This window comes from Populus alba, chromosome 1, assembly GCF_005239225.2.
Source record: "Populus alba chromosome 1, ASM523922v2, whole genome shotgun sequence".
In the NCBI taxonomy this organism is placed as follows: domain Eukaryota; kingdom Viridiplantae; phylum Streptophyta; class Magnoliopsida; order Malpighiales; family Salicaceae; genus Populus; species Populus alba.
In genome coordinates, this window is record NC_133284.1 from 7639782 (window position 1) to 7763542 (window position 123761).

At 32.7% G+C, this 123761-nt stretch overlaps 16 protein-coding genes across 23 annotated transcripts; 9 read left to right on the top strand and 7 right to left on the bottom strand.

The window, feature by feature from the left end:
• The first annotated feature begins 7532 nt into the window (after positions 1 to 7532).
• Positions 7533 to 9877, top strand: LOC118033784 (LOB domain-containing protein 4). Its single transcript, XM_035038887.2, has 2 exons — positions 7533 to 7941; positions 9198 to 9877. The coding sequence occupies exons 1-2, from the start codon at positions 7765 to 7767 to the stop codon at positions 9531 to 9533; spliced, it is 513 nt and encodes a 170-aa protein (XP_034894778.1). The 5' UTR covers positions 7533 to 7764; the 3' UTR covers positions 9534 to 9877.
• Positions 9878 to 10721: 844 nt separating this feature from the next.
• Positions 10722 to 12138, bottom strand: LOC118033783 (photosystem I reaction center subunit III, chloroplastic). Its single transcript, XM_035038886.2, has 2 exons — positions 11322 to 12138; positions 10722 to 10891 (listed from the first exon to the last, which is right to left on the bottom strand). Exon 1 carries the CDS (start codon positions 12006 to 12008, stop codon positions 11334 to 11336), a length of 675 nt encoding a protein of 224 aa, XP_034894777.1. The 5' UTR covers positions 12009 to 12138; the 3' UTR covers positions 10722 to 10891; positions 11322 to 11333.
• A 2587-nt stretch (positions 12139 to 14725) lies between these two features.
• LOC118033779 (cyclin-T1-5) lies at positions 14726 to 21199 on the bottom strand. Of its 4 annotated transcripts, XM_035038881.2 has the most exons (7): positions 21000 to 21199; positions 19949 to 20274; positions 17961 to 18042; positions 17356 to 17490; positions 16603 to 16778; positions 16358 to 16509; positions 14726 to 15960 (listed from the first exon to the last, which is right to left on the bottom strand). In XM_035038881.2, the coding sequence occupies exons 2-7, from the start codon at positions 20173 to 20175 to the stop codon at positions 14951 to 14953; spliced, it is 1782 nt and encodes a 593-aa protein (XP_034894772.1). In that variant the 5' UTR covers positions 20176 to 20274; positions 21000 to 21199; the 3' UTR covers positions 14726 to 14950. The 4 variants fall into 4 exon arrangements, with proteins under 4 accessions (XP_034894772.1, XP_073260073.1, XP_073260079.1 ...); XM_073403972.1 differs by having other exon boundaries at positions 16358 to 16778; XM_073403978.1 differs by lacking the exon at positions 19949 to 20274 and having other exon boundaries at positions 16358 to 16778.
• A 2188-nt stretch (positions 21200 to 23387) lies between these two features.
• LOC118033962 (vacuolar sorting protein 3-like) lies at positions 23388 to 31195 on the bottom strand. Its single transcript, XM_035039107.2, is given in 15 exon segments — positions 23388 to 23772; positions 23859 to 24029; positions 24288 to 24377; positions 24985 to 25096; positions 25206 to 25274; positions 25711 to 25766; positions 25955 to 26243; positions 26336 to 26384; positions 26811 to 26883; positions 26971 to 27243; positions 27986 to 28127; positions 28228 to 28393; positions 28396 to 28423; positions 29127 to 29402; positions 29874 to 31195. Coding segments are annotated over 15 exon segments (3012 nt in total). The 5' UTR covers positions 30999 to 31195; the 3' UTR covers positions 23388 to 23679.
• Positions 31196 to 37940: 6745 nt separating this feature from the next.
• On the top strand, positions 37941 to 40297 carry LOC118033969 (uncharacterized). Its single transcript, XM_035039118.2, has 5 exons — positions 37941 to 38241; positions 38389 to 38482; positions 38777 to 39042; positions 39817 to 39883; positions 39972 to 40297. The coding sequence occupies exons 3-4, from the start codon at positions 38784 to 38786 to the stop codon at positions 39849 to 39851; spliced, it is 294 nt and encodes a 97-aa protein (XP_034895009.1). The 5' UTR covers positions 37941 to 38241; positions 38389 to 38482; positions 38777 to 38783; the 3' UTR covers positions 39852 to 39883; positions 39972 to 40297.
• Positions 40298 to 49343: 9046 nt separating this feature from the next.
• Positions 49344 to 56847, top strand: LOC118033963 (SART-1 family protein DOT2). The gene is made up of 12 exons (XM_035039108.2): positions 49344 to 50193; positions 51014 to 51155; positions 51256 to 51310; positions 51754 to 51867; positions 51968 to 52064; positions 52151 to 52217; positions 52311 to 52370; positions 52487 to 53102; positions 53569 to 53948; positions 54660 to 54880; positions 55328 to 55412; positions 56519 to 56847. Exons 1-12 carry the CDS (start codon positions 49523 to 49525, stop codon positions 56591 to 56593), a joined length of 2583 nt encoding a protein of 860 aa, XP_034894999.1. The 5' UTR covers positions 49344 to 49522; the 3' UTR covers positions 56594 to 56847.
• A 1454-nt stretch (positions 56848 to 58301) lies between these two features.
• LOC118033964 (E3 ubiquitin-protein ligase WAV3) lies at positions 58302 to 61907 on the bottom strand. The gene is made up of 2 exons (XM_035039109.2): positions 61623 to 61907; positions 58302 to 60374 (listed from the first exon to the last, which is right to left on the bottom strand). Exons 1-2 carry the CDS (start codon positions 61830 to 61832, stop codon positions 58563 to 58565), a joined length of 2022 nt encoding a protein of 673 aa, XP_034895000.1. The 5' UTR covers positions 61833 to 61907; the 3' UTR covers positions 58302 to 58562.
• Positions 61908 to 64276: 2369 nt separating this feature from the next.
• Positions 64277 to 66316, top strand: LOC118033967 (uncharacterized). Of its 2 annotated transcripts, none has more exons than XM_035039113.2 (4): positions 64277 to 64425; positions 65285 to 65658; positions 65741 to 65806; positions 65899 to 66316. In XM_035039113.2, the coding sequence occupies exons 2-4, from the start codon at positions 65314 to 65316 to the stop codon at positions 66244 to 66246; spliced, it is 759 nt and encodes a 252-aa protein (XP_034895004.1). In that variant the 5' UTR covers positions 64277 to 64425; positions 65285 to 65313; the 3' UTR covers positions 66247 to 66316. The 2 variants fall into 2 exon arrangements, with proteins under 2 accessions (XP_034895004.1, XP_034895005.1); XM_035039114.2 differs by having other exon boundaries at positions 65744 to 65806.
• A 2138-nt stretch (positions 66317 to 68454) lies between these two features.
• LOC118033970 (uncharacterized) lies at positions 68455 to 70952 on the bottom strand. Its single transcript, XM_073407212.1, has one exon. The coding sequence runs from the start codon at positions 70659 to 70661 to the stop codon at positions 70455 to 70457; it is 207 nt and encodes a 68-aa protein (XP_073263313.1). The 5' UTR covers positions 70662 to 70952; the 3' UTR covers positions 68455 to 70454.
• Positions 70953 to 73290: 2338 nt separating this feature from the next.
• LOC118033889 (metal-nicotianamine transporter YSL1) lies at positions 73291 to 75030 on the bottom strand. The gene is made up of 4 exons (XM_035039025.2): positions 74900 to 75030; positions 74607 to 74796; positions 74414 to 74528; positions 73291 to 74305 (listed from the first exon to the last, which is right to left on the bottom strand). Exons 1-4 carry the CDS (start codon positions 74917 to 74919, stop codon positions 73383 to 73385), a joined length of 1248 nt encoding a protein of 415 aa, XP_034894916.2. The 5' UTR covers positions 74920 to 75030; the 3' UTR covers positions 73291 to 73382.
• Positions 75031 to 75105: 75 nt separating this feature from the next.
• LOC140955864 (metal-nicotianamine transporter YSL3-like) lies at positions 75106 to 76071 on the bottom strand. Its single transcript, XM_073410967.1, has 3 exons — positions 75694 to 76071; positions 75424 to 75599; positions 75106 to 75219 (listed from the first exon to the last, which is right to left on the bottom strand). The coding sequence occupies exons 1-3, from the start codon at positions 76040 to 76042 to the stop codon at positions 75106 to 75108; spliced, it is 639 nt and encodes a 212-aa protein (XP_073267068.1). The 5' UTR covers positions 76043 to 76071.
• Positions 76072 to 84232: 8161 nt separating this feature from the next.
• LOC118033888 (uncharacterized) lies at positions 84233 to 84985 on the top strand. Its single transcript, XM_035039024.1, has one exon. It carries the CDS (start codon positions 84233 to 84235, stop codon positions 84983 to 84985), a length of 753 nt encoding a protein of 250 aa, XP_034894915.1.
• A 6905-nt stretch (positions 84986 to 91890) lies between these two features.
• Positions 91891 to 93481, top strand: LOC118033966 (protein BRANCHLESS TRICHOME). Its single transcript, XM_035039112.2, has 2 exons — positions 91891 to 92346; positions 92452 to 93481. The coding sequence occupies exons 1-2, from the start codon at positions 92178 to 92180 to the stop codon at positions 93231 to 93233; spliced, it is 951 nt and encodes a 316-aa protein (XP_034895003.1). The 5' UTR covers positions 91891 to 92177; the 3' UTR covers positions 93234 to 93481.
• Positions 93482 to 101398: 7917 nt separating this feature from the next.
• Positions 101399 to 104479, top strand: LOC118033965 (growth-regulating factor 8). Of its 2 annotated transcripts, none has more exons than XM_035039110.2 (4): positions 101399 to 102007; positions 102120 to 102293; positions 102391 to 102742; positions 102953 to 104479. In XM_035039110.2, exons 1-4 carry the CDS (start codon positions 101704 to 101706, stop codon positions 103632 to 103634), a joined length of 1512 nt encoding a protein of 503 aa, XP_034895001.1. In that variant the 5' UTR covers positions 101399 to 101703; the 3' UTR covers positions 103635 to 104479. The 2 variants fall into 2 exon arrangements, with proteins under 2 accessions (XP_034895001.1, XP_034895002.1); XM_035039111.2 differs by having other exon boundaries at positions 102400 to 102742.
• A 2164-nt stretch (positions 104480 to 106643) lies between these two features.
• Positions 106644 to 111051, top strand: LOC118033968 (uncharacterized). 3 transcript variants are annotated; one of them, XM_035039115.2, is made up of 8 exons: positions 106647 to 106827; positions 107146 to 107202; positions 107708 to 107825; positions 107918 to 108036; positions 108479 to 108562; positions 108749 to 108838; positions 110120 to 110176; positions 110723 to 111051. In XM_035039115.2, exons 3-8 carry the CDS (start codon positions 107717 to 107719, stop codon positions 110954 to 110956), a joined length of 693 nt encoding a protein of 230 aa, XP_034895006.1. In that variant the 5' UTR covers positions 106647 to 106827; positions 107146 to 107202; positions 107708 to 107716; the 3' UTR covers positions 110957 to 111051. The 3 variants fall into 3 exon arrangements, with proteins under 3 accessions (XP_073267308.1, XP_034895006.1, XP_073267307.1); XM_073411207.1 differs by lacking the exon at positions 107146 to 107202 and having other exon boundaries at positions 106644 to 106827; positions 107921 to 108036; XM_073411206.1 differs by lacking the exon at positions 107146 to 107202.
• A 979-nt stretch (positions 111052 to 112030) lies between these two features.
• On the top strand, positions 112031 to 121551 carry LOC118033961 (probable LRR receptor-like serine/threonine-protein kinase At1g56140). The gene is made up of 24 exons (XM_035039106.2): positions 112031 to 112322; positions 114923 to 115106; positions 115230 to 115301; positions 115381 to 115452; positions 115571 to 115642; positions 115824 to 115895; positions 116004 to 116075; positions 116181 to 116252; positions 116362 to 116433; positions 116529 to 116600; positions 116678 to 116752; positions 116847 to 116918; positions 117042 to 117107; positions 117365 to 117427; positions 117610 to 117654; positions 117804 to 117865; positions 118086 to 118468; positions 118551 to 118746; positions 118844 to 119005; positions 119387 to 119505; positions 119653 to 119863; positions 120110 to 120341; positions 120514 to 120664; positions 120768 to 121551. Exons 1-24 carry the CDS (start codon positions 112193 to 112195, stop codon positions 121164 to 121166), a joined length of 3126 nt encoding a protein of 1041 aa, XP_034894997.1. The 5' UTR covers positions 112031 to 112192; the 3' UTR covers positions 121167 to 121551.
• Positions 121552 to 123761: the final 2210 nt, after the last annotated feature.

The window sequence follows — 123761 nt, forward strand, 5'->3', positions numbered from 1 at the left end:
GACTCCAAAGAACCAAATCCTTAGAACACAACGAAAATCGCCAGCCGATGTCGTGCCTTCATAAATTTTTGTACGGGGGTGTGACAATATCGATAGAACTTTTTCATCAATATTTTTTTATATATATTTATCAATTTTATGATAATAGATGAAAGTGGAAGTTTGATTTTGAATGTCAAATGATTTTATGGACTCTTTGATAATTGGCACCGACAAGTAAAGTGAACGCTAACTTTAACTGGGATATATATCCAAGGGTCATTAAAACCTCTTAGGATCGAGCAGCTTAGTGTTAGGTGCTAGAACTTGTGATGAGACTTTGAGGTTTATTGGGACCAAAATGGTCTTCATCATGCAAAAAGAAATTAAAAAATAAAGTGGAGAATATGCTCATACGATGCTGTCAACCGAAATCGTTCTTTAGTCAGTATTTTAGAGCTTGAATTAATGGTCCCTACGTACTGTAAAATGACGCATAAGGAGGAAATTTCATTTCTTTTGTTTTCTTCAACGAGCCTGGAGCAAAAATGGGGTCAACTTCAGGATCTAATCTTGCCCTAACGTGCAATGGTATTTTGGTTGGCAAACCACGTGTAATGGCTAGAGTGAAAGCAACGTTCTAACCAGTAGTCTCATGCAAAGTGTCAAGAAGACATGAAGACAATCTCTCCAGCACATGTCGGAGGATTCATTATTTGAACAAGACTGGAAGGTTTAACCAGGAGATCGATGGATCAACTTTGTTACAATCTGCCGACTGTTTGAACGCATGTGGGCAGTGGAAAAACACTTAGGGATCACTCAAATTTGACGATAGTAACATGATTCTGGTTTGATTTGGTTACATAAATTTGGAAAGCATTTTTCTCTCTTATCTATTATGGTTGCTTGTTAGTTTATGTTATAAATCATTATACGCAAGAACCCATGTTCTGAGTTAGGACAGCTTTCATTAAAAAAATTAAAAAAAAAATTAGGACAGAGATATTAATGTGATATTGTGAGCGATACTGCTGGTTGACAAGAACATCCTGGTAACGTCTATAACTTTTCTTTTGTGAATATAATGGGCATTTGTTTTTTGGCCGTATATAATTTTCTCCTAAAAGAAGAAGATGAAGGAATAACATAAATAAGAAATGACAAATCCTTAAAGATTTAATCTCGTTAATAAGTGGATTTGCTTTTTCATTATTATTATCATGTAGGTTTCACATTCTAAAAATGATTGTAAATTTTGAAACTGCCCTAACTTATATAAGATCGATTTGCCTACTTAAAATCTATGTTGATTTTATATTAAAAGAAGCTAATTGTACTTGTAAAAATATTGTAGCTCCATACTTATGAATACTATATATTTACTAGCTAGAACAATATGATGATATTTTTGTCACTCCATCCAAAAAATCTAACACTTTTTAAAAAATAAAATTAGTGTCATGATAAATTTTTATATTTTCACAATGATTTTTTCATTATTAAAATATTAGCTAAGGGGTAATTTAGTATTTCATAAAATATAAAAAATAATAAATAATTAAAAAACACTTTTAAACAACTGAAATATTCTTAAGAACAAAAAACCTAAACCTAGAGTTAAAGGGCTTTTCATCTTTTCATAATGATTTTTTGGATATTATTAAGTCAACTTAAGGGTAATTCAGTAGTTGAATAAATATAAGTAAAAAAGAAAAAACAAAAAGGTGGGGCGCGTGAACGCACTCCCCGGCACTTACGATGTCTCCCGACATCCAAAAATAATTTTTTATTATATTATTGAAAGCATCATCACGTTATCTTCTTATTGGAATGATACGTGTAGGCAGTGGTGATCCAGTTTGTCACCAGTTAACCTTTTTTTTTTTTTTTTTTTACTCTCTCCTTCTTCATAAATTATAATTTGACTCTCTTTGTTATTGGCATTCCAACTTCAGTTTTTATTTGTTTAATTTTTAATTTTTGTTCTGGGCTCTTCTGTAAAAATTTTATATGTTTTCAATTTTATCATTTAGTCTCATTTAGCTTTTTATTTTTTTTAATTCGATTCTTATTCTTTTGATTTCTAGTTTTTTTTTTCCTTGTGCTTTTGTAAAAGTTTATTGGTTTTTAATTTCATCCTTGAATCCAAATTGATGGTATTATATTTTTTAATTTGGTCCTTTTTTAATTTCTAATTTTTTTTCTTAGCTTTTTTGTAAAAGTTATTATTCTTATCAATGTCACCCTTTAATCAACAATTCTTTTATTTTTTTATGTCAATTTTGATCCTTATTCTTTGAATTTTTTTTTTTAATTTCACCCTTCAACCAAATATAAAATTTATTTTGTATTTTAATTTTAATCCTTGTTATTTTAATTACTATTTGTTTAGCTCCTTTTGTGTAAAATAAAAAAAATCAATTTTATCTTTCACTATTTGATTTATTAGGAATTAGACTCTATAGTTTTTCAAATATAGTGCTTTGAGTCTAATGACTTGGGTCATGGATTTAAAAAGTTAACACATTCTTTTTGTAAGAAAAGGGGCTTATAATTATTTTTATTTTCTCAATTTTGGTTATATCTTTTATTGTAAGATTGATGTGGACCGATATTCTCCACTAATTTATAATGTTTATTTTGATGATGATTATGTTAATAACGATATCATAAACAATAATAGTAATATTATTGATGGTATAATTGTTAATAAAATAAAAGTTCAGTGCAAATAAAATATGGAAGGTGTGAAGAAAAGAAAATTGTTAATTTAAACTGTGTTGATCCTTTTGATTTACAAGGTTTAATATTATCACAAAGGTAGGTGTCTTCAAGGGTTACATGGATAAAAAAAGTATTGGTTAAGCAAGTTTGAAGTTTGGAATTCATTACTTTAGAAGTCAATTGGGAGAGAAATAATTCATGAATTGTTGTTTTTTATAAAAAAAAAATTAAAATAAAATAAAATAAACTGAAATTGATATCTAGAATTATTTTATAGTTGAAGAGATTAAATAAAAAAGGTTGAAAAGTCTTGATTGGACATCAATGGGATTGAAAAAAAGAGCAATTTGAAATTGAGGACAAGTTCTTTCCAACATGGTGAGATTGATGTGTGAGATTTTTCTCTAACATGCAGTTTTATGTTATTATGTATAACTTTTAATCTAGTCATTGGATTGGACTAAGATTTTGTTCAAAGATTTTAGAGGTTCTATTTCCTATAAATTTAATTTTTCATAACTATCAAAGACTAGAAAGGTCTCCTAATAAGCCATAGAAGTTATTGTTTAGGATTTGTGATATTTTCCTAGTTTGTTTAGGATTTTTTTTTTATATTTGGTTTATATTTTTTTTTAGATTTGTTTATGAATTTTTTATTTATATAAATATGATTGTTTAGCTTGTATTTTAAATGACTAATTAAATAGAAAATATTTAATAATAAAATTTTAAATTAGAGTTTTGTATTATTCCTTTTTTTTTTTCGCTTCGATCTACGTTATTTATCCATGTTACTTTTTGCTCTATGTTTTTTTATTATCCTTTTTTTCCTATCCTGGTTCAAACTCAAATTGTATGCCATTGCACGATTTATTTATTTTTTAAAAACAATAAATATTTGGAATGTAATCAGTATAATGTCCTAAAAAATTGTTCACATTAAATATTTCTTAGCTTGGAAAAAACCACCCTATTTGATCAACTTTTCTAACAAAAGTGCTTTGAATCACTTTCTTCTTTTCTATATTTTGATTTTTCATTACATTATAAACTTTATAAGAACAATCAAGGTTTTTTCTTTTTAATTAATGCAAGACCAATGATCAAGATGCCTTTTATTTTCCAAGTTCCTGTTTGGCATAATAGTTGCTCCATCATTTCACCAATTTTTAAATTTTTTTTGTTTCAAATTAATTAATGCATTAAAATATTAAAAAATATATTTTAATGCATTTCTAAAATAAAAAAAATACTTTAAAAAATAACTTTTATCACTTTCTCATAGACTCCATAAATCAATTCCATCTCCCTTTTGTATAAATCCTATATGTTGACCATATCGAAGTCATCACAATAGGCAGTGCACCTAAGTCCATTTTTAAATCAAGTTCTTTCTTTTAATTATTCCTAAGTTCACACTATTTTATGCTGCATCACCCAAATATCAAAAAAATAAAGGCGTGGAATTTAAGAGCTAGAATTCCAACCCATACATCGGATCGCCCACCAACTGAAAAAAAAAAAAAAAAAAAAAAAAAAAAAAAAAAAAACCTCAACAACCGATAACCTACGCCACCATTGTATTAATTTATTACACAACTCGTGCTAGAACAAGGATGGTATTCCGACTTGCATTTTTTTAGCATGCCGAACTCTTGCATGACTGATACTAGTTTTTAGCCAATATAGCAAGAAAAATATGTGCCTTTCTTTTTTCTTTTACCATTGGTCTTTGAAAGTATTGAATAAATTATTTATCGAGATAAAATCATTGAGTTCAATAACTTAAGTGGTGGTTGGATTTAAAAAAAAAAATATATATATATATATATATATATATATATAGTTTTGAGCCTTGACTAGATTTTTAAAACATTTGGTCAGCTTTAGGTGCAGAGGCGGCGCGTCAGCTTGGATTGAAGGGCCATGGCTCCACAACTTTTCCAAAAAAAAAAACCGCTTTAGTTTCTTAATTATATGCATAATATTATCTTAGTCCCTGAGAAATTATTACTAGAACTGTAAAAAAATTTCAAAATATTTCATATCATAGAGTTTTGAAGTTTAGCAACTTGTATTAGTGTATTCCCCACTTTCTATAGAGTTTTGAATTATATTTCTAATTTTAAAAAAATATATGTTTAGTGCAAGGAAACTCTACAAGGAATCGAAGTTGAAATAATTTTGTATGACTAAACACAGTAGCAGGAAATTTTTTGTCACTTTGTTAATCATCAATTTGGTGAAACAAAATTTAATTTTATTGATTTAAAATAATTAGGGCTTTGAGGATCAAATTTGAATCTTAAAGAAATGTCCAATCCTTTTTTTTTTTTGGCAACGTCAAGGACTGATTTGCATGGTCAGGGAAACTTCATGTAACTTTTAAAATTTGGTCCCTTAATGTTTTGTTTTTTCAATTTGATCTCTTCACATTGGTTTTTTTTGGAATTTTGCTTGGTGGTTTATTTTAATTGTTTTTATGCATGGATCTCATAATATTGAGTGATATTTTTGGTGATTGGTTGAAGCTTATTTTTTGCAAAATAAAACATCATTTGACTTATTTAGAACAATTAGATGTCAATGGACAAGAATTGACACTAAAACAAATATGGGGACTTATAGTTATGGACGGGTCAAGATTGATTGGTGAATGCACTACACGTGTCATTAGATGAGAGAAGTTGCAGGTTTATGGCAATGCATTCGACTTTCTTCAGTGACCAAACACCACCTCCCATCATTACATTGGAAGCACCTCGATGACCACTTCTATTTGTGGCGACACGTGTATTATAACGAGTGACATTTTGGCTTTGGTCGTCATTCCTCTTTCCTTTCCTTGGACTTATCTCATACTATCTATAAAAAAAAAATGTATGTTGTTCTCTGATTTTGTTTTGATTTGATTTTAAATTTGATCTTCGTACTTTTAAATTTGTCAGTAAAATTTAATTTTACTTTCAATTTAATCTTTCAATCCAAAATTTTAAATTGTCCTCTTATTTTTTTTAGATTTGATTTTTATTATTTTGAGTGTTATGTTTTTTTTTCCTTTTGTAAAACTGGATTTTATTTTTAACTTCATCCTCCAATCAAGAATTGTAAGTTGTCCTCTTAATTTATTTTTATTTTAGATTTGGTCTTTATTCTTTTGCAAAATAGATTATTTTTTAAAATTTCATCATTTGGCATTAAGTTGGTTAAGAATTAGACTTTGTGGTTTTTTTCAACGGGATGATCCTAGTCTCATGACCTGAGTCACAGGTTTAAAAATTTAACTTGGGTTGACATTAATCTTTTTTAGGTTTTTTTACATTAATTTTATTTTTAACATTCAGTCTTGTTGGTTTTTTTTTTAAAAATAGGGTTTCATAATTTTCTTCAATTCTTTTTTTTTTTTTGTTTATTCCAATCTCATGACCTAGAGTATGGTTTGGTAAGTTAGTTCGATAGGTCTATTTTTGGACATTTAATTTTTTTCCATTTCGACCTTCCAATATTGGGTTGGTTTTACAATTATGCTTTGTAATTTTTCATGTTTTGCCTTCTATTGGGTTATTCTATTTACATGTTCCGGTTCGAGGCAGGTTTGCTAATTTATTTTTATTTTTTTATATATTTTTTTAATTTCATAATTATATATTGAATACTTTGGAGATTGTGCTTTATTATATTTTTTTTTATTTGTTTTTTTATTGGGTTATTTTAACCTCGTGACTTGAGTTGAAGATTTGACATACTAACTTAGATTGATATTTAAATATTGTTAAGTTATTTGATTTAGTCGGGTTTTATAACTTTATTTGTGAATTTATTTTATTTTTTTAAAACATGCTCGCTATGTTTGATTATTTTTTATTAAAAAAAACTAATACGGTCTACGGAGACCACGACCCATATACATCAATCATAATAGTAATACACTAGCGTGAATAAACGTCTTCCTGATAAAAATTTATATTTTATAGCAATTTAAAATCAAATTTGCAAATTGTAATACACTGTAATGGGTTTTTTTTTTTCTTCAACTGTACTGAGTCTTCTTTTTTTTTTTTTTTGTAATTCTTGTAACTTTTTAAAGTTAAGAAAGTAAGATGAGGTCTCCCGTACATAGTCCAAAGGCCAATAGTACTTTAATGGGAAAAAAGAAGAAGAAGAAAAAACACCATTGGCTAGCTGCATCATTGTGATTCATGAGTCTATTCTCAAATACGTGGAAGGGCCGACCAAAAGAACATCATTACACATCTTTAACACAGCAAAATCCCCAGCAAAATCATGCCTTCCTTATTATCATTGATCTAATATTTACGCTATCATTAAATTGGTGCCTTAAAATTTGGCACTAAAATGCTTTTTTTCTAATTTTAATTAGATGGTAAATGGATTTTTTATATATCTTTTAGGATTTTAATTCTTAAAAAATAGAGAGAAAATTATAAATAAATCTATAGATTGATAATAGTTTATAGAACATAGATTTAGTATTTATGACTTTTTAAAAGCGTGGTAAAAGTTAGGTTTAGAGTGATTTTTTGTTTATAAAATATATAAAGATAATTTATTTTTTTAAATTTTATTTTTAATATCAGTTTATCAAAAAAAAATTAAAAAGTAAATAAAATATTGAATAAACGGCGTTTTCATCATCAAAATTAAAGATTAAATTATTAAAAAATAAAAATAAAAATAAAAATAAAGATTGCGCTAAAAGATGTCACATTACAAGAGATGTTTTTTGTCGACCAAAATCTATGAGGTTTCCTTTTGTGGGGCCCGTATCAGATGTACTGATTTTGCTTATATAATCACCACTACCCCCCTCTCCATGCCTGCCTGCTCTCTTTTCCATAGCAATACTATTTCCCACTTTTCTGTGCTCCTCCCTCTTCTACACCATAGCCATATATATCCTTGTCTTTTTAACCATCTCTAGCTAGACCTCCCTGTCCTCTCTTTAAGGGCAAAGCACCGTACAAATTGAAGGGCAGTTTGCTCACCACAGTAGAGATTGTTGGGTTTAGAGGTAACCTAGAACGGACACTTGGCACTATGAAGGAGGGTGGCAGGAAACAAGGTGCACCCTCACCATGTGCAGCATGCAAGCTTCTAAGGAGAAGGTGCGCTCAAGATTGCGTGTTTGCCCCTTATTTTCCAGCAGATGAGCCTCAGAAGTTTGCTAATGTGCACAAGGTTTTTGGTGCCAGTAATGTCAACAAGATGTTACAGGTCGGTTCCTATCTAGCTACTCTCCTTAGTCTTTATAACACTTTTAAGTCTTCATCTTGCAGAAAAACGAACTTAAGGGTATGAGTGGGAGCAACTTCATGGGCAGACAAAATGACTTCTTTCTACTTTGATTGAACTTAAAGCTAAACTTTTGAACTATAATTTGAAGTCATTTTTACATGATTTGGGGGTAATAGTTTTCTTCTGAAGTTGTTGCTTCCTTAATTTGATTCCCATTTTGATGATCTTTAGTTGATTTTACATGTGTGTACAAAAAATACTTGTGAAATCTTTGGGGAGGTTCCTATAATTCGAAGAAAGACGTTGTAGAGTGATGGGGAGATGCTTTTTTTTTTCAATCCATATACAAAATTAAGTGTGTTTAACAAATAATTAACATCAATCCATCTACATGATAGATGAGGTTAGCCTCCTAATTCTTTTTTTCAAAAAGAAAAAGAAAAAAAGAGGCCCTTGTCTCTATCCCATCGAATGAAGAATTAGGAGGCTAACTCTTAATCTAACTGGGGTTAAGATGGGAGTGCATACAAATATTCTTGTAAAAAATATATGTTATGGGTGGTTTCGTTTTCTACTAGTAGTTGCTGGCCATGTGATATATTTTATTTTATTTTTACCAATCTGTTTTGTTTTAAAAAAAAAAAATAGAAATCACGTGAAGTTGTTGATTTGTAAATTGCACTCAATAATTTTAATAATTTAGGGATGACAAGATAGAAGCTGGACTTTTTTTTAAAAAATGACCCCCCTAGATCATAAAACGCTTACAGACTTGTCGTCATCTTTAATGAGAGGGACACTAATGCCATTTTCTAAAAAGAGCTTGATTTTTTTTTATCAACGAAAAGATTTTTTGTTTTATGTGTTAAAAAAAATTCGGTGGACGAAGGAAGCTTGTAATTCCAATAAAAAACTGATAGAGACAGGCACCCCAGAAGAGAAGAAGGTATATTATACCCCTTGCAATTGACCAAATGAAAAATCATGCAAGAAAACTAAGTATAAATATACTTGATCTCTGTACACACATCAGCATAAATGACTCATGCTTAATGTAATCATGATATCATGTGCACATGGCCAACATGAATTTTCAATTTTATTAATAGAAATAATTGTTATTTCAATAAAGATAAGATAGGTATATTAGGCATGTGTAGGATCCAAATTCAAGATCAAAACACTTGGTAATACCGTAAAATTGAAGAAATAAAATGGTCCCTTGTGTTTATCAGGAACTACCGGTGCATCAGCGAGGAGATGCGGTTAGCAGCATGGTGTATGAAGCTAATGCCAGGGTGCGTGACCCAGTGTATGGGTGCGTGGGTGCTATATCATCTCTACAGCAACAAATTGATGCACTTCAGACCCAGTTGGCACTGGCTCAGGCAGAGGTGGTGCACCTGCGAGTGAGGCAGACAGCAACACTATCAAACCACGGGCTAAGTCCTGCTAGCCCGAGTAATAGTGGGTCACCATCTTCTAGGCTCATGGGGTCCCAAATGAAGCCGATGTTCGACATGGATATGGTGGATCACACCAGCTTGGGAGAGTCAATGTGGTCATGCTAGGATATGCATGCTGCCTTTTTATGCCATGCCTACCCTTGTTACTACTATATCTAGGTTGATTCTGTCTCTAATGTTTTCAATCTATATATATATATATTATTTTTTTAATTTTGATATCGTTTTTATGTATCCATATGGGTAAAGGGGTATAGCACAAAATAGTGGTAGTGATGGCGGTGGTGGTTATTGTCTCAGCGTAAATTTATTTAGATGTTTTGTTTTTAGATTAACTGATTTAACACTATAGTAATTAGTTATATACTGGTTGATTGTGGACTTTATGGGTAAACATTGGATGGATTTTCCATATGAGCTAAGTAATATATTGACTTTGGTTTTCCCTCTTTTGTTTTTAGTCATGGTGCAATGTTTTCACTTTGGTTGATAATGTACAGATTCTTTAATGATTTTGTATATTGTGTTTTTACAAGAATAGCATATGTTCATATTTGTACACATCTATCCCCAACTTTCCATCGATGGGACTGGAATCGAGAGGTTGGAAAGTCTATTATAAGATACGTGAGGAATTAGCAACGGACACAAGCATCTACTGACAAAGACTTGCATGCCAGATCAACTGTTTGTGATTTGCACAAGTCATGATTTTTTAATGTTTTTTTCCTTTTAATCTGCGAGTAATTCATGCTAATTTAGTAGGAAAACATACCCCATTAAAGCAAGGAATGGGCTCAAATGCTAGCAGAAAACTTACCTATAATTTGGCCCAATGAAAAGACCTGTCAAACTTCAAGTTTTTGTCTCCTTGGAAGGAAGCCCATTAAACGTGTTTATCAAACTTTGAGATCGGTGTATTTCATCTTCTTCCTCCAGTCTTTAACAATGAGAGTATCTCAGAGAGAGTGAAATGTTTATAGCAGCAGCCTTCCTGATTATTTCTAGCAACAATCCTAAATGTCACCAAATAGATCAATTACTTTACTCCACAGCAAGTTTCTTTTTCTAGGAAAAGCTGCGAGCGATAATAAGCAAGTCAGCTAGTCTACTCCTCTCTATGTTTTTTTTTCCTCGCTGGAGCATGAATGGCATGGCACCTTGCTCGGTGATTTTTGGGATGCTGGAAAGTAATTTTCTTTTAAAAAATGAATTTTTTGTTTTTTTAATGTTTAATAGTATTATAGAAAATAAAGTTTCGATAAACTAGTCAACTTCCTTACCACACAAGGAAAAAAAAAGCATTGCCTTGAGATTTTCGTAGTGTCCAACATAAGCATTCGATACATACAAGTAAATGTTCAGAAATAAAACACAAGAAACCTCCCCCTCCTCGTCAACACACGATCCCAAGCAATGCACCACTCTTGCACTCCTTTCCTTAGCCAGTCCCTCAAATATATCTGTACCAAAGTAGTAGTGGTGATAAAAACAAAATCAACATTGGCATTAGCATCGAAGAACCAAATTAAATAAGCACATAATTTTTAGTTTAATTTTTGGCCCATTAATTAATCCCACCACCAATCACTAATGAAACAGTCCAAAATGCCACACACACACACAAACACAAAACAGTTCATTGAATAGTATAAATAAAATGGGAACAAAATCCCCGCACCAGTTCTAAATAGACCTCATACTCTTAACTATACTTACAATTTGGACCTGCCTATGGAAGTAAATGGAATTCTACTAGAAATATGGTATTTGGTTATAATTTAATTATATAATTTATGTTTATGGAAGATTTCCATCCATGTCTGATTTCTAAGTGAATAAAGCATGGATAATCTAAAAAAAGTACACAAACTATAGAAAAAAGAGACAAACCTTGGCGGTGATCTAAACGTCCTTGACAACAAGATCACCGTTGACAAGCTCTCTGTAGGCAGCAACAGGCCAAGAAAAACCTCTAAAGATCAAACCAGTAGCCAAAGGCACGTCAATAATGATCTCCTTCATTGCTGGCTTCTTCTCGTCACTTATAGCAATCAAGTAACTCCTACCAACCCATCCAATCCATCCAGCAATGTACAAGAACAAAATCCCTGGTGTGATAAACTCACCCCAGTGCCTTTGGTCACCACTCACAATCAAGTGAGGTAGCCCATCTGAGCCACATAGCAACCCTTGCTTCCCATAGTTGTCAAACCTTCTTTTTGTCTTCTCGACAGTAGCTTTGATAGCCAAAGCAGGTGCACTATCTGGTGAATAAAGTTTTAGAGAAGATTCTAGCTTTTTAATCTGCTGTTTCTCACGCTTGGCAAATTGTTTGGAATCCTTGCATGGGGTTAGGCCAGAGATATCAGCAACAGCAGGAAGCGGGGCTGATAAGAGGATGGAAGAGAGTGCAAGTGCAGCAGAGAATGCTTGGAGTGGTGGTGATGATTTCTCTTGTGTTGATGGTGTTTGCGACGCTGAACATACAACCATGGATCTTGGTTTTATTGGGGTCATTTGAGAGACCCCAAGTTTTGGCTTCAACATGGAGAGGTTGCTTGGTATGGTAAGAGACATTTTTGCCTTAGGGTTTTTTTCCTTCCTTTCTTACAATCTAGTGTTCAATCGGAAAGAAAAGATAGTTGAAACAAGGACGGACGATTGAAGGGAGAGTGTGGAGAGATGGTTTTTAGATTCTTGGAAGGAGGAATTAGTGGTGGTAACGGGGATAAGGTGAAAGGAGGATGGAAGCTGAGGTGGACAGTTGCCATTGGTTAGGGGTGTTTTGTTGTGGGATTCAGATTCTCTGGCTATCTAGCTTTTGGATAAGAGATTTGCTTAAAATTAATGGCTACTGTGTTCGTGGGCTTACCATGAACTCTCTTTTACCGATCCATATGTGCTGCTGATAAGATGACATTCTCTTGTTTCATCGACTGTCAAGACAAGTTCGAATCAACCCTCAAATTTCCAGTCATGGTTAAATTCATAAATTGTTACTCCGTCAATAATTAGAAGAAAGCTAATTGCTGTGGTGAAAACACTATCACAAAAAAAAAAAAGGATGGATTCCAACAGTGTTTTTCCTTCTTTTTTCCTTGAAATATCATCTATTCTAGTTTTGATTTGCTTATCTGCGAGGTTTTTATGGTGTAAAAAAAATCCAAATTGTTAAGTTGAGTTGATGGTCAATTTTGTAAAATAAAATTCAATTTGATTACTTATTAAAAAAAAAAATGAAGGGGATTAAATTTAACATTGAAGCACAAAAGCAACCTCTTTTTATTTTCATAAACTTTTCACGAGGCGTGTTTTTTAAAATTTTGGTCCCAAATGTTTTTTCTTTTCTCATTTTTGGTCCTTGTTTATTAAATTTTTGACGTGTCAACCCTATATTTTATTTATTTTGCATTTCAATCCCTAAATCTTACAAGGAGAGCAAAAAAGTTGCTGAAAGATAGTAGAAGGGAATAAAGTGATCGGTTGATCAAAAATGAATAAAAAAAATTGAATTTGATGTCGATGTCAATGCATTTCTCTTAATGAAAGAAGTGACATTGCAATTTTTTTCAGCTTCCATATCCTCCGAAAAAAGTAATTCGATGTTGAAAAAGTTATTTTTCTGATTTAATTTTGTGTTATTGAATTGATTTAAGTGTGTTTTGAATTAGGAAATTAGTTTACTGTAATCATATGAATATTTTTTAAGTTTTTTTAAGTGAAAATAAGCTAAAATAATTTTTAGAGTAAAAAATCTCAACCTGATTTTGATCATTTTTTTGGTGGCTAGAAACTAGTCTAGTCTTGTTTTTTTAAGAGGAAAAAAAAAAAAGGATGGACAACCAGCATGCATGCCCAGACATGTTGAGCTTTTTTTTTTGGTTGGGCTAACTCAGGCACTAGTTATTTTCTATAATTTTTTTGTTTTTTTCTATTTTAATTGAAATGCACTGTTAAATAATTACTTAACATGATAATTTAATTATTATTCAATTTTCCATGATTGTTAAATAATATTATAGGTTATTTATGGGAATGTAAATAATTTTCTTTTCAATTATTATGTATTAGAGAGAAAAAAAATCTCATGAATATTTAATGAAAATAAAATTTTTTAATATTTTTTTTTATATGATTCTATCATATTTGTTAAATAGTTTTTCTTCAATCATATACAAAATATTAAGATGTTATTTTAATATTAAAAAAAACTACATCTAACATCATGATTGATTTTTATTTAAAAAACAATGCCTACAATAATAAAAAAAAAATAAGTTTTTTGTTAAAACAATAAAAAGATATATTACTAAGAAAATGAGATTAGATTAAAGAAATATCTTTTTTCTATTTATTTGAATTATTGAGAATTCTGATAAACCCTTATTTTAATTGTTAGTCTTTTATTCAAAAAAAATGCTCCTGATAAGAAAAAATCTCATTGTTTCTGAAAAAAATTAGGATTTTTTTTATAATAATATTATTCATTGCTTTATTGATAATAATGTATAAATTTAATATACATGATTTTTAAATAATGTACTCATTTTGTATAATTTTTAAAAATTTATTATTACTATTTCTAAAGTCAATTCACGTTTGAGGAGATGATTGATTCTTAATTTTTTTAATTCAAACTTGTTTTCATAATCATAATTTTCTTCAAAAGAATTAAAAAAGAAGTGCGTAAATGAGAAAATTTACTCTTATATTAAAAATACACCTTTTTATTTCAAATTGTTATAGATTTTTACATTTTTTTCTGATTATTGTTTCTTTTTATTCAATCAATTAAGTTGTTAATAAATAAATAAATAATTGTTGTCACAAAATTTTACACATGAACTAGAAAAAACAATTTCGATGAAAATAATACATTTCTTCTAAATAACCAAAACATAGCTTTCTAGTGCAACGATGATCAATCCAATATATATAAACTGCAAAGCTTTTCCCACATTGATCAAGAACAATGATGGAAACTCTGGCTTCAAGAAATTAAAACCCAAAAAGGGATAAAGGGATTTAGAATCTCATCTCATTGGAGGAGTGAAAAAGGATCAGACACTTCCATAAAAAAAAATCACAAAACCATCAATTCATAACCCAAGTATTGAAACATGACTTGAATATTCATAAACTAATAGCTCGTGATTTACAACTGGATTGTGGTTTGGACTGGTGGAGTGATGTATCGAAGCCATGCAAGTGAATACAAGTAGATCAATCAGTAAACTCAGAATGATATCAAGCAGAAAACAACAGTTACAGTCTAAACATCGACATAGCACAAGTGAATGTAACGACTGCTTTCATTTTCTTTCCTTTTGTTGTTTTTTTGGGTGATTATGCCATTTTCAAAATTTAAAGCATCCCATCCATTATCATGTATTACAATGAAGCATGCCATACAGGCAATCCAAAATCAAACTAATAAGTAGTGTTCAGGCATAGTCTCAAGAGTCCCAAGATCATGCTGACCACATAACTGAAATACAAAGAGTGCCTTGACATTTACCTCACAAATGATTGTCTTGTGGATGCCTTCTGTGCTCCCTTTCCGCATAACCACTCTTCCCCATCTTGTGTACATCTTCTATGGTATCACGGTTGTAATCATGCCTCCTCTTTCCATCTGACCGCCTTTCAGCCGGGCTCCCTTTTCTTTTCCGGTCTTTCAGTATGGGGGAAGCATCATCTAACATTTCCCCTTCTTCTGCGTATTCTGCTTCCAATCCACATGATGACTGTCCTTTCATGATCACATGGTTTCCATCCCCAATTTCTGCATGATCGTTAATATAATCTGGATTTTCAGTTTTAGACCAGCTCTGCCTTCTCTCTTGTTTGATTTTCTCATCCTCTGCTGCCAACTCAACCCCATCTTCTAGTTCCCTCTCAATAAGATCATCCTCGTCCATGATATCCTTTTTCTGCATTGTCTCCCCTCGAGATTTCTTCCTTTTCTCAAGTGCTGCCTTCAGCTTGTCCTTGTCTATCATCTTAATGGCATCTTTAGGGGACTGGTCAACTATGCCTTCTTGAAGATCCAAGTTTCTACCACCTAAGCTGGTGGACTTATGAGATACAGCATCATCCCTCCACTCTCCAGCATCCGCGCCATCATTTCTCCCTGCAGTTCTTTCTTGGTCTTTTTCCCCTAGTTGCTCTGCCCCGTACCTGGATTTATTGGGGTCCTCTCTTGTGATTTCCTTGTGGGAGACATGCTCACGGTCTCTAGTTTTGACCTCCACTTTGTGATCAGTAATAACACTGTCAGTCTCTCCACTCCCATTATCATTATTTTGATTATGGGCGTTTCTTGGCAGTGCCACATTGTCATCTTGACATAGAGGTTCAGAGGCTGCTTGTGATGATGTTTGCTTTGAAACATGGTCCTCACTCACAGCTGGAGTTTTAGCTGGCAGTCGATGCCCAGACCCACCTCCAGCACTTCCTTCTACTTCACTCCCCTGTGATGGAGGCACTCTGTTTTGCTCATATAACTCCAACATCTGATTGCTAACCTCTGCCCAAAAAAAAACATCCATAATGAGCCAACAAAAAACTCAAATGCATATTAACTAAATAAAAGACTCGAGAGGACAGACAATCAACTCCAGCAGCACCGGTGGCTGGAAAATGGGTAGCCTATCCATAGCCCTCCCAAACTTCTAACCTCATAAGATCATAGCCAACCCATAGTCTTTTCTGGTTGCCATCAATAGTAGTTGCATAAAAAAGATACCTAAAATCATCTCATCAGGGTCATAGCTAAAATAATCTCATCAGGTCAGTTCTAGCAAAATATCATGGGTCAAGGTGCTGCTACAATTGTGCAGCACTGGTAGTGTCACAAGGCTATTTGAAGACTGTCCAATTGAGTCCATATGAGTCTTACAATAATGTTAAGGGGAGGTACCAACCCTCCAATTGGCGCGGGGTGACATCAAATTCTTGCCACCAGACCTTCTCGCCATCCGATGGAAGCTTCACTTTGAGGAACTTGGCAGCAAGGAAAATGGCACCTGCCGCAATGTGATGGGTTTTAAATTGCAGGCAGAGTGAAGTCCTCAGCCTGCAAGCGCTTTCTAGAGTGTGAAGAAAAGAAAAGAGGAGAAACCACTGGACAGAATTAATAAGGGCTCGAAAAACAGGACATGATGCATACCCATCATTAACAAAATTCCACGCAACTTGAGCAAGGGCATTTTGTGCAACCTTAAATTTCTTTATTGCTTCAACTAGTGGTTTGTAGGGGTGATGAACATTGAGGTCAAAACCCAAAGTGGCAAGTACAACCCTCTCCCCAAGTAAAATAAGCTCTTTCTGTTGCTCATATACTACCTGCATGATAAACATGGATCCATGAGTAAACTTTAGAAGCTCCATAGTTACAGTAACAGAAAAGGATAATGTTAGGGAGAATCCAAGGTATCAGGGCGATTATTTACCAAAGCTCAGCAGGTGAAAAAAGAGCATTCTGAGCAAGGTTTTTAATTCAAGGGACGCATGGTGGTAAATTCTGCAGAAGTGAAAATGATCTGTCCGACACTTGCTAAGTAATTTCTGCCAAGTAATTCTTAGTACTTTGGCAGTATCATTCACCAGGTGTCATACTTGAAGACCCACATAGTCTTTCATATGTGAACTATAATGTCAAAGCTACTTGTCACTAGCAACCATGATTGATTATTTTTATACAAGGCATGAAGTAGGATTAGAGGGGTGAAAAATCTTGTTCTGTAGAAAGAGAGTGAGCGAGAGAGATGGCAGCAGCAACTGAGGGTGTGTGAGCAGAAAATGCAGAGAAGAGAGATAGTAATTGGAGGAGGAAGAATGGAAATAACAAGACAGCTTGGCAAGCATCAGGATGTCACACACTACAAATAAGCCAGTCAAACACAATTAACATAAAGAAAACCTTTTGTTTGATCCTCTGGGTTGCAGTAGGATCTTTTTTGTGCATTATCTCGTATGAAACCAGAATAACATCCTTTAGTGGCCGAGGAGTCTCTTCCACTTTCCCAGCAAGGAACATACACACAGTTGCTATGGTCTGCAAAGCCAAAAAAAAAAGTGACTGGCCATGAGAACAAATCGATATTAATTTCAATTCACCCCATCTAATCTTCTTTTTTTCCTGTCACTTTCCTTAAACTGGATTGATCTTTTTTTTCTTTAATTATTTTATGACCTAAATGAGCATCCAAAAGATCATTTGCAAGCCTCCATAGGTCCACATCTACCACTCATGGACATGAGGTACAATACCACCTAAAGTCTAACCAACAATTTTCCATTGACCAGCTTCCATTTCAAAAGATATTCTCTATGGCACTATTTTATGAATCTCTATAACCTAAATCTGTTACTTTTAAAATTCTGTAAAGACACATAAGATGCATCACTTACCATTCATAAAGAGGTACAAAAATATCAGATTCAGTGATTGATTTGATGCAAGTAATAACCATTTAAATAGCTTAGAAAGCAAAAGCAACGCTTGTTTGAACATCAATGACTCACCCTTCTGTCATTCTTTGCATGTGATTGGCGAATGAAGAATCTATGACAAAATATTATTGCTGTAGCTATGGTTACCTGGGGCCTGCACAAAAACAAATTACACTCATTTACAAACTGATATCTAGATCCCTTGCCTCATTCAAGGAAAGTTGTATAACATACTCAAAAATACACATGAAAAAGGCATGCCACGCACAAAGCACACACAGATGCATGCACCCTCTTCCATCAAAAGAAAAGGAAACACACAAAAACAGTTGGGGTGGGTAATCGATCAATTTCACAAGATGATCTCACACCCAAAGCAACAGATGAAAACGTTCATTTTGTTGCATAAGTATTAAGTGGTTTCACTTGTGCAGGCTGCTGTCAGTTTTTCTTTTCTTTTTAGATAACATAAGAAACATTATTAAAAAAAAAAAAAAAAGTAATCATATAATTACAAAATTGAGAGCATGCCATTCTCAAGAACAGAATGAACACTTTTCTTTTTTATTTTTTAAGATAACACAAGAAACATTATTAAAAAAATAATGATCATGTAATTACAAATTTGGGGAGCAAGCCATTCTCAAAAACCGCATAAATAAGAAAATAACCAAATTCAGTTATTAAAAAGAAACAAGAACATAGTTACAAATTAGGGAAGCAAGTCTAGCAAATCATTCTCCAAAACAGCATAACTAAAACAGTCACCATATTTGAAATAGAAGTGCACTCCATGCCTCGGAATATCAGCCCTAAAAACACCCACCAAAATCCTTTCAAGATAAATAAGAAAATGCTTTCACTTTCAAAACACTTAATCTAAAATTCTGACTAGGATAGCATCAGTACATAACTTGGTTTGCAAGCACAGAAATACACGTTCCTTGACAGATCAGGGACACTATTTCAATCTATCAAGAAAGCGGTTGATGGGATACAGAATCTAAAGCAATAATCTTATAACATATACGGAAGTTGATATTTCAATCATCTATGGCGTGCTCTAAGCCTTCAAAAAGGCCCAATCCTCAAACTGCAAAAGATATTAGTCATCTTTATGAGGGGAAAAAAGAAAGAATATGTTTCCTTCTTCCATTTCTATTAATTTCTCATATTATAAATTTCCTCAACACTTCAAGCCATTTATGAAAATGACTGTAAATAGCCCTAAGACTGTCCATATAAGAGCTAGAGAAATAAAAATGATTTTCTACTACTTCAGCTCAAAATGAAAGATGCATCCAAACACATTGTCAGCTGAACTCTTATTCACATGAGGATGTTCAATGTCAAGAAAACAACAAGGAGATAGTGCTCCCAATACCAGATACTTGATACAAGTGCATTAAGACACCACCTGGTCTTTGATTAAAGGCCTATGTCATTACACCGAATCAGATTTGTTTCGGCAACTTAACTAAAGACCATGGCTTACCTTGTAAACAATTTTTTTTTTTTAACAATGATAGAGCTCTCAGAATTAACCATGATGAGAGTATCACCATGCACATCAGCCTGAAAGGTAGTTATACATGGGGTAAATTTACAATGTAAAAACTCTTTTTTATTTAAGAAAGCTAACTAATTAAACATTTTAACTAAACAGAATCCTTATCAAATTTTGAAGAAATCATCTATCTTGATAATCATGTATCAACAATCTTGAAGCACTAATATCTAAACTTGAGCTACCATGTAAAATAATCAACCATAATGAGACCCCTGCATATGGTCGGCGCTTGAGCTAAGAAATAATACTTGTAAGAACTAATATCCACTCATATTATCTAATCCCAAGTTTGTTTTTCATTTATGTATACATCATTTCTAGTAAACAATGAAGAAAACTTTGCAGCTCCCTCAAATAAATGATGGTGCAATACCAAAAATGAAATGAAAATTCACAGCACAATCAGACAAAGATTGGAACAAAAAAAAAAAAAAAAAATAGCCAAAAGTCAGTAAAAGAAGAAGAAAAAACAATATACACATGAACTCACACTTTCAATCTCATGCCAAGATCCTGCAAAAACGTGCAATACGATTTCCGTAGATACGTCTCTTTTTTCAAGTCAATATTATCTCTTCTTGATGGGGAATTCTCTTCTATTTCTTTCCTAGAAAAATACCAGCGACCCCCTTCCTCTGGCCTGTCTTGAGAACTCCTAGATGGCCCACTCTCGGAATTCCCATACTGTGAAGATTCCCCGGGTAATGCTCCCGCCATTATTTTCCAGGACCAGGATTAGACAAACAAGATTCGACTACTATGTCGAGTACTAATCTGCTATCACTTCATCACTGATGTGTAGGATATAATCAAATCCTTCACAAAAGTCAAATCAGTTAGAAGGTCAATATCAAAACAGCACCATAACTGCATGGCAAGTTCCAGCTCATAAAATGGAAACGCGACTACTACAAATAACAACAACAACAACAATAATACAGAAACTTTACTCGAGGTAAGCATAGTAAATAAATAGCACTTAATAACCCCTATAAAAATGTCTCATATTAGCGGAAATTTTAGCTTTTTTATACTTTCTCTTCTATTTAACCTATTGAGAAGTCCGGAGAAATTTTGCAGGTGATTTGTATTCTTACTGCTTCTTGATCCATTTATTCAACTAGATTGTAACATAGCCGGCAGATTGAAAAAAAAAAGCAATGTCAACAATAAACAGTGTAATAAAGACATTGCAAATTCCAGCCCGCAAAACCTAAAAATTCAATCTTTTATTCAGTTTAGCTAGTAGACAAAGATCACTTGACAAAACAAACAACAATGATACAAAATGAGCTTTTATAGGAACAAATTTCACAGTAGATCCATGGTACGGTTTGCTGATCAATTCTAGGTCACGCAAAAAAGAAAACCCTAAAAATTCAATAGATTTGAAATTCAACTCTTCCTTATGCAAACCCTGATCGTAATTTCTTCGAAACAATACGAGACAAATCAAGATCAAACTAATAATTTTTAGGTTCCAATAAGAAGAGAATAAAAGGGAAATGAATAAATGAGAAAGAAATAGAAATCCAACTGACCTGCCAGAGGAAGAGAAAGAGAGAGCCTGCCTGCTTGCTTGCTGAAGCGACGTCGTTGTTGTCGTTCTTCGTCCTCTTGGCTTTGCGGCTCAGGATTTTTTAGGGCTTGCTTGTGTTGTGTCTGTGGGTACTATTATGGTAATGTAAAATCGAGGAAGAATGAAGAAGAAGAGAGAGGGGGGGTGGACCTAAAGTCCACACTAAGGGATTTTTGGATTTTGAGATATTGATTTAAGTTATTTAACCACATTTGTTTATTATCACTATGGTCCCTGTAATTTTTTTTCTTTTCAATAAATGTAAGCTTGTTTATTGTCATTATTGTCCTTATAGTTTTTGTTTTAAGAAAAATTATATTTTAATTTGGAGTGTGCAAAAGATTGAAAATAAATTATAATAGTTTTTTATAGTTTTTTTTTATTTTAACATATAAAAACTAAAAGATATTAATTTAAAATTTAAAAAATAAAAAAATAAAATTAATTTAAAGTTTCCTTCTATTTTTCTTTGTCCATTCAAACTCCAATCCTCCTTGTAAGTGACACATCTTTTGAGTTTAATTTTATTTTTTTTATTTTTTTATGTCTTTCTTATTATTTAAAAAAAAATAAGAAAATAGGGCTAAAATTAGATTTTTAGAAAAATAGTTTTCCTTGAAGCATGTCTTCAAAATTTTAGTAACTAATAATCAACATTATACTATGCTTTATAAGGCATGGAAAAAAACATTGTGCATGTACTAATGAGCATAAACTCATTATATTATAGACCACATTATAGATATAGAGTGTTTGCACTGTGAACAACATTATAGCATCCTAAGAGCGTTGGCTTTGTTGTTTTTTAGTCAAAAAATGCTATTGAGGAGCATTATCTTTGTTGTTTTTGTGCCAAAAGCTGTTGGTTACAATTGACAGTCAAATTCATTGCTCTTAGGTCTGGCTCCCCCCCCCAGACCTAATGATTGCCAAATTCAAAAGAAAATGAAGACATCAAAGGATATTGGGTGTGGCTCTGCAACCAAACCCAATATTGGGTCTGGCTCCGCAAGTCATGGTCCTTAGTAACCAAGCTACCCCACATGGGTAGTTAACACTTACATTAAGCACTTCATTATCCAGTATATTAACCTCATTGTAGGTATTAAAGTGCATCAACAACTGGATCATGGTCAAATTAGCATAGTATGTATCGGCGACCTTTCCACGAGTGTCTTCAGTCCCGACATTGTAGGTGAAAAGGTGGCCGAGAAGTTCACCGTTGATGCAGTCGTTAGGGGAAGGGATGTTAATCATGATGAAAGATTGGAGGTTGTCTTTGCTTGGTATTTGAGAATTGTTAAGGAAGATGGTGTCAAAAACTGTTGATTTTAAGATGTTTGATTGCATAACTTCGACAATGAGTGAAAGGTTAGCTCCTTACCAAACGTAGCATGATGCTAGCGCTAATTCGCATCCTTTGTTGCATTTTGATTCGGTTGAGTAGAAGAAGAAATCCAAACCCTAATTTAGGATTCATTAATTCAAGAACTTCCTCTTCAAAGCAGAAGGAAGATGAACTGGAGAAACTGAATAGTGTTGAGTTTTGCCGCCAACAAGATCCAATAGCATTGGGTCGTGCTGATTATAAACATAGACTCGGTGCATTGTGGACCACATTGTAGATATAGAGTGTTTACACTGTGAAAGACACTATAGCACTTGGAGGCATTGTCTTTTGTGTTTTTTAGTCAAAAAGTATTGTTGGATCTAGCTTAGTAAGACTCAATAGCGTTGTTAGCAATATTCAGTAGCTTTGAGTCCGACTACCCAACTAGACCCAAGAACTTTTAAACTTCTTAATTGTCAGACCTAATGCTATTGGATCCATCTTTGCAAGCAGACCTAAGGCTATTTTAAATCTGGCATTGCCGCCAAACCCAAAACACTTATTATATTTTTTATACTTTCCATATTTTTTTTACATTTGAAAAAAAAAAAATTATTATTCACCTGCGGTCCATTATGCTAGTATAAATAATGGTGTGTGAGAGAAGACTCCTTTTAAAAGTAGTTCTAAAATTTCGAGGCCTATGAATGTCCTAAAGGCACATTTTACTTTCCCTGACTTGAGAGAAATTGACGAATGGTTAGCATAATATAGTACTCCACTTGAAACGAAATCAATTTCTCGAATTTAGGGAATGTATAGGAATTTTCTTTCAATTTGTTTTAAGACATCGAGGTCACATGGCCTCTCCCCCTCCGTCACAGCAAAGGCCTTCCGATTCCAAGGCAGAGAAACAGTCAACCCTCCTCCAGCTTCCAGAAATATGAATACCGAGGGCAACCATGGGAGGAGCGTCTCGACGTCAAAACAATTTCAGATTTAACCAGAAGGCACAAGAGAGACATCAGTAAAAAATTATTATCAATAGTATACAATAATAGAGCCCTATACCAGGTAAACTACAAATGAAGGCCATCATTACCTACTTCCTTGACCAGGAGCAAGATCTGTAGTTCATACACACATTTGACCTCCTCCTGTACGAGAAAGGTCCCCTCTCCCCCCACCCAAAATGAAAGGGGAAGAAAAGGAGGAGCTGCGATGACATTCGCATCATAATGTCACTAGAGTATATGACTCTCGTGTACTCAAAAACCATTTTTTATTCCAATACGCAAAAACCATTTCTAGATCAGCGGTTAACAAGCCAACCTGGCTTGAACAAAGGATCTCGCTTGAAGTCACGACCTGTGACAGAAGTGGACTCTCCAAGACGGCGGAAACACTGCAAACATTGCATTTTGATTGTAGGTTATATTCAGCCCCCGTTGAGTTTTTGTTACCAAAAAAAAAATGACAACAATGACCAACCTTGTAACAGACAACAGTGTCATCAGGGTACATTGCAAACAGTTTGGTTCCTAGACGAGCATGACAAGAATCACAGACACTCTCATCATTTATCTGAACGTGTCGTGATCTTTCCTCCAATCTTGCAAGTTTTGCATCAACATCTAGAGCACGGGACAGATTATGCACAATCTGGAAAAGTTACAAAAAGTTTAGACCAGCATAGGCAATGGAATATGGGACCAATTGCAAAAATAATTGTTTTATTTTTTTCTTAGACATGTTCTAAAGAAGAGTTCGGTATGAGCATTATGTGATTTCAGATGGGAATAGTTCAACAAAGCTAAAAGATCCACTAATGCAAGGATGAGAGTAAAATAGGCCTTAAAGCTTATGTTGGGAAAAGCTATTAGCATAGGTCTTTCAGATAGCTTCAAGTAAAAACCTTACTTGTCCTTGGCGATGATGGTGAAGTCGAGCCCTCAACATTCTTAGTATCGTATCCGAGGCAAGATGAAGGGGCATGTCCGGGGACAATGTCTGCAACACAAAATCATCTCTCAACAAGAGGCAAAAATGATTCAAGAACTTAACAATCCACCCAAGAATTCCAGAGAAGGAAACAGGTACCAACAATCAATGTTAGAGCATCTCTCAATCCAATTGAATAAGAACAGAAGATCCTCGAGTGTATTAATTATGATTATATGGCAGAGTCAATAGGTCATTAGTTAACACAGGCTCGGAGACCAAGACAGGTTAGAGAGAGCCAACCCAACCAGCAGCAACTATATCACTAAAACAACAAATTACAATCACTTTCATTATTTTGCACGAATATATATCCAGACTGGATATCATCCATAATCACATTCAATGGTAGCTGGACCTCGTGTACCCCTTTAAGATGATGGCCTTCCCAATGTGGAACACTCTAATAGAATTCTTACACATGGAGGCAAATAACAGAAATATAAGAAAATGAGAACATCTTAAGTATTATGTTGCCCTTTTCTCCCTGCTAGAGTTGCAGAATTGAGGAAGTTTAAACTTAATTTCTTAAACTCAAAAGCAAGCCATTAAGTAAAAGTTGTACTAGCATGCATGTGCTGAGGCAGAAAGGAACAATGATAGGTGGATTTTCTACCTCTAGAACTTGCAAAGGATCCAATGATTCTCCATGATTATGCAGAAGTCTAACAGCAGCATTAAACATGGGCTCTTTACCATTTTGTGGATCCAAATACATATCAAGTAACCTGAAGAGATCACATCACAGAGTGAAAAACCCAGTAGTAAGAAAATTTATGTGCATTAGTTCAGAAAGAAGGGAAATAAACAAAAGGGGATAAACAATAAGAAACTAACTGCATATAGGCATCTGGTCTGCCAATCTCTGCACAATATTGTTCAGCAGCTTCACTATCCTCCAACTTCCTGAGAGAGCATATGTTACTTAAAATATACACCATTTACAATCAACCAAGCAATGAAAAGACAGAGATGTGCAATACAACAGCCCCTTGAATTCATTAAAATATACACCATTGACAATCAACCAAGAAGTAAAAGAAAGAGAGAGGGAAGTGCAACACAACAGCCTCTTGAATTCGAATTTGTAATTTGTGGCTAATTGCCAACAAAAACCACAAGGACCATGATAGCTATTATGCCTTTTTCTTGTACAAGAATATTTGATTAGTGAAGAAAGTATATAATGTAACCACTATTAGTGAACTGGAAAATGAGGTTTTCTCAAAGCCAATGCATGTATGTCACCCTCTTATCCTTCCCTGACCAAATAAATTAACATTTGAATAAGCTGGCAAAAAGTTCCTGCCATCAGAAGTGAAAAGGTGATTTTAAGGCTTACAAGGCCAAAATTTGTAGCACCAAAGTCTCTTGCCCTAATTTTCTGTATAGAATAGCCTGCCAAATAAAATCAGTAACTGATTAGCAAGATTTGATCAATTTGATATATAAAGGCATTGATGTCATTCATGGTTTCCCTATTGGCAGAAAGATACAAATGACACAAATACTGATTAAAAAGGGGGCCTTTAATAATGATCAAACAAGTAGAATAAAAAACAGTGGGAGAAAGGAGATCCAAAGACCTTTTCCAGCCATAGCTCTGATTCCTCAATCAAGTCAAGAACCTCTTCTGGATCATACAATTCTGATGACTGTAAAAATATCTGCAACCTTTCTCGTACAGGACTTTGAAAGATTGAGTTTCTTCCAAAATCAGAAATTTTTGTTTCCTCTAGCCTTCCATCATCAGGGTCCTGGGAGGTACTTTCCACCTCAAAGGTTTCAACTGTTGACTTTGCAAGTGAGAGTGCATACAGTGTGTGGAATTGTGCGTCACAGGAGTCTTGATCTTCGATCAACCACTGGAGATACCTGCAGTCCAAAGGCAGTTGCAGGTCATATGACCCATAGGAAACCAATCATTTACATAGAGCTGCCATGTATGGAACAAGTGGTGTGCATACCTTTGGAAAATTTCAACCTTTTTTGGATCAATGGCAGCAATAACTTCATCTACAACGAACGAATAGAAAGGGCAAACTGACTTTAGGAAATATAAAAGATAGTAAACCCACTAACTTTCTCAGCAGAAGAATACTTATCAGCTTCATATCAAGTTAAATGGAATAACATAAAGCACACTATCCATGCCATTGCAAATTCACAAGATATTAAGCCTGTTCATTTTACTATATATCCCACTCCCTGCAAGACAGGCAATACATCACATACTAGCTGGACTGCAAGAGCTACCTATTATATCAATGGGACTTCGAAATTTGCAAAAATTCAATAAATTTTCAAAGCTTAGAGAACATTTGGAATGGTAGTAAATTCACCAATGAGATGCCATGGAGTAAAATAGGTGAAATTCTTAATTAGCAAGTAGTAAAGATTCAAAACTCATAATTAGCATATTCTCTGAAAACCAAGGCCTACCTGGTGAAAGCTGATTTACTCTTTTCTCTGATGTCAAAACTTGAACTGCGAGTACTGGGCTAACATCCACAATCTAATAGGATTTCACCAAATTGTGAATTAGCTATCAGCTTCAAAATTCTGTAAAAATAAAAGAAGACCAAATTCAAATGCTACATACCCAACCAAGATGTTGCAAAACCAAATCCTGATCAGAAAGCCCCTCAAGAATTTTCGATGCCTCAGTTGCAGCGATCTCTCTGCCTGAGATAATATTTGTATTGCCATTTGGTAATTCATGCTCCATAGCAGGATCTTTCCATAGACCAGAAGAATAATTTCTTGCCAAAATACGCCATATGGCAAGAGCCTTTGAGCTCATCCCTTTACTTGCATATAAGAAGGCGAGCGTCCGTAAATGCCCAGATTCATCTAACAGAGTTTCTAACTCCTCCTGCACCGCCCATGGAAGTTGCACAGTCATCCTTCAAGCAAGCTCCTGACAACAGCCCCTCTGTTTTGCAAGTCATTGGAATGCTAAGATTCCACAGACTACTATTGACTTGGCCTCCAAACTATTTAATTTTGACCTCTAGCTACCAATTGTAGAATTTCAAACCCAAAGCAACTGAATGGTTTGACTGTTGCCATCATTAGATGGCTCCTTTTACAAGTTCTGTATAGTTCCAAAATATCTTTGGTGAAACACACACCCAGTGCAATGTGTTGAAATCAACAAACATTGATAAAACAAGACATAAGACTGTCTGTTTTGAGAGACAAATTACACCTGACTTCATCTAAGAAGTAAACAGTCCAAGGAAAGATGCAAATGCCATTTTCTTCACTTTACATTTTGTTAAAGAGATCAACATTGAATTTGCATTGAAAGACAAACCAGCTAATTTGGAACTGAAGCTTATTTGATTGAAATAAGGAGATCAACATAAAGCTTTTTGTTAAAAATTTTAATATTGATTCAAAAATACTTTTCTCCCTTAACTGCACATCATAAGAGTGACCACCAGCCTTAAAAGCCAAGTGGCAACTCTCTTCATTGATTTAAAATTTGGTATATGCACATGGCAGTGACTGATTCATCTGATCATCTCAAAACTCCATTACCAGGAAAAAAGTAAAACCTTCATGGGAAAAAATTATTTAATCAACTCCGGTAAAGAGAAAGTGACACATACCACAAGACAGCTGTTTCCAGAAGATGCAAGCTTTTCCATATCATTGACACGGTTTAGGGCTCTATAGAGGTACAATAGAAGTGTGTCAACTCCCTCTCTCACTGAAGAAGTCAATTCTTTTTCACGACAAACCTCAAGATATCTTTAGAATCAATAGGAGAGAACAGAAACTGTAAGTTACAAGCTAATGACAGAATGGAAAAGATATAACATGTAACAGCTCAAAGCAAAGTCGTAGCCACCTGCTCATATTTTTTATTGCCAACTCAAGTAAATCAGCTCTAGTTGGTGGATTCAAGAGAAAATTTTCATTGACTGTAGTATCCACACCTGCTTTTTTAAGGAAAATAGCTCTTTGGATAGCCATCAACCCATCATCAACAACATCTTCAAGAAGAGCAGGGGGGGGTGCAAACCCCAATATCGGTTCCTAGGAATCTGAAAGGATAAGTTCAACACTATGATGAAAAAAATGCAGAGCACTTCAATACAAGCTTAATGTACTCTCCTCCAACAAAAACACAATAAAACAGGGCATAAACACACAATATACAGAGTTTTAGAAACTATTGCTCATCCATTTAACTGCACAATCAAGTGGTAGCATTTTTTATCCCATTCCATCTTTCAACCAATGCCAAACACATTCAATACAGGTCACCACCCTGACCAGGTATACTCAATCACCAACCAACAAGTGTATAATTACAAAGATGCAAACAAACAATCGCCCCTTTTCAAGATCCCACTTTCAATCCTTTTTTTCATTTAGAATACTAATTCTTCTGTTATTTAGATTGTGTGTATGTGGTTCCTTAATTCAAATTCATTGAACTACAGAAGGAGGCATGGTTACCAAGAATACACATGTTACAATCGATATTCTTTTTTTGCTAGTGGCAACTCACATAAACAAGGGTGGAAAGGAATAAGAAGAAAGTCAGGATTTTGGCATCTGTGGTATGCATAGTATGCAAAAAGAAATGAAGAAATATCAAATGACAGATAAATGATCAATCCTTTAGAATATTGGGACCAGTGAAGTTTATGGAATTAAAGGGAAGCAGATGTTCCATCCCTTATCAAATCAAAATTACCGACGAGGGAATGGGTCTGGAAAAATGAGACAGTAAGCACATACCAGCAGCGACCAGCGATTTGGATCTCGCATTATAAATGGAAACACTTCAGAAGGTTGCATTGTCTCGGATTGTAGAAAGTGATTAACAGCTTCCTCAAAATGCAAGTCAACAAGCAGCAGGAACCCCACTTGAGCATGAACAAAGGATAGCATTTCATTAGACATTTCACCATTGCTCTCAAGCTCCTCCACCATGGAGATTGCTTCCTTAAAATTTTTCTTTCTCAGTAAATCTTTGATTTGTTCTTCAGTTCGTACTCTCCGGTAGCAAATAACCTGGCAATAATCAAGATGAAGCAGAAAAATCCATCAATATCTTCTTAAATAAACCTGCATCAAAAGCATATGGGTTGTTCCTAACCAGGACACAAAATCTTAAACATGTAATTTGTGCCACTAATCCCATAAATCTCTTAATGATCAGATTGAGATCTAAACAACTTGCATTTTAAAAATGTACTAGGTATGCAAGAAAAACAAAGTTTAAAAGAAAAGAAAGCCTCGGAGTTACTTTTGAAGATACTTTCTGAGTTTCTGGCTCAAGGTCCAAATGATCAGATAAATATTTCACTCGGAAACTCAGCTTAATACAGCACAATGACTAACTGTTCACAATTTAGCTTGTATAATTAACAGTAAACCACCCAGAGACCTAAGGAGCACCATGCATAAAACTAATATTCATGTCTAAAGATCAATAAAGGTGCAGTGAAATAATATAATCTAAGAGGTAACCATTTCTCACACCTTGGTGGGCGTTGCAACAGCAACAAGTGTCCCATTCCCACTTTCCTCGTCTGCAACAATACATGGCCCAACTCCTTCACTGCCAAAACTAACAGTCTGTACACGGCTACCTGATTTCTTATGATACAACTCCATCTTCCCGTCCCTCACTACCACTACATAAGAAGCCAACTCCCCAACAGAATCTGGACCCTTACGAAATACCAAACTCCCTCCAACTGGCTGCCCATGGGCATCAACAACAATCCCAACATTATCCACCAACAACAACACCTTCTTTTCTTTCCGCAACAACTTAAGCAATGGCAAACTAGACCCGTCAGGCATTGTAAAAATCACCCCACTTTGGCCTGTAACGCACGAAAACAAACTATACCCATTAACCGTGCCAACAATTATGGAATCATTGATCCACACTATTGTCTTAACCCCATCAATACACTGCATTTCTTTCAAAACCGTAAAATCAACCTCCTTGTCATTCTTACCAACTCTAAGCTCTATTAAAATCATTTTTGTCCCAATCACAGCAGCAAAAACATAATCACCCTCACTTTTTTGCCCAAAATCTTTACCTTTAACCCCATTAGCTCTAACCCCTCCTCCTAATCTGCTCAAAATTCGAGAACTTGCACTTGAACCCTCCAAACTACTAGCACTGAATAAATCACTACACTCCAATTCACTAGTCTTAATTCTCTTAGTGATGAAAGAAACCCCTTTCAAAAACCCCAATTTCTTAACGGGTTGAACCAAGCCCGAGTCCGTCAGAAACAAAAAACCATCACAGAGAACAACAACCTTTCCAATCTCATCAAGCAAGAGAACCGTGTCTAACGGCGAGTCACCAAAAGAAACTGATTTTAACAACGAAACGTCTCGAAACGAAACATCAAAATCCAGTGTCGATTTCGGGTCTTTGGTGGGGGTTTTGTCATTTGGGTTTTCTGGGTATGTGGAAAGCAGGAGAAGGGAACCAGATGAAGTGCCTAGGTAAATGAAACATTGAGAATTCGTTGAGATTGGTGAAATTGCAATGGATTTTATGGAAGTGTGAGAGTGAATGGTGAGGTCAAAGGTGAGTGATGGTTCAAGGACTGTTCGGGTGGTGGTGGGATCGGCCATAGCAGACACGGAAATTAAGGGGATGATCTGTTTCGAATTTTATAGAATTGGAGTTTAGATGAGTTTGCCTGCTGCGGAGCATCGAGAGTGATTTGTACCTTTCTTCTTGTGTTCAGATTGCATTGGTAGCTTGCATTTGGTCTTCGAAGTTGCTCCCTCCGCACGAAAAGTTTTTTCATTCCAAGAAAAAGGTCAACTATTTGAACTTCGAAGGCAGTTTGTTTTTGTTTTTTATTTTAATTTTCGGAATTTTTTATTTTAAATTGAATTTTTTATATAATTTTAAATTATTTTAATGTATTGTTATAAAATATATATATATTAATATATTATTATAAAATATATATATATTTTTTAATAAAAAATACTTTAAAAAATAATCACTACCACTATTTAAAATACTACCTTAATTTTGATATTGTGTTTTAAATTATAACTTACTTTAATTCTTTCCCTTCATTTTTTTTTTTTTTTACTAGTATAAAGTAATTTAAAAACAGATAACTTGATATATAATTAATCGTATTTTTTAAACTTTTTGCATTAAAAGTAGAGTGTGGTAATATGGATAGAGAAAATATAATAATTAAAAATAGTTGTATGATGTTTGGAAAAGGAAAAAGAGGATTAAACCCGTTTAAAAATGTAGCAATAATTATTTTTTAAATAATTTTTTATTTATAAATATTAAAATAATATTTTTTTAATTTTAAAATTAACATGTTAAAATATTAAAAAAACTAAAAAATAAAATTTTAAATTTTTAAAAAATATTTTTAAAATATAAAATCAAATAAATTCTAAAATATCCTTCTAAAATTTATCAACACTCACATAATTCCATCGATTTCAAAGCCAAAGTTCCTTTAAATTTATCAATCTTTCGAACCGGGAGGGAAAAAAAAAAAAACTTTGCCATGCACATGCACTTTGTTTTACTTATTTACCAGCTATTTAGCTGTATGATGTTGCAGGATAGTTTTTAAAAATCTATAATTACTTAGTTCTGTTGTAATTAAAATAAGTATTTGAACAAAAATTAATTCTTGATAAAAAGAAAGTATTTTATTAAATGAATTATTTTTTTAATACTTTTTATTAGTAACATTTACTTTAATAAAAAATAAAGATAATTAGAATATTTTAAAATAATAATTTAAACTAAAGAAAAAAATGTATATCTTCAATTAAACTACATTTTCTTATTAATACATTTCTCCTTTTTTAATGAAAACATGGTTCTTTTATCAAAAATATTTTTTAAAAAATAGAAAAAACTTATCATGATATTAAAACAAGTTTCAATAAAAAGACATTTGAAATCATGTTCTCAAGATATGTAGCGTGATAGCAAAGGGCTTGAAATCTGCACAACAAGTCTCCAGTTCGAGTCAGAGTGTGCATCTCTTGTAAGAGCCTGAGACAGTTAAGATTTTACTCGCTTATCTAAACCCACAAAGTGCGCTTTCTGTGGGGTGAGGTTTCCTCGAATCCAAAAAAAATCCCCAATAAGCGTAGCGTGATGGCAAAGGGCTTAAAATCTGCACAACAGGTCTTGAGTTCGAGTCAGAGCATGCATTTCTTGTAAGAGCATGGAACAAATAGGGTTTTACTTGCTCACCTGGGCTCATGAAATACGCTTTCTGGGAGGGTGAGGTTTCCTTGAATCCAAAAAAAAAAAAAAAAACATTTAAAATCACATTAAATCTCATTTCCATCTATTTTTTATATGAAAACAACTTAGAGTGTGTTTGGCATTGCGGTAGCTGTTGTGGTTGTGGTTTGAAAAAAGTAGTTTTATAAAAAGTGCTTTTAGTTGTGGTTGGTCTGGAAAAATAGGTGTTTGGTTAAAACTGTGGTTGGAATTGAGGTTGAAGAAAAAGTAGTTTAATGTGTTTGGTTATAAATTGTGGTTCAATTTTATTTTATTGTATAATTACCTAAAAGGACTTAAGGATTGCTTGCCCTGTTCATCCGATTCACCATACTCTCTTCAAAACAGAAACAAAAATGCAAAATGTCGTGATTCGATTGTTCAATTCAATTAATAAAGAAAGTGCCACCATCCACGTCATGATTTCTTGTTATATCAGCACAATTCTTGAATTGTGTAGGAGGATTTTTTTAATGCATGATGGCAACTAGACAGAGTGGCAAAAAAGAGTAAAAAAATCATTAAAAGAGTATCCAATCCTTTAACATATCCTTTTTGTTCTACTTTTAACACTAACCAGGTGGATTTTTGTGCACTTTTCCTTCTTCTGAAGTTCTTAATTCATAATATTAATAAAGTAACATTACAACCAATAAATTTTTGCAAATAGACCTAAACATATTAGAGCAATAATTTATAATTGTGTCATTAAACTTGCAGCAATCCCATCACGTACATAATCCATTCGCGAAGGCCTCTGGTGTCCTTGGCTTTGTGAATGCGGAGCCACGTCAGTTAGAAAATCATCGGGCACAAAATCAGGATGGCGATCGAACTCCATAAATGCCACATCTTGCATTGAAGTTCTTCTAATGTAATTATGAATTGCCATGGATGCGACAACAATTTTAACTTGTGCCTTGTAATTATAAGATGGCATATTCTGTAGGATTCGCCATCTTTTTTTATCCCATCACGTACATAATATGCATTCCTAAATTTCTGGAAAAAAAAGGAAAGGAAACCATCTAAGCTCTCAAATTCCATGCATCTCAGGACTTCAAGCTGAAAAATAGGCGATGAGCGGTTTCTCTAGCTGTGATTGATTGATGCAATCAATATGCATTCATCTTTACTACCAGCAGGCACTTTCAATATCCCCAGGAAAAGAAAGATCAGAAAGCGAAACCAAGCAAAGACATGAATAAATAAAAAGCTAGCACAGCCCTTTGATTTGTTTATGTAATTTATCCGGCATTTTAATAGGTGAGAGAGCATGGAAACGAAATCGTGTTTTGGACTGGATTGGATGGAACATGGAAGGCAGCTGGATCCTAATGCTCTATCTAGGATGATCACGCCAAATAAACCCAGATGAAAAAGGAAAGATCATGAAGAGAAAATAAATATACACCAAGGAGGTCCTGGGGGAAGGTTGGGTGTTCTTCAAAGACAGCCTAACTTTGGCGAAAGAAGTTTTGGTACTGAAACCGAAGAAGACTTTAGGCAAGGAAGAAGATCTAGAAGGAGCTGAGAGGGAGGCTGCGGGGCTTGGATTTGAGAGCTTTGAAATGGTAGCCATGGTGATTCAGGCGAGAGACGGGCAGAGAGGGTTGGGTTGGTTTTTTCATCGACAAAAAGTCAGTCATGATATGTCGATGGCCATCATCTCTTCTGCCAAAAAAACTGGGGAATCTCTCTAACAGTAAAGGATACAACGAAGGAGCTGGGCAAAATGTAATCTTGTTCTTGTAAATTATCTCATTGAACAAAGCAATTCACACAACCAGCTCACATGCTCTGATCTATCTATTGTCCATAATTATTTATTCCATAATTTCCTCTTTTGGTGGATTGATGAACAAAAATAAAATTAAAATTGCTAAGGGGACTAGTGACACAGTACCTGTTGGAAATTGCAGCTGAGATGTAATGAAGCACGATGTTGGTGGGGCTGTTGCTTGCAAGAACACGGGTTGCTTGTAGTCTTCTTTTTCTTTTAACAAGGAGAAACAAAGGAAAAATTAGCATATAAACAAACAAAAGGGGATAAAACAGATCTGTGCTAGAATAAACAAGAAGTAACTTAACATTTCTATAAGAACAGACCAGTGAACTCACCCTTTGGAAATTTGAGCTCTGATGCTTGAATCACGCTCGATCTATATACATGTTTCGGGGTTGTTTCAAGTTGTTCTTCATTTCCTTTTGTTAAAGAAAAATGAATGATAATTGAACGTGTACTCATAGAAGAAGCCATTAATGTTTTGGGTGCTCCAGCAGTAATAGTTATTATGGAGTTGTTGTGTGCAATTAGGGCTGATTTGAAGGGAAATCAATGCAAATGGAAGAACAAGAATGAGAATGAGAAGAGAAATGAGAACCGGACGAGGAACAGTTGTGTGTTTTTGGTAATTCTCACATTAATATCTCTAGAAAGTTCAACCACAGGTTGAATCTCGAAAAAAAGCAGTATTTTACTGCTTCCAAAAAATTGTGGTCCTGCCGCATTTAAATGGTGGGACCCACGTTTTAAATTTTGCAAACAATCTGTTACCAAACGCCTGATTAGTGCGTTTTTAATGAAACGCGAACTCTAACGCGTTGCCAAACGGACTCTTAGAAACCCTAAGCACCTTGATAAAAAACAATTTCAATCTCAAAAACACCATTAAATCATTGAGAAAACCTAAAAATAAATCAAATTAAAAAAATATAAACCCTCGATTTGCTTTTTTTGATGAAATGAAAATTCAAAAACATTTAAATAACACATCTCAGTCAGTATTTTTTTTTATTTTATCGTAACCACTTTTTCTTTCCTCTTGTTTTAAAATAACTTCTTTTTTTCTCTCAAAATTCCGTGTTTAAACATAAAAAATTAAGGTTCAGTAACTAGACATAAAATTTTAAAACTAAAGGGGCCAGAATGAATAAATACAGAATTTATGGATAAAAATGAATTTTTTTACACAAATTTGATAAAAGCCCAGTTATGTTTTTTGTTTTTTTAATCTTTCCTCCTTTCTGTAGTTATTTTAAATATGGTAAATTTAAATCTTATTTGATCAATTTGGCCTATAAAGAAATTCCAATAAAAAACTTTTAATTGTCAAGAAAATGGAGGGAAGAAAATAACAATACATAAAATATCACAAACACGTATGAAATTAAATGATGAAAAATAAAGAAGAAGAGAAAATAAATACTCCAGTAGAAAATAAACGTTATTGTTCGGACTGTGTCATCCACCATAAAATGAGAGATGAAGCAAAGTAACCAGTAGTAAATTAGCTATATATATATTGTATACCTATAAAACTTACAATTACAGGAGAAAATAAAAAGGATGATTTATTATTAAACTTTTTTTTTATTCTATCTATGGCGTTTCTTTAGGCTGGTTGTCTCTTATATTTGTGTATTACTTTCAATTATTTCAAAGATATTTTTGAAATTTACTGGAGGTCAATTCAATGCAATAGAATTTAAATTGACAGAATAAAAATACAATTAAAAAAAATAAAGATTAAATTAAAAACAAAAAAAAATATATCTTTTCTAGAATTCACTTATTTTTTGTTCATTGACTTTTTTATGGTATTGAAATTTTATTTTTTTTATTAAGAAGTTTATTTTACTTATTTTTCAGTTTTTACATATACAAAAAAAGAAATAAAGTTGACGGGAGGCCTTATTCTATTAACCAAAAAAAGAAATAATTTTGATGTAAATAGATTCAAGGAGTTTTACTGAGGTATTGTTTTGTAACATTTATATTGCTAGAAAAAAAGTATATTAGAGTTGAGAAAATATATTTTTTTCTAGTTTGATTTTGTGTTTTTTAAATTATTTTTTTTTAAAAAAAAATTATTTGAAAAAATTATTTTTTGGAGATTCTAATGTTTTTATCAAGTTTTTATAAAAAAAAAAATGAAAAAAATATTTTTTATAGACCAAAAACACTCAATTCAACTTTTTAACCACCTCTCTGTGAACAAAAACTAGGTTGACAAACAACATTTTAAATATTTTTCTTTTATATAGATGGCGATGCTTCGTCTGCACATTAAAAAGAAAAAAGAAAAGAGTTGGGCAAGTGAGTTGGCCTCCCAGACCCGCACCCGCCTTGCTTATTGTTTTATATGCCAACCTACAATATGTGATCTACCTGTAAAAAGCTTTATGGTTTTTTTTAATCAGTTTAAGTTTAAATTAATTAAAATTAAAATTAATTTATTAGAAATATAATTAGGACATTTGGTTTGTGCTATGTTTTTAATAAGATTGTATCATTTGTTTTATGATATTATCAAGCACTCTTTTCTGTGTAGCTCCCAAATGATTTTTTTTTTAATTTTAATTTGTTATTTTTCATTAATATATACTTTTTATCATATAATAAAATAAAAAAATAATTTCAAAAAGCTCCCCATGCTAACGCTTGAGTTGTTTGTTGTTCTTATATATTTTTTTAATATATTATTGTCATAATTATTGATTTTTTTAATCAAGGCTTGTCTTCATGATTCTAATAAGATATTGTTTAAAAATCAAATTTATTGGTGAAAAAAATGTAAAGAAGAAGAAGAAGAAGAAGCGCATTAATGAAATAAATGAATTATAATTAAAGAAATAACTTTTTTTTTAATCAAGCTACGAACCCAGGATAAAAAACAAAATTTTTTTTAAAAAAAAAACATTTTGACAACAAAAAAAGGAATAACCATAGAAAATTAATTTTTTTCAATAGATTTTAAATTATTGCTTTTCCGAATTGAGTCCAATCGAGCATCCATGCTTACTTCTAGGATGTGCCATTACCCTGTGACGAGATAAAAATATAACCATAGTAATGTTTTATCTTTGTTTATAAGTGGGGTAATGGTTAATTTTTAAAATATTTTTTATTTAAAAATATATTAAAATAATATTTATTTTTTATTTATTAAAGTTATTTTTATATTAATATATTAAAACAATAAAAAAATTAAAAATAATTCTAAATAAAAATATTCATTTTTTATAAAAATTATCGAACACAATTTCAATCAACCTGTTGTATACAACGCCTAGATAAAATACAAGAGTGCAAATTCTGCAACTTTATTTCAATCTTGCTTAGCCTCTCCGGGAATCCCACATTAATTCTTTTATCCTAAATTTTAGAAACTTTTGAGGTTAAAACCCACACTTTTTTCTGGGATCGAAATTAAAATAAATATGTGATATCTTGAAATCAAATACCACATTGAACAAAAAGATCTACTGAGATCTTAGACCCAAACACACCAAAAATATGTGAGTGTAAGTGTATAGTTTATTCTGCGATCGTATTGAAAAAAAATACAAGCGAGAAAAATCAGAAAACTAAAAAACAAAATCGGAAGAAGAGAGAGAGACAGAAACAAGGAAATAAGAAATTAATTAAACAGCAAAAGGAAAGAAAGGGGGGTAGAACAAAAACCACAAGCCGAAAACCCCAACCCTACTTTGTTTCTCGCTACCAAAAAGAACGACGGCAGAGCAGGGACCACAGCAACGCGCCACTGGAGTTTAAATTATCATCCGTGGCATCAATTGCTGAAGGTATGCCCTTTTCTTTCTCTCTCTCCTTTTCTTTTTCTATGTGGATTTGGTTTGTTTGGGTTTTATGTCATGTTGTTAGGACCGTTTGTGTGTTTGATTTTGAAAAAGAAAAAAATATCACGTTCTCATGCGATCCTTTTCCTTCAGAAAAAAACTGGAGATAAATAAAGGAAACCAAGGGATTGCTGGGGTCACTGTTCTTCCTTATCAGACCGGGGAAGGTTACTGGTTTCTTGTTCAGGTAAGAATGGTTTGTGTTTTGGTTTTGAAACCATGGTGTCCTGTTTCTGGCTATTAAAATTAAAATCAAAATCTACAGGCATGTTGCTTGCCTGATGGGTTACCAGGAGAAAACATGTTAAAGAGGGGTTTTGTTGGTTCAGAACAAAGTTAGCTGGGAGTTTATTTTTATTTGACCTTACATGATCAGCTTAGGTTTGGTTAGACATTAATAAGTGGGTGGTTTCTGATTTGGTCAACCTTCTTGTTTGTGAGAAAGGCTCGAGAATGATGTCTGTTAATCTTGACCGTGCAGAATTGTCATGGTAACTGAAGAGCCAAAAGATCCATTCAAGGGGGTTGACTGGAAGGCCATAGGTGGTGAATTACAGAAGGATCCTAGCGCTGGTACTAAACCAATTATAAAGAAGCGGCTTCCAAAAAAGATTAGGCAAATTCCAGACTACTATTTCCTTCCTCGATTGCCTCTACCTACCGCCATTGCCTTCTATGGAGCGTGTATTGCAGGTGGAGTTGGTGCTGGCATGCTACTGGAGATGTGGATAAATAAGAAAGTGAAAGGTAATATTGCAATTAGAGTGGAACTTTTTTGAGGCAATTGCTCTTAATCATGGCATTGGGTAAGAAAGGGAAGTAAGGATGAAAGATCCTAAAAATATTCAGAGGAAGCAAGAGATGAAAGATGGTAAAAATATTGTTAGGTAAATACTGTACTTGATGGCTTGTATCCAGGCATCTTACCTTTTAGATTCAAAGAAATAAGAAAGAGCAAAAAGAAAAGTTATGGTAATAGCTAGCAATTCTAAGGCATTATATAGTTGAGATTTCTGGTCTGATTCATATTACTGACTGAATGTGACCCAAATGGCAGTTGTTAGAAAGATATTGATTCCTTATTTTTATATATATTAACAGGCTGTGATAAAATAATTGTGTATCAAATATATTAAAATATAATTGGCTCTTCTAAATGGCTTCTTACCATTGGAGTGCACATAAGCAAAAAGGCTATATCTACACTTTTTAGAAAGCCATATTACCAATTTAGCTCTTCTAACAAGCGTCTCCCATTGGAGATGCTCTTAGCAATGACTTTTCATGGAATTCTGAAGAGAACCTTAAAAGTTTTTGAAAAAACGATGTCTTTTGTCTTAGTTAACTAAGGTTCCAGTAAAGATCGTCAAAACACCTGAAAATACTCTCAGGTCAAACATAACTATCTGTCTCAACATTAAAACTTTTTTATTTATTTTGAAGAGTGTGTCTCCACCCTATACTATATCTGTGATTTCTGTCAAAGCTTCTGGCTAATATATGTGTCTTCTGGTATTTTAGAGGATGGAGGCATCATATGGGAGTTTGATAAATAGAGCCAGGAAAGCGTTAGATCAGATCCAAATCAGTAATGATGCCCTTTTACTTGCTGTTTTTTCTTGAGCTATTTTGAATTTGTGGTACTAATACCTTCAAAGGAGACTTATTGGATTTAGGTACATGGTTGCGTGCTTGGTATTCATGCAGCGGTTCCAATTCATTTCCCTAGCCGGTCTCTTGATTTGCCTTCATCATTTATAACTAGTATTTGGGAACACACTTCATAGTTTTTTATATTGTTTGGGAGTAATTGAGTTGTGGTGCTTCTATGGTTATTTTCAGCAGCATGTATCGAGAGAGAAATTCATCGTTTTTGGTCATAGAGGAAGCAAAGATCTTCCTCGACTGTCCTTTTGGTCACATATGAGCTAGTGATATGTAGAAAATACTAGTTTTGGGCTTGTTCAGGATCTGATTTCGAATTCACAACACACTCCTTTCTCACTTGGCCATTGTTTTCTGATTGTTATTCTTTTATTATTATTATTATTATTATTATTATTATTATTGTTATTGATAAAGGTATTTTGTTGTGCACATCCACATGGCTATAGATCTCACTAGCACAACAATTAGCAATAGCCAAGGAAAAACGCACTTAATTAAATATTTAGATAGCATCATAACAAACAAAACACCCAAGTTTTTATCGTGTTCATCATGATAATACTTAACAACAACAACAACGCCATTGAAGGCTTGAATCACCCTTCCTTTTCATTTGTAGTCTTTGAGGTGTTTAATCAAGGATGGTGAATAAGGCTAGCGCAGGGTTTAAGTTATTATGTGAAATCACTAGATCCAGAGACTTGATCACTTTGGTTGACGACTTTGTAATATTTTCTTAACTGAATCCCATGTCAGTACATACAAGCAGTTGGGAGTCAAATTCTGCTTAAAAGAAGTTTAAAATTCTTGGCCCTAGCTATCGTATTTCACAGGAACAGCGTAATTAGTTTGAAGAGTTGAAGTTCTCATGAAATGTAAAGATGAAGATGCTTCCTTTTAGTTCAGAGTGGGTGCCAAATTCTTCTAAATTGCATGCAGCATTGTATAATACAAGTTGGTAATTCAAGTCAGAATCAGGAATTCAGTTCAGGTAAACTTTCATTTTAAAAGGCAAAGAATTTAGCTAAATTCTTCCTTTTAGGAGCATGTATCATTAAGTTAGCTTCAAATAATCATCCAAAAAAACTAATCTGCTAGTGATATTAGTGTGTATAAAAAGACACAAATTACTATTTGTTGTAATTGTATAATTACAAATTTGCCTTTGAAAAGACAATAAAGTAAGCTTTGAGGGTAAGATTGTCTTTCACTGTCATATTATTTGAGTTTATTTTCATTATTTTTTTATATGTATAGTAAAATTACTACTTTGACATTGAAATAAAAAAAAACTCCTATACTTTTGTCCCGGGGGTGTTTTTGTTCTTTAATTTTTTTCTTAATAGTTAAATTACTTTGATGCTATTTGTGACAAAAATAATATAACTCTTTCATAAGGGTGTTTTGGTTATTTTATATTGTTTTTGTTGTGGATTTTGAGGTTGCTCAAGAGTAATTTTTTAATTAGCACATATTAAATATTATTAAAGAAAAAAAACATGTTACACGAGCTAACGTGAAGGCAACCCCTATGCTATTTAGGCGGCGCGTTAGTGGCCATCCAACCACTAAATATGCCTTCCAGAGTAGCATTTGAAAGATCTCAATACTCTTTGCATGGGTGTGTGGCGTGTGTATTAGAAGCATCATTGATTTGGCGTCAGAGATCATTTTTTTATTATTATTATTTTTTCTTCTTTCTCCGTGCCTTAAAATTTGCACAACCCATGAAAAATTTTAGAGCAACTCCTCAATTTCTCTTTCCTTCACATTTGTCCCTTATCATTTTGATTGCAATTTTTATTTTATTTTAAAATAAGCTATGAAATTATAAGTGTTTTTTTTTTTTTAATTTCACCCTGATTATTTTATAATCTATAAATAATCTATTAAATTATATATTTTTTTTTCAATTTCATCCCTTATCATTTTTAAATATATAAATATTATATCAAATTACAAATATTTTTTTTAATTTTTCCCCTACTATTTTTTAATCTATAAATAATATATCAAATTAAAACTTTTTTTTCAATTTCCCCTACAATTTTTTAATCTATAAGTAATCTATTAAATTACAAATGTTTTTCAATTTCATCCTATGTAATTATTTTATCTTTTTAAATTTGATTCTTATTATTTTAACTACTATTTATTTTGTTTGAAATCAATTTTTTTTTTCAAATTTCATCCTCCCTGGGTTTTTTTTTATGAAGTTTTATCTCCATTGTTTTTATTGCCTTTTCTTTAGTAAGATTTTTTTATTAATATTTTTTCTACGATATCATCCTGCAAAATTAAATTTGTAGTTAAGCATTTTAATTAAGCTAGGTTTAAGATTTTACAAATTATAGGTTTTAGAGATTGAACTAAATTTAGAAGGTTTATCTGAGTTTGCTTGGTTTTTCTTTTTCTTTTTTTAAGCTGGTGTTTTCTTATTTTTTTTTTTTTTTTTGTTTTATTTTTGCGATTTGATTATATTGGGTTAGCCCTCTATATTTATTTTTTAATTTCACTTCGTACTATTTTTTTAATCTATAAATAATTTATCAAATTACAAGTATTTTTCAATTTCACTCCCTATGATTTTTTAGTCTTTCATTTTTTTTTTTCTCTTTCTTTTAATTGCTATTTATTTTGCTTTGAATGTTTTTTTTCAAATTTTATTCTCGTTAGGTTTTTCTCTCTCAAACTTTATCCTTATTCTTTTTGTTGTTATTTTTTGTGCTTTTCGCAAGTTTTTTTTTTATTAATAGTTTTCAATAATTTCATCATTCAAAATTAAATTAATTGAGAGTTAAGCTTCTTGATTGAAGTTCGGGTCTAGAATTTAATTAGTTGCAAGTTTTATGGATTACACTAGGTTTAAGAGGTTCACCTGAGTTTGCTTGTTTTTTTTTCCTTATTTTTTAAAGCTTATGTTCTCTTCTTATTTTTGAGTTTTTCTTTGTTATTTTTTTAGGTTTGTCTTCTATTATGTTATCATTAGGTTGTTTGATAATTTGAATAGCATCATGTTTGTTCTTTTTTCCTTTGTTTTTTTTAGTTTATTTATTGTTGTTGTATTTTTTTTGTTTTGTTTAGATTAACACTTGAGCTAATGATTTGTAATTTAGGTTTGTTTACCCCAACAATTGTTTTATGTTGATAAAAAAAATTGCTCTACTAGCGGCGAAGCACGGGTAACAAGTCTAGTGCTTATCTATACTATAAATAAATGGATAAAGTAGAAAGACAACAAATAATTTATATTTGGATGCCACATATGAAGGTCATTTGAATTTGTCATATTATTTGTATTTAAAATTGTACGTGTAACTTTATGGGATAAAAAATATAAAAAATTCAATTCCTTAGCTCATAGAAGAAAAATTCTATTTTTCTTAGTATCTTTGTAATAGAAATTTTCATTTCCTAGAGGGACAAGATCTTTAAGAAGCACTACTTGGTATTTACATTTTAGAGTTGATATTTTGCCTTTTTCTTCGGTTATCAAAATCTTTTCAGAATGATAACTTTTCAGCATCATGACATAAGGTGTGTTTGAAATAGTGGTGGATTATGCGATTGCGATCGGTAAAAAGTAGGTTTTATAAAAATCGCTTTTAGTTGTGATTTGTTGTAATAAAATATATATTTGATTGAAATTGTTGTTAACTAAAAAGCAGTTTATATATGTTTTGTTAAGTAGCTTTTATAAGTGCTTTTGGTAATAAAATTACCAAGAAGGACATGTATGGAATTTTCAATTCATGAGTAGTATTAATGTGCATTCTTTTTTTGTATATATATATATATATATATATATATATATATATAAATGTTACATTATTGTTGTTCTTCAATAGGATTTTTATTAAACTCTTTGCTATCTCATCACGAATAGTCGAATATAATCTACACTTGTAATTTGTATGGATATGCTGGCATGTTTTGTAAAATCCTCTATCTTTGTTTCCATACTCTAAATGCACTTTCAATGACATTGTAAAGTGACGGGTGCATGATTGAATCGCTCTTCTCGACTTGTTGGTTATCCTCGACACCAAAAATCTTGGATTTGATATCTTTTATCTTTATATGAACTTAGATATCCATACTCATTTGGGTATTCAGCATCAACCAAATAATATTGATGACAAGTAAGAAAATTGTAACTAATTTTGAAAATATAGAATAAACATAATTTAAATTTAAATAACATTTAATTAATATAGTTTATTTATCTTCAGGAAGTTTCAGAAATTTTATATTTGGATTGTTAATAGCCTCTAGGAAAATACGAGTATCGTGAGCACTACTTTCTCATCTTGTTCAAACAAATGTGAATTACACATCAAAGTTACATGCGACTATTACATTATGCATCGACACATCTTCTCTACTAATAAATGATATTTGATTTTATTGAGATACAAAAGCATTAACATGTGTGTCATCAATTGTACCAAAACAGTTCCACTTGACAAAACAACGAACAACATTTTATAAACAAGTCACAAAAATCTGAAATTAATTTTTATCTATCATTAATGGCTAAAACACCATTTTTCTAACCTTAAAGCGAGGCATAAATCTTGAATTTATCTCAATTTCTTGTGGGGTGTTTAAGAATTTAGGGTCTTGTGGTTTAATAATATATATTGCAAGCAAACAAATTGTTTTCAACACTTCATTAAAATATCAACCTATAGTTTCATTAGAATATTGAAATCTTTATTGGATTTACCTATTTGTTGCACCTAATGCAATAATGTAGAAAAACATTGTTACCTTCTCAATAACATTTGTTTTTTTCGATGGTTTCAACCCATGCTATGTTTCCAAGCCATAACAAGGGTTTTGCAATGTCGTTGCATCCATTCTAAACATGTTAACACATCATTTCTAGTATTCTCGTACTACTTCATTCAACCATCTCATTCTTGTGTTATATGAAATCATACAAGATTCTTTATGCACATAACTAACATAATGCATGTGTAAATCACCGGTTGTGCATGACAGTAGTTTTTTATTATTAAACTCTGGCTACTAAAATGATTCAACCTCATCATCAATATAATTTCCATCTTTATTATTATTATTATCATCATTATCATTAGTTTTGCTATAATCATTCCCATAACCACCACCACCATTATCTCTTTCATTATTATCATCATCACGAACACTATTAGCTCCACCAACACCATTGACACTATCATGATTAATATGATCAATAACATGATTTGATACAACATCATAATCATCATCATAGTCGACACCAAACATAGCATGAACCCATTCAAATACTATATCTACATGTAAAGATTCAATAACAAATATTTTGGTTCATTACAATTTATAACATAAAAGTCATTCAATCATGCTTTTTGAAAAAATACTTCAATTGATCTCATTAAAAAACTTTCTCATTATTTAACAATAAAACTAAAATTGATAATGAAACAAAAAAAAATTTTAAAACATAAAACATAAGAGGTTAATTGCTTAGCTAATTAATAACTTAGGGCCTGAAAAAAATTTTTATAGAAGGAAGCGAGTCGAGATTATTAATGGAAAAAAAATAAAGAACCTGGTTCAATTTAGCTAAAAAAAATTAACCAATAATAAACTGGTTATAAATAACTATGCCTGGGCTTATGTGATCCCAGCTGTTATAAAATTCTACTTTATTTAATGAAAGTTTTTGTTTGGACAACCCTTATTATGTTATTGGTTACAGCCCTTTGAAAAGTGAACATCAAATTCAAAATTTCAGCAAATAAAATGTAGAATAACAGCTACAAGAAAAACGAACTGCACATCAAACTTGTACTAAATATATATATATATTTATGCATTGGGGGAGGGCAATTGCCCCCCTTTGCCCCTACGTGGCTCCGCCACTATATATATATATTTGTTGCTCTTGGAAATGCTAAGCAAGGGGTGACAATGAAAATCACGCACTAGATTATACACATGGTTGTTCCTGTTAAATAAAAATTCAATCAATTGGCTTTTATTTATATTTTTGCGTTGATTGGTTACTTTATTCAATGTTGAATAGAATTGAAATCCATGTATGCATAAATCCATCCTAAAATAAGCTAATTTGATAGCAAACTCTAATAAAAAAAAAATGTATAAAATCCTTATGCTAAAAAACTATAAGAAATAAATGCCATGCATAATGGACATAATTAGATGGAGACATTCACTAATATGTACTAAAAGTTCAAAGGAAAATAATTTTATAGTAGATGTAAATGAGAAATGTCAATGCCTATTAAAAATGATGAATTTAAGAAAACCAACACAAATAAGATTAAATTACTAGGTTATAAACAACTAGTATAATTTTTATTCAATGGACTTACAACAAAAGACATAAGCACCAAAATGAAAAACAACATATGATATAACTCAAAAACTTTTTCAACATGTATGTCCTAAAGCTAATAACACAAAATAATGTAATCACTTTTATTTGCATGAAAAGGTTAGCATGATAAAACATCCAAAAAAACAAGTTGTTTGATATTCCAATACCAAACTTGTTGTAGATCATAATTGTACTCGTGCTTTGCTTGCCTTACTTGGGTTCTCAATCAAAGGGATGATATGATACCTATTTCTGTAGAGTTATATTGTGTTTATTTATGTTATTCAACTCTTTGATATAAGCAATAAGATTTTAATTAAAATTCCACAAGTTGTGGATTGCTAATATTTTTCTAAAAAACCTATAGGAATTTTAGTTGATATATAAACATTGTGGATTGTTAATATCATTCAACTTTCTAATATATGAACACTGTTAGATCAAAAAAGTTGGATGGCAATATTAGATCATTGTAAGTTCAGCTGATGAAAGATTATTTAAATAAATCTATTATGTTATTTCCATTAATTAAGTGGCTCAACATTGATCCAAGTAGTTTAAACTTAGAAGAAAGTTTACTAATACACCATAACTTGAAAATAACCTAGTTTAAACTTCATTTGTATGTGAGAGCAAATTGTGGATGCTATATTACATTTTATCATAGCTTGTTAAATAAACTCCATCCTGAAAAAAATAATCCATACTGATAATGTAACTAAATAACATAGTAAGCCTTTGTGTATACAACTTTCTTGACAGATCTTAAACAACTTAGAAATCACAATTTGGGTACCCCTGTGTCCTAAATTCTGAAACTTGTGTTTATATATTATAAATAATGTTCTTATTATATGAAACCCTAAAAGATAGCATTCAAGGTTGGTTATTATAGCCAAAACAATGATGAAATTGGGAAACCAAACATATAAGAACATAAGTAATCCAATATATATAAGGGTTCTTGTTGGTTTTGATGTTCATTAATAGAGTTATCACAATAACATGAGATTTTAAATAGTGAAATCCATGGAAAAATTTAAACAAAATTATTCTTTTTCATTCTTAAGATAGTTAGAAAAGCCCATCCAATCATAATTACAAAAACATCACCTAAATAATACAGTGTGAATGAAGTATATAAACTTGAGATGTAATTGTAATACAAATGCACATAAGCACATGTCCCGCTTTATAATTAATTTGCAAGGGCTCTGCAACATGCAAATAAAAAACTTACAGTCATTTACAACCATGTTACAAAGCAAACAGAACTAGATATGTATTAGCCGATAATAGAACAAAAAAACTATAGATGAAAGGCATTCTAGTTTCAATTTAAAGTCTATGCCTATGAAACAAACATTGATTCGTAGTAGTCTTTAACATTTCAAATGCAAAATAGGTGAAGGGAAAAACAATATAACAGAACCAAAACTTACGGTCTCTTTCTCCTAGCTCGAAAATAAAGCATGAAGACCCTGTTAGCGACAAAGTATTTAAAAACCCAAAAAATCTTATAAATTAATGAATCAAAATAGGATTACTAGAATCATAGCAAACTTCAGGGTGGGTTTGAAAATGTAATGCCTCAACTGGATTTTCTAAACTTTTGTTATAAAAAATTAATTGGTTTATAGATCAACAAACAAGGAAAAAGATATGCAGGGAGAGTGATGACTTTTTTATGGTTGGAGGAGATGATGCAAATAATAATAATAATAATCCAAAGAGAGAAGGGTTGCAATGTTACATGTTATTTGGGGAGGCTAGTTTTGTCCAATATATTCAACGGTAATAAGTAATTAGCTTTTCATGTGAAAAGTTGCAAAAAAATCTTCTCATTATATGCGGTCATATCTATGCTTTAACATGGGGTCTACAAGCTAAGCTCAAGTTTCAATTTGTTACCAAACATTAAAAAATTGTGTTCGAGAGAAGCTACGGAAGCCACCACTCTTCCAAACACATATTAATGTTATGTTTGTTTCCTGGAAAGTGGTTTCTAGAAAATCACATTTCAAATTTTCCTGTGTTTGTTTGTTATTAGAAAAGTTGGTCAACAGAAAACACTTTCCAGTCAAAGAAAAATTTGGCTTAGTTTTCAGGAAAGTGTTTTCCTGGAAAATTTAGGCGGAAAATACTTTTCGAAAGTTGTGAAAAATTTAGAAATGTCATATTATTTGCTGATTATATCAATTTTGGTCCTCAAACTTTTGATTGCTATATATATTTTGTTTTGAATATTTATTTTTCAATTTCATCTCTTAAAATTTAATTTTTGTATTAACTTTGATCTTTATTTTTATAATTGTTATTTGCTTTTCCCTTATCATTTTTTTATTGAAAATTTTTCATCTATCAAATTTGGTCCTCATTCTTTTTATTGTTACTTATTTTATTTGAAATAATTTATGAAATGTTAATTATTATTATTTTAATTTCTTCATCTTTCATTTTTTTTTTTTTTTTAGATTTGATCTCTATTATTTTGATTATTATTTATTTTACTTGAGATAATTTATGAAATTATATTTTTTTTATTTCATTCTCATTTAACTTTTTAATTTGTAAGATTTATTTCTCGTTATTTTAATAAACTTGAGAAAAATAAAAACATTAATAAATTTCAGCTCATTTTCCATGATATAACCAAATACTTGAAAGTATTTTCCAATTTATTTTTCATTACACTATCAAACATTGAAAAATAATTTATTTTCCCGAAATTCATTTAAAAAAAAAAACTACTTTCCAGCAAACAAACGAGATCCAAATATCTTTTTATCACAGTATCAGATATAAACTAAGGAGTTATGGCCTCGAGGATGAACTGGAGTTCTTAAAAATTTTAAAATATTTTTTTAATTATTATTTTTTTGATATTTTTAAATTGTTTTATATTATATTAAAAATAAAATTTAAGAAATAAAAAATTATTATTTTAATATATTTTTAAATAATTATGAAAAAAACATTTATCACTTTACCAAAACACCCCAAAACATAACAATCTATCTCTGAAAACCAAACCAATTAATCAAAGGTACGCTTCTCTCTCGCTCTCTCTTAGGGTTTTTCTTTCTTTCTCTTTCCCCCTCTCCATTCCAATCGAAATTTGTGAGTGGTAGATTTCTAGGGTTTAGGTGGTTGTACTGGCAAGATTAGAGTTTGAGAGTGGTGGTTAGAATGGATATGGACTGGTCTGAATCTAGGCACGAGCGACGTGAAGAGAGGGATGATGTGGACGACAAGGTGAATGGAGTTGAAAAATCGAGTAAGCATACAAGGAAGAAGAGCGGCAGAGGAGAGGAGAGAGAGAGGGAGAGGGATAGGGATCATAAGAGTAAAGACAGGGAACGGTCGAAGAAAACCAGCGATAATGATGTTGGTAAAGATAAGAGTAGGGATAGTAAGGTGAAGGATAAAGAACATGACCGAGAGAAGTCTAGAGAGAAGGATAAGGATAGGAAAGATCGAGGGAAGGAAAAGGAAAGGGAGAGGGATAGGGAAAAGAAGGAAAAGGAAAGGGAAAGAGTGAAGGAGAAGCACAAGGATAGAGAGAAGGACAGGGATAATGATAAAGAGAGGGAAAGGGGGAGAGAGAAGACTAAGGAGAGAGAGAGAGACAGGGAAGCGGATCAAGATAAAGAGAGGTCCAGAGAGAAGGATAGGGCAAGCAGAAAAAGCAACGAGGAAGATTATGATGGCAAGTTTCAGATGGATTATGAAGATGAAGTGGACAAGGATACTCGAAAACAAGGGAAGGTTTCTTTTCGTGATGAAGATGAACAAAGTGCTGAAGGTGCATCAGCTGGAGCTCACACATCTGCCTCGGAGCTTGAGCAACGCATTTTGAAGTAAGTAAATCACCATCGATGCTCTCTTTTTTTGGTTTGCATTTTTCCTTTCTATTTTGGATAATTTTTAGTATAATTTGATGAAATTTATGTTTGCGACGAGGATTTATTTTGGACGGCTACATTTATTGCGAGCTGTAACCAGTCTAAATTAGATTTTTGTTACTTCCAAGAGTTATCCTTTCTTGTTTCTCATGTGTAACGCCAGTGTTAGGTGCTTCTGATTGCTTCACATATATACTTTATATTACTAGGGAAAGAGTTTCTATAATTTTCTATTCACATAGATTTCCTCTCATGATAAAATGAGCATGCAGTTTCTTTTATGCATACATGCCAGGTAAAATTCAATGAGAGAAGATCATGCCATTGAGCAATGAGCATCTCTAGACAGTAGGTTCTGCTCCCTTGCTTTTCCTGTCATGGCCATTTTGTAGATCTGTAATGGTATGGTGATTAGCGAGGCACACTGGTAAAGGGTGGGCCAATCACAGTACTATGCCACTGTTGTGTGATCTATAATTTTATGCATATGGATGATGGTTTTCCTCACATCCAATGTGGGTTTGTGCAATCAAAATATAATTTTGTGTCGTTTTATTACTTGTTGCTAATTGAGATTTTCCTGCTTTTGCTTTTTTGTCGGCGTCCTCCATTCCTGTATTATTGTCAACTTCTTTTATGTTTCTTTGCAGCATTTTTTATTTATTTTGATGACAGTCTTCTTATTTTCCTGATATTCTTCAATTTATAAGTTCATCCAGCTTCATGTTATTGTTATGCCATACTTATCCCCTTTTTTTTAATTGTTTCCCCTCAGGATGAAGGAAGAAAGAACAAAGAAAAAACCTGAATCTGTTTCTGATGTTTTAGCATGGGTTGGTAGGAGTCGCAAGATTGAGGAGAACAAGTATGCTGCAAAGGAGAGAGCCAAGCATCTCTCAAAGATTTTTGAGGAGCAGGTTTCCTTCTTTACCGTGTTTCCTGTATTCTGACTTCCTATGTATTATGATTTATTATGTGCAGTTTTGATTGTTGATACCATGCTATAAATTTTCTCAGGACAATATTGGTCAAGGAGACAGTGATGATGAGGAAGCAGACCAGCATAATGCTCGTATGATCCTTTCTGCATCCCCCCCCCCCCTCTTTATCATTTAAAAACAGATCAGTCATTTAAAAACATATATAGAATAGATGATACATTTGTTTAAACTTGGTAGTTTTTCATAATCATCTGAATTTCATTAGATCAAATGAGATGCACATGGTCTTATCTGTTTGTTCATAAAAAATTTCATTGAGAAATGAGATGCTCAAATTTCATTTGAGGACATCTACAGCTAGTCGTGTTTTTATAACCCAAAAATTTAGTCTCTTGGAATTGTAATCGGCAAGTCTAAGGTCATATTCTTGGAAGCCAAGCCATAATTATTTATAGTTGAAATTTTAAGGTCTTTATATCTCTGTTTCTGGCTGATTGAATCAGTTATATTTTAGCTAGGAGTTATGGCTAATGCTGTCAGATTGATTTATTTTTATGATGGAACCTTTTAATAGATAATCTAGCTGGAATCAAGGTTCTCGATGGCCTTGACAAGGTATTGGAAGGCGGAGCTGTTGTTTTGACACTCAAAGATCAGAATATACTTGCAGATGGTGACATCAATGAAGGTAGAAATAGTTTTTGTTTCCTTCATATGTTTCATGCCCCAAGTTTCCTAAAATGACAAAGCATTTTTGTGTAACAGAGATTTTTGGTCTGATGTGGCAGAGGTTGATATGCTTGAAAATGTGGAAATTGGAGAGCAGAAGCGCCGGGATGGGGCTTATAAAGCTGCTAAGAAAAAGACGGGTATCTATGATGACAAGTAAGCTGATATTACAAGAATAAGTTCTACCATAGTTTTAAATTCTGTAAAATTGCTAACTACTTCGAGATGTCCTAACATTTTAGGTTCAATGATGATCCTGCTTCAGAGAAGAAAATGCTTCCGCAATATGATGATGCCAATGCAGATGAGGTTAGATTTTTTCCCCCTTTCACTTTTCCTCCTCTCCCTAGTGTGGTTTCTGAATTATTAGCAAAAAATGATCATTGTCTATTGGTTTGTCAGGGCGTAACTCTTGATGAAAGGGGCCGCTTCACTGGTGAAGCAGAGAAAAAGCTGGAGGAGGTACACTGGGCTCTCTTTTAAGTATAGATTGAGAAGATATGTGTGGTTTATGTTAGCATTTCTGATGAAGGGACCATTTATTATTTCTTATTTTTTCTCTTTTGTAATATTTTCAGCTTCGCAAAAGGCTACAAGGTACTTCCACAAGTGCTCGCTTAGAAGATCTAAACTCATCCGGAAAGATCTCATCAGATTACTTTACTCATGAAGAGATGCTTCAGTTTAAAAAGCCAAAGAAAAAGAAATCTTTGCGAAAGAAGGATAAGCTAGATATAGATGCCCTTGAAGCAGAAGCTGTGTCGGCAGGGTTGGGTATTGGAGATCTTGGTTCTAGGAAAGATGGGAGAAGGCAGGCCATTAGAGAGGAACAAGAGAGATCTGAGGCTGAAATGAGAAACAATGCTTACCAATCAGCTTATGCTAAAGCAGATGAGGCATCAAAATCACTGCGACTAGAGCAAACTCTACAAACTAAAGTGGAGGAAGAGGAAAATCTAGTGTTTGCAGATGATGAAGAGGATCTTTATAAGTCATTAGAAAGAGCAAGGAAATTAGCTCTTAAAAAGCAAGAGGCGGAAGCATCTGGTCCTCTAGCAATTGCTCACCTTGCCTCCACCACTTTAAGCAGTCAAATTGCAGATGATAAAAACCCTGAAACTGGAGAGTCACATGAAAACAAACTTGTGTTCACCGAGATGGAAGAGTTTGTCTCAGCTATTCAGCTTGCTGAAGGTATTTTTTTCTTAGTGTTTTTTTTTTGTTTCATAAAATATCACCAAAAAAAAACAAGAAGTTTCTGATGGGACAGCAATCTATGTTGCATTGGGTTTGCTATAGCACAACAGTATGCAGACCAGACAATCTTGCATATATTATGTTTAGCTGCACAACCATTTATGGCCATTCAAGGTTTTATGCTAGCTCTTAACTCTCTATGAGGAATGCTGACATGCTACTGCTCTATTCACCTATAATGTGATCCTTTCCCATCCATTTTATTGCATCATTATTGTCAAATGTGAATCTGACCCGTTATGATGCTTGAGATGGGCTAGAATCCTAAATCTTCTTCTTTAGTTGTTGGATACTATATATCTTGGTCACTGATTTTTCTGTTGCCATTGCCTTTTTTGATACCTGAAGTAAAGTTACCATTGCTTGTATTAGAAAATTTAACAGGGTGCTTTTGCTATTTCAGAAGTTCACAAACCTGACAACGAAGATGTTTTCATGGACGAAGATGAACCACCAAGAGTTTCTGATGAAGAACAAAAGGACGAGGCTGGTGGATGGATGGAAGTTCCAGACAACAGTAAAGATGAAAATCCTGTCAATGAGGATGAGGAGATAGTTCCTGATGAAACCATACATGAGGTTGCTGTTGGGAAAGGATTATCTGGTGCACTGAAGTTACTTAAAGAGCGAGGTACACTTAAAGAAAGTATTGACTGGGGTGGCAGAAATATGGACAAGAAAAAGAGCAAGCTTGTTGGTATCGTAGATGATGATGTTGGTACTAATAATGATAATAAGTTCAAGGATATCCGCATCGAGAGGACAGATGAATTTGGGCGAATTGTAAGCACTTCACTTGATCATCCGTTTACTTTGCACTTACTGTTGTGTTAGAATTCCTTAATTTTATTGTACTTTTTTTACCATTATGCACCTGGTGCGGAGATAGGACCTCCATATGAGCAGGTCCATTAAAGGAGAGTTGTAGGCCAAATTTTTATGGCATATAATTGTGTTTTGATTAATTCATTGGAGGCTTGGAGCGACCATTTTATTAGCCTACCCTATAGTCATCGCAAGTTGTTGGGTTTATACCTTGGAATTTGTGCCCCACAGACTGACTTTGAGTCTCTGGGTGCTGATCAGTGAGCAATGGCATTGGTTTGGGGTGTGTTTCAGAGCTGTTACTGTGCAGTTGGTTGTTTTTTTTTCCTGGTTTGGGGGTGGGGTTCGGGTTAATTGCTTACGAGGTTTTAGACAATAGGACTGCTTGTTTCATAAACTCATCTGCTTTGATGTCCAAAATTCAGAGAAGTGAAAGATTTATTTATGCATCTGGTTATTAAATATAAATTAGTCAAAGACTCTGGACTTTTGTAGTGACCTTGTACACTCATATAGTTTCTCTGAGGCAGCGTTCCTCAGTCCTACAATGCTCTACTTTCTATGTGTGAACGTGTGGCTGATGTAGATTGCTGCTAAAGTTTTTATATGCGGACCCTGATTATCTAGCTAGTTGTTTACTATTTTATGTTGTTTCCTTATATTTAACAGATGACTCCAAAGGAAGCCTTTCGAATGATTTCTCATAAATTCCATGGGAAGGGGCCTGGCAAAATGAAGCAAGAAAAGAGAATGAAACAATACCAGGAAGAATTGAAGTTGAAGCAAATGAAAAATTCAGATACACCATCGCTGTCTGTGGAGCGGATGAGGGGAGCTCAAGCTCAATTAAAGACACCTTACCTTGTCCTCAGTGGTCATGTTAAGCCAGGGTAAGATTTACATGTCCATTTTATATGTCAAGATAAGCTGTTACTAATGAAAGGCGAGGGATATAGTTTGAAGAAGAAAAATGTTAATCATCAAGTACAAGTTGTTCTCCTAAAAACAATTGATAAGAGTATTAACATGTTTTTGTTGATATATAATGCAGCTTTAGCAGCCATTCAATTGAGTCTTTATGATTATTTGCATTTTGCAGTGATAAGTTCATAGACTTGAAAAGATTTCTCACTTCGCAGTTGGTTTAAATGTACTTAACCACTGTATTTTTGTTGAATTCTTGGTTCATCATGCCTTGATACATTTCAAAATAAGACCTACTAGTTTCAGAAAGTTGAGGATTATAGAATAATATCATTTCTTCTGCATTTATCTTTCTGTATGACTGTATCACTACAGTTTTCTTATTCACCTTTCTTTATGAATTTCATTTGCAGGCAAACCAGTGATCCTAGAAGTGGCTTTGCAACTGTTGAGAAGGATCTCCCAGGAGGCTTAACACCCATGCTCGGTGATAAAAAGGTCAGTAAGATTCATATATTGGTTTGCACTGGCATGGTTAGAATGATGTTCAAAAAGTATGCTTCGAGCATGTTTAACTGTGCTGTGGATGCCTCATGCTAGTTGCAAAAAACGAACTGATTTCTTGTACAATTTGTAGTGGTTGTGGTTTGTACCCATGTTGAGAACTGTTGGGTGTGAATGCTAATTAGTAGTACCAGACATTGGTTTTTTAACTTTTTAGGAATTTTTTTCTTTCCTTTCTGGCAGAACCATTAATGCTCACCTCATCCTATCATCACAGCGGTTTTCAAGCAGCACCCATTTAGCATTACTCATGTCCTGCGTTATCATCCCCCCCCCCCCCCCCCTCACACTCACACTCACACATACTGTCAATGAAAGGAAACGAAGTACTTTTTGGGACAGTTGAATACGTGTGTGCTGGGAATTGTTTCTTGGACTCTATCATAATGCAATAGTGAGTGCTATTATTTGCTTTAGAATCATGCATACCTGGAAGGACTTTCTCTTCTTCTTCATTCCCCTCCCCCATTCCATCTGATTCTCTGTGCCATTTCTACCATTGCTGTTGCTCTTTCTTGAAATTTATTGAGCCAAAACTATTCTTTATCCCAAATGTTTTCCTGGATACCACCGACCCTGGTATCTTAAAATCATCCATAAATTCCTACATTTTCTTGCTTCCTAAAACCTCCTGAAACCAAAATCTCGGATCCCAGCAAGCAAACAACCGCATTTCTGTTGTTAAACCTCAGCTTATACAACTTCAATTTAATCCATGACCTTAACTCATTCACCATGACTCCTGTGTTGCTATGTCCGAACCTACCACCACAAGGGCTTATTTCCTATGGCAGTTTGGATGTTCCTATTTCAAGAAAAGATTTTACTTTGATAAGAAAGTTGTGTGCTCAGGTTCAACACATGTTGAGTGTCGTTCAGAATGGTTCTGGATCGGTTACTTGGATAATCTACAACTCTCACACACCTTTTCTCTTACCTTCCCTTAGGGGAAAGGGTTTTCTGACTTTAGCACCCATGCATTTTTATTGCACAATGCCTGCCTGCCTGCTAATATATGGTTTTGTTTTTTTTCCTCCCAGGTTGAGCACTTCTTGGGGATAAAGCGCAAGCCTGAGACTGGATTCTCTGGTGCACCAAAGAAGCCTAAGATTTGAAAGTCTAGTTGAAATTTTCAGCTGGCATACGTATACATACGAGATCAAAAGGCGTCCTGAAAAATTGCCAGCACATTATTCAGCTTGACCCTAAAAGGGCAGCATTTCTGGAAGGGATATTTTTCTATTTGCTTTGGTGGTACGGTTTATAAATTTTAAAAAAATGACTAGACTGATTGTCTAATTTCTTACGAGGATGAATGTTGAATGCTTGATGGAGAATCTAAATGAAGATTTTCGAACAGTATCACAAATGATTATCATGCGTAGGTAGAGCATGCTGCTTCTGTCATTCTCATCTATGCTGATTTTTGAAAATCCAGTTATATAAACTTTCCCTTTGCCGGTTATACCATCATTGATCAGTTGGGTTGATAATAATAATAATAAATCACTGATATGGGACCCAAGCTGAAGGAACTGATGGAGAAACAAGCACTCTTGTACCCGCGGCGTGGTACTTTTGTAACTCCTTGCAAGAGATGTATAGAGGCTTCTGTAGCTCGTCGCCCCAGGTTATATGAACTGCCATCTGCCTGAAGCAAGTTTGTGGTGGTGATTTAGAAACCCTGCATGACGGGGTAAGAAATAAGAGAGCTTGTCTTGTACAAAGGTAAACAAACTAGCTGTGACTTGTGTTGCCCAGAATTCTACTTTATAAAGAGGGCATTAAAGGTGGGATTTTTTTCTCTTTGGATATTGAGTTCCGTACACGTTTTAACGTAATATAATTAATTAAAAAAACTAAAACATCTTGTGATTTTAATGTGGAGTAACACATGATTCACTGATGATTGTAATATTATTTGAGATTGGACTTGATTTGTTTTGGTTGCTTGATGTGGGGTTCTCATAATTGCAAACTAAAGTTTTGATATTGAGTTAATTTATTATTTGACAAAATAAAATTTAGTCTTATTTACTCAGAACAATTGAAGCTGAAACTTTGGGATCAAATTTAAAACTGAAAAAAAAATTAACATCTTTTTTTCATGGTGCATTAGGAGTGTTTTTAATTATTTCAGTCCCTGAGGTTTTTGTTTATTTTTATTTTTGGTCCTTGTTTGTTAAGGTTTTTATGTTTTTGTCCAAAATTTCATTATGTTCATGATTGGTCCCTAGATTTAAAAGAGAAGAGGGAGGGTCACAAGAAAACATGGAAGGAGAGAAAAAATGGTCGTTCGACAATCCAACAATAAAAAAAACTCTTTTTTGTGTCAATAAATTTCATTTAATTATAAAAGTTTCATTATGGTGTTTTAACCCTCCATCTTGGTAAAAATAATATATATGAGCTTGATAATGTTTTTTAAATCAGATTGATTTGTAATTTTTGAAAAGATCTAAAATTGATTGGAGGTTATTAAGGAGTTTATTAAGGCCTATAAGATATTTTTTTTATGTATTTTCAGGTGAAAAAAGGGGTTGACAAAGAGTTTTTTAAGGTAAAAAATATTATTAAAAAAAAACAAGATGCATAACATGTTGTCAGTTTATTATAAAAAGAAAAAAAAATTGAATTAGGCAATCGAGATTAGTCTTGTAGGCTCGCGCACCCTTACCTTCTAGGACCCAAGCATTTAGGTTTTGTTTGTAAATGCCCTAGATTTTTTTTTATATTGATTTAAATTCATTACAATTAAATGATTTAAAATATATTTAGAAAATTATTTTATCATATACCGGTTCACTTTTTACCTTGAAGCAATAAACCTCAAACCAAACCAGTGAAGTAATACATCTTGTGATTCAATATTCATGTACAACTTTCGACGCAATCCACAAAATGAAAAGCAATGAAAGGCAAGACTATTTTAGTTCGAATCCTTAAAATTGATTCCATTAACCTCCCACTAAGCTATCAAAATTATAAAATACTTAAGAGTTTCTTGCTCGTGTTAGTAGCAAATGCAAATGGATGTTGATCAATCACGCTGGAAGATTTGTTAAGTTGCAGTAGATGCCCAAGCTACTCTCTAGGTGCCAAGTTCAAATTTTGTGACTTGGTTACCATTGTAGTCATAGATGGTGTTTCATAGCTAGTGGTAGTCCTCATATCTGAGTTCCGACCTGGTGAGATTGGCATCGAGGGACCCCTAGTTGCAGCCCTTTGCCATGAGTGAGAACTCATCCCCGAGAGGACATACGCACGCCCAGAGCGTTCATATAATTCCCTGGTTTCCATTCTCTTCCTGGTTTCTTTCAACTCAGCTTCTAGCCGATTACATAGATCATCTCCTGCTTGGGAAGAAGCTGTAGATAGAAGAGTGGATAGTTGCTCTGCCAGCAGAGCCTGTGCACCCTTTAAATTTCCCATTTCAGCCATCCTTTGTGTCTTGGCAATAGTTTCTGTCACTAGCAAACGATTTCTTTGCCTATCAATCTCCAAACACGGTACCCGATCAATAGGAGATAAAAACTGAGGTCGTCGTATCTCAACTCTCTCACCTTCTACTTGGACTGTATCCGTCGACAGCGAATCTTTCTGAAAGCCTGAAACATCCACCAATGGCATGTTTTCCAACCTTTCCTCACCATCAACAGCTGGAAATACAGGGATTGAGAGGAAAACTAAAAAATCCTTCTCCTCTTCTGCATATAAATCTCCGATATCAATCGTAGCTTGGTGTCCCTGATCAAAAATTTTATTCTTGTGTCTCCCAGAAGGGGTCGACAAAATCTGCACTCCTGGTGATGCTGACCTAACTTTGAGTTGAACGTCCCGAGCCACAATACTTGTAAGACCGCCAATGCATCTTGCAAAAGCATCTTGTAAAATATCAATGGACTCAATGAAGGAAAATGTGCCGCCAGATTCATCAGATATAGAATGCATTGCAGCAGAATCATGATCCAATCCAAACCCGAACGTGTGAATTGGGAAAGTTGGCTGCCTAGACTCCTCTCCAGATGCATTATTGCTAGGAAAAATTGAAGTCGGTAACAACTTTAGATATTCCAATCTATTAAGTGTATTGTGACTTTGTGTATCACAACCATCAGATAAAAGGATAATGCTTGCAACTGAATTATGTTGACGCCGTTCTTCCAGAATCCGAACCCCTTTCCTGAGCCCTGCAACAATATTAGTTCCACCAGTTGCAGAAAGAGAGTTTACAACACTTATGGCCTCTTCACGGCCACTTCCAGACATTGTTCTAAGTGGTAAGATTCTTCGAGCTGATGAAGAGAAAGTCACAATCGAAAGTCGATCCGAAGGGCCTAAGTTTTGTATGATAAAGTTGACAGCACGCTTGAGAAGTATCAGCTTGCTTGCCATGCTACCACTAACATCCAACACATTTACAATATCAATTGGTGCACGGTGATGAGGTAGAGTATTATCAAGCGGGGGAGTGAGAACACGGACAAGAACACCAAACTTGGAGAAAGATTCCGAAGCAGAAACAGCAGGATACTCTGATAAAGTCTTCACTGTTATAGCATGGGGTCGAGATGAAGAGGGTTGACCTTGAGAAACATCTGGTACTAGTTCATCGTCTGAGAAGTGATCTGGCTCAATATGAACTGGAGATGCATTAGGTGCATTGTAAGGAGGTGCATAAGCATGCACTGAACCACTACGTTGAAAACCGGGGACATTTTTTGGCGCTTGAAAAGGCACATCTTTCCATTTGGAGCGGCAAACAGGGCATCTGAGATTACCATGCTTGACATTGTCAGCAATGCAATTGAAGTGGAAAGCGTGAGAACACTCAGCATAAAAGATGGCTTGCCCTTGCCCTTTTTTCAAACTCGTCAAGCAAATGGCACATTTTTTCTGTGATAATGAGCAAAATTATAGGAAAAGTTAAAAAGTGAAAATCTCAGCAAATTTAACAGCATGAATTCTATTAAGCCAATGTAGACCATCAAATCAAATGCATGCCTATTTTTGTTTTATCAGCACAAGTTCCTCAAAAGTAATATCCAACTAACCAAGGAACAATTTGTTTTTTTTTTTTTTTTTTAATCACAATATCCTTCTACCTTGACCATGTCAAGAACAGTCATGACTATTTAAAGATGTTCAGAACCAAAAGCTAAGTAGGCAATCAAGTTTATGGCATTTCAACACCACAATCAAGATTCAAAAGGCTCATAAAAGCATCCATCTATGAGCCAATGGAGGTCTTCTATACCTATACTATGAAATTCAAGTTTCTCATTAATTAAGCATCACTGGATTTAACTAAAAGCAAGCGAGGCTAAGCATCTCGAGCCTCAATAACTTGGAAATAAAAGTATAACTTTATTAGATTACCTTTAAACTTTTGACTTAAAAGACAACTTGAAACACGCAGGACATTATTGTGTTGATCTGACTTTTCAACCAAAAACTTGCAAAGCTAACAAAATATTCGATTTCATTAATGTATTCCCATTGTACACAAAACAAAAATGGTTCCTTTCAAGCTTCAACAACGCAACAATAGCATGCTTCTCAAAAAGTCAAGCCTTAAAGAACAACCATTTTAACCTTGACGTCCCCACTTGACCCCAAACCATAAACATTACCATGTGCATGTGCCACTGTCCTAATTTTCATGCAGTTAATAAAACAATAATTTACTCTCTAATTACTTAGTTAGGCTTGTGATCTTAGTAAACAGCCCATTCAATTAAATCATTGACTTTGTGAAGCTTCCAAGCACCACAATCAAAATAATTAAATACAAATTTCAACGACCCCCAGCAGCTGGTACTTCAATGTTATTCCAATGGTCCATTTACTGCATCACATGAGAAACGTGATCTTCTAAGCAAGCTTCACCCACTCTTACCAAAACACCCCTACTCGGACCAGGAACAAAACTTAAAACACTAGAGAAACACAAGGGCATCGTCGTCAGACTTCAAACTCGGCTATGGATGCCGAACTCACAAAAATACCAAGTCACAAAACTCAATTTTTACGCGGCAAGTAAAAAGAGAAAAACTCCGGTCACCGGGCAGTTAAAAACATAAATCACAGTATTATGTCAACGCTAACAAAAGCAAAAACGAGAGGGAGAGAGGGGATGATTACTGGAGAAGAGTGAAGACTGAAGCTACGCGAGAGACGAGAACTGAACGAGGATGATGATGATATTGTTGGAAGTAGTGGAGGAGTAGCGGTGGTGAGGCGTGGATTTTCGGTGGGGGCAGTTGTGTGGTTGGTGGGGGACCTGGGGGTGGAGAGGAATGAGAGCTTTGACTTGAGGGATTTTTTGAGTTTGCGCCATGCGTTAGAGGCCATTGTGCCTGGCTCAGACAAAGGGCAAACAGTTTAATAGGGAGGGAGATAGAGAAAATGTTAGGTTTATTAGCATGAAAAAAAAAAAATGAAGGAAAAAGATTGGAAGGATAGGAGATATTTGCAAATCAAAAGGGATATTTTCATGGCAAAAGTCAAATTATTAATATATATAACATTTAAAATAGTTTAATTTAGCTTCTTTTTTTTTTTTTTCCTTTTCATGTTACTCAAATAAAAATAATAATTTAAGAAGTCATTTTGTATTTTATATGTAATAAAAAAAAATTCAAAAAAAGAAAGTTAAGATTTTCCTTTTATTTTATTGTTTTTCTCAAAAAAATAAATAAATACAGGAATTGACTATTTGTTTTGACAAAAATAATTTTAACATCTTATACAAGTATTGTCTTAAAGAATCAAAATTAATAAATTAGAGCTATTTTGATAATATATTTTTTGATTTTTCATATAACTCTTCTTTGGAGTACTAACATTAGGTTAGTCAAAATTATTATTATTTTAATTAATATAAATATTTGAATTAATTTATGATTATATCTTCATTACTCTCTCAAATTCTAAAATTAATTATCAGGTTTTAGTCACATCATATTATTTTCAATCAAGTCAAAAACCATTTTATTTATTGCGATTATATTTACGATATGTTTGGCATTGATTTATTCTTCTCTTTTTCTTTTTTTCTTTATTTTTTTTTTTTTTTTCTTTTTTAAACGTCAACATCTTATGCTTTGTTTCAATCCTTCAATACAGCTGGACCACCTGTAGATGGTAGCGGTCACAATATATATGAGAGTTACAGATTAAAGGTAACTCTTTTATAATTATTTCTTGTAAAATATTTTACAATTAATTTTTAAACTTAATTCATTTACTAAAAATTATTTCAACTCATAAAATTTTATAAAATATTTTATAAATAATAATCCACTTATATTATCATCTTCATTATTTTAATCATCATCTCCATTTTATCATCACTATCATGTGACTAACAACTTCTTTACTATCACGGTTATGTCACCACCACCTTGTCCTCTTTCTCTTGATCCATTACCATCTAACAGTCAATATCATTTTCATTATCATGTCACCAGTTTCTTCTTGCCCACCATCACCGCAACTCCTTCGTCTTCATTGCAATTTCATTACCACCATCATTTTCATGTAACCATCATCACCATCATTATCTTTTTCTTTATTACTGTCATCTCACCATTACTATTGCTATATAACCACTATCATCTCACCATCGCCATCATTAAAAATATTTACATGTAAAATATTCTATGTTAAAATATTTATATGAAACAAACAAACCTTAAAAACTATTGTTTTTTTTTTTTAAAGAAAAGAAAAGAAAAGGAGATGATTTCAATTCTAATTTGATTTAGAAAAATTGATATGGAGGGAAATGATGCAAGTAAAAAGGCGTTTTGGTGATTAAAATATTTAAAATGGATGTAGAAAATGTTGGAAAGATAAAAAGGGGAAAAGAAGAAGAAGAAGAAGAAGAAGCTAATAAACAAAATAGTATTGCTATGTGATAATCTAGGTCCAATGAACCTTATGCTTTTGAAAACATTGAATAATGAAGTGAGTAGACTTGTAGATATAAATCATTGCACACACGTGTGTGGATATTTTCTTTGTTCAACCAGGCTCTTTATTTATTCATAGAGTAATATTGATCTTATTTGATATTTTTTCCGAATTTATTTCCTCAAAATTAAACTATTAAATTCATTTTGAATTTACTATCAAATCTTACTGGGAAGCACTCGCTCAATGCATGAGACGCTATGTCAGAAATCAAAGAAAATTCTTTTATGGTATTAACATATATTGTTGGGCCAGCACTATGGTACGAACTCACATGGACATGGGCCTGGGCTTATGTTGGGCCAAAAAAGCAGTAGAATATGAGCTGGCATGATGACACGGTCCATCTTACAGCTCTAGGTAATTTGTTGATTAATCTTCTTCTCATTGGCATATTTATAACCATTCTTGTGAATTTTATACTTCACCTAATATGTGTACTAATTCCTCTCTATAGTACTCCGAGGATAAGATATATTATTTTTACTGTTAAAAATAAAAATACGTATCAATGATATATTTTTTTATTTTTCTAATAAATTCATTGAATTTTAAATTAATACATATACTTTCTATTTATTTATTTATTTATTCATTCATGTACCTAGTTAACATGTGCGGACACTGATTCCAAGGTACTTGATATAGAAAAATTTAGCCCAGGAAAATTAAATAAGAAAACCCAAATTACCCAGTTGGGCACGGTGACATGTGTATATATATATATATATATAAAGGAATTGTATTTCAAGAGTACAGATACCTCCCGATTAAAGAGTTGATCAGTTTTTCTTAAAATATAAAGGACTAATGTACAAAAAAGGAAGCACACAGTCTCTTTCCCAAATAGTCATGAAGCTCGGAGAGTTTTTGTTTGCTATAAATTGATCCTTCACAGGAGGCATAAAAACCATTGTCAATCCTGTCTCCCTTCTTTCAAAATTTGTTTGTCTAGCAGCAGCACCCTCAGGTATCATCCATCTTCATTATTTTTGTTTATCTTCTTAATTTATATGTTTTGTTTTTAGCTGCCATGGAATTAATTAGGAGGGTTTATATACTGGGGCTTGCTGCTAGCTTAGGCCTTTATTATTTTTTTTATGCGGTAAAGGATATCTTGAAAACTATGATTTTCAAGTTCAAAACGATGTTTCATGGTGTGATTTCTATGATCATGAAGAATCGGCAAACAAAAAAACAATCTTTATTGCTTCTGCATTCTTTTATGATTACGGAGATGCAATCTTTACATAAACGTGTGTTTATGTATGCGGCTAAGCACTGCACTATGGTTTCTTAGGACTCAATCAAGTACTGTTAATTCTAAATCAATATATATGATCAGTTCACTCTCAGGATAATGGAATCTGAAGAAATTTCTCCTGTTATTTTAATATCTCTTGATTTTAGTTATATTTTACTCTAAATTTGTCTTTTATTTTGTATCTGCTATGAATAAATTTGCGACTGCAGTATAAAACCATCAATTTTTCTCTTTCTTTTTCTTGAGAATCAGTATAAAACCGTCATAAATAGGCTCTTAGTTTACTTCAAGAAGCGATTAAATCAATTCACAGATTCACTTGAGATTTAGTTGCTTAAAGTAGGGAACTCTTATTACACAACTGCTCATCATCACAGGACAGGGAATGCAATATCCAGTTAGTTATTGGAAATTGCACAATTCTTCATAACTTTATGAAATATGATACTGTACTTGCAATGGAATTTCGTAAATTTACCGGATTGGTTTGATATCTGCTATGGTTGTATTATACTCAGAATATTTTCTTTTTCTCAGCATGCCTTAATTTCTTGTTTATAACCAGGAATTTTAGGTGTCTTTGAGTACCACAACATGAATTTTCTGGAGAATTTTGACAACAACATGATTTATGTGGAGAACTTAGACGACAACAAGGTGTTTCTATATCACGGAGACAACACCATGGATTTACTGGGGAATACAGATCGTCTGGAAGATGATTTGTGGGAAGCCGAGAGAAGTTACTTTCAGCACTCTGATCTCAACTATCCACCTCCGATTCAGAACAATATGCCTCTCCATGGCATGTACTTTCCTTGTCATCCTCGGAATTTTCAAGATGAAGTGTATGGACTGACCAGACAACATCAAACTGCACAAGATGTTGAGGTCATTGATGATGATATTGCTATAATCTCGCCCAGCATGTTTGCCCAAGTATGACACTTGACACAATGGTAATGATTTGGCTTGTGTTCTTCGAGTATCTGATTGTCTCTAAAAATGATCTCCCTCTTAGCAGGCCAGGAAGAAAGCTAGGAGAAATACTGATGCAGTAAGGGAAAACATAGATATCGCCAATCAGGTTCCTGCTGCTATTCACTATATCTTCGGTTTCCTGTGTCCTCAATTTAGCTATCTTTTCAACTCTGTTGACACAATCATTTGGTTTGGCAGGCTAGGAGTGTGCTCCAATTCCATGGATTGTCCCAGCCTGCGCCACCACCCCAATTACCTGGATTATGTCAGACCATGCCACCGCCCCAATTCCCTGGATTTTCTCAGACTGTACCACCAGCCCAGGTTTCTGGATTGTCCCAGGCCGTGCCGCCACCAGCGGCACCTGCGTTTCGTTGCCCGATTTGTATGGATGAGTTGCAAGACGCAACATCAACAAAATGTGGTCATGTTTTCTGCAAGAACTGCATTAAAAAAGCACTAGCTGTTCAGAAGAAGTGCCCTACTTGCAGGATGAAATGCAGAGCGAAATCCATCTACAGGATCTTTCTTCCCACAGTCCTATAAAAATTCCTTGACTTGTATGCTTAAACTTTTATGTAGTTTAAGAGACTATACTAAATATCTTTTTTTTTTTTTTTTTGTAATATAAACTAGCAAAGCCCTATATTGCCTATAAAATTTCAAGTTAATTTCTAATTAAAAAAAAAAATACAATATCATTGTGAAAATATTTTATGATATCATGAAAAATTTTAATTTAAAATTGAAAAATTAATGCATGTATTTTATAAAATAAAGTAAAAGTTATATGAATCAATAAATAACAAAAACATTGTTAATACTAATAAAAAATTCAAATGAAAACCTAAAAAATAGATATAAATAAAGATATTTGATCTTATAATGCAGTGAGTTCTTCAATTTTTTTTTATTTAATTATATAAAAATACAAATTATTTTTTATAAGAAAATTAAAAAAATTAAATATGTACAAAAGAAGTAATTCCTTTTTTTTATCAATATGTTTTTTAATAAAAATATATATATTTCTTTGGTTATGTTGTTTATTGCAAAGAAATTATAAGAATAAAAAAATTAACTATATTTTTAATCAAAATCTCTATCCCTTATTAACGCGTTCTTTTATTTCGATAATTTCTTTTTACTACAAGCATTGTTTTTTTCTTAAAAAAACTTAAAAGAATCTTTTAATAGAAAAAAAAATAAAAACAAATTTTTTTTTGATATTTTAGACGTGCATTTATTAAAAAAAACTATAAAAATAATAAAATTGAGAAATTATATAAAAAATAAAATAAAAATTGAAAAAATAAATATTTTACTATATTGGTGAATGGTGATCCTCACTAAGTATGCTGTTGGCTAACCCAATTGTTTTCCAACATTTAAAAAAAAAAAAGTTAAGGAGATGTAAGCATTTATATAAAAAGCCAAAAAAAATAAATATAAGACTTGCGTAATTAATTTAATTGGGGCAATAAGGTCGATTAATATAATAACATGAATAAAAAAATAATAATAATATTAAATAAATTTTAAAAAAAATAAAAAAAAATCCAATTCAAGTTCATTTAAGCATGCATGCAAATGTACGATTTAGTTATTTAGTTATGGCATGTGAATGATTTTGTAAAATAAAAAATAAAATAAAATAAAATAAAGTTCAACTATTAAATAATTTAATATTAAAAAATGAAATTAAAATAAAAATTAAAAAAAGAAAACAATTAAAAGAAACATGTTCTAATTAGGATTCACAATAATTTAAAAATTGTTAGTGGCAGAAATCAAATAAAGTGTTTGTGATAAATAAGGTAATATAGACACAAGATTTATATCTTTTCTTATAATTTTCTCAACCAGTAAAAGTAAAAGTTGGGTATTCCGAGTTTTCCTCTCTGACGGGTTTTTTTCGCATTTACACGAGTATGTTCTCAGGGAGATCGAGACTTCACGAGGACGACGAAATTCTTGGGGGTACTTTCTTTGGACTGTGTACTATGTTCGTCTGTGCCTGTGTGCTATGTTCGTGAAGACAATTAGAAACATAGTCGTTTTGGTTGTTTAATGATCATCTATATTAACCTTGTCCAGGTCATGCACGCTGATTTTGGGCAACAATTTCTTCCTTCCCTTTTTGACTTGTTTTTTCTTACACGAGCAGATTGCTTTCACTACAATTAAATATCCTTGCTTGCTTGCTTGATTCTGGCTTATATGGGTGAAGCTGCTTATCTCTCTAAACACAAAGTGGATCTTCAGAGAAGCTTTTACAGAGCGATTCCTGGTACGATCTTTTTTTATTGCTTCTCCCAAATCCAATTTATTTGTTTGTACTTGCATCTGGAATTAATTCTGCATCCATGGAACTAAATTTGAATTATTTTAAGTCAAGGGAGTGTCAAATGTGATTGAGAGGTTGTTTTGTGTTTCTCTTGTCAAATGAGATTGTATTTGTCATATCATAAAATTCTTGTATTTTCAACTAACATGAGATATTGTTTTGAACTTCTTCAATTTGTGCTCCTGAGCGGCAGAGACCTGCTGCTACTTCTTGCTATTGTCCTCAACATGCATTTATTTTTCTGATTTTGCTAGAATTTTATGGATTCTTCATATAAGATTTTGCTCCAAGTGCAAGTGAATTAGCTAAAAATCTTTCTCATGAGGATCAGCTACTCTATTCAACATTGAATGTCGAACCTCGTCTGCAAGTTCTTAATGGTCTTTAAAGCCCAAATTTTCCAGGCTTGGGATCTTTGATAGGGCTGGTCCTTTTTACATTTTCATTTCCAATCTTTTCTAGTACATATGATTTACCAGTAGGACTCTAGTCCTGCTATCGGTTTATTTTGTGAAAGGGAAGCATGCTGCTGCTTAACTTCTCAATTTCGCCTGCTATTGGTTTATTGGTAATTTCTCATTTACCGGAGATAAACTGGATCTTGATGGTCTCGTGCCTTCTTGTTGTGATCGGCTTCAGGGACACAGAAATGATAGGCATTGCATATGGTACATGCCTCCCTCCCTCCCTCCCTCTCCCATTAAGTTAGCGATTTGATAGGTTTATCTCTTTGTAACAGGTCTTGCAGTTATCATTGTAATGTTTGTTACCACCTGCTTGATGTTTCTTGTCATTGTTATGCTGTGAAAGCCTTTACTTTTGTAATTGTTTTTGGATTGCTCTGCTTGTCTTCCTGCCTGGTCGGAGTGGCCAAAGGAGGCTTGTCTTCCTGCCTGGTCAGAGTGGCCAAAGGAGGCTAGCTCCCTCTCATTTTCTCCCTGATAGTTTTGTCTGTGATATACATCTGGCATTATGTTACGTTACAAAAACAATCATTCGAGTCACATAACAGAACGTCTTTGGATATGCTTCTTAGTCTGGGCACAAACATCGGTATAAATCGTGTTCGTGGTGTTGGCCTAGTCTATACAAATGTGCTGTCAGAGATCCCACCAATGTTTTCGCATTTTGTCACCAACTTTCCCGCCTTCCATCATGTCCTCATAATTGTAACATTTCAGTACCTGACAATTCCAAGAGTTTTCTGCCAATCAGCGATTTATTGTAAGCCGGATTGGTTCCCCCCTGAGTTCCCTCTCCACCTGTGCATTGTCAGGTTGCGAAGGAAGGAAGGACAGTCATGCTTTTGAGACTAACCTGATTGAAACTTTAGCAGAGTTCTAGCGGCAGCAGATTGATGGTGATGCTACAGACTCGAGAATGAAATGACTCTACTCTGTCAGGAATCAAACATGTACTGGATGATGTTATCACGGGATACGGGACTAGAGAATGGGTCCGGGGCTGAGTCAGAGATTAGACGAAAGAGAGTAAGATTTTGTGGCGTGGGAAGTGTTAAAAGGAATTAGAGGAACTGGAGGGTGCCAGGGAAGCTGGTATGGCATATATGATGGGAAATACTCAGTGTCTTGGCGAGGGAAACATCATCACATGTGAAGAAACTTGTCATTAACATTGCACATGGTTTCTCGAGACAGAACTGTCGAAGCCCATCCACAGCACTAGGGGTTCCTCGTGCATCTTTGATTGAAGTAGGAATGTCTTATTATGTTAGTATCAGCCTGAGAAAGGATGATGATATTATTGGGAGAAGAAGGTACTGAACAAATGATAGTCCATCCTGCTGGCTTCTGCAGCCAAAATGCAACATTGATTAGGCAGCCATCTTGACACGGTGTATCTGGAAAGGATTTCGGGGTTGTGAGGGGTTCTAACCAAAGGAAATGGGAGTATTCTAACCAAATGCAACAAAAGAATTGGGGGTAGCCTTTGTAAACTAAGCGTAACAGATAGGTTCAAGGGATTTGAATTGACCGATCCAGTTCAACTGTTATAGGAGCTTACATGATACGGATTCCTCAGATTTACAGTTAAGTTTCAGAATACACAGACTTGCTCATAGTTTTCTTTACATGGTTATTTTCAAATGTCTTGTTTCCCCAGGGCTTCTTAAAACTCTTCCAATCTCCCTTGCTAGCGTGAAAGAAAGATGGTCATTTGGAATGGTGGCAAGCACTTTGTGAAACAAAATGAGCAGAGAAAAACAATATACAACAGCCAACCCGTATATTACACAGTTCAACTGGGCCAATTTTTCACCTCAAAATTCACACACGAAATAATGCTAAAAACCACACCATAAATCTCAACAGCAAAAACAATCACTCTCTATACCCCCATATAAGACAGTGGAAAACAAATCAAAACCAAAAAAAAAAAAGTCAGCCTAAACACTGTGCAAGTTGTCTGGTTTGGTATGAGGTGGAGGAGGTGGCGTGCTAGCAAAACCAGGTGGTGGAATAGGATCTCCAAATACCTGAGCATTTGTACGGGTATCTTGTCTTCCCTTGTACCTCCCCAAGTAGTAACATCCAAAACCAAGAAGCAGGCAAAAGATTATCAAAGGCAAAGAGATCACCACGACCAAACCCATCTTTCACTTCTAAATTATATATCTTGCCACTGTTTTTAGAGAGGAGAGACACAGGTTTTTGCACTAGAGGAAAGGGAATGGGAATTGAGGGCTTTAAATACCGCTATATTGCAGCAGGGTTTCCCTACTCTGCTTTGGTGGTCATGAATGAACTGGAGGATTCCGATGCTTTCTGTAGAGAGAAGTAGAGGGATTTTTAATGGAAGGGGGTTGTAACGTTCAAGCTTCCAACGGTCACTTTTTGGCCCAACATGATTTATGCCCAGATTTATAATAATGACACATTGGGAGCTGTCTTCGAATTTAGCTTTTAAGGCAAAGAAACGAACAAATTCCCGCGGCCTGGCCAGACGTTATTGAAAAATACTCCCATATACTATTAATTATTTATAAAAAACATAAAAAATATAAAAGTTATTAACCATTAAAAGTGATAGAATTGATAAGAATATTTCTATTTAGATTTTTTTATTTCTTAGCTGTATCTTTGTTTATTTAAAATGAGTCTTGTACATAAAAAAAAAGTTCTATAAAGTAACTAATTAAATATGATTAGTTGTCAGGAGTTAATTTAATTTAATAATATTTTTTTTTTGTTATCCTTTTCAAGTTGGCTTATATCAGTGTTTTTTATCCTTTTTTCTCATTTTTTTTTTTAATTTTTTATTTCGCTTCTTATCGTTGAGTTGTTTCATATTCTAAATTGACTTTAGATTGAGTTTTTTTTTTTTTACTTTTTTTTTATTGTTATGTTTTTTTTTATCTATGTATTTTTTATTGTTATATTTTTTTAATTATATTATTTAAATTATTAATTGAACCAAGGATTTGAGTCTTAAATTTCTTTTCCTTAGCTGTTCTCTTTAACATTGAAAAATGTTTTGTTCGCAAGTCACAAATCTATTAAAAAAACTAAAAGAAATAAGCATTTTATTGTGTCTCTCCTCACAAAATATATTCATTATAATAATATTTTTTTTCATTTTAAATTTTATTATTCAACATTAGATTTATTGAGAATTGAACTTTATATATTTTTTTAATCTATTTTTTATAAAGTTTTTCCAGTCTCATGATCCGGATTACAAGTTTGACGGATTGACTCAAGTTTTTTTTCTCTTTTCTAATTGATTTTTTAAAAAAAATTCATCATTTAGTAATGAATTGATTGAGAATTAAATGCTCTCATCTGCCCCCCACTAGAAGAGAAAAAATAACTCACATGTATTAAAGGTGCTATGTAGAATGCTTTTTTCATAGTTTTTTTTTTTGTTTGCTTTCTATAAGATTATTCTCGTCTTATGACTCGGGTCACAAGTTTGATGGGTTAATCCAAGTTGATTTAAATTGTTTTTTTGTGTTCTTTTTTTAAACTAACTTTTCAATTTCAACTATATCATTCAATATTAGGTTTATAGGGGATTGAACTCATAGTTATTTTTTAATTTTTTAATGAGGTTATCTTAGTCTCATCATCCAGACCACGAGTTTGATAGGTTAATTCAGTTGACTCGAGTTCTATTTTTTTATGTTTTTTTTAAATCAAATCTTTTTTCAATTTCATATTTCAATACTAAATTGATTGGAGATTGAATTTCATAATTTGCTTTCTATTGGGTAATCTTGATCTCATGCATGACCTGAGTTATGGGTTTGATAGATTAATCTAAATTGACTCCGTATATTTTTTTTATATTTTTATTATTTAATATTAAATTTATTAAAAGTTAAACTTTATAATTTTTATTTATTTATTGTAAGGGACAATACATTGTCATGCCTGGATTTTTTTTAGGGTTAAGCATGCAAGCTTGAGCTTTCATGCCTGAGTGTAAGACACACAAACTTGATCTTCCAAGCCTTTTGTTTTATTTATTATAAAATAAAATTTTATTTAATTGCAATACTTACAATAAAATTTTAAAAATCATCCAACAATATCATGCTTTTCAAATAAAACCAGAGCTTTTATTATAATATTCTAAATTATTATATGAATTTAATATGCACTTTAAAAGGAATAAAATATCTATTTGTTATTCTTTTTTAATGAGAAATTTTTATATAATTTCTTCAAATTGATTATTTCTTTATTTTCATATGAAATCTTATAAAGACTATCAAAACATGATTTTTTATTTATTAAAACTTGCTACACAAACCATGATAAATTTCTTATAAAAAAAACCATGCTATTAATAAAACAGACAAGTTGTTGTTAAAACAAGAAATAATATATAAATAAAGAAAGGGAGCTTTAACTGAAAATAAATATTTTTTCTCAAAAGTTTAAATTATTTAAATTCTTATGAATATTTATTATAATTACCATAAAAATGGATTTTGAAAAAAGACCCGCAGCATCATGCTTGCGTACCAGCTAGTTTCATCCTAAAATGCCCCTATCAGGTACCGTAACAAGTTGATTTCCCTTGATGTATATTATTTCTGAGGTCATTCAAATACTTTCTACTTGAGTATGATAGAATTTTTGTCGAAGCATTATATTCTTTTATAGCTGAGACAAATTACATGCATTCGTGTGTTTGGTTGGAGGTGTAGGGATTTTTTTTAAAATACAATACCTTTTAATATAAACCATACATTTAATTAAAAACTAAAAAAACACTAAAAAAAACACAAGCAACCTCATCCAAACACACACTCAATATTTAATTAACTCTGTTGCTGTCCTTGAATCTTTGTACCGAGGAAGTTTTTCTAGGAAGCCACAAAGTTCATGCAGATAGGTGGCTTTATTTTGGCCAAAGCAAGAATAGCAGCTGGAAGAGTCCACAGCCCTTCTCCACAGATTAATCCTGAGGCAACAGCAGGAATCACGAACTCGGCCTCGCTGGTGTTTAGTTTATGCCATACGAAAACGATCAAGCTTCCAACACACATATCAATGGCAAAGGAAGCTCCGATGACAAATGGCACGGCCATGACCAATGGAAGAGGCACCCATTGTCCGATCTTCCGCGGCAAAAAATCTCTCACTAGGTTAACTACGATTGCAAAAGCAAAGAAGCCATAGCAGAGCTGCAAGCAATATTGGGGCAGGGCTGAGAAACCCTCAACACCTATGATTGCCATGTTCCTGAAAATTAAGGCATAAGGGGCCTTAAACTCTCCGTAAGGATTTCCAACATCAAATGCCTTGTAGAACAGGAAGAAGCTACCGGGAGCCACCACGCAGCCGATTGCGGTGCCAATAACTTGGTTCAAAAACAATGCTCTTGGGGAGGTGAAAGTCAAATGTGCTGTTTTGAAGTCCTGAATCAGGATGCAAGAAACAGAAATAACAGATTTGACAAGGCAGCCTCCGACAAGTGCTGCCACCACTCCATTTTCCCTCCCGGATATTGCAGCTAGCACAAAGAGGGCAGCTTTCCCGTAATTATACGCCATGTTTATATCGGTAAGGCCAGCTCCGTAAGCATTGCAAAATGCCAAGGATGGAGCAAGAACATAAGACATGACAACATAGTACCACTTAAGCTGGGGGAACATGATTGGCACCGCAATTATGGAGATAACAGAGAAGATTACATATCCAACGATGCCTAGCCATAAAGGTATGGTCTCTCCGAGGAAGAATTTATTTTGTTTTTGTTCATCAAAGAGCTTCTTCTGGTAATGAACTGCTAGGAAAGAAGTACAGTTAAGAAGCAGCGCAACTGAAGCTGTAATATTATTTTAGCAGCATCTCGGTATAAACAGGAAAAAACTGCAAAGGATGTCCAATTTACCTGGACTGATATTCCTGTTCTTTAATCTGCGACGAACATTGCTGATTGCAATACCCATTATCTTAACAAAAAGGTAGAGCCCATCTCCTAGGATGAGAGCAATTGCTAAGAAAACCTGTCAAATTATAGCCATATATTAGAATCCTATTATGAATTTTAGAAAGCTAAAAGGCCTGGTATATAGTGTTCTGACCTTGTAACCATTTAAGCTCTTCATGCTGGATTCATCTATAGAAGCTGGATACCATTCTCCCTTAAGTTGACGTATAAGTGGCCACATAATCCCATATGAGAGCACAGCTCCAAGAAGTAAGGACAGGTTTACGATATAGGGAACAATCATTCCAGCTCCAACCAAAGTGGTGCTAAAATCAAAGAAAAATCTACAAAAGCCCAATAACGAAAAAGAAATTACCAGTAACCTTTAATTTGGGAGAAATGAAGCAGATAATTGGAGATATAGAGAGAGGAAATACAAGTACATACGTCTGCTTCCATGCTTCCATTCCAAAAGTAGGGAAATTTGCGAATCCACAATATCCATCTTTCCCAGTAAAAAACCACTGGAAAAATGCCCATAAGAAGCTGATTGAAAAGTACTTCGTGAACCCTTGAATTTGTTTCCTGTAATAACAACCCAATCATGATTCATACTTTCTTTTTTAAAAAAGTTGTTTTCTCAAAGCAAAAAATTAGACTTCATGTATATACTTTGCCATCTTATCTCCTCGGCTATGGAAACCATTGATGAGAACTGCTGTTGCCAAGCCACTTGGATAAGTTAACTTCATGTCTACTATCAGGATCTGTAACCAAAAGGCCGAAACACACCTTTAAGAATTTTACAAGTGACATGATGATAATAATACTCATGATGATTCCAAAGAGAAATATGCAGGCTCCTGACATCATAAGATCTCAGGCTAATGAACACAAAGATTACAACTTTTTAAAGAAAAGTTATCTATTTCTGATAATTTAAGATGCATTATGGAAACTTCTATTCATACCTTTCTAAGTGGAATTAACACAAAAAGACCAACAAAGCAAACTAGGAAAAGGTATCCACTCATCCAGCCAAATTCAGGTTCCTTTAAACCACTAGAAGAATTTCCTTCAGTTGTCGACCCCCCTGACAACTCATATGTTCTCCTGTCTAATCCCAATAGATAAGAAGAAAGTCCTCCTATTGCCCAAAAACATGGAAACCATGTTAGAAGAAGCTCAAATTTGTCAAGAGTAATAGGAAGATTATTTTAAGTATCGAAGCCTGATCAAACCTCCAATGGCAACACTATAACATGCAACTGCACAAGTTTGTATCATTGTATTCTCTTGCCGAGTAAAGGGTCTGACGACAAATCCTGCCTTTTGAAGAACTTTTGTCCAGGTTTTAACAAACACAAAAGCAAGAAGAGCAGCAGAGACATTGAAATTTGGAATCATCCCAGTTGTGAGGTTTAGCTTCATAGCAATGATGCTGTAGATGGCTCCAATAAGAATACTCACTATGATTCCTCTTATTGTGACCTGCTCTGTCCATGTCCTTGAACCTTCTGATTCATCTTGTGGCTCTAACTCCATCTCTTCTCTTTCAATCTCTTCGTTTTCTACTGCTTCAATCATCATGGCTACAAAATAGCAATCCTTTACGCATCATAAAATAAACTCAAATTATCAGGGAGTAAGTGCCGAGAGGATAGGAGAAACATGCATGGATATATAACCTTACCTTTGGTTCTTCTTCAACACTTCTTTTCTCGTAGTAGCTAACCAGTCTTTTTACCTGAAAACTTATTTTCCTCTTGGTGTGTATACTAATCAAAATGCCTGTAGTCATAAAACATTCATTACCTTTACTATTTAAATCACTAAAAACCCCACCAAACAGCATGTGAAGATATCAATATCCCTTTATATAATTAAGGTGGGAATAACTTAGAATTCTTGGCACAAGTTGCATTCGTATATGCAATAACCAAGTAATGGCCTGCAGTACTGTTACTATCTATTATTGGACTGATGATGGACCTTACCAGTGACCTCTACCCCTTTTCTTCTCCTCCATCGTTGTTGTTATAGTGCTCGTCAGCACTCAGCAATACTTGAGATTCTTATTGTTTTCTGCAAGATGGTTAAAACACAACGCAACAATATTAGAAAACAATACTGTAAGCTATGGCGTTGATCGTACATAAGTACTATATGAGTCGTGCAATAGGCTAGAAATTGATGGATTAAGAAGAAAGCATTAATGGAATATATTGTCGCTGTTGTTATAGGCCGTGCATGAAGATTCAATGAATTAATTCCTATAGGGAACAAGTTAATACATGCATAATTGATTGGTGTAATGCTACTTCTCTATATCTTATGTGCTAGAAACTTACTACAAGAATCATAATTTCAATAAAATCACAGAAAAGAATTAGTAATCATAAGTTTTTCTCTTTTTCCTTACCAAAAACCTACACTGCTATTCTATTTTGAAGGCAATATATAGCTCATGATGCTATAAGTTTGTATCATGGTATTTAAGTTTAGACAATGCATTTTTTATGTTTTAATTCTTATTTTAAACTAGATCAGATTGTACAGTGCACGTTAATGAAGGTGTCTTTGAACCTTCTTATGACACAGAAACATACATACATACATACATACATACAAATCAAGAAACATGAGTTGATTTCAATTCCTTCCGAATCCATAATTAAGGACCAAGTATCTGCAAGATTTCACATTTAACTTCCCGTTCCATTCCACACCCTGCAGGGTTTTTTTTTCCTATTTAATCTAGATTAGTGGAGAAGGGGACGAGGAAGATCATTGTTTATTAGAAGACTGAGTATTTTCAATGACTACATGTACTTCAACTGATTATTGAAACGCTAAGATCCTTTCATTAAGGCCCTTTGCCTGGCAATGTTTACGCAGAAAGGCAAAGTTCCAGTAGAATTAATTTGATGCCACGATGCATGGTGGCAAACGCACCCTATATTTGTGCTTTCCAATGGGAGGTTCAAGACACCAAACACCACTCAAAAACCAGTTGACTTTCTGCATGGTAGATGCTTCAACTCTAAGTTTCACTTCAACCCCAATGAAATCCAGATTTTGACCAGTTATATGATCACAGGCAGGAAATTTACCGATAATTTCCTCACATAGGTCTGCCTATATATGACTATCCCTTTCAAGTTGAGTGAGTTTTGGTGTTCAGATGTGCTATACTCTACTTAAACCAGCCATTTTGAGATAAGAAAAAAGCAATAGTCATTAGATTATGTATTAATATGGAAATTAACTTGTTTGCGGAAGAAGAAAAGACTTCAGTTGAATTTCTTAAACCGTGTTTCCATAAATTAGGTAAGTTATCTCATTGATGGAGAGTATGCTTATGGTTAAAATATATGCTATTTTTAACATTAACATATTAAAAAATTAAAAACAAATATAGAAACATATAGATTCGCTGGGCATTAAAAGCTTATCCATTCTAGAATTCTCTACACCTACTGCACACATGAATATTCTATAGGAATCCTAGCTAGCTCTAAGCTATAACTTTCTATTCCTTTAATATTATTCTTTGACTGTCAAACCTCGTACGCTTTATTCATGTGGGAGCTAGACGTTTTAATTTGGGACCTATAATATATACATGTATTCTCCAAGTGTAACTCACCATCTCATAATTTATTAAATTTAGGTATGTTTGATTTTGCTGTTTTTGAAAAATTTTAAAATATATTATTATTTTTATATATTTTTAAATAAAAATCATTTAAAAAAGTAATCACTACATAATACTAAACACTAATATTAAAAAATATTAACTCAAATTTATATATTTTTAAGTGAAAATCATTTTAAAAAATAATTACTAATTAAGATACTAAAGCATGTTAGGCACAGGGCTAGAATCAATCTTTTTAATTATATTATATAGTAAAGACATCATTATCCATCCTCTCACTATTGTAATTCACTAGTTCAAAATGTTTTTTTTTTCATTTGAACCTCAAACTCTTTTTTTTTTTTTTTATGATTGCATTCCTTTTTAAGCTAAATTCAAGAAAAATTAAGTCAAATTTGTTGATTAAGAACAAAATTGAAAGATAGAGGATCTAAGTAAAAAAGACATCAAAAATAAGTGAATGCTTCAAAATTCACTCAAAAAGTTTAATTTAGTCTTAAAAATTCATAAATTATATCTATTCAGTTCCTTAATATTTTTTCAAATTAATTTTGGTATAAAAGTTTATTTTTGTTATTCTTAATAATTGATTTTAAAGATAAAAGACATAACGCCAAGATTCCGATAGTAAAGAGAAAAAATCAGCATTTAACACTAATTCTGACCATTAAAATGGTCAATCATAATGTCAAAAGGTTTTATTTGATGAGATTAGTTCTACTTAGGTATTTTACCATTAAATTATCTAAAAACCCAGATCTAAGCTTGAGAAAATTTTTTTATTTAGGTTGATTCAGGTTTTCGTGTGTTTTTTTTTTTTTTTGTTATTTAGGGCTATTTGTGAGTTTGTGAAGGTATTTAAGGGTGTTTGGGAGTGTGGTAGCTGTTGCTTTTCAAATAGTTTTTCGTTAAAAAGCATGCCAATAATGTTTTTTTATTTTTTCAAAAAATAGCCCCTAATTTTTGATATAGCACATCAAAACGATCCAGAAAGTACAAACCGAACTCAATTTTAGCAAAAAAAAAAAAAAAATATATATTTTTCGAAAAGCAGGTCACACCTCAATACCAAATTAGACTCTTTTTCTAGGTGTTTTCAATTAAAAATTGGTTGGAATCGGGTTTTTAAGTCAATGAAACATAAACCCTATTTTTTTAGCTATCACAAAAGTCGAAACATGTTGTCTATTTAATTATATTTTTTTTAATTATTTTTTTTTTTTTCTCTCAATTATATAAAAAAATATTTTAATCAGTAAAATTCATCGATAATTTACCAACAAAAATATTCCCTCAATATTTCCTTCTCAAGTTATTCTTATAAAACCAGTTCTATACAGGAACATCGGAAACTCTAATGTCTAGTCAGTAAACAAATAAAGAGGGAATAAAGTGAATGAAAAGAAAAAATAAAATGATGTAGGAAATGTGTATCTCTGTGTTGTGTGTATGGTATGGTCTGGCTGGCTTTTGTATGACTGTATGCTGTCTGCTCTGGCTTTGTATGACGATTGTATGGTCTGTCTAGAATCACATGTGGGTAACTAGGTGTATTTTAACCATGATAGAGTATATATAACCAACAAAGTAAATGATTAGCCTTGGTTAATCATGGTTACTTGTTGGTTAATGTATTATAAATTATAGCTGTTGTATCGTGTATTATTAATGAAAAATATTGGCGATAGCATAGTTTTAATGCATGCCAATGTACGCTGGAATATTGACCGATCTTTTACGCATCTTTTAATTAATAAAATAATTTATTGTTAAACTTGAGAAAAGTAGCTCGTGAAGGTTCGTGTGAAGTTTAGGTCAAATCTCAACTCTTTCTACAATGACATGTACGCATGTAATAACATCGATGATATATACATTGATGGTATGCCAATCTCAGCTCTTTCTACATGATGACATGTACACATGTAACATCGATGATACATTGAGGTATGCCAATCTCAAATCCCGACCTTAAACTACCTAGTCATGGAAACGGAGACCAAGCATCACAGGTTGGCAAGCACAGCTCGGACTCCAAGCTATCATATATATATATATATATATATATATATATATATATATATATATATATATATATATATTATGCTGGAAATGTTCTTCAATTATCCATCTCCCATGTGTTATCGCATCATCCGTCACTCTTACAGCTAAATTTTGTGTCTAAATCATTATATTAGGGATCAACCTTATAACAATACTGTTTCAATTATTTGTTTTAATGAAATAACATTGTTTTATATAAGAATTAAAGATATTAAATTAATATTTTTTTAAAATAAAATTACAAAAAAATCTTTTAGAATTGACCTGATTTTATTTTATTTGATCGAGTGAACATCATCACTATTTGCGCTGCGATTTTTCGTTGGCCTTTTTCCCAACTTATGGATTGGCACATGAACTGCCTTATGCACCTTGCTCAAGACCCAAGCATTTATAAAATATGGCTAATGGAAAACTGTGGTTTATAAGAGGAAGGACAAGATTTATTGTAATGGAGCGAGCTTCAAATTTTGTATTTGCAAGTTCAAGTTTAAATTAATTTTTTTTTAAATTAATGTTGTGTCTGAACCAGCTTTCACGTACCTCGACTAATCTTATGAATCCTGAAATTAACAACTATATAAGTTTCAAGTAAGCTTCAAAAGTTTGTAGGACTCGAACTAGTAATTTTTAAAAAACAAATCTAAAACCTAATCAGTTAATATATCAAGCAACTCTCTATATTAAATTTTAAACCAGAGGTTGCTAACTCCATGGGCGGTTGCTTCTGTTATTGTATTAATGGATGATATATTTAAGGAAATTTATTTTATCATTAACGCCTTTGCTCGATTTAACAAAATAATAAAATTAGTTTTCTTCTTGTCAATCCACCGTTGATATCTACAAAACAACTAGTATTCGATGGCAACGTTAATAGAAAAAATATTCAGCCAAACGTGAAAATTGATTGGTGGATTAACAGTTGCATGCTATATATAAAATACAGGTTAATCACACCAACCCTTTTTATAGTTTACTTATTATTTTTTAATCTTTATTTTCCTTTCTGAATCGATTGTATTTTTAAATGTATATTTGGAAACGTGATGTACCATCTTGTAAAAAGTTTTAATTTTTTTTTGTTTAAATTAAATTTTTTATTTTTTTATTATTTTAATGGATTAATATCAAAAATAAATTTTATAAAATAAAAATATGTATATATTATTGTAGTTATTTTTAAATAAAAAATATTATAAAATACAATTTTCATCGCACTACAGCCAAACTGTCTTCATGTCATGTTTTTTATAAAAATGGAAACAGTCATGGTTACGCTACAGACTTCACTTTCCATTCCAAAATCTGTAGCTTTGTACCGCGCCGCTGAGTTCTCCGGTCTACGCCGTTCATGTCCGAACAACATCAACAACCGCAACTCTCATTCTCAGACTTCTCTCTGCTCATGTTCTCCTTGAAAAAACCTCTTAAAAGCGTTGTTGCCATGGCTGGCACTGGAATTAATGATGCATCTTTAACTCTTTCTTTTTTAACATCTCGCTTCTTTATTCTTTGTCTCCTCTAGACCTCGCTTCCTTGACTATATATTAATAAAAATGATTACTTTACTTGTTTATTCCTTTCATTTTTTAAAAACCCTAAAAAATAATCCAAAATGATTTCGAAATATGTTTTTCCCTTCAAAAGCTTTAAGAATTGCTTGAATGATTTATATATTCTGATAATCTATTGATTACTAAACCCGTTGATAACAAGATGAAGGAACCTAAAGAAGCTGCTTTTAAGTTGTCTTCAAGGCATTAATTTTCTTTCCCTCCCCTACTTTTAGTACATTTGAGTCTACATACATTGGCCTTAATTATAACTGTTTAATTAATAGCTCAGAAGATCAGATTATATATATTGATCTAGGCTTATGACCGATTGAAAATTTCCCAAAATTTAGCCACCATCAGATTATATAATTTGATATTTTAGCAGCTGAAATGGAGTGAAAGATGAAAATGTCTCATGCGCTTTTGTTGCGTTGAATACTTTTGAACATTTCTTTGTATTTAGTTTTTTTTTTTTTTTTTTTAAAATCTCAATATCTAAAAGTTTATTAAACTCCAACTAATCTGATTGAGCTGAAACAGCCTATTAAGGGAACAACTTAAAATCTATTAATTAAAAATAGTAATTAATGCTTTTAATTATTTTTTGTGCTTTGCCAGTGATTGAAAATTAAAAAAAAATAATAAAAAGAAGAAGTTAGCCATGGTGGCTAAGAATTTTTTTTTAAAATAATAAAGTTGTAATATTTGATATAAAAGTGATTTTGTCATTATATAATAATTTTGTAAATAATATAATATTTTTTTTTATGCATCAGCGTCATCATATAAAATACTATGAATTTTATGATTATCAAATTTAATTTAAAATAGAAGTAAACCAAAAAAATAAGCAGGAGTTTCTTGTAATTAACCCAAAAATATATATATTGAGATTTTCTATTAACTCATCCTGAGTCCGCGAGTTATTATTTTGCGAGTTATCGAATTTACTTATCAGCATAGATCAGGTCTTACCCGAACACCTATCATATTTTTGTAACTTATAACTATGTCTGTGATCTGACGAGTTATAATTATGGCTGTGTTTATTTTTTTTCAGTTCAACCGTGTTTTTAGAGATTATACCTGTCACTCTAATAATAATAAAAAAATTGTTTCTGTGGGTTTATTTTTATTAATAAAGTTAAAATCCATTTAATAAAAACTGTCTAATATGATATGATAATGTATATAAAAAATATTAAAATAATAATATTTCTAGTAGTGCTCAACTTGTCAGCCCGACGCCTTTCCCTTCCCCGACCGAGCAGAGGGAACGGGTAGATAAGAGGGCAAGTCGCCGCTGCCCGCTACTTCGATCAACTTGCCGGCCTTTATTTTCTTGGAAATTTGGATTGAAAAATGTATAAAGAATAGCAAAAGGAAAGGGCCAGCCACCAATTTAAAGCAACGAACAAAATCAAATTCCCAAGTTTTCATATAAATAAATCAAACCGATATAAAATTATATATTATTATATTTAATATTTTAATATTAAAAATAATTTTTTTAAAAAATATTATTTTAATATCTTTATTAATAAAAAATACTTTAAAAAATAATTAGAACCACATTTTCAAACAAAATATCTCTACCAAAAACAATCCTCACTTTACAATAGAAAAATCAATTAAAATTTTAAATGGATAAAGAAAAATAAAAACAAACTTTCAATGAGGTTGTTACAAAAATTCTTAGTTAATCTGTAATTTTTTATTCGTTTTATTTAACAAGAAACTCATGTTTTTCTGTAAAAAAAATTTCAAGTGTTACAAGCTGGTGGATGAATTTTCTAATTTAATTATGTTTAACTGATAATTTATGATTAATAAAAAATCTTATTTGAAATATAGTTGTTAAACTTCATCTGACTTGAAAGATTAATTAGAAAACTTAGGATTCAAAGTTTAATTCTGGTAAAATTTTTAATTAAACTAAATAAAATATTAAAAAATAAAATCTAATTGATGTAATTAAGTTTTTAATAACACAATTAACATAACTTAATTTTTTACCCAAACCCAGTAAGCCAACACCAAGAAAATAAAAAGGAACAAATAATATGCTCACCGCAAATAAACACAGTTCCACGGTGATCACCCAGTTGTCCACCAAATACTCGACTCCAATCCCACACAAGATAACACTAAAACAAGCAGCGAAAGAGAGAGGTATTGTTTTGCAATATTTTAAAACAATATTTTTAAAAATAAATAATTTTAAAAAATAAAAATATTTAATCATTTTTAAAAAAACAAAAACAAATGGAGTATCCTCTCACGTAGCAAGTCCAACGCCTGTAGTGAAAAGGACACCAAAACCACAGAAACGAGCATTCCACCCGAGACACCACCACGACAAAAACAGCGTGCTCTTCCACCCCCTGATTTCCCTTCTTCGTAGCCGCCATTATTAACTCACTCCCTCTCCTTATCTATTAAAAATCTCTTCTTGAAACAATCCTACAACTTCTATTCTTTCTCGAAGTTACTACAATGTGTAGAACCACAGACTTTCATGGGTTGCAATCAAGAACCCTGCAAAATCACTTAAAGATCAAATCTTTTTACATCCGCCTCACTGGTTTCGAGCCCAATAACAAACCAGTAACCGAGTCACTCACTCTTGTTTATCTTCCTCGAGCTCATGATCTTGTCGTTGATGGGTCCAAGATTCGACCCGAGTCTAAATCGTTCTTGGGTCTTTATAGGATTGTTGATGTGGATAATAAGGAAGAAGATGGAGGAGTTGTGTTCGGGTCAAGAGAGCGGGTTCGGGTCAATGAAGGGGTTCGGTTTGAGGTTTATTTAAGAGAAGAGAGGCTGTTAGAGGGGAGTTTTAGAAGAGAAGCTGACACGGAAAAGTGGAAGTTGGAGTATTGTGGCGACGGCAGTGAGGTCAGGGTGGTGGAGGTTTGTGTGGCGGTGGAGGGACACGTGGCGCTTGTTAAGAAGGTGGTGGAGAGGAAAAAGAAGAGTATAAGAGGGTGTGATAGGCTGGAGGTGATTCCAGAGGAGAGGGAGGTTGTTGAGGATGAACCGGACGGTGGCTGTTGTTGTAGTGATGGCGAGGGGAGGTGGATGTACGGTGGAGATTTGGAAGAGTGGTGTGGAGCCGACTGTGAAAAGGTCGAGATGGAATTGGAGGGTGTTAGATGGGCTATTGACGTTGGTGTTTGGGTTGTGTGTTTGGGTGTGGGTTTCATGGTTTCTAGAGCTTCTGCCAAGAGCTTGAGAAGATTACTTTGAAAAGTATATTTTTGTTCATCTTGTGTAATCAATTTTAACTCGTCACCAAACCTAAATCATAGAATCTTTTCCTTGAATCTTGTAATCTTTAGCCATTTGACTATCATCATGATGTTACCTAACTTCATACCCCTTTCACTATCATTATTTCTTGTATAGAAGTTTTATCGTTTTTGGATTCTCCTATTTTTAAATCAAGGTAAAAGTTTCAACAGTCAGAAATATCGTAATTTTAACTCTCCCAGCATCATGAAGCATAGGGAACTAATAAGTTAAGGCCCGGAGAAGACCCAGAAAGCAGCCGGATCAAGTATTTTTTTATCTCAAAATGAGGCTGCTACAAGGGCGAGACAGCTTGCTCCTCTAAATTGGAAACACCTTTATAGCCCTCAAATAATTCAAGTAGATAAAATCTGGGCCTCGAGCCAGGAAAGTTCATAGCCATGACAGAAAATGACGACCCTCTTTGACTGGAAAACAGCCCTGTGAGCAAGCCCTGCTACCATGGTTTAGGATTTAGGCAAGTTCGAATCCTCCTTTGTGAGCAAGAAATTACTGAAAGCAGAAAAGGAGCAAGCTTGTATGGTATTTAAGAGGCCAATTATAATTCTGAATGGATGGATATATCATTTCGAGGTTCTTTCAGGAATGAATTCATAAGCTATCTTATTTTCTTGGAGCAGGCAATCTGTATAGGTACTCTTTACAATTCATGAAGTTTATTTATTCGAGATTGAGTAATTATAAATTAAATCGACCATGTATTTTTGAACTAATTTCAGAAAAAATCAAACTTGAAAGAAAATTTAATTGTCCATTTAAAAATACGATGCCGGAATAGCCCTACTTATCAGACCTCCATGTAACGCCTGCTCTAAATGTTTTTGTGCATAACTTAAAACTTCTTCAAAATTTAGTCGAAACGTGAAACATAGCGGAAGAATCCTTATTACTAATTACTATTATTATTACTAAAACAATTAAAATACATTGGTTTAACAGCTCACATGAACAGTAAATAAATTTAATATATTATTTTAAGCATTTTATATCGAAATTGTGCGATAGATAATGTGGTTGAAGCATTTGAGGCAGTCGAGGTCACGGTTTTGAATCCTGCGGGGTGCATGCACATGCGACTTGTTGTCGCTTAAAAAAAAAAAGTTGGAAAAATTACTGGACCGAGCATGCAGGCCTCATTTTAGCACACACCTAACTCAATAGGATACCCCCAGCCCAGTGTGGCTAGGTTTTTTTAAAAAAAAATTAACAGGTTAATTAAATATTAATTAAAAATCAAGTTAGAAATTTTGGTTATTTTTTTATATTTTTTGAATTTTTTTTCTCAATCATATCATTTAGTTGTGGAGTTTTTCAATGTTTATTAGATTCGATGAACTTGATTTTTTGGTTAACTAAAATTGATCAACCATGTGTTTTTCAATATTTATTAGATTCGATGGACTTGAATTATTATTATTATTTTTTTTGTGTCAACGATGCGCTTTCATAGTTGAAAGTAAAATTAGTATTAAAGAGGTGCTTTTATTTAACGTATTTTTGATCTCCACATAGTTTACTTTGTTGGGACTAACATATCTTAAACATGAAGTATCATATGAGTGTCAACTACTCATTTGATCTATACGAGCCCCCTTTTTATCATATTTAATCCAAAAAAAAAAAACTACAAAAAATAAAAAAAAACTATAAAAAATGCGATTGAAAATATAAGTAAAAACAAAACAAACTCATACAAATATCATAAACATGGCTAAATCTTTTAAAAAAACCCGCAACCTATATGAAACTCTAGATTCGAGTCCTATCAAAAAATTTATTATAAACCAATTTAAAAAACTTGGGAAAGCAAAAAAAAAAAGGATAACCAAAAAAGCCTTGAATAAACCCGACAACCAACTCGAATCAACAACTTAAACATATGACTTATGACATAAAATTGAGATGTCTCTATAAATAAGAAAGCAAAAAAAAAAAAACAATAGCAAAAAAATACTTTAAAAAAAGATGAAAACTGACTCAGGTTAATTCTTCAGATCTATTATTCGGGTCATGAGATCGGTGTAACTCCATTAAAGGCAAACCCAAAAAAACAAAGAAGCCAGATTCTTAATCAAACAAACATTGAGGGGTGAAATTAACAACAAAAAAAATCAATAAAAAAACAATGCAAAACAAAAAAATTAGCAATTAAAAAAATTAGGACTCAATTCGATATAAAAATTAATTACAGGGAAAAATCAATGAAATTAAATATTCATGGATGGAATTTTTACAAGGCAAACCTAGAAAGAAAATGATTAAAAATAGCAATTAAAAGAATTAGGACCAGAATTGACATAAAAATAAAATGAAAATAACTGCTTGGGGGTGGAATTGAAAAAATCAACAAATCAATCAATAAAATGATTAAAAAAAATGAAGATCAAATTTAAAAATATATTAAAAAGAATCAAATGATTAATAATGAAATAAAAAATAAAATCCAATTAGAAACAATCAATGTAAGTAAAACAATTGCAAATAAAAGAAGATGAACTAAATCAAAAGAAAAAATAAAATGAAGGAAAAGATTAAGAGAAGGAAAATAAGAAAGAAAAGAAAAGCAATTTCAGGTCACATCACACCAAACCACCATATACCCGTCATCTATAAAGGAAGAGGATGTCGAGACGAATCAAATGGTGCGGCAGAATCATGATTACAGCTATTGAAGCCAACCATATGCACCACCAGAAGGCAATGTAGTGGTTGATGCGTTGATGTGTGCGAGGCACGTGTCAACAATTTTTTCGTGTTTTTGAGCAAAAATAAAAAATGCCCTTAAAACTAAACAATATTAACAAGTAAACCATGATGAAATTACAACAGTGTCTACAAAAGATGAAAATACAAAAACATCATTACGTAGAAGATATTGGATTATTTTATTAAAGGATTATATTAGTAATTTTATTAGATATTTAAAAATTTAATTACTAAAATAACCTGGTATAATCCTTGAAAAAATATTTATATCATGATAAAAAAACCCATCATATTCCTAAAGTTAAGGTGAAAGATAAAACAACAAAGGGATAAATAGTATAAATAGTATTCAACGTGTTAGGACACAATAATAACCCAGAATTACTGTTTTGAATAATTTAAATATAATTTTTTTACTATGGTTTGTTTCTCAATTGATACAGGAGCAGGAGCACAACCAACAAAATTAAGAAAAGATGTCTGACAACCTTTAAAAAAGGTAGTTTAATTAATTAGATTTTAAATTTATTTTTTAATTTGTTATGAGTTTAAATTCTTTTAAAGTCACTAAAAACTTATATGGATTATTAATTTAAGAATTTATAAAATTAATCAAAATATACACAAACTAACTTAAACACCAATGTTAATTAAAAAAAAAAATTTGACTAATCATTAAATCAGAGACTATATTTTCTTGATTTCACAGTTTTGGTAATCGAGCAAGTAATTAAAATCACGTATCCTTGGAGGCTAAATCCAAATATTAAGCGAGGAGACAGCATCAATCCATAGCACGTTTCGTGATATCGTTCGGAATTCAAATTTAAAAGAAGAGTGAGAAAACTATAAATCTATACAACATAACATGGAGGGTCTGCTTGAGCCTTGAAGGGAGTAATTTAGTAACAATATTTGAAAAGCATCCTTAAAATATCATGATCACGAGGACAACAGGGGGGGGAGACAGTACTGCCTGTCCAGCTTCAATCCGGATTCAAGAATGCAACCAGGTAAGTTTCTGTCTGCCTATAAAATACTGTCTCGAAGCTACAACTGCATTAAATCCTCGCACCGTCCACATTTATTGGACATTGAAACTGAGTTACTACTCCAACTTATCTCTCTGGCTTTGCAAATTCTCTCGTCTATGCAAGTTGCCGCTACTTTACTTGGTTTTTGGGAGGAAAGGTTGATTCCCTCTGTGCTATGCAATCATTGAACCCAAATGATGCTATCTAAACTCCATCAACGATCGATTAGAAATTTCATATCGACCAATCACAAGATCAAAAACAACTTAAAAGATATATTTAAATTAAAATAAATTTTAAAATGATTGTATTTTTAATAAGTGATAGTCCGATCTTAATCAATTTGACTTATATGTACAAAAAGGTTTGGTCCATTTACTTCATAGACTAATTAATTTTGGAAGCTATAAGTGGATTTTGAACTTATTTTCACGATGCATGCTATAATTTTTTTTTTTTTAATGATGGTTGGATTTGGCTGAAATTTTACTATAATATTTTAAAGGTTTTATTTTATTAAAATTTTGGGTACTTGAATATAAAAAAAGCCTTACAATAAAGTTAAAAAACTATTATATGATAATTGAATTAGTTTTTTTTTAATTGGTTTGTGATTTTAGTTATTATTATTTTTTTAGCGTTATTTAAGATAATTTTTACCTGATATAAATATGATTATTTAGCTTGTAATTATTTTTTTAGAGATTTTAATTTTAACAATTATTATTATTATTATGTGTGTGAGAGAGAAAAAACTCTTTTAATTTAATTATTGAATAAATTACTCCGACTTATAAGTAACTAAATTTTATAATATCTTCTATATTTCTTTTTTCCTCAATCCTCCTCTCCCTCGGATCTCTCAAAATGCCAGCTATCTTGCTTTCTCTTTGCCTCTCTCTGAGCAAGGTAGGATTAGGGTGCTCTATACCTTATTTATGTTCTGCTCTTAGCAGATTGTATGCTTTCGATTCCTTAGCAGAGCTAATTCGATCTTCTCCTTTCTCTGGGTACAAAGAAGACCAAGTGGATGGAACAACCCTCGGACCTAAACGACACAGTACCGAGCCAGAGCAGGAGACTATTTGTTCACAGCTTCACATCCTAGTTCCTAGGTGCCCAGCTCAAGCCAAAGGGCTGATTCAATATCACCGGAGTCGAGCCTTTTTTTTTTTTTTTTTAATTCCCTTCATAGATGAAAAGGGTTGCATTTTTTCCTAATTTCAATTGTAGTCCCTTCATTTTCAATTTTAAAAAAACAAAAAAATTCAAATATTTTTTTTACAAAGTCAAGTGCCAATCCAATGACATGATTTTTTTTTTTTTTTTAACTCCGGGAGAAATCTACAACGAGCTAATCAGAACAAACCACATTCAATATGAAAATCAAATTATATTAAAAAATTACATGAATGAAAAAAAAATTACACTCTGTGAATCTATGATGCAATGAGAGGTGAGGAGCTACAACAATTCAAATGGCAAATTGCTTAGCTCTTTTAGTTTTCTTTTTGTTTAATGCGAGAATGATGTATATTTTTGGAGTGGATTATTCTTTAGTTCTAGGGTTTTGGGTATAATTATATCTTAATCCTTTATGTTTGAAAACCTATAGAATTAATCCCTCAACTCTTATTGACATAGCCTTTTATAAGAAAAACAGATTGGTATTTCTCTAAATTCTCACCACACTGATTTTTTCCAAGGATTTAAATTGTAAAATGGTACTCTTGGAATTAAGTTATAGGTTTACTAACATGAAGGGCTAAATTGAAATTGTGTTGAAAACCAATGCAGTGAAGAATAGTCTAATTGAAATTTTAGTGTGTTATATTACAAATAAATTTTAATAAAAAAATTATTTTAATATATTTTTAAATGAAAAATATTTTAAAAATAACTTTTATTATATTTTCAAAAGCAATCTAAATCTATTTTTTTTTAGGGTTTGAACCTAACATTTGGTGTAGAAATTCTTGGGTGTTAAATTGTCGCCTGAGGTCTCCATTTATGAGTTGAAGAGGCTTGTTTATGACCGAATATAAATGAGGGATTGTATCCCTCTCTGTCATACCATATCCAGATTATTTCTTTATGATAATGTATGACAGAAAATTATGAATGCTCTCCATAACCACGTGGACATGATAGCTCTCAAACGATGGATGAACAGCATTTAGCCACGTAGATGTCGAAGATTGTCCATATTTAGAGCCAGTTTTACGCGAGACATTCTAGTTTTTTGCTACCGTTTGGGATTCCGGTCCAAACAGCAATTATTTAAAATTTAAAAATTATGATTTTAAAAATAGATTTTAATATATTGATTTTAAAAATAAATTTCAGTCAATAATATAAATCGTTTTGATATGTTAATTTTAAAAAATAAAAATATTCATGTTAATATATATATATAAAAACACTTTAAAAGTTATCACAAACACACCATGTGATAAATCTTTATTTAGGGCTGTCGTACTCTGCAAATTGCAAACTTTTGGTTCCGTATATTCGTGCATGGGATCAGGAAACCGAAAGCCAAGCTCCGGAAGGGTTAAGTGCCCCAGCTAGAGAGGGCCCCTGAGCTCAGACAGGGCGTGGAGCTTTAGCTGGCTGGTTTACCAGGCCAGGCACATTCACCTTATTCGTCTGGTTATTTTTCAAACAGGGCAAAACAGTTCTGGGAAATCAGAGATTATCGCATTGATACAGAGCTTATTATGCAATGAGAGAGCTTATTTAGCTTCTTCTTCTTTAACGAAACTTGTGACATTATGATAAGAGAGTGCTTAGAATGGTCAAAAGTTTGTCAAATTTTCCTGTCTATTCATCCATGAAGTGAATACAAAACTGTAAAGCAAAGTCCAGTTCAGGTCAAATTTTACTCTAGCAGGTGAAAACTGAAAAGCATCGCCCTCATTGAAATCATGTTTCAATTCCAGGGACTAAACACCAAATATGGTATCTGGTTTTGCATTTTCTGGTAAAACCAAAACCACATTTAATCTGAAATTAAGAAGGGCCGGCCTCAATTTTAAAGGGTAGACTGACCGCTTGAGAGGTGTGTGAACAAAACATAGCAGATCTATTAAGCATACACACACATGGAGAGAGATGGGCAGAGATGTGGACTGATCATCAAGCCATGATTTAGAGCCATGACCACCTCTAGGATAGCTAGTTATGATTAAGACGAGGTGCATGTGACGCCCCTTCACCTTTTACAATCCACAACTTCAAAGCAAGTTCAATGAAGGATAAATGGACCTACCCCAATTGCTTTCTTGACCTAGAAGACCCCCATTAGAAAAAAGGAAAGCAAAGCGGAAAGGAGAAAAAAGCTACCGAGAAAAATAAAAAGCTCATCAAGAAAGCAGAGAAGAAGATATATGGAAGAAGTGAAGGTGATGATGGTGGGCAGCCTACACCATTCCATGAATGAATCCAGTCCTCAAGACCCCATCACCACCACCACTTGCACAAGCTGGAAATTGTACGAGAATCCATTTTATAATTCACAACATAATATCCAGCATCAACACCAACAACATTGTCAAGGTAACAAACATCTTCATCACCTACACCTCCCTCTTTCAGCTCGCAAGATCGCAGCTTCTTTCTGGGATCTCACCTTCTTTAGACCTATCATGGATACCGAGCTAGATTTCGCTCGAGCACAGATCCTGGACTTGAAAGCTGAGCTTGAATATGAACGCAAGGCACGTAAGAAGCTGGAGACTATGAGTAAGAGATTGGCTAAAGAACTGGCTGAAGAGAGAAGAGGAAGAGAAGCACTTGAGAGAGTTTGTGAAGAGCTTGCTAGAGAAATTTCTTGTGATAAGGAGGAGATTGACCACATGAAGAGAGAAATGGAGGAGGAAAGAAAGATGCTAAGAATGGCTGAGGTATTAAGAGAAGAGAGAGTTCAAATGAAGCTCGCCGAGGCGAGAATGCTCTTTGAAGAGAAGTTGTTCGAATTGGGAGGAACAACTACACAGCCAGAACTACATCACAATTCAGCTTCCAGGATGGAACAGAAGTATCAAGAAGATAAAGAAGCTGAAATATCAACTCCTTTCAAGGCCGCAGCTATTTTGTCAAGCAAGCTAAACAGGTTAGTTTTGAGTGAAAATTCCTGTTACGACAACAGTGGTGCTGATTCAAAGGAATCAACAAGGGTGATCTTGAGTGAAATGTCATCATTCAATGACAAATCTCGAAGCATTTCATCAATGGCAATTCAGAGAAGTAGAGCGTCACCAGAGCCTGAGAATCCTCACATCAAGAGAGGGATCAAAGGCTTTGTTGAATTCCCAAGAGTGATTCGAGCAATAGGATCCAAAAACAGGCATTGGGGTACGAAGCTGGAGTGTCAAAAGGCACAGCTAAGGATTCTTTTGAAACAAAAAAGCCCCATCAGATCCAACAATCTTATTATTTCATAATTAATTGTTCTTCGCTTCTTTTTGTGCTTGATTAATTTTTTGTGCTCTCTTAATCTGTAATCACTGTCAATTATGTATATCTTCTTAATTTTTGTTCCTTCAAATGGGTTGCTACACACTAACATGTAGTACCTCATGTGTTTTTGTGGGCTTGTTAGTGTTGAGAGAGTGTGATCAGTTCTGATGATGTAAACAACATGAGTTTTACTTTTGTGTCTAATAATACTTGAGCTCATGAAAGTAGAAAAGGGTTGCTTTGGATCTGGGCAAGTGTACAGTAATTTTCTGTTCTTTTGTCATCGTGTCTAAGGCTCTCAACGAGGCTCATCTTTTATTTTATGAAGGAATCTTACCAAACTGCACTGCGCACATGCTTGACTTTTAATGCAAACAGTGGAGATTGACATGAAAGAAAAGTAGCAAGATCTTTTGGAAGATCATATGGTAAAAGGGAAACGTTCTATTTTCAAGTAGATTTGACATTTGACAAGTATTAGAAAAAAAAAAAAAAAAAAACCTGGAGTGATTTGATTTGAATTTGCAATGCCTAAATTTCAATAATTTACCATTAGAGGTTCAAGTCTAAAAGGGGTTTTTGGCCTTTTGTCTCCTTAGACATAGCGCTTGTGTTCGTGGTGAATGCTTTTTAAAAAAAATTGATATTTTTAAAAATTAATAAATTTTTATATTATTTTGGTGTGTTGATATTAAAAATAAATTTTTAAAAAATAAAAAATATTTTTTTTCATGAATTTTTAAATAAAAAATATTTTATAAAATAACTGTTTTAAGCCATGTCCAATTTATTTAGATGTAAAAAAGAAGTTATTTTTCCAGGGTTTAAGCGAAGATTCAGAAATAGTAGAATCAAATATACTGTACACAAAAGTCGAAGTTCATCTTAGATTATTGGACTTTTTTCTTATTTTTTAACAATAATTTTCATTGATAAAAACAATTTTTTTTTTTTTTGTAAAGTGTATCCTAAAACCATTTTATATATCAATACATATTTTTTTTTATAGAATTTTTAATTATGTATTATTTTATTGTTTTGTTGAAATTTAAGAAAAAAAATTTCCTATTTATCGACTCTTAAAACTTAAAAGTAAAAAAATTAAATATAGGCACTTCTTACCTGTAATTTGAAAGGGCAGATTTCCTATCTAATTCCATCCTAGCGAGATGAAAAAGGTCCATGGATGGGTCATGAATCCATTGGATCTTCCAGCAAATCTGAAAATTTAAAACAGTCTTGGGCCGCGATGCCTATTAAATCCATAATTATCAATGCTATATTTTGTGTTAACTAATTAATTTACCACAAAAAAAAAAAACAAAAATTAACTAAAGGAGCTTCTCTTTATGTTTTTTGGATTTTGGGTACATGAGTTCCTACTCTGACTCAAACAAGTAGTGAATTATTATCCATTTGATTTTTACTTTCTCGTGGGTTAGATATTTTGTAAAAATATAAAAAAAGTAAATATGACAATATTTTCTATATTTTCAATAACAGAAAAAATCTCAATCGTAAAATAAAAAATTAATGCGTGTATTTAATTAATTAAATAATTATTTATTTATATAGTTAAAAAAATTTATGAAACTCGATTTCTAGCCAATCAAAGTTAATCAACCAAACTTATAACTTAGATTATAGACTTGATCGGGTTCAATAATTTTTTTTAATTTTTTTTATTTAAAATTGACACTTGTAAAATTAAGAACCAATTAAATATTAGTATGTTTGTTTGAGATTGTGATAAACCTACAAATATCAAATTAGAACAAATTATATATTCTAATGAAAAATAAACAAACTATTAAATGATGGGATTGGAAAAAGATTAAGCAAAAAAATCAATAAAAATTAATTATGAAGAATTAAATTAAAAAACAAAACAATAAAAAAAAAATCTCTAACCATGTGAATGCCTGGATGTTAAAAAAAGAGCCCATGTGCACAGGCATACAACAACCCACATGCCCAAATATATATTTATTTTTTTTTAATGAGACAAACGACTTGAATTATTTTAAAAAAATTATAAATAATGCGTATTCTACTCTGCCAATATCTCCAATAACCAGAGGTCGTTGAAAAGTTGAGTAACTGGTTTTTTAAACCTAAAAAATCCATTTTCAACAATCTATTGACTCAAAATCACTTTAAAGCACCATGTACACCTTGAATAATCTTTTGAATTTTTTTATTTTTTTAAACACCTGGAGAATTGGAATTTAACAAAAATAAATAATAATACTGATAACAATAGCTTTTGTTTAGAATAACATGTTAATGAATTATCAGACGAACTTCACAAAAGGATTTGATATATATATATATAGTGTATTGACGAATTAATCTGTTCAGTATAATTTTAGTTTGAGTTTTTTTTCTTTCCATTCTTTAAAGGGTAAAACTCTCTGATAAGGTGGCATGGGGTTTCTAGGGGTACCTGATTAGGTGATGTTAGGCACAATCTAATCAATTTTATAATTTGAAAAAAAAGTGCCTGAAAATTAAGTGTTTGGCCACATACAGCTATCAGAACTTTCTAACATTACATTTGTGTTTTGGAGGGTTTTTATACACACACACTTAGCAGCATCTCTTTTCTCACCAACCCTAATGAGTTTGAGTTGTTTGAAAGTGTGATATTAGTTTTTTTTTTTAAAAAAAGTATTTTTATTTGAAAATATATTAAAATAATATATTTTTTTATTTTTTAAAATTTAATTTTGACATCAAATATATCAAAATGATATAAAAATACTAAAAAAATCAAAACATGTAGTAATGATTATCTTTTAAAATATTTTTTACTTTGAAATGTATTAAAATAATATTTTTTATTTTTAAAAAAAATCTTTTTTTCCATTAAAACATTAAAATAAAATATAAAAAAATTTCTCAAAAACAAAATGTGTAAAAGGATGTGGTCACCAATTGAGGTTGGTATTTTGTTGATGTTAAAAATTGCCTTAACTCTGAGGAACCAACTTTTGTCCTTCTTACCTGTTAAAATTGCAAAGCTTACCGTTTTTGTTACAAATTAAGATTCTTGGAAACTTTTTATGAATAAGATCCTCTAAATTTATCTAATAGGGGGTCTAAATTGAATTTCTAGGATTCTAAACCTAAACATAGAAATAGAAACATTTATTGGGACCTAACTCGGAAACGAAAAAGTGGACCCATCATAATTTAGTTATTGCATCACATCAAATTCCCTGCGGTCCCCACGAAAACCAGGTGGACCCCTCTGTCTTTCGACTCCCAATGAACACACCAGCTAACGCCGTGTTTGACGGAAAGAGACCCTTCCGGTCAAAACAACTTACTCTCCCCCTCTTTGTACATCACAGCCAATGGAAAACATACACATGTCGGGAGATTTCAAGTAAGACTTGCCTGTCCAATGCCTCGGTGAAATTGCTATTTAAGTTTTTCTTCTTATTAATTTTCCACATAAATTACCATCTTGCCTCGAATTTACAGAAAGTTGAGAAGGGGAATTTTTCATGTGCACGCAGTGCGTGTGACTAAATTCGTTAGAGAAAGGAAGTTGGTATTTATTTCATTTACATGTTGACTTATTTTTAAATTTTAATATGGTTCTTAAGTATTATTATTATTATTATTTTCTTAATAGATTTTTAACAATTTATTCTTGAAATTATTATGTCATAGATATGAAAATAATAATAATGTTAAATTACTAGTTTTTAATAAATGAACAGTGAAATTTTTTTTTAAATAAATGTTATAATGAAAAGCATTGATAAAAAACAAAGAAAGTATTCGAAACTCTCATATACGAATAAAAGAAGGTTTAAATATGAAAATTACCGAATAATATTATTGATGTAACATAAATCAAGGTATATATATTCAAATAATAAGAGGTTAAAAAGAACCCCAACCCATGTTCCTGTGATCGTTAAACTTGATGGCATTCGGTCTTAAATCCGATGCATGTGTAAGACTCGTTTAATTTTTATTTTTTTTGGGATAATTAAAAAAAAAAAAAAAAAAAACCTCGTACAAGTGGAACCAGATTCATTTTTAAACAACACAGTTTTTTTTTTTTGTGACTACTCTAACTAGATTGCCTCCCCAATCCACCAATTTGCGGCCATACAAATGAACAGGACAATATAGGAGAAACGATACATCAAAGAACATGTCTGCAGAATCGCTCTCGGTTAGCTTAGATATGCTGGAAATATCTTTTCCCTTCTTCAAGTTGTAATTAATGACGGGAGCATCGTAGGCATGTTCACAGGAAACTCCAGTACTGTCCGAGATATTATTAATTGCAATATAACAGTCTTTTATGATTTTTTTTAAATAAAAAAACTAACATGGTTTTAAGAAAGGTAATAAAAAAAAAACACAGTTACAAAAGTTTTAAGAAAATGATACAATTTATAAAAATATTTTGTTTAGAATCACAATTTTTTAACAACTGCGATTTAAAAAAGTGATTTTATAACAAAATTATAATTCAGAATTGTATTTACGATGCATTTATAAACATCTTTTTTTTTTTTATGGCCACCACCTCTCAGAAGGAAAAAAAAAAAAAACCCAAGAAAAAACAATTCTTCAATCACCCAAAAACACCATTCAATCCTCCACCAAAACACCTAATCATTGCATAGGTTGGTGTTAATTTTTTTTATATTTATAAATGTTATAAAATATTTTTTTTTAGGTTGTTGATGTTAAATAATAAAAAATAATTGTATTGTTAATGTTTTAATAGGTTATATATAATCCTTATTTAGAATATGATATGGCAGTTGCTCTTGTTATATGCACATAATTGTTTTTATATTTATAAATGTTATAAAATATTTTCTTTAGGTTGATGATGGTAAATAATAAAAAATAACTGTATTGTTAATGTTTTAATAGGTTATATATAATCCTTATTTAGAATATGATAGGGCAGTTGCTCTTGTTATATGCACATTGAGCATGAATTTATGTGCATCAGTTGTCCCCCACATATTTTTTGAATCTGTTGAGATGCATTGCCTAGACCGAGTAATGCGATAATTTGGCTTTAAGTAGCACATCATGTCTGACGTAAATACGAGCGATCAGTTGCATTCTATTAGTCATTTGGGTAGACATGCTGGTTATAATTGGATGATCCACCATCTTCAGCATGTATCGATGAGGGATGAACGAAGAAATTTCACTTGTAGAGATGTGAATCCTGTAATTTCTAATGAGAAATACATGGGTTGGTGCTTGAGCATAACACGCCAAATCATTACACCTAACCTAGCGCAAGTTCCTCCACGTGAGGAGATGGAATATAAGCCATATGCATGTTGGATCCAAAATGTTATAAGTATATGTTACTTTTTGTAGGCTTTGATTAAAAAAAAAATGATTTTATTTATGGATTAATCATTTTTATATGCTTCATATTAAGTTGCACAGTTATTACATGATGATCGATGTGCTACAGCTGATCTTCGTGATCTTGATAATTATGATGGTGGTGGACTTGCTCGTTATTATGCATCTTCTGTGTAAAATCTTATAGAATAATATTTTTTGGTTTTTTATATTTTTTTCTCATAAAATATTTTTATAATAAATTTGTCTCCATAAAATATTTTATAGTTAATCTATAAACTTGGTTTACTTTTGAAAAATATCTTATCTTACAAAATTTCATAAAATACTTTATAAACATTAATACACTCAGAACATTTTATTTCAATAACTATTATCACCAAAACCTCACCACCATTCCCTCCTCCAACTCCATTACTATTATTTACACACCACTGTTTTCATTACCACTATTTCACCATTGTTGTTATTGTCATCTCACAACCACCTCCACTATTCTTATCACCACTCTATCACTATTGTCACTAAACTTAAAACCATTATTATTTTTATTATTCTATCATCACCATCACCATCATAATATATTATTTTCATCATTCTATCACCATTACATTTTTAAATCATTACTTATCAAACATAGTAAAAAAAATTCATTTATAAAATACTTTACACATAACAAACACACCATAACTCATAATAACTTGAGTTTTTAGCTTTTAGGTTTAAAATACTAATCCTCACCCCTAACTTGATTCCTACATAAGCATTTTTTAAAAAAAAAAAAAAAACTAAAAGGGGTGGTGAATTCACTGTTTCTCTAAACATATTTTACCGTGGATGAGAAAAGTGAATTCATCATCTTGCACTTAAAAAAACTCTTTAAGCTAGTAGTTTAGGGTAGAGTAGTCTTTGTAACGAGGGCATTTGGCATTTTTAATTTGACCAAGGGCAAGACTGATATTTGGCTTTTAAAATATACAATAAAATATCATAAATACTCTTAAAAACAATACATTATTGAATGTCATTGAGGGATAGATTTGTATTTTTAATTATATGCCAATGAAGGGTGTTTTAGTCTTATTCTTTTTAATTGCACAATAAAAATTCTTTCCCTATCCTTGAGTTTTAATTTTTTATGCCTCAGGTCTAAGGGCATTTTTGTGTTTTTTCGTTGTTATTGGGTTAAGTTAGGTGTAGATTTATCTTTTAATTAATTAAAGGCATTTTAAAAAAACTGTTGGTTCGTATTGTGTGTCAACTACTCTTGTCTTTGAATGACATGCGTTGTTAATTCCAGTTATAAAAAATGCCATTCTGGGACGTCTTTAGATTCATCTTGGTGTCTTTTCCATGTAAAGGTAACGCGTGTACAAAACAGAGCTTTGGTTTGACTTCGACAATTATTGTTTTTTTCTTCTTTCCCCCCCCTTTCCCTCGATTTTCATGCCTTGCCTTGCAATATTTCAAATAAGCACCTCAACTTCTCTTTGTTTTTTTATTTAGTCCATAATCTTTTGGTTTGCGTATATTTTATTTGAAATAACTTATTAAAATCAAAATTTATTTCAATTTCATACTTATATGATTTTTTTTTAATTTGTTAGATTTGGTCTCCATTCTTTTAATTATTTTTTATGTCACCTGAGATAATTTTTATTTTATTTTTTGGTGATTTCACCCTTCATTTTTTTTTCTATAATATTTTATCATCGTTCTTTTGATTGTTTTTTTTTTCTTGGTCAAATTTTTAGTTTGGTATTTTTTTATATTCAGTTTCATCCTTCAACATCGAGTTAATTTGGATTTAAGCTTCTTGATTAAGCCCATATTTAGAATTTCACGAGTTACAATTTGAAAAATTAACTCAAATTAAGGAGATTAGCTAAAGATTGCTGTGGTTTTTTTTTTTATCATTCTTTTAAGCTAATGTTTTTTTTTTAATTTTATCATTTAATATTTATTTTATTGAAGATTGGCCTTTGTTTTTATATGCTACATTCATCATTTGTTTTTGGTTGGGTTACCTTGAGTTTTTTTTTTATTTTTTATTCTTTGTTAAATATATTTTTTCAAAATATATTTTATTATTGAATTAAATATAATGAATTGATTAAATATAGACATATACTCACTTTACTATGTTTTGTTTGGTTTGCTTTTACAGAGCATTACTCTAATGATCCATGTAGCTTCTTTCTATGTCATTTTGTATTTTTTTATAGTGAAGTTTAAACCATCTCAATAAACTTTTTTTATCATAACTGATATCCACGGTGGAATAGTGGTGAGCCTTTAGTGATTCTTTCTTTTTTTTTCTTTGAATATATGATACCAATAATTTATTTTTTTAATCAATTATTGTTATATATTTTTTAACTATTCATTTGTTATTGTTACATTTAATTTAAATCAAATTATTAAATTAATTGATTTTATATTATTATAAACATTCAAATTAATGACTCAAGTGGCGAATTATTCTATTTTTTTAAAAAAAATACTATCCATTCCATTCCTTTTTTATGTTAAAAACAAATTGAATGTGCCCACAACGGATGGCGGTTCCAGACTTCCAGTCTGGTATTTCCTAATTATAATCTGTCTTGAAGTAGTGGTGTGTGTGTAAAAAAAAACCCTTCACCAGGCTAGTTCAACAGTAAAACTTTTAACGTGAAGAAAACGTTAAACTATATGTGTTAAGTACGTTATAATATACATGTCAGTAGCGACACAGCGACAGAAGGGATTTTTGTCTTTAATCCAAAAGGAGTACTAATGTTGGAAGCCAAGGAAGCAAGGCAAAAATCTCGTGGCTAAAAATGGCGGCACCGCTCCACCATAACTTTATCAATAACACTTGCAAATCCAAGCTCACAAAACACACACACACACACACAGAGATTTGCAGACTTGCACCGGCTAGCGTGAGTTCTAAGGCTGGCTTTGTTTTTATTTTCGGTCTAAGTCGTACTAGTGAAAAAACCCTTGGCCCTCTTGTTTTCTTCTCTTGATAATATTCTGAGAAGTAGTTGCAGTAGGACTAGTAGTGGGGTTTTTGTGGATGATGTTGGGTTGGGTTTAAGGATGCAAGATAACCTGGAATCTTGTAGTGGTAGTAGTAAGAGATCAGTGACGGCGATGTCTTGTGATCATGAACCAGTAGCTCATGAGTTATCATCTTCTCCTTGTAGAGGTGGTGGTGGTGGAGGTAGGGGGCCACTGTTTTATAGCACAAGCAACCATGTTACTTGTCTTGGTGATATAAACGACGTTGTAGCTTCCGTCTCTGCTTCTGGGACTGGTACTCCTGATGCAATAGCAGAGTCAAAATCGTTGCAGTCCCCCTATTTTACCTCAGATTCTTCTCTTTTTACCTTCAATTCCTCTGGTAAAGTCTCCTCCTTTTTTAATTTCACTTTTTGTTTCCTTGATCTAAAGATACAGGGAAGACTAATTGATTTAATTTCTGCTGTGCGCGCTCGCTTGTGTTGTGGTGACAGGAGAAATGACACCATCTGTGAATGAGAGAGTGCTTTTTACAGCTGCTCAGTGGCAAGAACTTGAAAGACAAACCACGATTTACAAGTACATGATGGCTTCTGTTCCTGTCCCTCCTGAACTACTTATACCCATCACCAAAAATCAATCAAATGTCCTTCCTCCACAGTCTAACAGTAATATCATCAACAGTCTTTTTGTCAAGTTCACATCTTTCTGCATTATATTAGATTAAAATTATCACAAATGGCTCTTATTTTACATGCTTATTAGTGTTAACAGGTTCACTAGAACTGGGAATTCCTAGCCTGAACTCATCAGATCCAGAACCATGGAGATGCAAAAGAACTGATGGGAAAAAATGGAGGTGTTCAAGAGATGTGGCACCTGACCAGAAATACTGTGAGAGGCACTCTCATAAGAGCCGTCCCCGTTCAAGAAAGCCTGTGGAATTACACACTCATGACTCCCCGAGGACATTGACCAACAATAACACTAACACCAACAATAACAATTACTCCACTAATCCACACCTGTTTAATCAAAAACCTTACTTTCCAAGCCATTTATTTATGCTTTCTAGTGCCATGGCCCCTTCTGCCAGCTCATATGATGATCAGCCCAGGTGAGAGTTATGATCTTTAATATTCTAATAAATTGTTGTGAATTTTAGGACCGTGCATTGAACAGACCTCTTTTACGCTGCCTGACAAAGTTCACTTTCATAATTGACACACCCTTTGTTCTTATCCATTATTCATTAACATGAAGTTGGTGTCTTTTTTCTCTTTTGTGCTATAATAAATAACTGATGATTTGTTTTTAACCCGTGAAGGAGCTTGGAATGGCTCTTGAAAGGTGAGATTTTACCCGTTGCCAGTAATTACAGCCAAGAATGGCAGCATTTGAAGAGAGACAGCATCAAGGGTAATGGCAAAGTGTACAACTTTTATAGAGAAGAGCAGGCGCTTTGCTCAAATACATATAGAGGTGGCCATTCATTACAAGCTCAGAGTCTAAATGATCATTGCAGCGTGTTATCAAGTCCCAAATCAACTACTTTGGAGAGGGCTTTAAGTCCTAGCCTGACTCAAGAACAAGAGACAAGGCACTTCATTGATACCTGGTCAACTAATTCAGGGAGAGACGACATTGGTGGGATTGGTAAAAAAAGTTACGTTTCTTCAAGTGAGAAGTTAGTACTGCCACATTCAGCTCTTACATTGTCAATGTCATCTGGCACTGGAAGTGAAACTAATAATGAAGGAAATGGGAGTGCTCAACTGAGTAGTTTTGGGATCATGGGATCATCAGATAGAGATCATCAGAGTGCGAGTGGATTGAGACCTCAGTGGATGACGGGTCATGGTGGTTCATGGATGGTATCACCACCTGGTGGACCATTAGCTGAAGCCTTGTGTCTTGGCATTTCCAGCAATGCAAAAACTGCTTCCAATTTACCATCCCCTTGCAGCAGTAGCTGTGGCCCCGATGTCAGCAAAAACCAACCGCTATAGTTTGTTGTAAATTCTGGCTGGGTAGAGGCCAGAGGGTAGAAGCTAATGTGGCCCAAACTTATCCCATTCCCATTTCGTGTCTTTGGTCCCAAGGGGATAGTTTCTGTGTGGAATTTGAGCCTCGTGATGGATTGTCTGGCCTGGTCCTTGCAGTGTCTAGGTTCCCCGATTGAATGTTTAGATCCTTTCCCTGTGTTACAAAGTACAAGTAGCAGTTGATGGGAAGTTATAACACGATATACAATTCGGTTATCCAACTAATTTCCGTTTCATAGCTGATAAATTATGACTATCCTTTTACACGATCCAAGTCCATGGATGTTTTCGGTAGGGACGATGTAGAAATCATGTGGAATTCACCATCGGACCATCACTTTGTGAATGCGGGTCGATGAGCATGATTCGTAATAATTTCCCGACGTGCATGGAACTCATTTGCATCTGCCGTTGGTCTTCAAACAATTCGATTGTGTGTGAGATCTTCTTGCTGGGATGTTCTGCTCCTTGAACAGGTACTGCGTGCGCGTGTATTCAGTTTCTCATGGCATGGTTTCACAACAATTCTCAAGGTGAACAACACACTTCATAATTCACCATGATATGTTCCAGAAAGAAAAACAAAATGAGGTCCGTCTATTTCGAGCTTCCTAACCCACAGAAACAGACCACCAAATGTCCAGTTAAAATGCCTATCTCTCTGGTCTAGCTTTATTAATTTGAATTTAATAAAGAGTCTCTTCCGCTAGCAACAAAGATGAGAGACCCTCTGGTAGAAGGAGGGAGTCCTTGACTCCAAACCATGTCCATCATTGAAGCCAATTTGCACAGCGATCCCCTCCCAGCCTCTACTTAGATACTCCCAAATCTCGATCATCAAAAATGGCCTCCTGATGCTGTCCCTGTTGGTACTGAATAAATTTGTTGTGTTTCAAGCTTTTCGTTGGATAAATGGATGCTAGCAGTTTAACCCTTTGAGGCCTTGATATTTGAGGTTTGGAACGAATGTCCATATTTTTTTTATATATATGTCAAAAAAAAAAAAAAAAAGGTTTTTAGGAACATGATGCTAAGCGCCTCTGATTATGGATCAGACAGAGACTAAGATTTCGTGAAAGAGTGCACTAAAATGTTCTTATCATTGAAATACTAGGATTTAGTGTTCCAAGATGTTGAGGAAAGTATCGACAATGAATCATAAACTTAAAAAAAAAACTTATTTTTTTGTTCTGGTTATTTAGAATCTTCCTTGTGTTAACAGTTTATTCAGTAACATGACGTGATTGTTAAGTTGACTCGATTGAGGTCAATAATAAAATATCATCCAATTAATCTATTTATTAGATATGACACGGCCAATCAATTTCAACGTAAAATGGAAATCAAATCGTGATCAATATCTCTCTCTCTCTTTTACATCATGAAACACAATCATATATTAAATAAATAAAAAGTTATTAATAATAATTAAACATTAAAATTAAATATAGATCATAATATTTTACTTTACAACCCAATTTTTTGATAAGATTGAATTTAATAACTTTATTTAAAAATATCAATTTTTATTTAATTAAGTGATAATAAAAATAGATACTTATAAAATTAATTAAATAAAACAAAAAAACAAAAAAATATTATGTAAAATTACACATATTAAAAATATTATGCAAAAATAAATATTTTTAATTTTATTAAAACAAATTTTATTTATATAAAAGATAAAAAATTATTGATGAATATAAAAATCTCTAAAAAAAATAAATGTATACAAAATAATTAAAAAATAAATTAAAAATAGGCTATTTAAAAGAAGCTAGATAAACAAATAAAAGAGAGAATGCATACTAATTTAAATATAAATTTAAAAATTATTTTGAATTAATTAAAAAAACTTTTTTTAAAAAAAGGTCAGGTATCATTGGGTTTATACAACTTGCCTAAATCATCTAATAAGGGTTCGTATGCTAGCCTTTTAGAAGAGGCCCTGCATGCTTGGGCCCTTAATATTTTTTATTTTTAATGAGACAGATTATATGTAATTCGTCCTATTTGTTATAATAAGTTAGACAATGCATTATTTATTAAAATGGAGAACACATCGTTTGATATTGTCTAATTCCGCCCATAACAGTGGTTGGAAAACCGAGGAAAAAATTCTTTTAACCAATAAAATGATTTTCAACCCTTTTTTAACCTAAAAAACTTAGAAAACACTCTAGAAAAACTTAATAAATCCATTAATGATCTAAAAAACTCTAAAAAACCATCTCAAAGCTCGAAATAAAAAATCTTACTGAGCTCAAATATGTTTTTCATGCAATTTCAAGATTAAAAAAAATCTAATGTGAACTCCCCTTGTCAAATGAACAATTTGACACCAATATTGAATATTTTGTGGTCGGAATTAGTGCCAACAAAAATTTACTCTTCCTAACATTAGATTTCAATGACTTTCTTTTATCTCTCTCAAACTAAGAATAAAATGTATTTTGTTTTTAATAAAATTTGTGATCAAAATTGATTTTGTCCTTAGATTTTGAAAAGTACAAGGACAACAATAAACATTTTGCCTAAAATTTATTAAAGTCATCCATTTTTTTTGTGTTTTTTATTTCAGTATTCTATCTTTTAATTTGACCATTCCTCTACAAGTGGTCACCAATTTGGTTTAACAAGGGCTAAAAAAAAGAAAAGAAAAAACAACAAAAAAAAAAATAATATTATAAACAATCCGTCAACAATACCATAAGAAAGGATCCACAGTGCATTTTACATAATAAACTCCTCATGATTTTTAGATTTACAGTTAATAGTTAATAATGTAATTTATCGCAAATGACAAAGTACTGGATCTACAAATTAGATTCAAGGATTTAATCAAATGTTTTTTTTTTTGGGGTGGGCAGACTTGGAGGTGGTTTTCTAATTCAATCCACTCCGTTAATCTGGGCCGTGTAGTTTTATTTGACGGGCTTGATTCTTTCCAATGAAAACCCATCCACAGAACCCTTGTTGAACCACAAGCGGCAAGCAAACCGACTCGCTTGGCTTAAGAATAAAAGTAGCCGCGCAACAACACGCAACTTTTGAAAACGCTTCCAAGACCTGAGATTCATCGTCTTTTAACGATCTCTGCCCCCCCCCCCCCCTCTTTTTTCTCTTCCAGAACCCATCTCTCCCATGCTCTCTAACGGTATGCCCTGTTTTCTTCTTCTCCTCCCTTTTCATTTAATAATTTTGATTGTACAATCTTTGTTTTGGTTGTCATTATTGATTGATTTATCTATGCTGCTGTTTCTATTCATGAGATGATTTTTCAATTTCTTGATTGGTTTCTGGTAAATAATAATAATAGCAATAATAATAACGATCATCATCATCATCTAATGAAAGAACATAAGTGATAAAGTAGAATGGAAGAATTATTTTATTTTATTTTTTGAGTGAGGCTGTGATTGCTATATACAGTGTTGATTTCGGGTTAAATAAAAAATGATGTCGTTCTGTTCAGATTTCACTGTTAATCCATTTGCTTGTGCTTGTGGATCTCACATGCGTTTCCCATCAGGTGCGTCTGTCTTTGTATTTTGTTTCCACATACAAGTCAATGTGCCCATTTAAACCCCCTGCTTATTGATGAGCCATAAATTTATTTGTAATGTAATTATTACCTCATGGACAGGTTTCCTGTTAGACATTTTTCATTTGCTTTTAAATTGCTATTTTGTTACTCTGGCTTTTATAAGATTTTAGTACAATTTCGGTGGAAAATGAGGGGTGATAATCTTCCTTCTTCTGGTGAGATAGGTGTACTAATCCACATTACTTGCACATGTTTTTATTTCTTGGACGAATGATGTCCTCCTAGCTTTGGTTTCTATTACATGATGAAAGTTTTGAACATGTATAAATGAGGATGCTATTTAGCTGTCAAGTTGTTGCATTAAGACTATTTTTGTTGGTTTATCTGTTTTTTCTGCAAAATGGTGAAATTGTTCTGTATAGTTAACTTGGTTTGTGCAGAATAGGATGGAGGAATGTGCGTTATACAATGTCTTATTATGGTTTCTCAGGTTTTTTAGATGGAGAAAGAAGTAAAATCTTCTTCCAAGACGCGTCTAAATTCCATAAAAGGTGGAGCCTCAGCATTGGGACAGTCTAAGAGAACTGGGAAGTTTAAAAGAAGTAAAGGTAAGGGAAGCCTTTTAATTTATTTGTTCTGAAAGGTGGAAATTCAACTTTTTTGGATCTATATTGATCAAATTGTTGTTCCAATGGTTCAGTAGCTTCTGTTTTCCACCTAAATGTGGAGAATGCCTCTAATTGGTTACAGAGAAATCAATCGAGGAGTACTGCAGCTGCTAATGACTCAGAAGATCTTAGTGACATCGATGATGCTGAGGTATGCAATGTTTCCTTTTTTTAAATTGCTATAGGAGCTCAATCTTCCGAATGATGTAAACAAAAGGGTAACGAGGCTTGTTTAATTCCCATAAAGGAACTTGGATGTGCCACCTGATTGAAAGAACTTTAATGTTACAAAATTATTGTTTTCCTTGATGCGTCCCTTGTAAGCCCATCCAGCTTATGCCAATGTAGAAAACTGCCAATATGAAAAGCTATACCTCTGGCTTGAATGCCTTGTTTACTTAGGTCTTGTATCCCTAACATACAACCGATCCAACTTCCATCTGTTGTTGCTTTCCCCTACCTATAAAGACATGTATTAAAGTAGTATATCAAGTTCTTTCACCAAGGTCTGTCATAAATTAAAATTGTAGATTTTTTTTCCTCTAATGTCATGCTCAACTTTGGATGTTGACCTAGTTCCAAATGGTTCGTAGATTGCTGGATACCTTCTTCACAATGAAAAAGAGATGGAATTCAAAAGAACCCTTTGGGAAATGATGAACAAGAAATATTTGAAGGTAATGTCTTCCCTGTGAATTCTGCCATTTCAAGTTATCCAATCTGTAGATATCTTGGCTCACGTCCATTTTAGAAGCTGTTGAAGATATTTTGTTTCTATCAAAGGAATGCCTGGCTTACCACTATTCTTGTGTGGCTACCGGCTTCAGTTTTTGATATTCTCTATCTTGGGGCTTTATTGGCAGGGGAAACAACTGAAAGGAGCTAGAAAGGTAAAGAAAAGAACACCTTCTAAGAAAGCCATTAAAATTGCTGGCCAGACAGAGAATAAGACGGTAAGAATAAACACTTGGTGGAAAGATGAATTAACTTAAAAAACTAAAAAATCTGGACTTTCACATGGTGCTTCAGTATTCATATTAACAGTGAAGCACATAGCTTTTTTTCTTTTCCTTTTTTTTTCCAACTAAATCCTCTTACTGTCGAATTAGATGAAAGTTGATTCAAAATTATAGTAAAAATACTAAATTAAAAGATAATGATGATTTTTCTAGGAGAAGGTTTGATGATGATGATTTTTCTTTCTAAACACGGCAAGATACGCATATTGGGTCTGGTTTTAATTTTTTGGATTTGGTTGTTTTTGATTTTTTAAAGTCATTTTGGGTTATTTTGGAGTTGTTGGGTGGTTTATATTGATTTTAATGGTGATTTGAGATTAGTTTTGGGTGAAAATAGTTAAAAAAAAGAATTTTTAGTTTATACATTAAATTATTTTGATGATTGGAGTCTAGGCAAAACAGATACTCATTGCCTAAAAAAAAGAGTAGATGACGTGTTATTCACTCCAGAGATAAAAATAAAAACAGTGGAAGCGCCCAGGCCTAGGCTTCTAGCCTAGGTGCACGTTGGCTTTTTAATATAGACCATGCTGTCGTTGATATGTTTTTTTTTTTTTTGTTTGGTTTTTCATTAATTTAAATTTATATATTTTTTAAAATTAATTAATTTAAAATATTATTAAAATTTTAATTTATTAAATTCTTAAATTAAATAATAATATATTTTAAATGTTATTTTATTTAATATCATTCAATTCTTACTTTGATTTTGAATAAGAGTATAACAATCTATTAACAAGTCCTTTGTTTTTTAAAAATTTTTATGCTCTTTTTTTCAAGTAGTTTGTATTTTTTTATTGTTATGTAATTAAATAAAAATTATTTGAAAGAACTGAAATCGCCGGTTTGATAGATAAGTTCAAGTTGATCCAGATAAGATGTCATTCTCTTGCTATTTGAAAAAAGAAAAATTTAAGCGCTGATGAATTACTCTTGGGGTATCTATTTTAATTCTGCTATTTTCCAGTTTTATCCTCAAAGCAATCATGTTTCTTCTGTTTTTTCACCCACAATTATTCAAAATAAGCATTTTATGCTTATTAGGTTTTTCTACAAGTCAGAATCGATTTGAAAACTTTATGGTTTTCACGTTTTCAAGTTTTTTTCCCAACAGCTTTAGTGTTAAATCTTTGCCCATCATGCGAGAATTTGTGGCCCTCTTAGTAATTCTTGTGTTTTTGGATACTAACGTTTTGTTTTGTCTGGTCTTTCCAGAGATCGAGTTCGAAAATCAACTATGATGTCTTGAAGAAGCTATTGGATGATGAGCCTGTACGTTTCTCTACTTCACTATTTTTTTTTTTCCTGGATGAATTTGCCCACTTTATGTTTCCTCGGAAGAAAAGAAAAAAAAGGAAGCTGCTCTCTCTGTATATCTTGAAAAACTTAACATAGGGCACGGTGACATAGAGCTAGTTGCTATCAACTTATTATCGGTGACAAAATTTCATTGAACCTTGCAGGAGCACTTCATTAACATCGTTTTATCAGTATAATTGACATTTCTATTCACAAAAATAATACAGAAGTGATATTAAGTAATTGAACTCTAAGACATGTTGAGTTAAATAACCACCTTCTAAGGGAGAAAGTTGACTTAATACTCTCTGCAAATTGAACCTGCAGCACCTATCATGCAAACTATAGAAACATGTTATTCATCTGCACTGTATGATTGTGACATTGGTGGGTTTCTTTTTTGTTACCATCAATGCTTGGTTTGAATTATTTCCACTTTTCCATACTTTCAGTGCTTTTATTTTCTTCAAAGATTCTATTCCTAATGGTCATAAGTTAATATATGCTGTATGATCACAGGAGGAGGTTCCTGGAAAGGTTGAAGACAACAAACACTCTAATGCCAATTATGCTGATTCACAGCAGGTGGACGAGAACTCCATCCCTGAAGGACACAGTTCTGGTGCCAGTGAAGAAAATGACGAGCACGAACTTGATTATGGAGAGATTGATGCCGGCAACAATGACAACTACAAGGATATGTATTTTGAAAATGAAGAGGATGATTATCACTATGCCGATGATTATGACTGAGGCATGCTAACACAGAATTTTTTTGTTGACTGTACGATTTCGACACATTCATTCATTTATGGTCAATATTCACTGGCTACCATTCGCCCTTTTGATTTCCTTTCCCCCACCTTGATCATTTATATGCTGTTTGTATCATTTGAGATGCTAACATGGCCCCGGGTGGTATATGTGTAAGATGGATAGTATCCAAATCTATTGGATGACTTCGTGGATGACCTGTTTGTGATTGTTGTAGTTTTAGTTAAATATATTTTTTTATAATAGATTTTGTATACAAGATTTTATAAAAATAAAAATATATTTTTTTCAATCCATGTAGACCTGTAATTTATTTATTTTACAACTTTTTTAATTGAGCATATATTAATTTTTTTTTAGATTTTATTATTTTTAACATTAATATATTAAAATTACTGAAAAAAATAATCTAAAAATCATAAATTTAATATATTTTAAAATGAAAAGTATTTTTAACCAAAAAAAAAAAAATCTCTTCCTTGTTTAACCCGGGGAGCTAATTGTCATCTTAGGATTATTGATGCATCATCATGAGGCAAAAGTGATCTGGCCTTATAGAATGGGCCCCATCTCATGCATTCTCAACATAAGATAATGAGAAAACGGTGAGTGTTAGAATAAGCCCCACATAGCTGACCAAACTCTTATCCACTACGTACTTGTCTGATACGAAGACCTTTGAAAATGTCTTAAACCAAGTTTTATACTTTGTTCAATAAATGGAAAAGTCGGAATGCAAATTCAAGAGGTACAACGAGCGGCAGTCCTCGTATTGTACGGTTGAAGTGTACGAAGTCTAAGCAGCCAAATTAGAGCGTCTTCAAATGCTTATTCGTGAACTAATTATCTACGATCACGAGCAAAGCAATCGGAATTTTATAAAATTTTAATTTTTTAGATTAATATTTTTTTTAGATTAATTTTGATATTTTAATGTTAAAAAAAAAAAAAATATTTTAATATATTTATAAATAAAAAATACTTTTAAAAAAACTACTTGAATATAATAAAAAAGTTGCAAGTACTTTTTTTTTTAACAGTTTTGTAACTTGGCAAGGCGGAAAGGGAGAGAAATGGTGAAGACCCAAACCATTGCTCTCTTCGTATTTATTTCAGTAGCCTTTCATTTCATTTTAACTACAGCTCTAAACTCTAAAGGGAGGAGGCATTCTTTTTCCCAGATAGAGAGAGAGAGAGAGAGAGAGAGAGAGAGAGATGGGATGGAGTGTAAAGCTGCTCCATTCTCCAGTCTTCGCTGTCTACTCTTGCTGTCTTCACTTGTTCATCCTTCTTTCAATGTTTCACTTGTCCAACGCTCAAAACGCCACTACTGATCCGTCTGAAGGTACGTATCTCTCTCAGACCACCTGAATTCTGCAGTACAAGTTAAATAATCCTCATGAGGGGCAAATGGTTCCAAAATAAACCATGTGAATATGCTTCCATATCCATCTTTCTTGCATCTTCTTTCTTTTTTTTTTACTCTTGCAATCTTCGCGTATCCGGGGTTTCATTAGTTTTAGCTATGAGGGTGGGTGGCATAAATTTATTTTCTCCCCGCGAGAAACTAAGGTATGCAGTTTAGTTGATAAAAAAAAGAAGAAAAACTGCAGATCGGAGATTTATATATAAGAAATATATATAGCTCTTAATTAGCTTCAAATGATTTTAATAATTAAAATACGTTTTTTCTTATCTTGTTTTAACATTCTTAAAATTAAGCTGGGTTATAGTCTTAAGGCAAAGTATCATATACATGTAAAATCTGACTGAAACTCTTACTTTTCTTTCTTGTTCTGTTTTCATCCATATTTCATGGAGATTAGAATTGCCTTTTTAGTAGAAGATTAAATCAGGATTGATGTCGAATTTTCTTATAATCCATGCAAACAGTCAACTAATACATATGGTTTTTGTTAATCAAACTTTTGAATGTAAGTAATTGACTTTTCTACTTCAACTTGGTGGCTTGAATTGGAAATCAATATGGGACCTGGATGTAGTTTGATCCAATTAAAAATAAAAATTTACAAGTGATTTGGTTATCCAGTAAAACTAGATAAAAAACCCTATTATTTTTTTTTATAATTGTTGTTAAAACAATAGAGTTTTGATATTTTAATTATTTTTTTAAAGTTAATTCAGTTGATATCTTTGTAAATGATTCATTTGTGAAAATGATGACGCAAAATTTTCAAAAATTAATAAAAACAAAGAATCAAATTGTAGATTTTCTTATTAACCAAGAATATGAATAAGAATATCACTATTAACAAATTAATATATTTTTAATTATAAAAAAATTGATTAAATGACTTAGAATGGAACAGTAGATGATTGGTATCATAATTAAAATCATTGTTTGCTTTTTTTCCCTAAACCAAAACCAAAAAGAAAGGAAGAAAAAAACATATTATGGACAACTTTTTACTGTGGGTTGCAAGCGAGAAAGGTCCAGGTATCTTTCGGCAGGCCTTGAGAGCCTAAGGTATGCAGTTTAGTTGATAAAAAAAAAGAAGAAAAACTGCAGATCGGAGATTTATATATAAGAAATATATATAGCTCTTAATTAGCTTCAAATGATTTTAATAATTAAAATACGTCTTTTCTTATCTTGTTTTAACATTCTTAAAATTAAGCTGGGTTATAGTCTTAAGGCAAAGTATCATATACATGTAAAATCTGACTGAAACTCTTACTTTTCTTTCTTGTTCTGTTTTCATCCATATTTCATGGAGATTAGAATTGCCTTTTTAGTAGGAGATTAAAACTAAAAAACGCTACCTGTGTATTTGATGATGTTTTTGTTTTTCACATGTTATGATTTTTTTAAATTAATATTTTATTATTGTTTTTATACTGTGATATAAAAATAATTTTTTTTAAAAATATTATTTTATTATATTTTTTATTAATACTTGACCGCCGCCCGCACTTCAATATCCCACAAGTCGGTAGCCAAAAAGATATGATATTTTTTTCACTAGTCCATACCGATGGCTTATATTTATGATATAATTTTGGCATGATAATAATCTGAAAGAGAGGATGCATGGATAGTTTGAGGGTGTCACAATCAATGCCCACTTGAAGCACACCTTTTTTTTAGTGGGGCATTTCTAAATTAGAAATCCTCGACTGTAATTTCATCACCTTGGAGGTTTTTTCTCTTCTTATAATCATTACCTCGGAATTTTCTTACAATCCATGCAAACAGTCAACTAATACATATGGTTTTTGTTAATCAAACTTTTGAATGTAAGTAATTGACTTCTCTACTTCAACTTTTGCTATGGCGATTCAAAAGTTTGATCAATTTCTTAATAAACACGTTAATCTAATTCTAAGAGGAGTAATTACATATGTTACGTAGCCCTAGAATTTTTTCAAAGATTCGTTTAAATAATATAAGAAAAAGTGATATAGACTTAATAGATTTTCATTTATAAATATGTATATATAAAATCCAAACCGACTTGGTAGATTGATTTGGAAATCAAATGAGACCTAGATCTAGTTTGATCCGATTAAGAATATAAATTGATAAGTGACTTTGTTATCTAGTAAAATTGGATAAAATAATTTATTTATTTTTTATTATTATTGTTAAAATGATATAGTTTTGATGTTTTTTTTATTTTTTTTTAAGTTAATTTTCTTGACTTATGATTTAAGTTTTGTCTCAGATTTAGGTTTAATAACTCTAGTTGATATCTTTGTAAATGATTCATGTGTGGAAATGACTAGGCAAATTTTTTGAAAATTAAAAAAAACAAAGAATTGCATTGTAGATTTTCTTATAAACTAAGAATATGAATAAGAATCGCATAGTAGTTTTTTCAGTTATTTTTTGTTATCTTGATTTAATCAATTCTTTGCTGTTTTTTTTTTTTAACAGCCTCAGTTAAAACTAATTATAAAAGTTGTTTTGTGATGGTGACACAGTAAGTGCATTGAACTCATTATTTGAACAATGGGACACAAAAGCTGTGGGATTATGGAACTTAAGTGGAGAGCCATGCAGTGGATCTGCCATTAACGGCACCGATTTTGAAGACACTGCCAACAATCCTGCTATCAAATGTGTCTGTACCTACAATAATAGTACTACATGTCACATTACTCAACTGTATCTCTCTCTCTCTCTCTCTAAAGAATTTTGATTTTTCGCATGAGCCCTCATAAATTTAGGGCAGTTGGCATTTGTTTGGTTTATGTTTTAGTCTACATATAACTTTTGAACTATTTTCAGGAGAGTGTATGCTTTGAACAAAAGAGGGGAGATTCCGGAAGTAATTACGGCATTGACGTATCTTACCCTTCTGTAAGGAAACACCCAAATTATTAAAGTTTTGTTGAAAGATTCTATGCTTCTAGCTTATATAGTTGAAGGAATTTTGCAGGAAAATTGATCAAAATTACTTCACCGGTCCATTGCCTGCATTTATCGAAAATTTAACTGCATTGCAGAGTTTGTAAGTAAAGAAGTTCTTTCCAGAACATTTTATTAAAACTGACACACTTCTGTTGCATAAAAAGAAAAAAAATTGAACCTCGACAGCTCATTGACCATACTTTTTTTCATGTGACTAGGTCAATTGCGCATAATGCGTTTTCTGGGACCATTCCTAAGGAGCTTGGAAATCTTAAGGAGCTAACCTTGCTGTAGGATTTGCTTTTCAATCAAATTTTACTTCGTGGAATAAATTATCAGCATATATCCTTATTTTGGTCTTAATTTATGGACAAATTACAAGATGAAGTATTGTACAGGTTTTAAGCATATAGGCAATCGTATTTGGATGATAATCTTCTAAAAAAGCCTTATATGTTACATGTTCACCAGGTCTATTGGTATAAATAATTTCTCAGGAACACTCCCTCCAGAACTGGGTCAACTTGTCAATCTTGAGGAACTGTAAGTTGTAGCACGTGTTCCCTGTAATGTAACCAAAGACCTCCTTTCTGTAAGTATTTGTACCATATGTAGTTAAATACATGATTTTGATATATGTTTGTTTTGCAGTTATGTGAATAGTTGTGGATTGGGTGGTGAAATTCCCTCAACATTTATTAACCTTCAAAAAATGAGAATCTTGTAAGGAAATCACATTCTATAAGTTTATAGCAGTTTGTTCATCTTCAAATCCAAGGTTAGTGTACCCCAGCATTGCTTACCTTCGCTTGGCTTGTATATGTTCAGTTCGGCTTCAGATGCTGCTTTCACAGGCAACATACCTGACTTTATTGGCAACTGGACAGCGCTGACATCATTGTAAGCCATAAAATCTTCTGATATTTGCATTTGTTAGACACAACAGTAGTATGTTTATAGATACAGGGAATAATGAGTTGTTTGATCGGTTTATGGAATGTTCCTGCAGGAGATTTCAAGGGAATTCTTTTGAAGGTCCTATACCATCCAGTTTCTCCGACTTGACCTCACTGACCTCTCTGTGAGTTTTATATATAGCTCTTTGTCTTTCATATGTTTGTCTACATGCAAAAGAAAATTAGTTTTAGTAATGTGTAAATGCACATAACTGTACAGGCGAATCAGCGATTTAAGCAATGTGAGCTCTACTCTTGATTTTATCAAGAACTTGAAGAGCTTGACCGACTTGTAAGTAGTTGACTAGTCTATTCTTTATTTTATATGCATCCAAATATGCACTAATTTCTCGATTATCTTCTCCGAAGGACTCTGAGGAATGCATTGATTAGTGGTAGTATTCCATCTGATATTGGAGAAATATTCCAGACTTTAGATAGACTGTAAGTTCTTGATACATTTAGCTTAAAAGGCCAAAGCCACCCTTGAAATCTACTTGCACTCGTGTGTTATGTAACTTTTTCATCAATTTTTCAGGGATTTAAGTTTCAACAATTTAACAGGCCAAGTTCCAAGTGCTTTTTTCACTATGAGTTCTCTTCAATACTTGTAAATATCACTAAACCTTTAGAAGTGCTTTGATCATTTTTTTTCCGGTTCTGACACTCTTGCTGAACTCTTCACTTTGTTACTTTCTCTTTCTATTCTCTTCCCATATATTGCAATGGCCAGGTTTCTTGGAAACAATAGTCTAATTGGAACCCTTCCTAACCAGAAGAGCAGTACACTTCAGACAATGTAAGTCCTCGTACCAAAGAATATTATACATTGAAACTGTTGGCACTGCCTAAGCAGCGATTACATGACGCCTTCTGAAGCAATGTTAGATCATATCATGACACCATTATTTTATTGGACTATATCCTGAAACCTTTTTTTTTTTTTATCTTTATTTATTTATTTATTTTATCTGAATTAAGTTAGAATCTAATTTTATCGCAACTCATTTGTTATCATGCACCTACTAACCCCCGTTTATATAATTATTTTTGCAGAGATTTGTCTTATAATTATCTGTCAGGGACTTTTCCTTCATGGGTAACCTCAAATATACAATTGTATGTGTCCCAAACCACAACGCTTTCTTCACGCATCTTTGTTTTCTGAGTTTAACACTACGTTTTGAACACCAAATAAATGAATTACCTCTTAGAAATCAATATCGCCTTATTCTGTCATCACGAATCTTTACTGAGTTTTAGAGCACATATTTGTCAGTAACCTTTGTGAAACTATGCAGGAATTTAGTGGCCAACAACTTCACTTTTGACAGCTCAAATATAAGGTGAAGTGATATGTATTTTCAAAGCCCTTATAATTAATAGGGCGCACATTAAGCAAAACTGGTGCAAAATTGATCATGTATTTGGAACCAATCCTTTCCTTCTTTCTTAGTTTCCAATCCTGATAAGCAATAAATGTTTTCCCATGTAGTGTTCTACCAGGATTGAACTGTCTACAGAGAAATTTCCCATGCAATCGGAATCCTCCACTCTGTAAGCTTCTCCATTCAGCAATTTAGTTCCTACTAGAACTTTTCATTGTCCAATTCAATACAAAGTGCGCCTTCCCAGACCCTGCCAGTAATCATCCTAGTTTTGTCTAGCATGTCTAGACTTCCAGGAATTAGTTTCATATAAAGGTGACAATGGCTTCATACTTCAACAATTTGGAAGAGAATAATTGATTTTAGTTCTATCATGTCATCTGTTGCAGATGCAAATTTCTCAATCAAGTGTGGTGGTCCAATGATGACAACTGCTGACGGCACAGTTTATGAAGCTGAAAATTCATCTATCAGTGCAGCATCATTCACTGTAACTAGCACTGAGAAATGGGCGGTGAGCAATGCAGGCTTGTACGCTGATAGAAAAGATCCTAGTTATTTTGAAAATAACTTAAAACAAGTTACCGGCACCAACACCCCAGAGCTGTACCAGACTTCAAGGATATCTCCTGGTTCCCTTAGGTACTATGGTCTAGGTCTCCAGAATGGGCCTTACACTATAAATCTGTTATTTGCAGAAACTAGATTTGCAGCTCGAAGCTCACAAACCTGGGATAGTTTAGCACGACGTGTTTTTGATATCTATATTCAGGTAAAAAAGGTTTAAAACCAAATGCATGTTCTACAAATTTCTATGATTAAAATTCCATTTTCTGTGTTCATATGTTTCTTAGGGAAACCGCCAATTGAAGGACTTTGACATATCAATGGAGGCAGGTGGGGTTGACATAGCAATTACAAAGACTTTTAACGTTACTGTGTCAGAAAATCATCTTGAAATTCACCTGTTTTGGGCTGGTAAGGGTACGTGCTGTAACCCTGTACAAGGCTACTATGGACCAATCATTTCAGCCCTCAATGTTGTTCCAGGTAACATGTCTCAACTTACCAATCAAACTTAGTATGTTCAGATTGTGCTTTTCTGGTCTGGTTCTCACTGCTATTGCTAATTGAATTTACTGCACAGATTTTACACCAAATGTTAGTGGGATACCATCCAGTACTCGAAAAGAGAAGAGCAGGACGGGGGTGATTGTTGGTGTTTCCATTTCTGTTGGAGTTGTGAGCTTGATCCTGATATTTGCAGTTCTCTACATCATGATGAAAAAAGACAGGGAAGATGAGGAAGGTAAGGCCATCTAATAATCAAACAACTTGTACTTATTATAGTTTGTCCAATCCAAACCTTATCGATTCTGGAATTGGTGAAGTGTGATGATTCCAATAGTGAGCAGAGGCTCTCCTCAAGCCTTCAACTCTCTCATATGAGTGAAGATGTACTTGATCCTGATACACAACCAAGAACCTTCAAATTTTCCTTAAACAGAAAATGATTTTATGCCATGAATCTAGGTGTAATTTCTTTGGAGGAGGTTAACTCTGCTTGGATGATCCACCATTTCCTGTAGAGAAGTTTATATATTAAGTTAACATGATCTGTATAAATTATGTTAGATAAAGAAAGGTATCCTAATCTAATGACTTCATTTTTTCTTGCTTAAATCTGCAGTGTTGCTTGGGATGGGCCCTAGACCAAACACTTTTAGTTATTCCCAGTTGAGGACTGCCACCGAAGACTTCAGCCCTTCAAATAAGCTAGGGGAAGGAGGATATGGACCTGTGTACAAGGTAAGAAGCGCAAGACAATTACTCTACATTTTATAAACAAGATAAGGTAGAGGTTCAAGATTTGTCTGTTTACCTAGGACCAGGTATGCTTTCTGATGGGAACAAATCAAATTATGCTTTACTTTACTAAATTCTGGTACTTTCTAGGGTGTGCTTTCTGATGGGAGAGAAGTTGCCGTAAAGAAGCTTTCAGTAGCATCTAACCAAGGAACAAATCAATTTGTGACGGAGATCGCAACCATATCGGCAGTTCAACATCGCAATCTTGTGAAATTGTATGGATGCTGCATTGAAGGAAATAGACGCCTCCTCGTTTATGAATACCTCGAAAACAAAAGTCTTGATAAGACACTCTTTGGTATGAAGATTCCCAAATGCTGGCATATTTTCCTTACTATGTAGCCATAGAAACTTGATTCTCTACACCCATCTAGAGGATCGAAATAGACATGATTACTTTTGGTTGCTGAAGAATGTGAATAGAAAAGGCCTGCATCTTGGCTGGGCAAATCACTGTACTTCAATAAGATACATGTTCGATTTTCTGACTTCATTTTGGTAATGGAATAGATTATGTACTAACTCGCAGCTCCTAATTATGCAGGAAAAGATGGCATGCATCTTGATTGGCCAACCCGCCTCAATATATGCCTGGGAACTGCTAGAGGGTTAGCTTATCTCCATGAGGAGTCAAGGCCAAGGATTGTACATAGAGATGTCAAGGCCAGTAACATTTTGCTTGATGCAAACCTCTTTCCCAAAATATCAGATTTTGGATTGGCAATACTCTATGATGACAAGAAAACTCACATCAGCACTCGAGTTGCAGGAACCATGTAAGACCTCCTCCAACCATTTCCTTAAATCATTCTTAATTTGCTGATTATGAACCAAGCTATAGTCAATACCAAAGCGCAGCGTTCAGAAGCCACATGTAAAATCAATGGAGATTATTTGAAGGGATTCTTGCAATAAACCTTCTCACCAAGCAAATTAATTTTCTTGTAGAGGCTATTTGGCACCGGAGTATGCAATGCGTGGACATTTGACAGAGAAGGCTGATGTTTTTGGTTTTGGTGTGGTTGCTCTGGAGATCCTAAGTGGGAGAGCAAATTCTGATTCTAGTTTGGATGACGAAAGAGTCTATCTTCTCGAATGGGTAAAAGAAAAAAACTCTGTATACTTTTTTTTTTACTTGCCTGTTTACCCTTGTTAATAAAATCAGTCCTTCTCAAAGTGAATTGACGGTATAATGTTTCTAGGTGTGGAAATTGCATGAAAGTGGGCGAAGTTTAGAGTTGATGGATCCAAGTGTAACAGAATTCGATGAAAATGAAGCTCTTCGAGTTGTAGGAGTAGCTCTCTTGTGCACTCAAGGGTCACCAACAATGAGGCCAACAATGTCTAGAGTTGTAGCAATGCTTACTGGAGATATTGAAGTGAGTGCTGTTACATCAAAGCCAAGCTACTTGACTGATTGGGATTTTAAGGATATAACTGGCACCTTTTCGACTGAAAATACTCAAGCATCCACTTCATCTGAGGCTAACAAGAGCAAGAATCATAATCCAATTGATCATATTCCACGAGGTGATCAAATGCACTCTCCATTAAATATCACTGAACTAAGGCTCAGTGACCTGATTGGGGATGGAAGGTGAAAGGCTAGTTAATGCTACAATATCCAGCCATATAGAGCCGCACTTCATGTGTCTATTTCTAAGCAGTTGTATGATTATTCCAGACATGAAAGCTTTATACTCAAAACATTTGTACAAAAATCTTAAGAGGACAACCATTAAGTGACAAGTTGGGTTTGTCTTTAATTATAGGTTAAAATGAGAAAATAAATATTCATATACTTATTTCATATATAAATTCTTAAAATGATCATATTTTAGGGTTAATACTTATTTGTAAGTGCCTCAATTCTCTACACTTTGATGACTAGAGAAAATAGAGAAAAGGTAAGTTTTAGGGTAACTTTGAGATCTTGGATGAAATTGTAATTTTGCATGACATTATATAATCTTTTATTTTTTCATAGTGGATTTCTCTGATCATCTCTTTTATAAAGTAGGCCTAAGATGTCAAACCATATAAATTTATTGTGACTAATTACGCAACTCATTGTGGTTCTTTTATATTTCTCTACTTGCCACTTGGTTTAAGATTTAGGGTTGTTTCTGCAATAAATTGATATAAGAACTTGTATGGTTATTAATTGGCTTTCATGATAATAATAAAAGTAACATCAACAATGAAGTTTGATGTAGACAAGTTTAATGGTAGGAATAACTTTATTATGTGACATGTTATTATGTGCCTTGCTAGTTCAACGAGGTTTATTCAAGACACTAAAAGGTGTAGACAATTTATCTAAAAAGATAGATGATGAGGAAAAATAAGATCTCATGGAATGTTGATATAGTGCTATTTTGCTTTGTTTGTCTAATAAAGTTTTGAGAGAAGTTGTTAAGGAAACTACAACTACTGAATTGTGAAAAAAGTTGAAAACTCTTTATATGTTTGAATCTCTAATGGGTTGATTGTATTTGAAACATCGGTTATATACTTTTTGAATGAAAGAAGGTATTATGACAAGAAGCCCAATTTTGCAATGCCAATTTAATCAAACAAATTTTAAAAAAGTATAGATTAGTTGTACAATACTTTGTTCTTGAAAAAAAATAATAATTTGACCTGATAAAATATCTTCAATTCATCACAAATTAAACTTACAAACTCACAATCAAATTTACTTGAAAGACTATTATATTGGGTTTCTCGTTGCTTAAGTCAAGAAAATACATCTTTATAAATCATAACATTTTAAACATCAAATATGTTGAATTCCACCTTGTTGAACAATCAAGAACCAAGCTTTTAGTTATAGGAATACAAACATGGCAATAATTTTGGTGAAAATTTTTCTTTTTTTTGGATGAAGTTGTCCAATAAAGTACATTCTCTCTAGTTTTGTCAATCCCACTCTTAATTAGTTCTAACCTATGTTTCACTATCAAGCTCAAAATATGAGCACAACAACTCGTATGAATAAAATCATTGTTCAATATTCATATCAATATACTTACTTGTAATTTATCTTTCAAATTAGATATCGAGGCATTATTAGTTGAGCAATTATCCAATGTAATAGTTGACAAGTTAGTATCAAATTTCCAATCCATCAAGCACTCGATCAAAACTTTTGCTAGCACTTTCTTTATGTGTGAGTATGACACATGAACTAACCTAATTCAAAATAAAATAATAATACCTCATATTTTATTGGTAACTGGATTCTAGGCAAAAGAGATGACCTGTCGCCTAAAAAAAAAAGGAGTGGATGACTTGTTATCTACTCCTAACATAAAATAATAATAATAAAAAATTCCAAGCATAAGATTAAGTTTCTGCATAGGTGCATGTGAGCTTTTTAATTTACACCATGCGCTTATGCATGACATGTTTTTATTTTTTTTGTTTGGTTTTTCATTAATTTAAATTTATATATTTTTTAAAAATTAATTAATTTAAAATATTATTAAAATATTAATTTATTAAATTCTTAAATTAAATAAGAATATATTTTAGATGTTATTTTATTAAATATCTTTCAATTCTTATTTTGATTTTGAATAAGATTATAACAATCTTTTTATAATATTAAATAGTGTTTTTTACAACCCACCATATTTTTTAAAAACTTTTATCTTATTGTTTTTAAAATAGCTTGTATTTTTTTTATTGTTATGTAATTAAATAAAAAATATTTGAAAGTTCGAGAAAATGTCACTCTCTTGTTATTTTTTTTTTAAAATTTTTTTTATATACATTAAATTTTAAGTTTATAATTAAAATTTTATTTGTAAATAGAAAATGTATGGCTAACAATGCATGCATTTTTTTTTTCTTTTGGTTAACTTGTTTTTTGGTACGATGTGAACGAAGTGTTGATGAATTGTGCTATCAAGTTTTATCCTCAAAGCAATCATATTTCTTCTGTTTTCCCCCCACAATTATTCATTTATTAGTATAACTGACATGAGAATTGTGAGTCTTGTATCATCTAGTTTTAAAAATTGATAAAAGATTCCAAATCTGGCTCAAGGGCTTCACTATAGACATTGGAAGATCACATATTCATTTCCCAGATAAAGGTTTTATAGGAGATGTGGCCCTTATGAGCTAAGGTATAAATGTCCATTAATTTTGCTGGCTTGAAGTAAAATACGACTCTTATTTGTAAGATA

Coding starts and splice junctions, on each gene's coding strand:
- LOC118033784 (XM_035038887.2), top strand. CDS start 7,765: ATGAAGGAGGGTGGCAGGAAACAAGGTGCACCCTCACCATGTGCAGCA. Junction 7,942..9,197: donor ATGTCAACAAGATGTTACAG/GTCGGTTCCTAT, acceptor TGTGTTTATCAG/GAACTACCGGTGCATCAGCG.
- LOC118033783 (XM_035038886.2), bottom strand. CDS start 12,008: ATGTCTCTTACCATACCAAGCAACCTCTCCATGTTGAAGCCAAAACTT.
- LOC118033779 (XM_073403972.1), bottom strand. CDS start 20,175: ATGGCGGGAGCATTACCCGGGGAATCTTCACAGTATGGGAATTCCGAG. Junction 18,043..19,948: donor CTTGGCATGAGATTGAAAGT/GTGAGTTCATGT, acceptor GTTTTTGTGCAG/GCCCCAGGTAACCATAGCTA. Junction 16,779..17,355: donor CCCAGAGGATCAAACAAAAG/GTTTTCTTTATG, acceptor TTTATCATGCAG/GTAGTATATGAGCAACAGAA.
- LOC118033969 (XM_035039118.2), top strand. CDS start 38,784: ATGGTAACTGAAGAGCCAAAAGATCCATTCAAGGGGGTTGACTGGAAG. Junction 39,043..39,816: donor GATAAATAAGAAAGTGAAAG/GTAATATTGCAA, acceptor CTGGTATTTTAG/AGGATGGAGGCATCATATGG.
- LOC118033963 (XM_035039108.2), top strand. CDS start 49,523: ATGGATATGGACTGGTCTGAATCTAGGCACGAGCGACGTGAAGAGAGG. Junction 50,194..51,013: donor CTTGAGCAACGCATTTTGAA/GTAAGTAAATCA, acceptor GTTTCCCCTCAG/GATGAAGGAAGAAAGAACAA. Junction 53,949..54,659: donor CAGATGAATTTGGGCGAATT/GTAAGCACTTCA, acceptor TATATTTAACAG/ATGACTCCAAAGGAAGCCTT.
- LOC118033964 (XM_035039109.2), bottom strand. CDS start 61,832: ATGGCCTCTAACGCATGGCGCAAACTCAAAAAATCCCTCAAGTCAAAG. Junction 60,375..61,622: donor TCAGTCTTCACTCTTCTCCA/GTAATCATCCCC, acceptor TCATTATCACAG/AAAAAATGTGCCATTTGCTT.
- LOC118033967 (XM_035039113.2), top strand. CDS start 65,314: ATGAATTTTCTGGAGAATTTTGACAACAACATGATTTATGTGGAGAAC. Junction 65,659..65,740: donor CGCCCAGCATGTTTGCCCAA/GTATGACACTTG, acceptor TCTCCCTCTTAG/CAGGCCAGGAAGAAAGCTAG. Junction 65,807..65,898: donor ACATAGATATCGCCAATCAG/GTTCCTGCTGCT, acceptor TTGGTTTGGCAG/GCTAGGAGTGTGCTCCAATT.
- LOC118033970 (XM_073407212.1), bottom strand. CDS start 70,661: ATGGGTTTGGTCGTGGTGATCTCTTTGCCTTTGATAATCTTTTGCCTG.
- LOC118033889 (XM_035039025.2), bottom strand. CDS start 74,919: ATGGAAGCATGGAAGCAGAC. Junction 74,797..74,899: donor ATGGAAGCATGGAAGCAGAC/GTATGTACTTGT, acceptor GGGCTTTTGTAG/ATTTTTCTTTGATTTTAGCA. Junction 74,306..74,413: donor GAACAGGAATATCAGTCCAG/GTAAATTGGACA, acceptor CTTTCCTAGCAG/TTCATTACCAGAAGAAGCTC.
- LOC140955864 (XM_073410967.1), bottom strand. CDS start 76,042: ATGATGATTGAAGCAGTAGAAAACGAAGAGATTGAAAGAGAAGAGATG. Junction 75,600..75,693: donor TTATAGTGTTGCCATTGGAG/GTTTGATCAGGC, acceptor TTTGGGCAATAG/GAGGACTTTCTTCTTATCTA. Junction 75,220..75,423: donor TGTTAATTCCACTTAGAAAG/GTATGAATAGAA, acceptor TTTTGGTTACAG/ATCCTGATAGTAGACATGAA.
- LOC118033888 (XM_035039024.1), top strand. CDS start 84,233: ATGTGTAGAACCACAGACTTTCATGGGTTGCAATCAAGAACCCTGCAA.
- LOC118033966 (XM_035039112.2), top strand. CDS start 92,178: ATGGAAGAAGTGAAGGTGATGATGGTGGGCAGCCTACACCATTCCATG. Junction 92,347..92,451: donor ACACCAACAACATTGTCAAG/GTAACAAACATC, acceptor ATACCGAGCTAG/ATTTCGCTCGAGCACAGATC.
- LOC118033965 (XM_035039110.2), top strand. CDS start 101,704: ATGCAAGATAACCTGGAATCTTGTAGTGGTAGTAGTAAGAGATCAGTG. Junction 102,008..102,119: donor TTTTACCTTCAATTCCTCTG/GTAAAGTCTCCT, acceptor TTGTGGTGACAG/GAGAAATGACACCATCTGTG. Junction 102,294..102,390: donor CCTTCCTCCACAGTCTAACA/GTAATATCATCA, acceptor CATGCTTATTAG/TGTTAACAGGTTCACTAGAA.
- LOC118033968 (XM_035039115.2), top strand. CDS start 107,717: ATGGAGAAAGAAGTAAAATCTTCTTCCAAGACGCGTCTAAATTCCATA. Junction 107,826..107,917: donor GAAGTTTAAAAGAAGTAAAG/GTAAGGGAAGCC, acceptor CCAATGGTTCAG/TAGCTTCTGTTTTCCACCTA. Junction 110,177..110,722: donor AGCTATTGGATGATGAGCCT/GTACGTTTCTCT, acceptor GTATGATCACAG/GAGGAGGTTCCTGGAAAGGT.
- LOC118033961 (XM_035039106.2), top strand. CDS start 112,193: ATGGGATGGAGTGTAAAGCTGCTCCATTCTCCAGTCTTCGCTGTCTAC. Junction 115,107..115,229: donor ACATGTCACATTACTCAACT/GTATCTCTCTCT, acceptor AACTATTTTCAG/GAGAGTGTATGCTTTGAACA. Junction 116,753..116,846: donor TTCCAGACTTTAGATAGACT/GTAAGTTCTTGA, acceptor TCAATTTTTCAG/GGATTTAAGTTTCAACAATT.